This window comes from Trichomycterus rosablanca, chromosome 24 (genome assembly GCF_030014385.1).
Source record: "Trichomycterus rosablanca isolate fTriRos1 chromosome 24, fTriRos1.hap1, whole genome shotgun sequence".
NCBI lineage: Eukaryota > Metazoa > Chordata > Actinopteri > Siluriformes > Trichomycteridae > Trichomycterus > Trichomycterus rosablanca.
The window spans coordinates 11,977,741-12,092,497 of record NC_086011.1 but is presented as its reverse complement, the minus strand read 5'-3'; the positions used below and the strand labels follow the sequence as shown (position 1 = coordinate 12,092,497).

At 38.3% G+C, this 114,757-nt stretch overlaps 4 protein-coding genes across 4 annotated transcripts; 1 reads left to right on the top strand and 3 right to left on the bottom strand.

Annotated features, from left to right (window-relative positions):
- The first annotated feature begins 7,060 nt into the window (after window positions 1-7,060).
- brpf3a (bromodomain and PHD finger containing, 3a) lies at window positions 7,061-26,054 on the top strand. Its single transcript, XM_062986631.1, is given in 14 exon segments — window positions 7,061-7,077; window positions 10,353-11,842; window positions 12,758-12,911; window positions 13,006-13,137; window positions 13,592-13,720; window positions 13,975-14,287; window positions 18,989-19,264; window positions 19,375-19,947; window positions 20,036-20,114; window positions 21,618-21,673; window positions 21,759-21,847; window positions 21,934-22,088; window positions 25,849-26,001; window positions 26,003-26,054. Coding segments are annotated over 13 exon segments (3,621 nt in total). The 5' UTR covers window positions 7,061-7,077; window positions 10,353-10,358; the 3' UTR covers window positions 26,031-26,054.
- A 5,830-nt stretch (window positions 26,055-31,884) lies between these two features.
- On the bottom strand, window positions 31,885-39,321 carry mon1bb (MON1 secretory trafficking family member Bb). Its single transcript, XM_062986387.1, has 6 exons — window positions 39,268-39,321; window positions 37,515-38,175; window positions 36,624-37,416; window positions 35,740-35,887; window positions 33,641-33,815; window positions 31,885-33,565 (listed from the first exon to the last, which is right to left on the bottom strand). Exons 2-6 carry the CDS (start codon window positions 38,122-38,124, stop codon window positions 33,546-33,548), a joined length of 1,746 nt encoding a protein of 581 aa, XP_062842457.1. The 5' UTR covers window positions 38,125-38,175; window positions 39,268-39,321; the 3' UTR covers window positions 31,885-33,545.
- Window positions 39,322-49,072: 9,751 nt separating this feature from the next.
- On the bottom strand, window positions 49,073-78,063 carry grm6b (glutamate receptor, metabotropic 6b; the record flags this gene model as incomplete). The annotated part of the gene is made up of 11 exons (XM_062986247.1): window positions 49,073-49,790; window positions 50,132-50,443; window positions 55,644-56,267; window positions 56,533-56,672; window positions 64,525-64,725; window positions 65,170-65,310; window positions 66,685-66,839; window positions 69,284-69,419; window positions 69,527-69,743; window positions 77,221-77,621; window positions 78,054-78,063. Coding segments are annotated over 11 exons (2,577 nt in total), but the record flags the coding sequence as incomplete, so codon positions are not given.
- Window positions 78,064-93,744: 15,681 nt separating this feature from the next.
- On the bottom strand, window positions 93,745-105,449 carry ccdc120b (coiled-coil domain containing 120b). Its single transcript, XM_062986611.1, is given in 9 exon segments — window positions 93,745-94,114; window positions 94,212-95,234; window positions 95,383-95,475; window positions 95,567-95,705; window positions 97,285-97,344; window positions 99,171-99,291; window positions 99,379-99,477; window positions 103,160-103,290; window positions 105,401-105,449. Coding segments are annotated over 9 exon segments (1,815 nt in total). The 3' UTR covers window positions 93,745-94,014.
- Window positions 105,450-114,757: the final 9,308 nt, after the last annotated feature.

Genomic DNA, 114,757 nt, shown 5'->3' with positions numbered 1-114,757 from the left:
GACATTAGGTGGTATCCTGTGACAGGGCTACAGTGGCACAGTCTACTGTCTTTGGAAAGTTAGAATAGTATGGAAAATGCAAATAAAATAAAAATGCAGTGTTTTTTACATTTACTTTGACTTTTCTTTGATTGCAGACAGTTTGAACTCAAGATATTTCATGTTTTGTCTGCTCAACTTCATTTCATTTGTTAATATACCTCCATTCCTGCAATCTAGGCCTGCAACACATTCCAAAAAAGTTGCGACAGAGGCAATTTAGGGCTAGTAATGAGGTGAAAAAACTAAATCATGATGCAATTGGTGATGTTAACAGGTGGTAACCATGGTTTGGTACAAAAGCAGCATTCTGGAAAGTCTTTGATGAGCAAAGATGGCCAGAGGATCTCCAGTATGTCAACTTTAGAAACTTATTAGAATGTTTAAAAGCAATGTACTTCAAAGACAGATAGGAAGGGATTTGCATATTTCCCCCTCTACAGTGCATAATATCATTAAATGATTCAAGGAAACGGAAAGAACATCAGTGCGTAAAGGCCAAGGGCGCCAGCTTAAGCTGAACGCTCGTGATCTTCGACCCCTTAGATGACACTGCATCCAGAACCATCACTTAACAATAGCTGATATTACCACATGGGCAAAGGATTACTTTGGCAAACCTTTGTCAACCACTACAATATGAAGTTACATGCACAAATGCCACTTAAAACTGTCCAGAAGCGGCGTCAACTTCTCTGGGCTCTGAGGCATCTAGGATGGACCATCACACAGTGAAAACGTGTATTGTGGTCAGATGAATCAGCATTCCAGGTCTTTTTGGAAACAATGGATGCCGTGTGCTCCGGACCCAAAGACTGTTATCAGCAACAAGTCCAAAAGCCAGGGTCTGTCATGGTATGGGGCTGAGTCAGTGGCCTTGGCAAAGGTAATTTACACTTACAGATGTTCTGTGTATGCAAACTTAGATTCTAACTAGCTAACTAGAGTAAAAAGATGGAACAGTGGCTTCAGAAAAAGTCAATAAGTCGGTCTGTTTCTACACAAGCATTCTTAAATAAGGCCCTGCATAAAACAGAAAAAAAAAAAAAAAAAAAAACCTTCCACTAAGTGTCTGCGCTAACAAAAAGAATATATAAGATATGGCTTCACGTGCCAAGTTAAAACTTATGTGTGCTTCTCTGTGAAGCTTTGGCAAATAAGAGTTTAAAACAATTGAAATGAAGAGGTATCTAAAAAGAAGACATCCCAATCAAGTACATGAACATGGAAAAGGAAACTGAACTTCTTGCACTGAACTTATTGATTTCTTTCTCTACTCAAATATCCCCTTCAATTCCTACACAGATTGGCTGCTCTGACGTGTTTATATTATTTTGTTTTTGCATTTCACTTCTTGTTTTTGTTGTTAAAAGCAAAACCTTACACTGATCAGCCATGACATTAAAAGCATCTAACCTGTGCTAAGGGAAGTTAGCCATGAGAGTATGCTGTCAAATCAGTTGGTTGGGAAAGAAGGTAAGTCACGAGACTTTACCAGTTTTTCCCGCAAAACAAATGGTTTAAGATCCACTAATCTAATGGGTAAATGTGAGTTCCTCTGATTTCAGTTACCAGTCCCAAAGTTCTGATAATAATATGGGGCTCGTTTTATTGCCTTGGACTCAGCGCTTTAGATCTCTGGAAAAGAAATGTTAATTCTAAAGCATATAATGACAAGAAGAAAGTTTTTTTCGGGGAAGGCAATTCAGTGTAGTAGCAGGACATTGCCTAATCCTAGATGGAAATCTGGTACATATCCAACACCCAGAATGGCGCTGACCGAGGAAGACAGAGACTATCACGCCTCCCCTGCGACATGCCTGCCTTTATTATCTCCATCTTTTCACCTGTCTGCGGTAAATTCAAATAGACGCTTTCAACTTCAGATCATCCATCACTAATGCAGGCCCTTAACCGGACAGTAGAGGGCGCTGCAAACCTACTAATAAATTCTACTTACAGTATGCCTATACTTCATACTGTATATTTATGTACAGTATCTTCCTGCTTTGTGCGAAACTATATGTGAGAATTGTAAGTCAGTTAAAACAACATTTCTTAATGCAAGATTGCAAATTAAAAAATTACCAAGATCCTTTTGGACAAGGTGGGCAGGCCAGTAGGCAGATCACGGATCATGACCACTTTATCCACTTTTTGGTGGTTTTCTTAGCGAATGACAGTTTTTGGCAACGTGACAAACTTGCAGGCCTTCGAAAATCGATTTACAGTGAGTCCTACAAAGATCGAGATTATTCTATTATTATCTCAAATTATTTAGACATTTTACTACCTACTGTACATAATATTATAAAAAGACTTTGGGAATTCTGGACAATTACACCACAAATTCAAAGTCATTTTGACTAGCACTTTTTCATTCCTCCTTCCTCTTATATTCCATATATTTAACCTAGTAACCAATTAAATATCTTAGCAACCACACACAACACCTGTCTGAGCACAAGTATTTGCATCACCACCAAATAGGTGCTTGCAGCCACACACACACACACACACACAGACACCAACAATTGCATACACCCTAGCATCCACCTAGAACATCATAGCAACCATCCACTAGCCCCCTAGCAACCACCAAAAACACCTTAGCAGCCACACAGCATCTGTCAGAGAAAAAGTATTCACACCCCCACCAACTGCATGCTTGCACTCACACACAATCACATATCTAAGTATTCCCCCCTCCCCCCACATACACTGATCAGCCATAACATTAAAACCACCTCCTTGTTTCTACACTCGAAGGCCTGCAAAATCCAAAATCGTCAAAATCAAAATATTATTTCAAATTATTTCCATACCTACGGTACATAATATTATGAAAAGACTTTAGGAATTCTGAACAATATCACACCACAAATTCACAAACTCCTCCGTTTCTTCCTTTTTCATACTTTCACACACCTTAGCAAACACCTAGAACACCAAAGCAACCAACCAGCACCCTAGCAACCACTTGAAACACCTTACCAACCACCTAGCAACAGTTTAGTAACCCTATTGCATCTTGACAACCACCTAGCTAACCTAGCTAACTCTTAGCAACCGCAGAACTACACCTAAGCAATCAACCCGATATCATAGCAACCGCCTGGGACCACCTTAGCAACCATGCCCTATATTCTATTTTATGTTTAATTAAACTACTACCATAGCACCTGCCTGGAAACACCTTGGCAACCACTTGGCATCATTTTAGTAGCAACTCTTTTCAAATACATGCTTGCACACATACAATCACCTATTTGAGCAAAAGCGTTCACATCCTTACCAAATACGTACTTGAACCCCTACATACTCTACCACTGCTGAACTGCAATTACACACATTTTCTTTAGAAAATAGTCTCTCTAAATACTCAAATAAAAAAGATGGTGTTGCTGTTAGTAATGAAGTAGGCCTATTATATTTTACTTGTTTAATTAATGAGAGTCTGTGGCTGTGTTTGCATATTTTTTTTACTCCATCTGGCCTCCAACAAAAAAACTTTGGACACCCCTGCTCTATAAAGCCATGAAGAAAAACTCACCTCACCTCAGCTCAACTCAACAGCTTTGAAATGAACTGGAACATCAGTTAATGGTTTTTTAACCAATATAGGCAATAGGCACAAATTCTCTCAGACATACTTCAAAGTCTTGGGAGAAGTCTTTATCAAACATAATTATAAAATAATTGTTTTAACAAAATCAACAACAATAAATATAAATAAATAAATTAATAAATAAATAATAACAACAACAACAACAACAATAAGATACATGTTTGGACCTTAGCAAATTAGAACTTAGTACAAATTAGTATATAAATGCATTTTAATACAAAGCTGTTATTACACTGTTTTAACTGTTATCACATTCATACTGATAAGCGCAGTTTCGAAGCGCGCAAAACTGACGGGTGAGTTCTGGGGGGTATTCCAGAAAGCGGGTTAAGTGATTAAACCGGGTAAGTTAACTCAGAATTAACGAAAACTCGACGTTTTCCGTTCCAGAAACCGAGATTAAAGAGAGCCTGTGTCAGTTACTATAGCAACTTACGCTCTGAAGCTAACCTGCTCGCTGGCAGGTTAACATAAACCTAACCCGGGGTTACGCACACTTTCCTCATGTAAACCCGGCGTGTATTTTCCTCCAGCATCCAGTGGATACAGACGCGCAAATTATTCGAAGAGATCTTAGTCGGGAACGAGTCATTAAGCTTAGTGTAGTCATTTCCGGATGGATTTATTCGCAAACCTTTCCGTTTTTATCACAGTCAATTCGGGGAGAGTGGGGACGGTTGCCACAAGGGGCAGCTGCAACATTATTAATCACAATAATCACAATATTAATAAAAAGGCTTGTTACAACATTAATTATAACATTATGGATGGAATGTTATGGATTAATATAGAATACCTTAAACACACAGTTTAGTAAGCTAAAATCATTTGTGGTTTAAATTGATTGTAGTAATTAACCCCAAACATGGTTGTTACTTAAAACATATGATTTTACTACATATCAATGAATGTTGCAACTGCCCTGTTATGGGTCTGTTCACGTATTATTTTTTACACATATTATCATATGCATATACATTATGTAACAGTTGTGTGTGGGTGGGTAGCTGACAGATGTGGATTTTATTTTATTAAAATGTTGTCTTTTATTATTTGAACAGCAGACAGAATATCCCTCCATGTATAGGTTGTGAACATTATCTTAAAAAATGAACAAATGTCAAATAAAACAGTGTAACATTTAATACATGTTCTGCAACCTACTGTTCTCGATCTTATGGAGATCTAATCTAATCTCATCTAATTATCTTATTAATTAAGATATTATGTGATGCTACCCACATTACAAATATTGAAGCCAAATGGTCAGGCTCTGTGCATGATCACTGAAAATAAAACAATGCAACAAGTTCATTTCCTTGTCCTTATTCTTTAGTGAGAACATTTATATTTTTACACCCTTAGCACCGACACCCATCTTAAATTCAAGCAACTGAATTTCTAGCCTTGTCTGTTTTATATGCTCCACCTGAGGATCACACTTTGCAGTTTGTTTCTCCAGATAGACCTTGTATAGTCCATTTTATTTACACCCAACTTGAAAGAAAGAGACAAAAATAGTATGTTATGATCAAACATAGCTTAATGTGTTCTAAATATTTCAGATATTTGGTAAGACATTTTACTGTTCTAAGCTGAGCTTTGGAGGTGGATGGTCCCTCATTTGATTCGGAACTGCCCATCACATTCTGTTAGAGGACAGTCACACACATTATCATGGTAGATCAAATGAAATGCCATGCTCTATGTTCAACATATACTGTTCCTCTGTAGGCCTCCCAGTATCATCCCACTCGGAGGCAGCGGAGATGGTTTCTTTATCGTCCTTCAACAGTGTTTTTTTTGTATTAAAGAACATTATTTATATTTATTAGGATCTATAGGGACATTTAGATCACTAACAATTGCAGGAGGCTCAAAACCACTCCACCAATCACTGAAGAGATGGCAATAAAAAGTGTTCAGACTGTACCAATGCAGTTCTTAATATTCCACAGTTTATGCACTGCAAACTAATGATTTACATGTAATGAACATGCCTTGAACATAGAAAGTTTTGTGTTTCATTTTTATCTGCTGCCATGTGCATCTGATTCCACTTGGATTACACCTAGATTGAATAAATGAAAGAAAAAACGTGTAAAATCGAGACAAATATTGCAACTGACATATTAAACAATTTTGCCCTATCTTTCTGCTAAATGTTGAATAATGGTTAAATTTTTTTTATTAATTTAAACTCACGCATTAACTCTGTAAGCATTTTTTACCATTTGCGACGTCTTTTTTACGGACACGGCTGTATTACTATACGTCTAAAACATTTTCAGGATCTGAATACGCAAACATTTAATTTAATAGTTCTATTCGTGTAAAATATGACGGGCTACTTTTTGTTTCATTTACATCCATGGTGAATCCATTTATCGCCACTCCATTGAGAATGCCTGTTTATAGGTAACCGTGAACGCGCTTCTGCCGGGTTTAATCTACTCAGAGTTGAGTAATCTAACACTGATCCGCTTTTCTGGAACTGAAAACTCCGGCTATGACACGGTGAGATAAGTCAACTCGGAGTTCAGGTTTAAGTTTGAAGTTTGTTAAACCCGCTTTCTGGAATACCCCCCCGGTCTTAAACTGTGTTATCGGGTCAGCCAATCACAATGAAGTGCGACGCTTGCGCGCGGTGACACCAAACCGAATCGCTGTGGGCAGCTTTTGCTATAGGGGCGTATTTTTCATGCCAGTTTAATTACAAACCAGCGTGCAATACATACCGGTTACGGTGCAGTAAATGCTGCATGTTGATTTGGAACGAATGCAGAACTTGTTTGCATGGTTACCACACAAATTAGGCCGAAACTGTGTTTAGAAATGATTTAGTGTTAAGTCAAATCAATGGACGGCTAAGGAAGCAGAAGAGGACACTGGCAACTCGATTCTAGGAGGCTTCGTTAGCCGCTTTCACTCACTTATAAACAGTAAGTTTCCTGCTTTAATTCAGTGCATGGGATGATTTAGTGATGAGTTATGTTTAGCTCAGCTCTGCATTTTTAAATAAATCATTGGACATTAAGTTAAAGACCGATGCAGGAAAGATAAATGTTTATTTTAATACATGCACGTTATTAAATAGGTACAAAATACAAAAGCCAGTGTAGCATTAAAGGATCATGTGCATTTACTGTGTCCATGAGAGAATTTTTATCAGTGCTAAGATCAAGTCCGCTCTGTGTCTTTGCGCTGTTAAAATGGCTGACTTTTCCCTGTCTGCTCCTGGATTGGTATGTAGCGCTCTGCAACCAAACTACGTCAACTGGCACTAGGGAAACAGGTAGTTCTCCCCGGTTATTGGCTGAAATGAATCACATGTATTCAGTGCGACTTCTGGTTGGTTCGCTAACAACGAACATAAAGCAAGAGCGACGAACGGAGACGCGTTAAAACCGGTATGCATGTTCCTCAGCACCCGAACTTTAAATGCGTTAATTTAGAGAAAGACACCTAAAATATTTGTTTGGTTCAGCAAAATTTATCACAGTTTTTATTTGTTGCATTCGATCAATTTAAATAAATACAACACGTTTCCACCAGATCTGTATGTAGCGCCACAGCTAATTGCATTAGTGAATTTTTTTAAGGTTAAGGAAAAAAAAAAAAAAACCCAATTGCTACTATAAACTCTTACTCGATTTTTGCTTTACACCACATAAACTAGACTTACTTAGAGGTTAAGATTTAAAACGTCTTTCACATGTCAAAATGAACCGGAACGACCCTCATATAAGGATGGCAGTTTCCATAATTGCGGGTACATTGCAAGTATAGAAAGACAATAAATATAACAATATTCATTTTAACATTTTCACAACATTTTGAGAGAGAGCACATGTTAAATTTACCATTCAATATGTGCTGATCTTAACCCTGTTTAAAAACATTCTGAAAAACAATGTACTAACAGAAAAAAAATCAGTCAAGTCTGTTATACACAAATTGGGTCAACAGAAATAAAACACTTTAAAACCCTGTTTTACCTTATCTCTGCATCCTTTAATTCATCGTTAAATGTAATAAGGTTGATACTTTTTGTCTAATGATCATTTAAGCACAACTTAAATACACAGATATAGATAGATAGATAGATAGATAGATAGATAGATAGATAGATAGATAGATAGATAGATAGATGCTTTATTAATCCCGACGGAAATTAAGGCCTAAGTAGCTTGTTATACATATAGTTATACATACATGTTATACATACATACATTCACATCATACAAACAAGTACCTGCATAACACACTACAACAACAGGGCCTGTGGGTACATATGGAGATGTAATTTGGTTTTATTTTGTTCCATTCTGCAAAAATGTCTTAAGGTGTGCAACAGTATGGGGATGTCTTTGCTATTTTTTATTTAAAAATTGTCCACACATTTTTACTGGGGACAGATCAGAACTGCACGCAGGTCAGTCCAGTATCTGTACCCACTTCTTTTGCAGCCATACCTTGTAATTTGTGCAGCAAGTGGTTTTGCACTTGTTGAAAAATGCATGAACTTCCCTAAAAAAAGATATTATCTTAAAATCTTAATGTTGCTCTAAAATCTGCATTAATGCTGCCACCACAGAAGTGTAAATTACCTTTGCCAAAGGCACTGACAAAATGCTATATCATGACAGACACTGGCTAGTATTTTGAATTCTGGTGGGACAAGAACAAAAAGAGCACATTGCCCATCTACAAGTCCTACAGTTCCAGTGTATAGGACTATGTAAACAAAATTGTTACTTAAAAGGTTATAGTGCACCTTTAATTAAAATGTGTAACAAAACATGGAATGTTATGTTACAATTATGGAATGTATTATTTAAGACATAACATCTTGTTGGAAACTTAGTTGCATACTGTGATGTTGACAATCCTAATAAAAACTACACTTTTTTTCATTTAACCAATGACTTAATAATGATTACTTTCTATAAAAAATGAAATTAATGGACATACACACTCATCTAACCATGTACTGCTGTGTGGTTGAGAGTCTCATTTAGGACTTTGTGTTGGTGTCATCCGTAAAAGTTACTGTTTTCCTGCTCTTGCTGCATTTTTGCTGTGCCTCACTCCAGTACCTACATTTGTACTTTTGCTCTCTTTAACTCAGATCGGCCACTCTACCTGTCTGTATTTCTCCTTTTATACCGCCTATTTCTTTCTTTTTGCAAATTTTTTGCCCTCTTTACTGGGATTGGCATCTCACCATACCCTGTATTGCTGTTACCTTTCTGCTGCTGACGACTTTATCAACTGAGAATGTAACCTGTAATGTTATACAACAAATCCTGTCTACATTAAAATACTAAATCAAAAATGTTAAATAATGCAAAATGCTTAATGTTATGGGGAACATTTGGCTCTGATGCATATCAACTTTGTTATTAAACTCTTTTACAATTAACAGAGTTGACATTATCATAGTTGATATTTTCCAATATTTTAGGCCTTAACTCCATGTACTGCGCTTAAACTAGTTTTCTGCCAGGAAAAGTGATATCACAGGGTGCAAGTGACATGCTTAAATTTTCATGCGGTTTTATAACTGAGTTAAAAGAGTTGACCAGAACATTGGGACAGTTACAAAAAACTGTATTACTAAAATTACATATTACACTTTTTATTAAATTATTACTTATTATTAAATTATCTAATTGTGATTCGCCTCTACTGCTGCAGATCTTTACTCCTGACCAAGGTGTCATACGCCCCCTCCGACATGTGTGCCGTATGAACCACATCTTTTTACCTGCATGAGGCGGCTTCATATGGGGATTTGTTTTGCAAATGGGAGATTCACGCACTGATCCCCTTTATCCCCCGTCTCATGGTGCAGGAGGGGATCAGCCAGCTGAAGCCGCAATTGCAGCAGTTTTTAGGGAAAACCCTGTTCAGCCATTGTCCCACTTTTTACAGACACACAGCCAATTTGGTGTCTGTGTTAACATCCAGCCGGCTTATAACAAAGCTTAGATTTGAGCTTAAGCCAATTATTTTTTTTTATTGCATAGTAGATTTCTTGTTTATGATTTATGTAAATGCATACAAGTGTCCCTATTTGACTACAGCATGCTCTCTGGTACATATGTAAACACAATGTGCATGATTCAGGGTAACATGCACAGTGAGTCAGAATTTAACAACATTTCTACACCCTCTGTACCACGTGTGTGTGTCTATGTGAGAGAGAGAGAGGTTTGTAGCTTCTCTCTTAATTTTAATCAGCCTGTTAATTACATTTTAGCAAGAATCAAACAATAACTAATTTGTTGGTTAATTGTTAATCGTTAAATCATTCACACATCTAATAGATTATACTGGCACATAGCAGGCTCAGTAACCAGCAACAAAGTATCTGAAGACTTCATCACTGTCTTATAATTTACATATTAAATCTGATTGTCTTAAAACTGTCATGATAATTCTTAAGATTTAAATTCAAACATTGATTTTTTATATATAGAAAACAGTCAGTTCTGTTGTGTGATTTTTTTTACTCAAAAATCATTCTGTATAATTATTCTGTTTATATAGAATTCATGTGCAGCCCTAAATTGTGTAGATTGTTTGCATATGTATACATAAATGTTGCACTTCTTTCAAGAAAACAATGTGAAAAATACATGCAACTCTCTTAATTTGTAATTTTTAAATTTCCTTTTAGGTGATAATGAAGAAAAAAAGTTGTCAGTTTGGACTTAACAAAGGCAGAGGAAATAATACTTCCTCCAGCCACACAGACCTGGATATCCTCCTTCGCCCCCCCTCTCCATGTCGACTAAACGTCTCTTTTTCCCAAGACACACTGACATACGCTCAGTCTCAGAAAGTGGTAGAGGTAGAGTTGGAAGGGAGGATCCACCGTATAAACATTTTTGACCAACTGGCAGTTATTACTGAGGATGAGATGCTGGCACAAGACCTGGCAGAGTGCAACAGCAACAAAGAAAACAGTGAGCAGGTTGAGAGCTGCATTCGGCAGGGCCACACAACCTCAGCACCCAAAGGCAAAAAAAAAGATAGCAAACATGGTGGCCGAATCAAGCGCTCCAGTGCCCAGCACTACAACCACTTGTTAAGCTCGGCTCATCACAGTGAACTAGAGGGCCCTCTGCCCAAACCCAGCTTCCGCAGGGCGGACACTTTTACTCCCTCTGAGGCTTCTCCTCTTTCTGTAGCTTATTACCGCTATATTGAGAAGTCCACAGAGGAATTGGAGACAGAGGCAGAGTATGACATGGATGAAGAAGACATGGCCTGGTTGCAGATGGTCAATCAAAAGCGGGTTTCAGATGGACATGCGTCAGTACCTCCTGACACATTTGAATTACTGATTGACAGGTTGGAAAGGGAGTCCATTCTGGAGTCACGGAGCCAAGCTCTGTCCCAGAGCACTATTGACGAGGACGCATACTGCTGCGTGTGTCTGGATGATGAGTGCCTAAACAGTAATGTCATTCTTTTTTGCGACATCTGCAACTTAGCTGTGCACCAAGAGTGTTATGGGGTGCCCTACATCCCTGAGGGCCAGTGGTTGTGCCGACGGTGCCTGCAGTCTCCATCCCGGGCTGTGAACTGTGTGCTGTGTCCCAACAGAGGAGGGGCCTTTAAACAGGCCAGTGATGGCCGCTGGGCCCATGTAGTTTGTGCCATCTGGATTCCTGAAGTATGCTTTGCCAACACAGTATTTCTGGAGCCTGTAGAGGGAATAAACAACATTCCTCATGCAAGATGGAAACTTACCTGCTACCTGTGCAAGCAGAGGGGGTGTGGAGCATCCATTCAGTGTCACAAAGCCAATTGCTATAGAGCATTTCATGTTACCTGTGCTCAACGGGCTGGGCTTTTTATGAGTATTGAACCAGTAAGGGAGATGAACGTAAAGAGCACTACATTTGCTGTGAAGAAAACTGCATTCTGTGGAAACCATTCTCCTGATTGTGCAAAAGGAGAATACACCGAGGAAGATGAAGGCTTTGTAGGGAGTAGGGGTAACAGAGGTCAAAGGTCATACATATTTGGCCCACCACTGCAGCAAAACCAGCCTGGGGGCAAAAAGGATTTAGCTACACAGCAAAAAAAGAAGACAAGAAAGAGTGCTGATTTGGTGTCAAGGAAGCCAATGGTCCTTGTCCCACAGATACCATCCTACAGGTGAGAGTTACTGCAATTCCTTTTCCAGCCTATATCTTTCACAATACTGAGATACATGCTAAATAAAACAGGGTTTCCCAACCTTTATCAGTTGAACTCCTTCTAACTGAAAACTACAGGAGAAAATGTAGGTAGTCTTAAGGCAATCACACACATCCGAAAGTCTTATTAGTGTGATTGTTGGTGTAGGTGTTCACACTGTTATTCAAAAGTCTGCTTTTTCTTTTTATGATGATGATGATGATGATGATGATGATGATGATGATGATGATGATGATGATGATGATGATGATGATTATTATTATTATTATCGAAAAATCTAGCAACACATTAGCATCTGCCAAGCAACCACCTTGATTACATAAAATCGCATATCTGAGCAAAAGTACTCATCCCCGAAATGCTTGCATACATACCTACAAGCATTAACACATTCTTATCTCTGACTGTGTTTTTGTACACGCACGTGGTTGGTGGGGGTGTGAATAGTTTTGCTCAGGCAAGTGATTGAATATGTGTATGTGTAATGTCAATGGGTTTGTAATGAATGGGGGGGGGGGGGGGGGGGGGGGGGGTTAAACGAGTGTGGGACAAAATGACTTTGAATTTGTGGTGGTGGTCCTACCCTTTAGTCACACTGATTAGCATGTTTATTTAGCACTTGTAATGAACTGGTTGCTACTGACTGACAAAATCTACATTCTGAATGCTGAACTGGTTCCACTCTTGTAATTTTTAAATAAGGTCTATCTAAGGTAAATTTCTTTACAGTTTCATGAATTTGGTTGGGAAACCTTAATCAATTTTAAAGACCATGCAGTAGTTATACATAGTTTATATATTACCAAAACAGTTTTGAAAATTTTGCTTTAAAATATGGGGAACAGACAACAGACTTGCACTGTGTTCTAACAGGCTTAATAAGATTTGCACAGGAGTGTCTGTACAGAGGAAAAACCAGTTCATGCAGAGGCTTCATAATTATTGGCTTCTGAAACGTCATTCTCGTAATGGAGTTCCACTTATTCGCCGGCTCCACTCACACCTCCAAGCTCAGAAAACTGAACAGGTATTTATAACATTTAGTGTTGTTAAATAAACAGATATTCTAGCATTATAGTTATGTTTAAATATTTAAATTTTATTATCAATAAACATTTTAGAGGGAGCCAGATTCTAAGGTTCAGGCAGTGAGGGAAGAACTAAAGTACTGGCAAAAGCTGCGTCAGGACCTGGAGAAAGCTCGCCTCCTGATTGAGCTCATTCGCAAGAGGGAGAGGCTCAAACGTGAACAGGTAAACATACGTGCAAACTTTTTAATCCAGACTTTCTGCTATTAGTAATACAGTTACATCATACTACATGATGAACTATAAATTAAAAACCAAACATTTTTGACATTCTTTGAACTGTAAAGTCACTGTGTCCTAATTGACCTTTTAGGTCTGTCTGGAGGATTAGCTGATGATGGACAGTAATAAATTCTCTGACTCTTGAAACATTGTGCTAGCACTTAGTAATTATGCACATATCTAAACGACTGACTAATTGATGCTACAAAGCAGCGGAAATATAAAAAGATATCAACGTTAAGAAATTGGAGTTCATGGGAACTGTTAAAGTAAGACACGCTAGCGCACCAGAGCTGACATTTTGAACTTGTGGGTTCGAAACTCAGCTCTGCCATCTTTTTAAGTATTTTTGTGATTTGGTTCCTAATTGCTTCTTCTGTTTTTTGTTCGACAAAAGCTCAAACTACAGCAGGTGGAAATGGAGCTACAGCTCACTCCAGCACTGGTGCTGCTGCGCTCCACGCTGGAACAGTTGCAGGAGAAAGACACTACATGCATTTTTAACTCGCCTGTAAACTTGTGTGAGGTAAGAATATGCTAAAAGAATGCATATTGTGATTTTTTCCTCTTTTACTTATCCAAAAACAGTTGCAGTATAGTGAAAGTTAAGCCAATTTAGTTTGAGGGAAAGTGGAGTATTGTAGTTTACTTTAGGGTGCTGACAGGGCACAACACCTCCAGCCTGACTCTTCTGCTTTACTTCTCTGTGACAGCTCTGCTATCAAAGACACAAGAAAATGGTAATGCTTAACCTCAGGAAATAATTCACATTGTTTTTAGGTTCCAGATTATCTGGAGTTTGTATCTGAACCTATGGACTTCTCCACCATGCGAGAAAAACTGGAGGCGCATAATTACCACTCAGTAAAGGATCTGGAGGCTGACTTCAACTTAATGGTGTCCAACTGCCTTAAGTACAACTCTAGTGACACTGTATTCCACAAAGCTGCCAAGCAGCTCCAGAAGGTGGGTGGCAACATCCTGCGGCAAGCCCAGCGTCAGTCTCTCAGCACAGGCTTGGACATCACCACAGGCATGCATCTTCAAGATTCAGCAAGCAAACCTGACTCCTGCCAACTGTGCTGGGATGAGGGTAAGTAACGAAAGGTTGTAGTTTCACAGATGGTTCTTCTAGCAGGTCTGAACTAAGTCAAAATGAAATGCAGAAAAAGGTTCAGCTATGAACAATTTTAAGAGCAATCATTATACTAACTATGGCCACTATTGTTACACAAAGATGTAAATAAGACCAGTTTTGTGTGTATGTTTATTTATAAGCATATAGAGTGAAAAACAAACACAATAAAACAAATTATTTACAGATTCAGAGGATAAACAAATATTTGTGGATGTCACATTGGCAAGCCCAGCCACTGTATAGGAAGTTGTTGGTTTTGCACAGCCCCGTGTTCCTAAAGACCTGGATTTAATCTTCACTTACAGTTACTGTCTGAATTTTGGCGTGTTTTTCACATTTGTGTGCGTTTCCACTAAATCCACTGTAACCCCGATTTAAATAAAATGGTTTATAAGGTTTAATGTAAAAGAAAGGAATATCACTTTAACTGTTCACTTTAAGTGACTGTCATTTAAAGTAAAACTGTACTTAGAGATGAGTTTGCTGGTCAACTACTAAACATTGCTCTTCCTATTGGTCATCTGATATGTACTTTGTTGTAGATTAAGCAGCTCACCATAAGCAGCCATATTTGTTAGTTTTTTTTTTTAGCTTTTTCACCAATTGACTAGCAAAACATCAACAATGAATCAGTTGATCAAGTGAAATATTAGATATCTTTTCTTTGTGCTGTTTTGATTAAATACCTTAAAAATCTACAAGGCATTTGGCAAATTACCACTTTCTGTTTATTTGCGTTTTACCTTGTCCCAGCTTTGAAAGTTAGTTCAAATTATAGGCTATTTATAGGCTAACTTTTAAATTAAATTGTATAAGATACAGTATAATTTACATTTACATTTTCAGCATTTAGCAGACGCTCTTATCCAGAGCGACTTACAGAAGTGCTTCTATAGTGAACATTTCATTTCTCAAGTTTAGGTAAACAGTCGAAGAACACAAATCTGCTAAAACCTGTTAGACCCAAAGTGGCTTTTTTTATTTATTTATTTATTTTTTGAAATGGAAAAGATTGGAATAAAGTGTTAGTAAATAAGTACAAGTCAGCCTAAGTGTTTAGTAAAAAGGTGGGTTTTTAATCGTTTTTTAAAGACAGCAAGAGACTCAGATGTTCGGACAGACAGAGGAAGTTTGTTCCACCATTTGGGCGCTAGAACAGAGAAGAGCCTTGATGCTTGTCTTCCTTTAGTCCTGGATGGAGGCTCAAGTCGAGCGAGACTAGAGGCTCGGAGGTTGCGTGGTACAGAGCGGGGTTTGATTAGACCCCGAAGGTAGCTTGGGGCTGGTCCTTTTTTGGCTTTGTAGGCGAGTGTTTTAAACTGAATGCGTGCAGCTACAGGAAGCCAGTGAAGAGAACGCAGCAGTGGGGTGATGTGGCAGTGTTTGGGTTGGTTAAAAACCAGACGGGCAGCTGCATTTTGAATGAGCTGTAAGGGTTTAATCGTGGACATGGGAGCTCCAGCCAGAAGGGAGTTGCAGTAGTCCAACCGTGAGATTACAAGTGATTGCACCAGAATCTGAGTAGCTTCCCTGGAGAGAAATGGACGAATCTTCCTGATGTTGTACAGGAGGAACTGACACGCTCTTGTCATGTTATCTATATAAGGAGAGAATGTCAGCTGGTTATCAAGAACAACACCAAGACTTCTTACCTTATCAGATGGTCTGATCTGGGAGTCATCCAGAGAAATGACTACTTCCTGGGTTGGAGACTGATCTCCAGGAATGAGCAACATCTCTGTCTTGCTGGGATTAAGTTTTAGATGATGAGCCGACATCCATTGTGAGACATCTCGCAGACATGCTGAGATGCGAGCTGAGACTTGCGTGTCTGAAGGAGGAAATGACAGAACGAGCTGAGTGTCATCTGCATAGGAGTGGTAGGAGAAGCCATGGGAGGCTATGACCTTGCCCAGAGAGCGGGTGTAGATAGAGAAAAGAAGTAAGCCGAGTACAGAGCCCTGAGGAACACCGGTTGAGAGAGTGCATGGGGGAGATATGGATCCCCTCCATGACACTTGGTAGGAGCGCCCTTCTAGGTAGGAGGCCATCCATTGCCATGCTGAACCTGTTACTCCAAGGTTGGAGAGAGTGGTCAGGAGAATGCTGTGATTCACTGTGTCGAAGGCCGCAGAGAGGTCAAGAAGAATAAGGACAGATGACAGTTTGGCTGCTTTGGCTGCATGAAGCTTCTCAGTAACCGCTACAAGAGCTGTTTCCATAGAATGCGCTGCCTTGAAGCCAGACTGGTACTGATCGTGGAGATCATTCTGAGTAAGAAAGGCAGACAGTTGGTTATAGACAGCACGTTCAAGAATTTTGGATAGAAAAGAGAGGAATGAGACAGGTCTGTAGTTGTTAATGTTTGTAGTGTCTAGTGTAGGTTTCTTAAGAAGGGGAATGACCTGAGCTTTCTTAAAAGCAGTAGGGACAACACCTGATGTCAGGGAGTTGTTGATGATGGGTGTGATGAAGGGGATTAGGTCCTGTGAGATGTCTTTGAGGATGGTGGATGGTATAGGGTCAAGTGTGCATGTAGTGGGATTGCTGGATGAGAGGAGCTGTGTAACCTCATCCATGGTGAGTGGGGTGAAGCTGGTGAGTGTGTTGGTGGGTTGAGGGTCAGTTGAAAGTGGGTCAGTCGGAGAGAAGGATTGATTTTGTCGATCTTGTCCTGAAAGAATGTTGCAAAGTCAGTAGCAGTGAGAGAGGCAGAAGGGGGAGGAGGAGGAGGGTTTAGAAGAGAGGAAAAGATGGCATGAAGCTTACGTGGGTCAGCAGAAGATTGTTCAAGCTTGGCTTTGTAAAAAGATGTTTTTGCAGCAGTCACGTCAGATGAGAACCTGGACAGCAGATCGTGGTAGGAGTGGAGATCAACACTGAGCTTAGATTTCCTCCACTTTCTCTCAGCTGCCCTTAATTCTCTTCTGTTGCTGCGCAGTGCATCTGAAAGCCAAGGAGCAGGGTGAGAAGGTTTACCTCGTTTGAGGGTAAGAGGACAGAGCTGATCGAGGGATGTTGAAAGAGAAGAGAGTAGAGTATTAGTTGCAGAGTTGAGTGGAAGGGTAGCAAGAATGTCAGGGTTAGGATGGTGGAGATCAACAGAGAGGAAGATAAAGAGTGAAGATTGGGGTGTGTTGTAAGGGTGAAAGTGTGGTTGGAGGTAGGAAGAGTTGGGAGACAGAGAGAGAAGGACACAAAGTGATGGTCAGAGAGGTGGAGTGGGGTGACAGTGCGGTCCAGAACAGAAGTTGGACGACTGAAGACAAGGTCCAGAAGATTGCCTCCTTTGTGTGTCGGAGGGCTGTGATTAAAGAGGAGGTCGAAAGATGAAAGAAGAGGAAGAAGACATGAGGACTGAAGTGTGGGGGAGATTAAAGTCACCAAGAAGAGTCCATCTGAAGGGAAGAACATCCAGCTCTTATATGAAGTCTCCCAATGAGCCAGGTGGTCTGTAAATGACAATGATATGAAGAGTAATCGGAAAAGTAACAGTAATAGCATGAAATTCAAAAGATGAAATGTTAAGGTGAGAAACATTCACAGTAGTGAATTGCCATTTCCTGGTCAGGAGCAAACCTGTACCTCCACCCCTACCAGATCCTCTCGGTGTATGAGAGAAGGTGTAGGCAGAGGATAAGGCTGCTGGTGTTGCTGAGTTCTCGGTGGTGATCCACGTCTCAGTCAGTGCCAGGAAGTCAAGGCTGTGAGAAAGTGCAAAAGCTGAGATAGTCAGCTTTCTGGACGGCTGAATGACAGTTCCAGACCCCACCTACCACCACTGTTTGAGACTGTTGCAACAGTTGGGGGTAGATGAGGTTGCTGGCGTTGCTGTTCCTATAATGTGCCCTCTGATGTCTGCAGGGTCTGTGAGATATAAGCACAGGAATGTTTGAGTAGCACATGCTGAGAAAAAAAGTTTGATAGATTGAACAATGTCAGAGACTGATCGTACTTACCCAGGTTAGTTTAGATTAGTAGAAAAAAAACCTAGTGATAGAGAAGACCAGCCGCTACAGGCGGTACCGTCTGTTGCGGAGCTTTAATTTTATACTAAGCTTAGCCCTGCCCCTCAATTCACACCTAAGCCTCTAACAACAGTCACCTGAAACCACTTTAACCAATCAGCAAAACACAGATTAATGCTGGTTTTTGTTTAGTTAGATTTTTATTCAGTTAGATGACAGGATACAGAATGAACTGAACTTAAAATAATTTGCATTAAATTTATGTAAGATAGAGTTCTCTAATCTATGAGTAAAAGAAAATATTCTATCAAATTTAAATGACCTGCTATTAGTACACACCTGCACTGTTAAAAGTTATTTTTAAATAAAAATAAAAAACACCTTCAGATTTTTCAGTTACAGTGAGTCTAGTGCCATCCAGAAACAGTGAGCGCAGGTCAGCAAAATACTCTGAACAGTGTACTTGTCCATTGCAGGGCTACTTAAAAAGCTGCCAATCCATGCATGTTTTTTTTTAATTGGGAGGTAAAAGAAATATGGATGACTTCCATAGAGACATGGGCAGAACATGTCAAAGATACTCACAGACAGTGACTGAAGGCTGTTTGCTGTACATGTTGCTCTTTTGCTTTTTGTTTTGGTAAACATTTTAAAGTACTAACTTTTATGCCTTAACTTCTTTATCTAGTGGACAGCCTCCTGAACCCTAAAAACAGATCTCACATGTCTTCAGATGAGCAGCTGCAAAAGCTGCTTGAGAAGCTGAAGATAGTTTCATCCATGTGCACTAGCGGAGAGCGCACCAAACGAATAAGACTTCTGCGCCGGGAGATCAACAATATACGACACAAGCTCAGCCATCTGCGAAGAACCTCACGACTGCTCAATGGCACCATCATGGAGAAAGACCAGGATCAAAAGAAAGGACAGGATGCCCAAATTAAATATGAAACAACAATTTTAGGTGCTCTTTACTGTTAATAGCATCCCTCAGCTAATTAAGTTTATTTAAACTATTTTATTTAGTGCTTTTACATATTCTATTGTACTTATTACTATTTTTCTTTTGTTTAGAGTCCAATAAATGCACATCTCAAAAAACTCAGGAACCAACCTCCTCTCCTTTACCAGGAGATGCCCCACCAAATGCTTTAGTATTTTGCCCAGGGACAGGATTGACAACCATCCCCAAACAGTTTCATAAAAAGCGGGAGGGTAGGTGCAGGGGGAAAAGAAAAAGCAGAGGAAGAGCTCTTAACAAGGGTCCTAGCCAGACAGTAACAATAGAGGATATTCACCAGCTAAAGGGAGAACACACTCTGTCTGCCTGCTCACAAGAGCAATCTGTTAACAGATTTTTCTCTCTGGAGAACCCCTCTACTTTGCTCAGGCTGGGTGTTGGTCGCCGTACATCCATCCTTTTTAAGAAAGCTAAAAATGGGGACAAGTTGACTAAAAGCAAGCCCCTTTCACTCCAAAATAAAGTGAGTGCTGACCAAACATGCAACGAAATACATCTAAGCTCACTGTGCACACCATCAGCCCAAATATCCTTCTCCTGTTCTCCACATCATCTACGTTCACGAGGTCCCAGTGCCATTCCAGACAGTGAAACAGAAAAAGCGAATACACCTTTTAAAGATAACGGTAAATTATCCTTTTCATCTACTTTAGAAGTGGTGTGTATACTTTAACCAGCCCAGTATGGTTGACTGAGTTAATTTTTATTTTTCAGGATTAACGAATGATATTAAAAGACAGAGGGACAGCCCCTGGCATTTTAAAAACTGTTCTCCCTCTCACCAGAACGTCAGGTAAGAACATTTAAGCTTTAAAATTTTAATATGAAATGTATGTCTTTATTTAACACATTAGTATTTTTTGCAGTCCAGGCTAAAAAGTGAATCTTTAGCAGCAATAAAATTTTCTTTACGTGCTAATCACACTTGCACAACAAAGTTTTAAACATTTGATTCCTTTTTTGTTTTTTTTGTTCAATGCATAGTGAAACTGAAAAAGATCAGATTGAAAGAGGAGGAGAACATTTGATATGGAATGTTAAAGTATAATTTGGATATTATATAATGATATAGAATAAATGGAAGTTAGAATACACAGCACAGCCTACCTTAATGTAAACCTAGAATCGTCCACAGAATTGGTTGGGAGTTTTCCAAACTCAGCCGAGTAGTGTTTTTAGCTGCTTTAGACTTTGACATCTTGGATATTTTGTCTAACCGATTGCTAATATAACCGAGCATCTTTAGAGTTTGCTGAGTTTATAAGGAAAGAAATAAACTGTACATAGACAAATTAGATTGCTTATCAGTATTGGAATGGATGGCCTCGCTAGTGGAGTCCTCGGCTGAAACAACACAGTGTTACCTTTCCTGATTCCCGCTTTCTGTCCGTAGTCAGAAAACAACAGGGGAGCTAACTTTTAACTCCACGAACAGAACGATCCTGACCTGGCTGTCGCTCTGCGGTAATACCCAGTTTAATTAAGCCTCCCACCTGTAAGGAAAGCCGTAGTAGGTGGTGTTTATTTAAAACCCCAGCATTTATTAATAACAGTAATAACAGAGAGCTGACTAAGGAGAGAAACTCAGAATGTACATGCTTCGTTTCATACGAAACGACTCCTGACTCACTTACAGCAGTATTGTGAACAGAGCATTTCCCACTATACACATCTCTTAAAGACACACACACATCCATGTCCTATAACAGCAGTCACTGTTTTTGTCCCAGATTTATCTTCACTGTTAGCCCATTTGTAAGTTTTGCAAGCCAACGGAGCTGGATAACATTAGACGTGCGTGTATGCGTGGTCTGCAAGACTAATAAAATATGTCTCCTGTGGGTGAAAAATAAATTGCTTTAGTTTTAAAAGTAAAATAAATCTCATAATGTCACGCCCCCCTGAACAGGTACTCCCACAAGTTGAAAACTCCTTGTGTAGAAAAGCACACTTTTTTCATTGATTACGGAATTCCCAAAGGCACCAAATGCACTTAATACAAAAACACATACATCACACATCGTCAGCACACTACACCACAGAAAAGTCTGTTCACTAACTTAATTGCTGCATGATTGCTAAGACCGCCTCATATTGCATATTGCGCCTCATATTTCATATGCTACAAGAATGAAAATTGTTAAATCGCTTCAGCACAAATTGCATATTACACTGTCATTTCACGGTCGTTAACGTGATTTTGACAATCATGAATTAGGTAGAGATTTACTTATAAGTCATTAATGCAAAAATACAGTAAATCTTAACTTATTTTTATTAATCTTTTATTGATTAGTTCTTCACCCCCCAAATGCAGTCGAGGCAAAGGGGAGAACACAGGGCCCAAATCAGGTAAATCTAAAGTTTTTTAAAAAAATTAAAATGAAAACCCTGTTACTACTTGTTGAAATTGCTTATAAGTTCACTTGTTGTCAAGGCAAGAGCAAACCCCAAAAGCCAAATGACCTGGAACCACTCAGCTTGGTTTGGGCTAAATGCAGTGGCTATCCCTCATACCCTGCAATGGTATGCTTTGTTGTGATTTACTCCCACAATCAGAATAATTGTCAGTGGCTTAAATTCTTTATTCTAAACATTCTTGTTTTCTGCAGACGGTAGACCCCCTTATGCCTAAGGAGGGTATCCTTCATAATGGAATTCCGATCCCAGTGCCACATAAAGACGTGCTGAAACTGGGGAAGCGCAGGCAGATGGAGACTAAGGACAAACTCTTCCTCGTCTTGTTTTTTGACACAAAGAGAACATGGTAAAACATATTGGGGGAGAGGGAACTGTTTTCACATTTAGTTATCACATCACAGCCTGCCAAACACATATTCTATGGCCTCGATGATTGGTTCTTAAGCTTAGACACAAAAGGCTGCAGATTTTTCATACCAGCTAAACACAAGGTAAATCAAATACAGTTATGAAGTAGTTTGAAGACCAAGTTGTAAACAAATGGAATCAAGCGTAGGTTTTCTTGCTTGGTATGAAAACCAGCAGGAGGGATTTAATAGGGATAGGGATTTAATACTTCTCAAGCAAATAATCATAGTGCCACTAGTTAGTTTCTGGTATCTCTGGTTTATGTACAGGTCCTACTAGGGCTGGGCGATTTTCACGATTAATTCGGTTAATTCGCATGAACGTTTTCACCCGATGTGACAATCGCGATTGTTTACATACTTTATACGTAATAAATTTATATTGTTTAATTAAAATACCAACATGTCACGAAGCAGAAACTGACCAGACGCTCGCGGAATATAAATCAGGGAAAGTTTAATATAAAAAGGGCGAAAACAGTGTACAAAATCAGGTAGAGTCCAAAACCAGCGAAAACCAAAACAGTAAACGGAAGACAACAAGGATTATACACGGTAACGGTTAGATTCAGTAATAAGGAGCGCAAACACGATCGGCAAAACGAGACACAAACAGAAGAGTTTAATTAAGATTCAGTGAATCAAACACAGCCGTACTGAATCAAAATACGGAGCCGATGAGCGCGATCAGGATTGGCTGGAAAGTAACGAGTTACATTTACTCGCGTTACTGTAATTGAGTCGTTTTTTTGTGTACTTGTACTTTTTAAAGTAGATTTTACAGCCTGTAATTTTACTTTTACTTAAGTAAGCTTTGTACTAAGAATTGTAATTCGCTACATTTTAAATCACATCCGATACTGAGTAAAAAAAACGCGTCTGGGAAACTGCTGCAGTGAATTCTGCGATAGGGAGTCGGATCTTTTGTCTCGGTTCCTTTTAAAGAGCCGCATGTATGTAACGACTCCCAAATGCGCGAATCGGTTCCTTTATTTTGGCTTAAAGGGCCGTTCAATCGGATCGAATCATTCTACGACACATAATAGTGGTTAATACAGTTTGAAAGTTTTATGGGACTAAAATGACACATTACACATCCTTAAATGTTTAAAATGTTGTATCCACCCCCCAAATCACAAGAGGACAAAATCAAAGCTGAGCTGAGTGATCACTTGATGCCCCCCCCCAATGTAGATACTGATACAGACTCACTCAGTGGTGGAAACAGCACAGTACAGGCTCGTGTTCCTTTTAAGAAACCTGTAAAGAACTTTTTGTAGTTTTTTTCCTAATGTAAGGAGGTTCTGCTGAACATTATTTAAAATAAAAGTTGTTTGTGAGCTATTCTTAGATATAGATAGATAAGGATATAGATCATTTAGATTTATTTTGTTTTAATTATTGTTAATTATTGTGATATCGTTATTGTTATAAAGTTTGAGTCCCTTAAAAGGATAATTATAGGTGGTGCTGTTACTATTTTTGCACTGCTGCAGCCTTTAATTACAATGCAAAAAAAGAAATTTCAGTCTTATTTTAATTGCATTATACAAGAACAAAAAAAATCTAAATCGTAATCGACAATCGGGTATAATTTTAAAATAATCGAGATTTTTTTTTTTTTTTGCAAAATCGCCCAGCCCTAGGTCCTACATCCACAACTTGATTGACATACAGTCGAATATGTTTACATACACCTTTTTCACAGTTCAGTATCGAAGTAGTAGGAAATGTGCACTAGGATTAATGAATCCTAGTGCACATTTCCTACTACTTCGATACTATATTTTAAGAATGTGAAATGTCAGACAATGATTTTAGATTTTATTTATTTTATCACATGTCCAGTGGCTCAGAAGTTTACATATACGTTGTTAGTATTTAGTAGCATTGCCTTTTACACTGTTTAACTTGGGTCAAACACAATTTTTTCCCATGGAATTTTTATGGCATTGAGATCAGGGCTTTATGGTGGTCACTGCATTATCTTTACTTTGTTGTCCTTAAGCCATTTTGCCACAGCTGTGGAAATATGCTTAGGGTCATTGTCCATTTGAAAGACCCATTTGCACCCAACTTGCTGGCTAATATCTTGATTTGTTGCTTCAATATCTCCACATATTTATTCTTCCTCATAATGCCATTTATTTTGTAAAGTGCACTCAATAGATAAATGTTATGATGGCTGTGTGATCCCATGGTTTTTAAACTTGCATATTATTGTTTGAACAGATAACCATGGTACCTTCTGGCTCCTGTCATCTTCTGCACGTCATTCTTTATGAAATGTTGTGATAATGTGGTGTACTCTAATGCGCCTTCCTGCTTTGCTTGATGCATGTGAAGCTACCTATTTACTTTTTCTGATCCCCTTAAAACAGTATGTTAAAGTTTTCTGCCATATCTCTCACCCGATCATTGTTGAATTTTTCCCTCATTAAAACACTAACCAGTTTCTAAGGTGGACCATGCAAGCTTATCCAGACATCATAAGTGTTTTACTATTTCACTAGTGAAACACTTAGAATACTGCATGCACAAAATCATGTGAACTGGTCAGTAATAAAGATACCACAGACCTGGTTCGAATTAATGCAGTTTCATTATACTGAGATGCCAGTGGTAGCTCTACAGTAGGCTTTGGACATGAACATGAGCTTTTTTTTCTCGCTGATTATGCTATTGTTTTCTATGGAGTGTGGCAGAGCCGCCTTCCTTGAGCAGCACACACCCCGGACATTTGCTTCATTGGCTCGTGATTTGAGCGCTTGCCGAACTTTGGCCCAGTTTGCCCTGACCTTTTCAAAGCACTTCTAGTGACACAAACTGTGTCATATGACCTGGTAAAACGACTCGGGCTGTACGAACATGGAGAAAAAGTGAATTCTTACCATTTCTCAGTATTTCGAGCTGTATAACAACTTTAAAAGTGTACCACAACATAGTGAGGAAAAAACAGCTAAACATAGATACATGTGGATGGTTTCAGGGTGGATTTGATGATTTTAAATTTTGCCGGTAATTTGCAGTGAGTGTGTTTTGATGATGTTTCTCCGCACTGCACTGAGCTAGTAGGCAGTTTGGGCCCAACCTTGCCGTTAGCAAAGCGCAAAACACTTCCCACATGAATGTCCCCTAACAATTGTCTACATTCTGCATATTTATTACCCGAAGCCTCTTCAGTCTGTCAGCAAAAGCATGAACATGATATCAATACTTAAGCACAGTCAACTTATGTAAACTTCTGACCCACTGGAATTTTGACATGGTGAATTATAAGCAAAATGATCTGTTTGTAAACATATGTTGGAAACAATGTGTCATATACAAAGTAAATATTCTGACCTTGCTAAAACTATACTGTAGTTTGCTGACATGGAATCTGCACAGGGGATACATATGAGTTTTAATGACCTCAACCAACCGACCTCAATGCCACGGAGCATTGTCCTGTCAGGAAAAAAACATCCTCAGAGCTGATGGAAGTACATCACCTTGCCAGGCTGGAAGTTGTTGTGTTAGAATAGACCCAACCAGCTAGTGTGTGGGAATTGACTGACTAAATTGGATGAAAATATGTGAAAACAGAATAAAACGCTTACACTAACACATCTGTGCTCTTTGTCTGGGCATTTTAAACTGCTCATGTTTTAAATTTTCTGTCTTAAACCAATTGATTCCTTATGTGTTAATCAACAGGCAATGGCTACCCCTGGGCAAGCTCCATCCAATGGGAGTTGATGACGCTCTGGATAAGCTTTACTTAAAGGAAGGCAAGAAATCGAATGTGCGGAAGTCTGTGCGCAAGGCATATGACCGAGCAATGGCACACCTCAGCCACATACGGAAAGATTAACCTCAGCCCATCCTCCTTTATATAAAAGTATTATATACAGCAGATAGTATATATTGTGTGATAGTGGTTGGACATTGGTGAAGTGTGAGAAATTTGCAGGGAATTCAAAAGATATTTTATTCTATTCATGTCAACTTGATTATTAGGCAAGTTTTGCATTTTAAATAAGCTTGATTCGTCTTGCAACTTACAGCAAGCCACCTATTTAAAACTTTTAAAGTATTTTTAAGAAAGCCTAAAACATAAAATAAGGCATATACCAACCCTGTCATGCAAATCATTTTTTATTTAATCTGTTAGATTACAGATAGAAATGAACAGTAGGATAAAGTAAAAAAAAAATCATTTTATGAATTACACTGGAACCCATACAAGAAAAACTTGTTTCTTATGTATTTTTAATATGCTCCAAATATGTAATATATAAACTAAATATGATTTCAGAATAAATCTTTTGTTGTACACTCACATACACTCTATACACTAAAGTATCGGGACACCTGGTCAGACACTGATGTTGGATGAGAGAGCCCAGATCTCCAGTCTAGTTTATCACAAAGGTGTTCAATGAGGTTGAGGTTAAGGCTTTGTACAGGCCAGTAAAGTTCATTTATATCAAACTCATCCGGCCATGTGTTCTTGCTTTGTGCGCTGGGGCACAGTCATACTGGAACATACACAGTCAAACTTCTAAAGCACTAAAAGTTTCCTTCACTGGAACTGTGAGGCACAATGCAAACTCCAGGTATTTGCCAAACCTAGACTCATCAATCAAATAGAGAAGATTAATCACTTCACAGAACACGTTTCCCCTGCTACAGAGTGTAGTAGCAGTGTGCTTACACCACACCATCCAACGTTTGCCATTGTGTTTGGTGATGTAAGGTTTGTTTGCGACTCCTCGGCCATGGAAACCCATAATAATAATAATAATAATAAGTTCAACTTATATAGCGCCTTTCACCAAGCTCAAGGTCGCTGTACAGTATATAAAGTGAAAACAAACGACAACACGCAAAACAAGACAAAACAAAAACAAAACAAAAACAATTCAACAGTGAGTAAGGATAGCCATGCCATGAAGCTCCCGGTGCACATTTTTTGTGCTGATGTTAATGCCAGAGGAGGTTTGAAACTTTATTGAGTCAGTAGTGTTGGTGACATTTACACATTATGTGCCACAGCATTCAGCAACTCCACTCTGTAACTTTACAAGTTGCTGTGGTTTTTAAACTATTAACTTTTTAATAGGCTACTACTGCAACCATTCCAAGTCAGTTCATGAAATTTCTTCCCTCCTAGATAGGAGGGAAGAAATTTCATGAACTGACTTGGAATGGTTGCAGTAGTGGCCCCTTATTACAGTATAATGTTTGAATTAGTGCAAATTAACCATAAGGCACTTGAATGGTACGCGAATAAAAACCGCTAAATCGCTAAACACACACCTTAAATTTTACATTTCACGTCAAGTTTTACATTACACGGGAAAAGGCTCATTTCAAAGTCCGTGACGTGATTTTTATGGCTGTGAATTAGGTAGGGCCTTACACATTTGTTAGAAGATCTTGCTTATCTCATTCAATTTTGAAAAGAATTGTCTAAAAGGCAAGCTGAACTTTTGAGATCCAGGTTAAAAGGCTGGAGTCTTCTCCAAAATGAAAGGTCATTATTTTGGTTGTCATTGTGTTTGTTTGTTTTTTTTCTCCCTTGAACATGATCTGGTGTTTTCCAGTGATGTTTGCTATGGTATGGAAGAGAATTGCAAGGCGTATAAACAGATAAATGAGACTTGTTCATTGATTAATTAAAAGTAAGTTTTAGAGTGGTTCTACAGCACTACAGAAATGTTTCCCTTCATTCATCTGGCTGACACTAACATGAAAGAATCATTTGATAACATTAAGCTTCTTTTGGAAAAAAAAATAAGTATTGGGATTTTATATAGAATGCATATGGTGACCTAAAAGCTACAGTAAAATGTCCAACTTGGTTACACAAAGTTATTTTGTTTCCTAGGGACAAATAATATTACAAAGTGTGGCCAAAATAGACACCACAATGTCAAGAATGCATGCTGTAGCCTAGTTAAGGTGCTGGACTAGTAACCAGAAGGTCGCTGGTTCAAGCCCCACCACTGCCAGGTTGCTGCTGTTGGGCCCTTAAGCAAGGCCCTTAACCCTCAGTTGCTTAGACTGTATACTGTAACTGTATTGTAAGTCGCTTTGGATAAAGGCGTCTGCTAAATGCCGTAAATGTAAGAGCTGTCCTTTTGCTGATACTGAAAAAAATCTGGACAGCAGTATTGCACTCTAATATTTGAATTCATGTGTTTCAGCCACAGCAGTTGCTAACAAGTCTACATTATCAAAATTTTAGAAAATTATATGCTTCCAACTTTGCAGCAACAGTTTAAAAAAAATCCTGTTTCGGCATTACTGTGCCCATGTGCACAGCTTTGGAATAACTGAAACATCAGTTAAAGCTTTCTTGACCAACATCAGTGCCCAGCCATACAAATAAAGATGAGAAGCCTTCTCAGAAGAGTGGCTGCCAACAAGCTCATGGTCAAGTGTAAAAACGTATAGGCCATATAGTGTAAGTCCCCAAGAATGCAAAATCATGGAGTGTATTTTTGTAGGATGATTACAACAATGTTGTAAGACGTGATTTCATAAAAAGCTCTGGTGTGAAATGTACTTTTTAACTCGGACCTTTTCCCACAAAATCTCAAGACAGTCAGCAATGATGACAATAAAAGTTTTCATCAGGACATTTTCAGCATAAAAGGTGGTACCAAGGAAAATAGACTCCCGCTTTGCCAGACAACAAGTGGACAACAAAGATGAATGTTTCTGTTACTTTAATTTGTGCGACCAAAAGGTTATTTGTTATCCAGTTTCGGACCTGCTTGGTGCACAAAACCATTTAGATATTTAATGTTTAATGGGTCTACTTAACCTCTGTCTGTTTATTTTTTTTCAAAGTCAGAATGTAACAACATACTGTGGGTCAGTATGTGCTTATTTTTGGGAAAATCCCCACTTTTGTACATACTAAGCATGTATGTATGTATGTAGAACAGATGCAGCACTGCACGTATTTGTATATTTTAATTTATATTGTGTGGTTGTAAAACTTATTTAATAGCAGTTAAGATAAATTATGACACTTCTCTAGAACATTATAATGTTGAAAAGTTTTTAAACTGCCTTTGTTTCTAGAAGTTTAAAAGTAAATTCATAAGCAGTTTGGATTATGCATACACAATAAAACAAATATTTTCAAATGTGTTTTTTTACATGTCTAAAAACTTTTAAACATCTTTAAAACTGAAATTTTCTTAGAAATAAAAGCAGTGTTTGTTTCAACTGTGTGATTTCTTAGTCCTACAAGCTCTTGAAGCTACAGGTGAAATTTCATTTTACTTTAGTTTTGTGCAAAAAAAACTAACATTTCTCCTAAAGTGGGTAGATTTACTGTTTTTAAAGCTATGGGGAGTTTGTTAATTGAATGTACGTATATTCTGTTCAGTGTTCCTCCCAAGCCATACTTACTAAGTATGGCTTGGGAGGAACACTGAACAGAATATACTGTACATTCAATTAACAAACACCCCATAGCTTTAGATTTTTATAGATATAACAAATAAAATGAGTGTTTAGCCTCTAGTGTTTAGTTTCTATTTGGTCTTTGTCTCAAAAGAGTAATGCACTAAAGATAACATTGTGTCTCATTTTAAATAAAACTTGGATGTATTTAGGTCACACCATGTGTTTTCTCACCACAGAAGTAAGTTTAATAATTTCATTTATTTGAGCAGTGGCAGCACAGTGGCCAAGCAGGTAGCACTGTTGCCTCACAGCAAGAAGGTCCTGAGTCCGTTCTGTTTGGACTTTGCATGTTCTCCTCAAGTTTGCATGTGTTTCCCTTGGGAGCTCAGGTTTCCTCCCTTCAAAGACATGTAAGTTAAAAGACACAAAATTGCCTGAGACTGATCGAACTTGGAACTGATGTAAAACTTGTCATGAATGTAACCAAAAGTGCAAAACATCATGTTAAAATCCTAATAAACATTAATTTGACCGAATGTTGTTAAAACCCAGTGTTGTAAAAACTCTCCTAAAATAAAAATAATCTAGGGCAAATAGAATGGTTTTATTATATACGTATTCACGTGTGCAGTTCAAACTATTTGTTTGCATATCCAAGCGTTTTTAAAAGCTGGGGTCAGAGCTAACATTTCTCTGTGCTTACATTCAGGTGACTAAATAGCTTGCATCTACATGCTTTGGCAACTTTGACAGGCATGTAATATGACAGGCAACCATATGGTGTGCTATACATCCGTAAAGTTCTGCGTTCTCTTTTCTCTAAACCAGTGGTTCTCAAACTTTTTAGACCAAGTACCACCCATTATCAAACCAAAACTTCCAAGTACCACCTACGTTTCTCATCACAGAACCACATCACATTAATTAGGTGTGTGTGTGTGTATACTGTATATATTAGTGATGGGAATTATGGCTTCTTGAAGGGAGCCGCACCTTTTGGCTCGGTTCCTTTTAAAGAGTCAATCAAAAAAATGGCTCTTCGTTGTTCGGGAGACGCTACTGGGTAAACTATAAGACCCCGATATTAATATCAAATTTTGCTACTTTGCCTTAAATGTATTCCTAATTCAAACAACACTTAAATGAAAAAAAAAGATTTATTTTAAAAGTAAAAAAACTACAGAGAAGAGACAGACTGTGGTTGCATTGCATTAAGTTTCAGAAAAATCCTTTCTTGTATTTAAAACAATTAAACAAGTTTATAGTTTATTTCTCAATTATTTGTCATTATACTACTAGCACGCTCTCTCTGTGTGTGTGTGTGTGTGTGTGTGTGTCGCTCGCTCTCCGCGACACTGAAAGTGTTTCGGATTTGAATTTCGACAATAAACAGCTCTTATTACGATTTACGATTAATTAATGGAATTAATGGAAGCTGAATGGGTGGATTACAGCCGATAAGAACTGCGCAGAAATAAAAGACTCGGTTCCTTTCGTTCATTTCAAAGATCCGTTCAATAGAATCGGATCGTTCGCGAATGACTCATCACTAGTATATATGCAGTTAGCATTTCAGTGAGTGCGCCTGTTTAGCGGAGCAGCCTGGTGATGTCAGGAACGAGAGCAGTGAGATTCAAACGCAGATCTGGCTCTGATAAAAGCGAGAGAGCTACTGATAACTTTACTGATAACGTTTCGGAAATTCCGAGATGGAAACCGCGAACGTGAAGTATAGATGTAATGAAGTACGGTGGCTGCGTAGCCCCGAATATTTTTAAAACACATTAGTTTTAATACAATTTGTTTTCATTAAACTGATTTTATTAAAACAGAATTATAAGAACTTGAAACAGATTTTATTAGTAATTTACACAATTTGTTTCATATGATTATTTTTATTTATAATTATTAAATTATTTATTTTTTCGGTGCATGTAATTACTTTTCCGAGATTATCTGGCGTACCACCTCGTGCTGCTTCACGTACCACCAGTGGTACGCGTACCACAGTTTGAGAACCACTGCTCTAAACCACTCTCATCAATGATCAGCTTATTGTAATTTATAATAATTTTCATAAGTTGGAAAATTAAAACAATCCACCATTAAAATTATGTTATGCAAATAGAAAAATAAGAACAGCATTTTCCTTTGAGAATAAATTGAGAAGTTGCAAAGTTGGGTCAGTCTTTAAAACAAGTTACACAACTCTTTTACATAACAAATCTTTCACATGACTGTTTAAGATTTAATCAGCAGTGAGTCTACAATGTCTCCAGTCACTGGATTTAAACCACCTTAAAATATGCATTGTAATAAACAGCCTTTGTTAAAGACATTCTTTATTGTTGAATATGACAGTAGTATAGTATGACCATGGTACATAACATGACCTCTTACCAACATTACACCTTATGAAAACATGCCCCAGGCTGTTTATTCTACAGTACTTTAAAATAATTATCTCTCAACAAACCTGTTACTGGTAATGTGACTTTGTTGACGCACCTTTCGATATTAATAACAGCACTCAGTCTTTTTGGGTAGGAGTCAATCAGCATGGTACATCTTGATTTGCCCACTGTGATAGTGCTTCATATTTGTCAGATTGCCTCCTCTGTGCACAGCCCTCTACAGGTTACACCACACCATTCAATTAGATTTAGGCCTGGGTTGTGACTGGGCCATTCCAAAACTTGTCCAAAAAAAGTGCTGAGTATTCTGAGCTCTGGGGCATCAGGGATGGATCACATAGTGGAAATGTGTATAGTGGTCAGACAAATCAGTATTTCAGACCTTTTTGAGAAGAAATGGATGCCGTGTGCTCTGGACCAAAGACAAAATTGAGGATCCAGACTGATCAGCAACAAATCCAAAAGCCAGTGCCCCTGACAAAGGTAACACTTCTTGTTACATTTCTGTAATGGCAGCATTAATGCAGAAAGGTACATAGCGATTTTAGAATAACATATGCTGCCTTCAAGACAACCCAGTCTTTCATAAGGACGTCCATAAATTGTTTAACAAGACAATGTAAAAACACATGCTGCACACATTACAAAGGCATGTACATAGCCTCTCCTTATTTGGTATTGTTTATGGCCTCATTAAAGAAGGATGTTACCCTAGAAGGTTTTTCTAACAAACCTACTAATGCTATCTTTCATAAACAATCACAAACACAAAAGAAATTTGCTAATTAATTTGCTTATTGAACAAACTATTTTAGGTCGCATGCTTTTCGAAAAACTGGTAAAGTTCAGCTCTTGTACTTGAAAGCATTTATTTAATTAATATATTATTTATTTAGTACATTTCTTTTGGTTGCCACTATAAGTTTGTGCAAAGCCTTTTAGTCAAAGTTCCCCAAAAAGAGACCTAATTAATTCAGGATTCGTGTGAGTTTTAGTCACTTGTGTTTTATGCCCTCACACATGTCATTATGCTTAATCAGTTCCATGAACTGTTCCATCTCTTGCTTCAATGAATAGTTAAGCAGAAAGTAATCTGACATGATCAGCCAACTGGATTATTCTATTTCTGGCCTCAGGACCGAAGATTTTACTTAGGTTAACCCTCAACCACAGTTTTCAGGCAATCCAGGAAGCAGTACCTAAATGTAGCAGTACCACAATTTCACAGTTATTTCAACAAACCTAACCTGCTGCCCAAATGGAACTAAATCTAAAACAGAAGTAAGACCATGAAAAGACCCATAGGGCCTAAATTCAGAAATGCTTACAAGCTCGACCTGGCTTGCTGAGACTATCTGATGCAAGATATTCATAAAAACAATATACAAAATCTAGCCCAGTCACAACATATATTATAAGATTATATTTACCTACATGATTTCAACATCTATAAACATTCCAAAATAGGACAAGTGTTTTAACACATAATTCATAATAAATTACTTAAGGTAATTAAGTTAAGATGTTGCTACTTAAATATGGAAATTTTGTTTTATATAGGTGTGGTGAAGATCAGCTTGATCCATATGCATCTGAAACAGAGTTTTGTGGGTCAGATAGAACAAAAAAGAAATCATGCCGTTATCTGCACAGAGTGGCACTCTTACCTCCTCTAGAGCTTTTAGATGGGTTAGGAGTGGTTGAGTACTTTGGGGGGTAGCGAATGAAGAGACGGTCCTCCTCCTTCTTTACCCACCGCAGCAGTTTTGTGATGGCGTTAATGGCACAGGTCTTAGTAACAAGGGGGCTAAAGCAAGTGTACAACTCAAATTTGCTTGTAACCTGCAGACAAAATTATAGAAAATCCAAATTAAAATTATACAATTTGCTTACACCAGTTTTAATGAAAATTGTAATTAACCTTTTTATTAGTGGGGGTGAGTCTCCAGGGCTGCAAACATGCATTAACATTTAAGAATAATATGCTTTTAAAAGCCTGGGCAACAGTTAAAAACCTTTAGACAATTACCAATACTTTTATAACAAATAAGATTTTAATTAATCATAACTAAAACAAACTTGACAACCAGCAGTATGCAGAGGTAGGGGTGTGGCACTATATGGGATTCTATTTGCATTAATCAGTAAGTGTCATTTTTTGCTTTTAGGCAAATGCACTATGAAAATTTTGGGTTTTCAACATTGCCTTTTTTTCCTAAAAACAAAATAATATGCACGCAAGTGAAGAATATGGATCTAATTTCTTCCCATTTAGTAATAGACTTACAAACCCCATTTCCAACATAGTTGGAATGTTTTGTAAAACACAATAAAAAGAAGAATCTGAGATTTGCTAATTCTCTTGTTAATTTTTCTTTAACTGATAAAAGTAGAAAGATCCCAGGTGTTTTTACAGATCAATTTCATTCGTATAAACTTTATAGGATGTTGTAAATATAAACACATTTATAATTTAATGCCTGCAACACAATCCAAAAGATCTTGGGACAGAGGTGTTACCCCATGTTTTATCAGTTTTCCTATTAATGGGACTTTTTAATGGTTTGAGAACTAAAGACAGCAGTTGTTGCAATTTTGCAAGTAGAATTTTAGACTTTAGCTGATCACTGTTGTCTGATTCTTCTCTTTATGTTGCACCATACATCGATAGGAAACAAATCTTAACTGCAGGGGGGCCAAACAAACACACGAATACGGTGTCTACAAATCCACACTGTTGTATTATGTACAGAATGAGGCCTGACATCGTCTTGCTGAAATAATCATGGACTTCCCAGAAAAAGAAGCCGCCTTGATGGCAGTGTCTTTTTAAATTCCCAATATAACACAACGTCAGTGGTACCTTCATACATATACAGTGGCTTTATTTATTAGTACTATGACGCTACTCATGCAATACCATCTGAAAACACAAAGGTCACATTTTTTATGTGGACTAAGATCTCTCCTGATTCCCTGAGCCTTTTAACAATATTATGAACAGCATATGGTGAAGTACTAAATTATTTGCAATAATTGAAGTGATGTTATGCAACACTGTTATGCAAGTGAATCTAAGTAAAATAAAATAATAAACTGTATTTTGTTCTAATCTTAGGTAGAACAAGATGCAACACCTTAAATCCTCATTTAAATGTTTCCCTGGTACTGTCTAAAAGACAAAACCTATGTTACAAAAGGCAACCTCTTCTGTTGCTAAAGCATCAGAGGTACCAAGCTATATTTTACAAGATGTAGCATATTATGTACAAAATGTTACATAATAATGAACTTACCACAGTAGTCACTACTTTAGAGCAGCCTATATAGGATTTTTAAATTGAAGTTGGCAGAGATGGTTTCCTGTGTAATCTATTCTAAACTAGAAGTGCTGGTCTGATCTATAATATCAAGCAAGAAGTTGCACTATTTTAATTACAAGTTCCTGAACCTTAGTTAGCATGGGAAGAAACTTTAGAACAAAATCATTACATAGTTAGTACCCCCCAATCCCACTGTGCAACTTTGGACAGTCTGTATTTAAACTTTAAAAGTGGTTTCCACATTCAAATGTCTTTAAATTTGAAAGTGTTTAGTTTATAAGGCTTTGAATAGTTCAGATACTGGACTGTTATTCTCCCCACCTAGACCTTACAGCCTGGAATATGTCTCAATGAGGAGAAAGAAGAAATGGGTAAATAACCATCTTGCTATATAAAATTGCATAAAAACACATGTGTTTTTAATGTTATTATTAATGTCATACCCAGGCTAGAAGAGTCTCTCGCTCAGCCACATGATAGATGAGTTTAAGAGGTCTTGAGGTGCTGTGGATGCGGCTGTGCAAGTTTCTGTAAAGGTCCAGTAGTCGCATCTTCTCCTCCTCAGTGATGTAAGGAGCCTCGATCTCTGGGCTAAGAACCATAAGCAAACAGACATTAAACCCAACAGGTCAGGTTTTCACTCAAAATAATATTTAGCTCAACTTAGTCATCTTTCGATTACAATGTAGCCCTTATTAAAGTAACTCAGAATTATGCCTGCCTACATTTGCTGCATGTGTATGACGAATAGTTTTGAAAAATAGTTAATCTGGAGAGCAAATGGTCCCTCAAGAAAATCTTAGTATTGGTATTGAATAAGAAATGTGTTGGCAGCATATGTTTCTCTAAAATATATGCTTCCACATCAATGGTACCATCACACATATGCCAAGTTATCCATGCCAAAGCATAATGGATTTGCCTTTGTTATCTTTTGCAGATAACAGACTGGATGGTCCTTTGCTTTTTGGCACGAAAAACCATTTATATATTTACATAATACAATCAAGTTGGTTGGCATTACAAAAAATTAAGTCATTTCTTTGTATAACTTGTCAGTTAGATAATTAAAGACAATAAAAAATAATTGCATTACAAAATGCCACAACTTCTCTGAAAATGTAGTTTATATTTTTATTAACTTTTCTCAATGCACTTTTCTCAAAGTCCATTTACTTGGAATTTTAACTGTTCTTACTAATTGCTAAGCACTTTAAATTGCTCCTAAAACTAAATTTCTAAATTGTTCATAAAACAGGCATTGCCTTCTAGCAGATAATTTAGGAATAATTAATTACTATATTTGAATGAAGCCTATTGGATTTACCTGGTGAACTGTGTAAGCTGACGGTGGTTGTCTGGAACATCAAAAGGCTTGTACATAAAGTGCTGGAGATCAGACACTCCCAACTGGCTTACACTGTAAGACTGAGCTTTGGCAATGACACTCAGAGCGTTCTGGGCCTGCATAGCTGCCTCAATCTTCCTTTTACACTCTGCCACTGAATAAAATGCTTCCTTGTCTGTGGAGAGCAGTAGCAAGCAAACTGTGCATTCAGGTGGATCCAGGTAGGATATGTATGCATAAAAGTAACAGTCAGGATTAAAGCTGGGAAGACAAATAGGGGTCCAAATCTCGCCAGACTGAAAGGCTGAGGAGGCCCTGATGAGGTTGAGCAGCAGGTGAAGGTCAGATGGGTTTAGCTTAGCATCCTCAATCACCATCCTCTCCTGGACTATGGTGACCAACTGGTTTTTGGCAATGAGAATAGAAAAGACCAAGTTAGGGGTAATGGCTTTCTGCAGTATATGGCTAAGGGAGTCCCTGAATGAAGAAGCCATAGGCAGACAGTGCACAGCTGAGAGCAAGAAGCTAGGGTCTGAGTCAACTAGGTTTAACAAACCATCTAGAATCTTCTCTGAGCCTGCAAGCAGACGGCGTAGATCGTAGTTCTTCTTGTGCTCAAAGATGCGGGTGATGCTGGCTTGAGTAAGCATGCTCACAATCTGGTTATAGACATAAAGCAGTTCACTGCGTAGCTGTTGCTCAGATTGATGACTGCTAGAGACACTGACCAGCACCAGTGGCCCTTGCTGCATAAACACCACTGTATGTTCATCTAAAGCACAAGAGGATCAGACAGCAAAAGGAAATCAGACTGTTAAACAGCAGCACTGTTTTTAAAATTCAGTGTGATGTAGTAAGTAAGAGAAATACCTGAGTAGACAGAACGAATAACATTATCTCCACTTTGAATAAAGGACACCAGAGCCATCATGACGCCCATGGTGGAGGACAGGGCTTCCTCACTACCATAGCGGGAGTAGATGGGTTTCCCAGCCTCACTCAGAACAAACACATGCTTCCTGTGTTGTCGCCAGCTCTCTGTTGTAATATCCTCATACCGTTGACAGAAAGCCTCTGAAGGAGTTTCTTCAAGAGGGAGAGACATCTCCTTTGTGCTTATAGACTGTTCCTCTAGCTTGCATTGGGCTAACATTGGCAAGACATATTCACCTGAATCATCATGGTGGATGTCCTCAGAGACTTTACCAGATTCAGTTTCTGAAACATCCACATGACCCGTTTTGTCTATCCCAACAGCATCTTCCTTTTGGATGTCTTCAAGAAGGGTTTTCAGGTTTACATGTTTTAAGGTATTGTTTGACATGTTTACCTCTTCTGTACAGCCTATAGGATTTGGAACAGTCCTGTGGTCTTCCATCTCAGCACAAACATTCTCTGTGATGTGATCAGTATGATTTTCAGATAACAGTACATTTGTATCTGTTTGATTAGGGCATGTGGAAGGAGCACCTGCCTCCATTTTGAAATACAGGCCTCTCAAATCCTTTTATTCATAACAACATACCATGTACTGCAAAAAAGAAAAAGTATTAAGAAATATAATGCTGTAAAATCCACTTAGATATGTAAGGTGACAGTGTGCGATACAGTTTTCCTTTATTAAAGAGTTATGTATTAATTATAATTATTATTTTGCATCCATCCATGCCAACACAAAAATGTCAATGCAAACTGTCTAAGCTGATTTGCTCACCACAGAAATGAGAATTCATGCTCTTTTGCTCAGTTTATTATGAGTAGTTACCAAAAATGAAATTACAAGAAAAAAATGTGTTTTTAAATGGTTGGCTTTTGGTAGAAAAGATAATTGTATCTATGTTTGGTTCTAATTAAGGTGTATTAGAGTTTGCCACTGCGGATCGTTCTGGTCGGCATTGGGTTCTACTATTTTTATATATCCATGTGACAACAAGGTTTCATGTGACGGTCTACTGTGGTCCAAAATTATATTTGTTTTTTATTTAATGACAAGAAAATCAGAAAATTTACCAAAATCATGGCTGCTGAAAACGTAGGTTCTACGTTTTACTTAAAATAGCATTAAACCAATATACATGGATCATTGGCAATCGGCAATGTCTAAATCCATGATGATGTAAAACTTGCCTGATTGTGGACAGTTTTATTCATGTTTTAGCAGTTTCTAATTCATAGCAGACCTGTTTATCGTCTTGTATTACATCTACCTTGGTCCACATTAAAATAATTGCATTACAAAAATGCTGCAGATTATGTCCGCTGCACAGTTATGTTGCAAATCTGCTACTCTAACCTATAATAAAAGTACTTTTTAAGATTGACATCTGGTATTTGGAGAGCATACTGAAGTACTCTGAACTTAAGTAGCACATCGGCATTCAAGGTTTGACATGCTAAGCAAGTTTCTGCTTACCACAACTGTAAACAGTGATTATTTGTGTTTATTATTTGAGAACTAGGTCACTCCAAAACATTAATATTGTTTGAGACGTAAGTTTTGACTTAAACTATAGAACTGCATGCAGTGCTTAAAACGAACACTATTGGTCAACAGACTACAATTAGCTTACAATACAGTGTAGGAAGTCTGTACTGAACACTGTTGCTTTACTTTCATACGTACCTTCGTCGACATAGTATAATTAGCGATATATACATTCCACAATTGTAAATAACTATATATACACGTTAATTAGGTCTACTGATCTGTAAGTCTATTTTCTGTACATCGTAAGCGCCGCAGCTTTTATGATAGAAGAAAAATGTCTTTCCCATGAGCCAAAATCTGAACGGAAACGGTTAAACAAAATTTACCGGCGTCAACGATGTCAACACTTGAGGCTAATAAATTAGCCACCTAGCTGTGCACCAAACGTTCGGCAAATTTGATTATCTCTGTTGACAATCCACTGTATCATAAGTGAATTTGCTAGATCAGCCTACTGTTTACTGCAGACATTTTAAACGTTTCGTTTTGTTTGTTTGTGTGTGTACAGAGGGACTTGCTCTACCGTTCAGACACGTTTAGCACAAACAAGCGTCACTGCAGGTGACTTCCGGGTGGTAAATACAAAATAAAAGCTTTATTTAAATACTTTTTTGCATATAAAATAGGCAATGACAAATTATTTTGTGTGTACAGAAATAATAAGAATATGTAGTTATAACAGTACTCTACAATGACTCCTTTATGTAAACATATTTTGTGTTAGCAAATCACCATCATGGTAAAATTAGTAATAATAAATATTAAATAAAGATGTAGTTTGACCGGTTCAGCTGGAGGTAAGAGGACAATTAATTAAAGTAGTTTTATAGTTATTTAAAAAAATACAACTTATTGTTTACACACAATACTATGCAAAAGTCTAAGGCCACCATTAAATGTATTGTTTAGATTTATTGACAATATATAAATACACCGACTAGGCATAACATTATGACCACCTCCTTGTTTCTACACTCACTGTCCATTTTATCAACTCCACTTACCATATAGAAGAAATAGATGGACTACAGTCAGTAATTGAGACTACAAAGTGCTTCTATATGGTAAGTGGAGCTGATAAAATGGAGAGTGAGTGTAGAAACAAGGAGGTGGTTTTAATGTTATGGCTGATCGGTGTACAGGGGTTGGACAAAATAACTGAAACACCTGTCATTTTAGTGTGGTAGGTTTCATGGCTAAATTGGACCAGTCTGGTGGCCAATCTTCATTAATTGCACATTGCACCAGTAAGAGCAGAGTGTGAAGGTTCAATTAGCAGGGTAAGAGCACAGTTTTGCTCAAAATATTGCAATGCACACAACATTATGGGTGACATACCAGAGTTCAAAAGAGGACAAATTGTTGGTGCACGTCTTGCTGGCGCATCTGTGACCAAGACAGCAAGTCTTTGTGATGTATCAAGAGCCACGGTATCCAGGGTAATGTCAGCATACCACCAAGAAGGACAAACCACATCCAACAGGATTAACTGTGGACGCAAGAGGAAGCTGTCTGAAAGGGATGTTCGGGTGCTAACCCGGATTGTATCCAAAAAACATAAAACCACGGCTGCCCAAATCACGGCAGAATTAAATGTGCACCTCAACTCTCCTGTTTCCACCAGAACTGTCCGTCGGGAGCTCCACAGGGTCAATATACACGGCCGGGCTGCTATAGCCAAACCTTTGGTCACTCGTGCCAATGCCAAACATCGGTTTCAATGGTGCAAGGAGCGCAAATCTTGGGCTGTGGACAATGTGAAACATGTATTGTTCTCTGATGAGTCCACCTTTACTGTTTTCCCCACATCCGGGAGAGTTACGGTGTGGAGAAGCCCCAAAGAAGCGTACCACCCTGACTGTTGCATGCCCAGAGTGAAGCATGGGGGTGGATCAGTGATGGTTTGGGCTGCCATATCATGGCATTCCCTTGGCCTAATACTTGTGCTAGATGGGCGCGTCACTGCCAAGGACTACCGAACCATTCTGGAGGACCATGTGCATCCAATGGCGGTGCCGTGTATCAGGATGACAATGCACCAATACACACAGCAAGACTGGTGAAAGATTGGTTTGATGAACATGAAAGTGAAGTTGAACATCTCCCATGGCCTGCACAGTCACCAGATCTAAATATTATTGAGCCACTTTGGGGTGTTTTGGAGAAGCGAGTCAGGAAACGTTTTCCTCCACCAGCATCACGTAGTGACCTGGCCACTATCCTGCAAGAAGAATGGCTTAAAATCCCTCTGACCACTGTGCAGGACTTGTATATGTCATTTCCAAGACGAATTGACGCTGTATTGGCCGCAAAAGGAGGCCCTACACCATACTAATAAATTATTGTGGTCTAAAACCAGGTGTTTCAGTTATTTTGTCCAACCCCTGTATGTCTCTTTATTAGAACACAACAACAAAACCAGGAAATTTGAATTATGTTTAAAAAAGACAAATAACAGTTTCTATAGATTAAAATGTAAAGTATTTAGTGTGAACCTGGCTCTGCTAAACCTAAATGGAATGGAATTACTGTCATTGCTAACGTCTGTATTTGTTGTCCTAGTATTTCATCTCTGTGAAAAATGTCAATTACATCGGATTTGTGCAAGACATGCTTGAGCATTACATACACATGTTTAATGAGCATAATGTACTGGAAGCTTGCTAATATGAATAAGATAAATTTTCAATCACACCATTCCATTCAAAACACCAAAGATCACAGAATTTGACAAACGTAAAATAATACATCAGCAAGACCACACTTAAAAGGAAATCAGCAAACAAACTGGATACTCAGGATGTATTTAAGCTGTTAAAGGACTGGAAGGCTAAAAAAAGAAAAATATGTCAGAATGTGCTGAAAAGTTTCTTAAGAGTTAAGAGTCATTGAGAGCCCAGAAGAAGTCCAGCACGGACCTTGTTTAGCATCTGGCAGCTTTATCGGGATGGCAAGTTGACCCTTCTACAGTGAAGAAGCTTGCTCAGGAATGTTTTTTTTGGAAATGTAGCAGCCAAGAAACCACTTGTACAGAAATGGAACAGGGTGGAAAGGCTAAGCTTACAAATATTGGAATGAAGATCGGAGGAAAAAAGTATTATGGAGTGACGAATCCAGGTTTGGAATTATTGGGCCCAATCATTGACAATATGTGAGAAGAAGAATTAAAGAGAGATGGACGTGTTTGCGTCCTTCAGTGATACATGGTGACAGGTCAGTCCTGGTTTGGGGCTGCAGTTCTACCTGTGGTGTTGGTAATATTTTGGTAATAATTGATTGGATCATGAATGCTGAAAAGTACAGAGAGACTTTAATTTATACTGCCATTCCTTCTGAAAGCACCTAATTGGGATTAAATGTTTTAATTTATTGGGAATAGTTTTATTTTTTTAATAACATTCCCAAGCACACTGCCAATGCAGTAAAATCACATTTGGAGTGGAAAACAGCTGAACAATGATAGTCATGGACTGGCCTCTAGGGTCTAGACCTGAATATTATAGAGGTAGTATGGAGTTACGAGAGAGAGAGATCGTACATACATACATCAGAATACTATATAAGCTAATTTAACCACTGCAAAAAGTACCACAACATCAGCATATTTGCCCAATACAAAGATATTTATTTTAGCATTTATTTGACAATGTTTGTTTTAGCATTTATTCGACGTATTTTGTATTTATTGTACTGTTGTTTATCTGCACTGTGTATTGTATTGTATTGCACTTTTTGTTCTATGTTTCACCCTGGTCCTGGAGGAACGTTGTTTCGTTTTAATATGTACAGTACTTGTATACATACAGTATCTCTCTTGAACTTCTGCCTTATAGTCAACTCTTCTACATTACCATAGATCTCCACTAGAGGGCAGAACAGTGCCAATTCCGTATTAGCATCTTGAAACAAGTCATGTGCCAATGTCATAGTAAATATCATAGTAAAAGTAGAGATTTTTAGGGACAATGCACTAAATTAACACACATACACTTACTTAACGGCAAGTATAATCATGACCTTAGAGTGCTTCATTACCAAACACTGTAGGTAACATTTACTGCATTATAGTACAATATCCAATGTTTTGGCTAGAGAAAAAACACGAGAAAATGGATGACACAGTTACTGTGCTACACTCCTGGATTCGGGTATATCATTGAGCTTCAGCACAGAGTAAAACTGAAGAGACAAAAGGACAACGGTCAAGTATGCTTGCATGTAAATTTGGAGTACTGTATATGGTTAAGGCGATTTGGAGAGAGTTTGTGTGGCTCCTGCAATAGAAGATGATTGGCGGGTTGTCACATTATGGCGTCACTGAATATTCTGGAGAAGTGTTCCTCTAGCAAGGCAAGTGACAACTATAGTTTCTCAAGCCACTAGATGTAGTGTCAGAAGCTCAAGCTACAGATAACACTGGCTTTGCATTGCTACAAAAAATAGAACAAGGAGCCAATAAAAACAGCAAAAAGGTTGAGTGGTTCTATGCACAGAATAAATAGACAATTGCAATAAGTGGATTTACATATAGTTAAGTGATTTTATAATAGGAACAGTCAAAATTAAGCTGCTTTACATACCACTGTTTTATCAACCAAATAGCAAAGCCACAAAATTTACACTATATAGACATTAAACAGCAATTAAATACATGCATTTAAATAACCATGACAGTTGTTAATTATATATCAAATTCAGACAAACAATTATTTCATTTAATAGCATCTTTACATGTGGTAAAGCTTTTAATTTAACCCTGTATTTCATTAGTGAGGTGGTGGCTGAACTACTTTTAAATTAAATATAAGCATGCATGATATAAAAAGAATATTAAAGTAACCCCTGAATAGTCTTAAACAGCATTGTACAAGTCTTATTAGTAAAGATAAAGTATCTTGTTGCTAAAAGAGGATCTACCAGGTAAAACAAACAAGAATTATATGCACAACATACTTAATTATGTACAACCCCAAATCAGAAAAAGTTGGGACGGTATGGAACATGCAAATACAATAAAAATGCAGTGTTCCTTACATTTACTTTGACTTTTATTTGATTACAGTGTGAGCCTGAGATATTTCATGTTTTGTCTGGTCAACTTCATTTAATTTGTTAATATACCTCCATTCCTGCATTTCAGGCCTGCAACACATTCCAAAAAAAGCTGGGACAGGGGCAATTTAGGGCTAGTAATGAGGTGAAAAAACTAAATAATGATGTGATTCCAAACAGGTGATGTCAACAGGTGATTGTAAGCATGGTTTGGTACAAAAGAAGCATCCAGGAAAGGCTGAGTTTTTTATGAGCAAAGATGGCCAGAGGATCTCCAGTTTGTCAACAAATGCGTGAGAAAATTATTGAAATGTTTAAAAACAATGTACGTCAAAGAAAGATTGGATGGAATTAGCATATTTCTCCCTCTACAGTGCATAATATATTAAATGATTCAAGGAACCGGGAGGAATTTCAGTGCGTAAAGGGTGCAAGCTTAAGCTGAACGCCTGTGATCTTCAATCCCTCAGACAGCACTGCATCAAGAACCACCACTCAACAATAGCTGATATAACCACATGGGCAGGGAATTACTTCTGCAAACCACTACACTACAAATCAAATCAAGCACTACAATACAGAGTTACATGCACAAAAGCCACTTAAAACTTTACTGTGCAAAAAAGAAGCCTTATGTTAAACATTTCCAGAAGCGGCATCGACTTCTCTGGGCTCTGAGGCATCTAGGATGGATTGAGATCTTAGAGCAACATATGCTGCCTTCAAGACATCTATGCATTTTTCAACAAGACAATGCAAAACCACATGCTGCACACATTACAAAGGCATGGCTGCAGAAGAAGAGGGTACGGGTACTGGACTGACCTGCAGTCCTGACCTGTCCCCAATAGAGAATGTGTGGAGAAACATCTTTTAAGTGTGGTGAAAAGGAATGGCAACATTACAAAGTGGTAAATGCTTTACTGTCCCAACTTTTTTTGGAATGTGTTGCCGGCCTGAAATGCAGGAATAGATGTTTATTAATAAATTAAATAAAGTTGACCAGACAAAACATGAAATATCTCAGGTTCATCCTGTCTGTTTTATGAAATAAAAGTCAAAGTAAATGTAAGAAACTCTGTGTTCTTTTATTATTTGCATTTTCCATGCTGTCCCAACTTTTTCTGATTTGGGGTTGTATTTAGTGTAATTAATGTTATTATAAAGCAATTGAAATAATTGTTAAAAAAAAATTTCTGTGTTTTTAATTTTGTATATTAGACCACATAGAAGATCAGACCTGATTTTATAAGTAATTAGTGCAGGTCTATCGAATGGAAATAATTTCCATTTGTAACCATCAATCTACACTTAATCAACCATAATGATGAAATGAAAACATGCTTTTTCACAGTTTTTCATTTATTTTGATGATTAATTGTAGATTGACGAACAAAAATGTCAAATGTATTCATTCACAGGCAAATACACAAAAAGAAAGTCAATGATTAAAAAACTTTAAAACTTTCATTTTCTGAATTAAGATTTTAAATTGAAAATGAATTAAATGTAAGGCACATGCCCATATACATTAAGTGTTCCATATTAACACATATCAAAACACTTTGCAGAACTGCTGGTGTTTGGAGTTCTAATTTCTCTGAAAGTTTTTTTTTACGATACCAGTTTTACAGCTCAGAAATATGGCACTATGGAGGTGGGACAAAGATTGCCACTATCAATGTAAAACTGAAATTATTTATACAGCACCTTAAAAACATGTAGCTCCCTTTAATTATTTTACATTTTTGATCATAGATTTATTTTTAAGTGTAATATATAAAACAGTTACATCATAAAAAAAAAGTTGAAACATGCATTCATCCCATTTGTAAGACTACACTCTGGGTTATTTTATCCACTGGGTTGGGTTACTGTGTGTGTGTGTGTGTGTGTGTGTGTGTGTGTGTGGTGCTGTAAGCGTGTGTGGTGCTGTAAGCTTTGGGTCAGTCAGAAAACAATCTTTAATCTATAATCCTTCTCCTCACTACTTACCATGTTGCTCATGATGGTTCAGCTCATTGTGTAAGTCGCTTTGGATAAAAGCGTCTGCTAAATGCTGAAAATGTAAATGTAAAATGATTACAAACCACATAAGTATATGGTGGGGCCCCAAAAGTCTGAGACCACTAATAAAAATGCTTCTGCTTTTTTTTCTTCTTTTTTAAAATAAATTAAACACAATGTTTTTCATTACAAATCTTAAACCCCAATGTTTTGAAACAACTACTGAATGACAAAAAGAAATCAATGACTGATTTTCATGAACCTATGGATTTGCAATTTAAACATTGATTAGATAAAAAAAAAAATAGAATAGAAAATAGAAAATTTTTACTAGAGGTCTTGTGGCCCTTAGTGTAGAATAGAATAAAATCTTTATTTTGAAGCTATTTTATAATTATATTTTATACACTGCTCAAATGTTTAAGGAAACATAAATCATACATTGGATCTTGATGAACAAAAGATTCAGATAAAAATATAAATATATATCATCAACCTATTGAGGCTTGGATTTAAAATCACACTGAAAAATTCAAAATTTCATCACAGCGACTCATAATGTGACTCAGTAGTGTGTATGGCTCCCCTGTGACTGTATGCCCCCGACAATGTCTGGCCATGCTCCTGTTGGGATGGCGTATGGTGTCCTGGGGTATTAATACCAGACCTGGGTCAGGGCGAAAGTGATCTCCTGGACAGTCTGTGGCGCTACTTAGTGGCATTGGATGCACTAAAACACAATGTCCCAGAGGTTCTCATTTGTATTCAGGGTTGGGGAATGTGAGGGCCAGTCAATGGCATCAATGCAAATTTGTTGTCCAGGAACTGCCTACACACACACACATAAGGCCAGGCACTGTCCTGCACCATGAGGAACCCAGGGCTCACTGCACCAGCATAAGATGTGACAGTGGCTAAGGTCTGGTTTTATCCCAGTATGTAACAGCAATTGTTGACTATTACGTGGAGGTTTGTGTGACCCTTCAATAATCCCTACCCAGATCATCACTGACCCACTATTATAATGAACAATGTTGCATGCACTATAATGTACACCACAGTGTTGCCAGACTCTTTCATTTCACATGTTTAGTGTGAATTGCTTCTCTAAAGAAAACAGGGCACCAGTGGCAGACCTGCAGACTCTAGTGTCCTCTTGTGAATGCCAATCAAGCTGCATAGTGCTGGGTTGTGACCACAGGTCCCACCAGAGGCCACCCTCATTCCCAAAGTGTCAGAAACATGTACTCCAGTAGCCCACTAGAGGTCATTTTGTAGATCTCCGGCAGTGCTCCTCCTGTTCCTTCCTGATCTAGCTTTAGCTTTCCTCGTATATTGGCCCGTGTCATGGTATCTCCTCCATGTTCTTGAGACTGTGCTGTGAAACACAGCACTGCACTTTTAGTTGTCCCATCCTGGAGGAGCTGGACAATTTGTGTCTGATTGGGCAGCAGGTGCCCCCTTATGCTTCCAGTAGTGAGAAGGACACTGACAAAATGCAAAACTAGAGAAGAATCAGTCATGAAGGATGATAAGAGCGTATTTGTCTGTGGCCAGCCTCTGCAAAACCATTCCCTTTTGGAGGCTGTCTTTCTGCTGCCTTTTCAGTGCACTTCTTGTCACTTTCATTTGCACCAAAGCAGGTGAAACTGATTCACAATCAATTATCCTTACTAACTATACAGATTGATATCCCTAAAGTGTAACTGACTTGGTATTATACTTTGATAATTAAGTTTTCCCTTAATTTTTTGGACAGTGCATATTTGGATTTACAGGTGAGGTCTGCTTGCAACAGATTATTTCCCAGAAAGAGATAAAATAGAAAAAAGTGAAAAATTTGACCAGAGCAGAGTATTTTAATTTCAAGTCTAATATAATGATCTATGTGGAATAGTATGTGGCAATGTGTATGATTGCATGTGTTTACTGTACTCTTACTGTTGTGAATAGCTTGTGAGTCTGATACAGTATTTTAATGGTAAAGTTTAATTTTAAAGAGAGCTAAAATTTCAAAGAAAGATTTGTGGCTGTGGTTGTAAACAGCAGTCAGGGACATTTTACACAAGAAAATCTAAAGTAATTAATTAATTCTTTTAGATTTTCTCTACAGTAGTGATAGTACCCAGCATGCTAGTCTGTGAAACAACATTGGACATGAATGTTCAGTTCCACTTGGGAATTGGGAAACAAGTTTTTTCCTCAACTGTTTTGTTTAAAAATATTCAAATTAGGGTTCATTCCAGTGTTTATCAACTTCCGTAATTTGCTGAGTTGAAATCTACATAAAAGATTTAGATCAACTACTGTGCTGTCAATTGCAAAACACTGTGAGATTGAGTATGGCAAATATAAATAGAATAAATCAAATTAAGTTAAAGTTAAGTCTAAATCAAGTCAGAAATCAAGTCAGAAATCAGGACCATACTAATAAAAGTCATTTGGGAAGCTCACAGTAGAAGGCCTTACACTCTGATAAGACAAAAGATAAATAAATACAAAAATAAATACAAATTGTGGGCCTTTTTAGACTGTATTCATTCCTGTTTTGGTGGGTTTGGTGCCTCCTAATAATTAGAAAAATACACCCTTGAAAGTGATTATTTATTTTTAAAATTTAGTTTAATTTTTGCTAAGAATTTTAAATACGTTTCTGGTCAAATTAATATAAACCAGTTTGTGACAGTAATGTTTAAGTAATTAATGTTTAAGGCACTGTATAAGTCATTTTTATACTTTAGATAAATTATTATTTTGACTATAGCCATTCTCAGTTCATATCATAACCTAAACCTATATAATTTATTTCAGGACACAATTGGATTGTTACAAACAATTTACTGTCAATTGTCATCAACCAACAGTCAATTTTTGTTAAGTTTCTTACAATATCCTGTTAGCTAGAGCAGGGGTTTTCAACCTGTGGGAGTACTTGTCTGGGGGACATTAGGGGGGGGGGGGGGGGGGGATTATTATTACGAGATTATTATTACGAACCGGTGGCACACGAGATAGAGCCGTGCTTCACCAAGGGGAGGGGCGCGTGAGCCGTGCCTCATCAAGGGGAAGGGGGCGTGGAGGAATCCGCGCTTGGCATCTGTTTTACCAAGGGTAGGGGGCGTGGCGGAAGGAAGCTGCTTTCGGCATACGCGATTGAGCGCTGTCTCACCAAGGGGAGGGGGGCGCGAGGGGGGGCGCAAGTCGCGCTTGGCACACGAAGGGGGGCGCATGCCTAAAAAGGTTGAAAACCCCTGAGCTAGAGAAACAGTGGAAAACCAAAAGCACATTAACATCACTGTGAAAACTTTAGGACTTTAAACGCTAAAAACAAGATTTAATAAAACAGTCACTTGCAGCATTTATTGAGACCTGTCAGTGTCCATTTCGTTCCTTCCATTTTGCCTATCACTGGATTTTTGAGAGAGGCGTGAAGACATTGTAGCTGCCTGTGCCACAGCTTTAAAGCTGCGCTTTCGCTTTTGCACATTTTGCTCTGGATGGAAGATGATCACGTAGACTTTAGGGATATAAAGCATGCCCAGGGAGACGGTTGCACTTAGACTCATAGACACAGTCAGTGTAGTTGTCTGGATGAACATCTGGCTCAGGAGAGAAGAGATTAAGAGACACTATGTCAGGCATGCTAAGCATTACACAACATGGTCAGAGCTCATATTAACATTAATTACTCTTTATTTTATTACACCAGCCACTAAAAAGCACTGGAGTGGATGTGGATGCTGTGGGTGGATGTAGATGCTGTGGGTGGATGTAATAGGGTATGCACAGAAAAGTTGCTGGTAACATTCAAAATGCATGCAAATGTGAAAAAATCTTAAGAAAGTAACACCAAATAAAAGCTATTGTACTGTATTATCAAAATTTTATTATCAAAAATATAAAATTATCAAAGTTATTGTATATCTAGACAGTGCCGTACCTTCTCTGTAGACTGAGATGTTCCGAAGAAGATGGGCACAAAAGCTAGCCAGATGATGCAGGTGGTATACATTGTGAAGCCGATAGGCTTGGCTTCATTAAATGTTTCTGGAACCCCTCTGCTCTTTATGGCATACACAGTACATGTCACCATTAGAACCATGCTGTAGCTAAGACATCCAATGAGAGACAAGTCAGACATGTCACATTTCAGGATCCCTCGTGCCAGCTCAGGATTTGGGGGATGCAGCTCCTCAAAGTCAACAATTGTGTGTGGTGGAACCACACCAAACCAAATGAAAATCCCCAGCAGCTGGTAGAGAAATGATTCAAATTAAAATACACACAAGTGTTAGTCAGAATAAACTTCATATAGAACCTGGATAAGAGCACATTAATATAAAAGAACTGTAAAAACCATCTTACAGTACTACTAACTAAATGTACAGTGTATCACAAAAGTGAGTACACCCCTCACATTTCTGCAGATATTTAAGTATATCTTTTCATGGGACAACACTGACAAAATGACACTTTGACACAATGAAAAGTAGTCTGTGTGCAGCTTATATAACAGTGTAAATTTATTCTTCCCTCAAAATAACTCAATATACAGCCATTAATGTCAAAACCACCGGCAACAAAAGTGAGTACACCCCTTAGTGAAAGTTCCTGAAGTGTCAATATTTTGTGTAGCCACCATTATTTCCCAGAACTGCCTTAACTCTCCTGGACATGGAGTTTACCAGAGCTTCACAGGTTGCCACTGCAATGCTTTTCCACTCCTCCATGACGACATCACGGAGCTGGCGGATATTCGAGACTTTGCGCTCCTCCACCTTCCGCTTGAGGATGCCCCAAAGATGTTCTATTGGGTTTAGGTCTGGAGACATGCTTGGCCAGTCCATCACCTTTACCCTCAGCCTCTTCAATAAAGCAGTGGTCGTCTTAGAGGCGTGTTTGGGGTCATTATCATGCTGGAACACTGCCCTGCGACCCAGTTTCCGGAGGGAGGGGATCATGCTCTGCTTCAGTATTTCACAGTACATATTGGAGTTCATGTGTCCCTCAATGAAATGTAACTCCCCAACACCTGCTGCACTCATGCAGCCCCAGACCATGGCATTCCCACCACCATGCTTGACTGTAGGCATGACACACTTATCTTTGTACACCTCACCTGATTGCCGCCACACATGCTTGAGACCGTCTGAACCAAACAAATTGATCTTGGTCTCATCAGACCATAGGACATGGTTCCAGTAATCCATGTCCTTTGTTGACATGTCTTCAGCAAACTGTTTGCGGGCTTTCTTGTGTAGAGACTTCAGAAGAGGCTTCCTTCTGGGGTGACAGCCATGCAGACCAATTTGATGTAGTGTGCGGCGTATGGTCTGAGCACTGACAGGCTGACCCCCCACCTTTTCAATCTCTGTAGCAATGCTGACAGCACTCCTGCGCCTATCTTTCAAAGACAGCAGTTGGATGTGACGCTGAGCACGTGCACTCAGCTTCTTTGGACGACCAACGCGAGGTCTGTTCTGAGTGGACCCTGCTCTTTTAAAACGCTGGATGATCTTGGCCACTGTGCTGCAGCTCAGTTTCAGGGTGTTGGCAATCTTCTTGTAGCCTTGGCCATCTTCATGTAGCGCAACAATTCGTCTTTTAAGATCCTCAGAGAGTTCTTTGCCATGAGGTGCCATGTTGGAACTTTTAGTGACCAGTATGAGAGAGTGTGAGAGCTGTACTACTAAATTGAACACACCTGCTCCCTATGCACACCTGAGACCTAGTAACACTAACAAATCACATGACATTTTGGAGGGAAAATGACAAGCAGTGCTCAATTTGGACATTTAGGGGTGTAGTCTCTTAGGGGTGTACTCACTTTTGTTGCCGGTGGTTTAGACATTAATGGCTGTATATTGAGTTATTTTGAGGGAAGAATAAATTTACACTGTTATATAAGCTGCACACAGACTACTTTTCATTGTGTCAAAGTGTCATTTTGTCAGTGTTGTCCCATGAAAAGATATACTTAAATATCTGCAGAAATGTGAGGGGTGTACTCACTTTTGTGATACACTGTATGTATTATAAATTTTTTTAAAGCAAGTGTATATAAAACAAGTGTAACAAACTATGTTTCCCAGCAACCTCCTTCCCTAGTTCCGCCCCAGATTTACAGAGCTTCCACTTCAGTGCTGCTGCAGTGCTTAGCGTTAGCATTTAGCATACATTGTCACAGTTTTTAATCACAGGTTATTTATATATATTTAGCACTCTACTGAACATCTGGGTTTTCATGAATATTAATATTAGCGTGATGCTTTGTCTATTTGGTGCTACTTTGTGTTTTTGTTATTTATTGTATTGTCCATTGTTTGTTCTGTTAATAAATACTTACACTAGTGTTTATAACATGTTATTAGTGTTTTTAATTACAGAATGCTGTACCCATTTACAAAAAACACTGCAAGTTGGGAGGATATCACACAGGTGGAACCAACTGGTTTGGAGAACGTTCTGGCTAATCTACAGCAAATGCTAACCATCTTCCCACAGCAACTGACCTCCAACCAAGTCAATCCTCCTGTACAATCAAGTGAGGTGAGCCATCTCCTTGCTGTCCCACCACCATTTTTGATATCAAAGCCCAAAAATTATGATGGAGACAGAGGATGCAGATGATTATATAGAGGGATTATTGCAGAGAATTTTGCAGGTTAACTGGCAGAGCACACCAGTAAGCTACATCTGTGAGAAAACAACAGGGGAAGGAGACAAAGTCATATAATCAGCTTGAATCCACTATTAAGACTGCTGACCATCCCTCAGAAGGCAGGGAGTCCGGGTAGGAATTGTTAAACCTGCACCCTGTCACCCTGGCAGCTAATAGTGGATGGAATAAACATGCCCTAATTACTGCTTATTGAAGGGACCTCCATCCAGAAGTGCCATTACCCAGAATCTAATGGCCAGGTGGAGAGGCTAAATAAAGAGCTGGACGGATATCTATGGAGTTACTACAGTAACAGACAGCATACATGGAGTATGTTTTCAGAATAATCTGATTCACTGTTTCTCTGGTCTTCCTTCATTTTAGTGTTTCCTGGGATATATACCACCTCTATATTTTTCTGGATTTACTTGCACTGTCACTGAAGACACCCTTTGCACCTGCTTTTTTAATAAATGGGGCTCCCACCTATGCAGCAAGAGCTCTCCTGAACTATGGTAAACTGGGAGATGTACAGTGTATCACAAAAGTGAGTACACCCCTCACATTTCTGCAGATATTTAAGTATATCTTTTCATGGGACAACACTGACAAAATGACACTTTGACACAATGAAAAGTAGTCTGTGTGCAGCTTATATAACAGTGTAAATTTATTCTTCCCTCAAAATAACTCAATATACAGCCATTAATGTCTAAACCACCGGCAACAAAAGTGAGTACACCCCTTAGTGAAAGTTCCTGAAGTGTCAATATTTTGTGTGGCCACCATTATTTCCCAGAACTGCCTTAACTCTCCTGGGCATGGAGTTTACCAGAGCTTTACAGGTTGCCACTGGAATGCTTTTCCACTCCTCCATGACGACATCACGGAGCTGGCGGATATTCGAGACTTTGCGCTCCTCCACCTTCCGCTTGAGAATGCCCCAAAGATGTTCTATTGGGTTTAGGTCTGGAGACATGCTTGGCCAGTCCATCACCTTTACCCTCAGCCTCTTCAATAAAGCAGTGGTCGTCTTAGAGGTGTGTTTGGGGTCATTATCATGCTGGAACACTGCCCTGCGACCCAGTTTCCGGAGGGAGGGGATCATGCTCTGCTTCAGTATTTCACAGTACATATTGGAGTTCATGTGTCCCTCAATGAAATGTAACTCCCCAACACCTGCTGCACTCATGCAGCCCCAGACCATGGCATTCCCACCACCATGCTTGACTGTAGGCATGACACACTTATCTTTGTACTCCTCACCTGATTGCCGCCACACATGCTTGAGACCATCTGAACCAAACAAATTAATCTTGGTCTCATCAGACCATAGGACATGGTTTCAGTAATCCATGTCCTTTGTTGACATGTCTTCAGCAAACTGTTTGCGGGCTTTCTTGTGTAGAGACTTCAGAAGAGGCTTTCTTCTGGGGTGACAGCCATGCAGACCAATTTGATGTAGTGTGCGGCGTATGGTCTGAGCACTGACAGGCTGACCCCCCACCTTTTCAATCTCTGCAGCAATGCTGACAGCACTCCTGCGCCTATCTTTCAAAGACAGCAGTTGGATGTGACGCTGAGCACGTGCACTCAGCTTCTTTGGACGACCAACGCGAGGTCTGTTCTGAGTGGACCCTGCTCCTTTAAAACGCTGGATGATCTTGGCCACTGTGCTGCAGCTCAGTTTCAGGGTGTTGGCAATCTTCTTGTAGCCTTGGCCATCTTCATGTAGCGCAACAATTCGTCTTTTAAGATCCTCAGAGAGTTCTTTGCCATGAGGTGCCATGTTGGAACTTTCAGTGACCAGTATGAGAGAGTGTGAGAGCTGTACTACTAAATTGAACACACCTGCTCCCTATGCACACCTGAGACCTAGTAACACTAACAAATCACATGACATTTTGGAGGGAAAATGACAAGCAGTGCTCAATTTGGACATTTAGGGGTGTAGTCTCTTAGGGGTGTACTCACTTTTGTTGCAGGTGGTTTAGACATTAATGGCTGTATATTGAGTTATTTTGAGGGAAGAATAAATTTACCGTTATATAAGCTGCACACAGACTACTTTTCATTGTGTCAAAGTGTAATTTTGTCAGTGTTGTCCCATGAAAAGATATACTTAAATATCTGCAGAAATGTGAGGGGTGTACTCACTTTTGTGATACACTGTATGGTCCAAAGGAACATGCTCCTGCAAGCAACCCTTAAAAGAGTTTAGTACCTGTTAGTGACTATAGTCACTGACTCCATCGCCCAGACCCCAGAAGGAACAGCTACAAATGCATCTGGCAACTCGACAGCTATGTCTAGGAGGGGCTTCTGTAACAAAAATTCCCACCAAAGTTTCCCAGCAACCAATTTTCCTCTTTCTACCCCCTGTTGAGCAATCACAGCATTTCCACTCACCTGAGTATTAGCACCTCAATCTTATCTGCATTTCAGCAGTGCACCATAAAAGACAGTATTAGGTTTGTATTTTCTAGATTTTTTGGTGTTAGTTTTCTTATTTAAAATCTAGTTCATTCTTAGTCACTTGTCACATTAGCACTTAGCATTTGTACATTAGCAGCTGGCATTAACACGTAGCAGTTAGTATAAGCACTTAGTGGTTAGCATTAGCATTTAGCAAACATTGTCACATACTGTTATTACTGGTTATTATACATATTGAGCATTTATACATATTGATATTTGTTGCATTGGCTATTGTTTGTTCTGTTAATAAATGCTCGCACTAGAGTCTATAACCTGTTGTCAGTGTTTCCTTATTACAGCAAGAGACACAGACCTGAACTGAGCTTAAGCTGAAGGTGATTATGAGCTGTGAAGTGGGGCTGATGAACTTGGGCGGCGTCACCGACTTCTTGCCCTGTTCAAATATGCGATAGATGCGGTTGGTCTTAGTGAGCAAAGCTGAGTAACTGATGCACATGCCAAGACCAAGCAACAGCCTGCGGAAGGCGCATACCACAGGGCTCGGCTCAGCAATCATGAGAAAAGTGATAAGATAGATGAAGAAGATGCCTGTCAAAAGCACATAACTGAGTTCCCGGCCTGAGGCACGAACAATGGGTGTATCGTTATAGCAGATGAAGGTAATGATGACACCGGTAGTGGCCAGGATTCCGAGCACAGACAGAAAAACAGGAATAACGGCCCAGGGGGAGCTCCACTCAAGCTTGATAATGGGCGTGGGTATACAGTCCATGTGGTTAGGAGTGGGCCGCAGGTTGAATGGGCAAGTGCCACAATTGAACTCATCTAAGAGGTACTGGTAGCCATCACAGAGTTCACAGTGCCAGCAGCATGGCACACCCTTCACCATTCTTTTCCTCTCCCCTGACTTACAGGGAAAGCTGCAAACAGATAATGGAAACTGTTTTTCTCCTCCAGGCCACTGCATGTTCTCTGCCTTTGAGAGACACAAAAAGGGTAACAATTTAAAAAGTAAAAAATAAGCTTCTGAAAGCCAGACAAGCTACATTTTTAATTATTTTACAATTTTTAATTATAATTACAATTTTTAATTATTATTTTTAATACTATGAAAAACATTATATACGACATTTTACATTACATTCAGTTACTTTACAATACAATTCAAGTACAATTTACATATATAGCCTGTCTTAAATATCCTAAACTTTTAAAGAACACAATATTTAACAAATGCTTACATTAAGATGAAGATGGTTTGTCCACTGGCCGATAATTTTGTAACCTGGGTTGGTGGTGTTAGAAAGCTGGTACTGAAAGATATCATAGCACCCTGGAGCATCTCCATTCTCATTAAACATCACCGGGGTGCCCGCACTGCCTGTAAAACCAATAGTAAAACCTAATTATCTGAAACTTAATACAGTATATATTCCTAGGGATATCTCCATGCCAAGATCTAGTCATTTCATACACAACTCTCAGATCTAAAACTATGCAAGTCCTTGGTGTTGTTCCTCTTAGCTTATGTTACTAGCCTGATCCGGTCTTTTTTCTTTTTTAGATTTTTATCTAAAATAAAATCAGTTTATACTTTTGTTTAAGATCTGTTTATTTAGATTTTTATCCTGCCTCTTGACATTTCGAGGTTGGACTATTACAACTCCCCCTGGCAGGTCTTCTCATGTCCAATATCAGACTACCACAAGTGCTTCCACATCACACCTAAGTACTGCACTCCCTTCACTGGCTTACAGTAGCTGCTCACATACAATTTAAAACAATGATGCTTGCCTACAAAGTAAAAAATAGACCAGCCCCTACATACCTTAGAGCAGCGGTCCCCAACCTTTTTTGCACCACGGACCCGTTTCATATAAGATATCATTTCACAGACCGGCAGGGCGGGGGGATTTAAAATAGAATAACTGTGCTACTCACAAATTAGCTTTTTTTGCTGCAACGAGACGCTCCTCCCACCTAGGGTTTACTGGAGACAGTAACACCTGTAAAAAAGTAGTGTTTTCATTGCTGATGTAGCGATCTCTAATTATTTATTCTTTCTGTGCGGCCCAGTAATAAATGACCCACGGCCCGGTGGTTGGGGACCACTGCCTAAGAGCGCTTATTAAACCACATTTTGTAGCACATATCCTTAGAGCCACAAGGATGGCTTCTCTTATTGTGAGAACCAGTTCTATCCCTGTTCTTTTAATACTCATATAGCCAAGACGTAACACATGTAATTATTTATGTTCAAACAAACCTACAATTCCACACCACAGTATAAAATAGCTTTATACACCAATCAGCCATAACATTAAAACCACCTCCTTGTCCCTATACTCACTGTCATCAAAAAATACCGCGGTATACGGTATTACCGCGTAGGGGGAGGGGGCGTGCCTGTCTGTTAGTGATGGGTCGCTTGCGAACAATCCGATTCTATTGAACGGCTCTTTAAAATGAACTAAAGGAACCCGAGTCACGCCTCTGGGAGCTGTTATATAGGGTGTGTTCGAAAAGCTAGGGAGCTCTCTACATATATTTTTATTTTATAATGACTGATTAATTCCGTCTACTGATGCGAAGCGGAGTGTGTGAAATACAGCCGATTAGAACTGCGCAGTTATCACGGGGAGCGAGCGACACACACACACACACAGATAAAGAGAGCGCTAGTAGTATTATGATAAATAATTGAGAAAAAACTCGTTTAATGATGTTAAATCTGATTGGTTCATGGCGTGTATGTTTTAAAGCAGAAACAAACACAGGCACAAACACATCTCTGCACAAGAGAGGATTTTTATGAAACTTAATGCAATGCAACCAGTCTGTCTCTTTCCTGTAGTTTCCTTTTAAAATAAATCTTTTTTCTCATTGAAGTGTTGTTTGAATTATGCCTACATTTAAGGCAAGGTAGCAAAATGTTCATGATCGTTCATCATTGATATTAATATCGGAGCTGTCTTATACTAAGCTAACAGTTAGCATTTTGCCATTCAAACCAATGGGATGGGATAGCACAGTGTGCAAGCATGTCAACTCACAAGCTCGATTTTGCAAATAAAAACACATGTGCAAGTTTATACAAGTTAAATAATCATCAATAATCATTTATTTACATTTGAAAATAATTCCGTTTCTCCGCACCGTCAGCCATGTTTTAAGCCAAGGACACTTCCGATGCTCACTCGTTCTTGAAATGTTAAGATACCGAACTACAGCTTATTAAGGCATCTAAGGTTTCAAACAGCCTCCTTCTCGGGAGCGCGCATAGGATGACGTAAAACGCGTCCATGTAGAGCGCGCACTAGTTTTGTGTTATCACCTTAGTGAGCACCTCCACAACCAATCAGTGAGCTCCAACCGCCTACCCCTCCCACCCCTCCCTTACTGTGGATGCGCGAATGTCCTAAAGTCTCCGTTTTTAAGGTAAACCCGAAGCAGAAATTTGGCGCTTCACATTTTTTAAAAATACGTCACCATTTTTAAATACCGTCATCATTTTTAAATACCGCGGTATACCATAATACCGTCATACCGCCCAACCCTACTTGTAGTTCTACAGTTACTTACTGTAGTCCATCTGTTTCTCTGAATGCTTTGTAAGCCCCCTTTCATGCTGTTCTTCAATGGTCAGGACTCTACCAGGACCACTACAGAGCAGGTATTATTTGGGTGTTGGATCATGTGCTGGTATGAGTAGATAAGACACGTCAAGTCAAGTCAAGCGCTGATGGAGTTTTTAAACACCTCACTGTCACTGCTGGACTGAGAATAGTCCACCAACCAGCCAACCGCGCCCTGTGGGCAGCATCCTGTGACCACTGATAAAGGTCTAGAAGATGACCAACTCAAACAGCAGCAATAGATGATTGATTGTCTCTGACTTTACATCTACAAGGTGAATCAACTAGGTAGGAGTGTCTAATAGAGTGGACAGTGAGTGGACATGGTATTTAAAAACTCCAGCAGCGCTGCTGTGTCTGATTCACTCGTACCAGCACAACACACTAACACACCACCACCATGTCATTGTCACTGTAGTGCTGAGAATTATCCACCACCTAATAATAACTGCTCTGTGGGGGTCCTGACCATTGAAGAACAGGGTGATAGCAAGCTAAAAAGCTATGTAGAGAAACAGATGGACTACAGTCAATAATTGTAGAACTTGCTAGAAGTGCTTCTATATGGTAAGTGGAGCTGATAAAATGGACAGTAAGTGTGGAAACAAGGAGGTGGTTTTAATGAACATCTGAATATCTAACATGTTACTTATTTAAAAAACATGATATTATGTTCAATAATTAAAATAATTCTCTATTAAAAGCTGCCAAAATGATAGTGTAACAGGGCGGCACATGCCTTGCCACTAAAGCAGCAGGTGTAGTCCCATTCCCGCAAGACAGAGAAGCTGAACCCAATATACAGAATGCTTAATCAAGGCAAAACAATACAGCTACTAAAAAGCACAAACAAAGGAAATCAACAAAACAAATAATAGCCAAAATAAATAAAAGAAAAAAAAGGCAAATTCTGAAGCCCAAAGTGGAGAGGCAATAAAATGCAACAGATGAGCGCATTAGTGAAGTAGGGAATATTGTACTCCTCACACATGCCCAAAAAAGAAAAGATTCATCCCACAGGAACCTAAGCCTAGGCTGTCCCCAGCAAACATTGGTGGCCATGCATTTGCCCTACAGGGAAACTGGCAACACGCCCCCAGCAAAACTCACAAGGAAAGCATGAAAAAGTATGATAAAAAATCCTCCAGTGTGCCATAACTCAGTTTTTCGGAAAAGGAAGAGGAAGGGCGAGAGGGATTGGGTATCTGCCAGGTGGTAGTTAAAAATTAGCGGGGCAATCAGTGTGGATTTGTCTGTGGGGCTCATCACACCACCTCTGGAGGCACCTTGCTCACCCACTGCTGTTATTCCAACTGCACTACACTGGCTTGGTGACAGAAACAAACGATACCGTCCTTGCAGAGAGTACAGGTGTCAGTGAGACACAGACACTGTGCAAAGCCAATGAGCCAGCAAGCAAAAGCCCAATGAGATTTTGAGTTTTTCCAGACTATAAGGCATTAGTGCTGGTGAGACACAAAAACATTTTTAATCTTTTTATATTAAAAAGATACACACATATTAGTATGTATATATATATATCTGTCACCAATACAGTATAATATATATATATATATATATATATATATATATATATATATATATATATATATATATATATATATATATACAGTGTATCACAAAAGTGAGTACACCCCTCACATTTCTGCAAATATTTCATTATATCTTTTCATGGGACAACACTATAGACATGAAACTTGGATATAACTTAGAGTAGTCAGTGTACAACTTGTATAGCAGTGTAGATTTACTGTCTTCTGAAAATAACTCAACACACAGCCATTAATGTCTAAATAGCTGGCAACATAAGTGAGTACACCCCACAGTAAACATGTCCAAATTGTGCCCAAATGTGTAATTGTCCCTCCCTGGTGTCATGTGTCAAGGTCCCAGGTGTGAATGGGGAGCAGGGCTGTTAAATTTGGTGTTTTGGGTACAATTCTCTCATACTGGCCACTGGATATTCAACATGGCACCTCATGGCAAAGAACTCTCTGAGGATGTGAGAAATAGAATTGTTGCTCTCCACAAAGATGGCCTGGGCTATAAGAAGATTGCTAACACCCTGAAACTGAGCTACAGCATGGTGGCCAAGGTCATACAGCGGTTTTCCAGGACAGGTTCCACTCGGAACAGGCTTCGCCAGGGTCGACCAAAGAAGTTGAGTCCACGTGTTCGGCGTCATATCCAGAGGTTGGCTTTAAAAAATAGACACATGAGTGCTGCCAGCATTGCTGCAGAGGTTGAAGACGTGGGAGGTCAGCCTGTCAGTGCTCAGACCATATGCCGCACACTGCATCAACTCGGTCTGCATGGTCGTCATCCCAGAAGGAAGCTGACGCACAAGAAAGCCCGCAAACAGTTTGCTGAAAACAAGCAGTCCAAGAACATGGATTACTGGAATGCCCTGTGGTCTGACGAGACCAAGATAAACTTGTTTGGCTCAGATGGTGTCCAGCATGTGTGGCGGCGCCCTGGTGAGAAGTACCAAGACAGCTGTATCTTGCCTACAGTCAAGCATGGTGGTGGTAGCATCATGGTCTTGGGCTGCATGAGTGTTGCTGGCACTGGGGAGCTGCAGTTCATTGAGGGAAACATGAATTCCAACATGTACTGTGACATTCTGAAACAGAGCATGATCCCCTCCCTTCGAAAACTGGGCCTCATGGCAGTTTTCCAACAGGATAACGACCCCAAACACAACCTCCAAGATGACAACTGTCTTGCTGAGGAAGCTGAAGGTAAAGGTGATGGACTAAACCCAATTGAGCACCTGTGGCGCATCCTCAAGTGGAAGGTGGAGGAGTTCAAGGTGTCTAACATCCACCAGCTCCGTGATGTCATCATGGAGGAGTGGAAGAGGATTCCAGTAGCAACCTGTGCAGCTCTGGTGAATTCCATGCCCAGGAGGGTTAAGGCAGTGCTGGATAATAATGGTGGTCACACAAAATATTGACACTTTGGGCACAATTTGGACATGTTCACTGTGGGGTGTACTCACTTACTGTATGTTGCCAGCCATTTAGACATTAATGGCTGTGTGTTGAGTTATTTTCAGAAGACAGTAAATCTACACTGCTATACAAGTTGTACACTGACTACTCTAAGTTATATCCAAGTTTCATGTCTATAGTGTTGTCCCATGAGAAGATATAATGAAATATTTGCAGAAATGTGAGGGGTGTACTCACTTTTGTGATACACTGTATATATATATATATATATATATATATATATATATCCATATATAATTTATACTAATTTATAATATATAAAAATGTGCATTCAGTGATTATGAGCTAAAATACAATAGAGATAAATGAGCATTTTCAGCACTGCAATGACAATGACACCAATATGGGATGAGGGTGACAAAGTCTAAATAGCAACAGATGAACAGTCAGTAATTGTCCATCTGTATGGTGAGTGTAACTTAAACAATAAATAAATGTACATACTTGATGTTTAATGCCTTGAAACAACAAGATAAATAAGCTGAAGAACATAAACTGATTAAAAAAAGCCATACAATCAGCCATACAAAAAATGAAAAGTGTTTTAAAAAAATCTTACAAATAAATTAGCTGCTGAATTATACGATGCTATACATAAGTTTTTTTTATGTAAAATTACTTTATTTTACCTGGTATTTCCAGTACCTGTTAAAAACAGAAAGATTCTAATTAGTTTATTTGTTTGCAAACAAATGTGTATATTAGAATAGTTGTTTTTTTCTCTAATAGCATGGTTAGATACTTGTCTTTTTAATTTGAGTAGTTATTATTAACTAATTAAGCAACTGTAAAGTACAAAACTACATAATGAAATATATGAAACATTTACTTTTTAACTTTCTTGTCCTCTTTGACTACTACATTCTACTTCCATGTAGTGGCACAACAGTAATAACAAATACATGCATAGCCTGACCATTATTTATTGCTGTTAACATTTCAATTAAAACATTAATGTGGAACTGCAATTACAATATTAACTAGCTCTATTTAAGAGGGGCCTGAAATGAAGATTTAGTGCATCATTCCAGCCAGCCAGAAACAAGTTTTAAAAGGTTATGATAAGATCTATGGAAATGCATTACCCAATACTGATGTTGCTATGAGAGTAATAAAGTCCTAGAGCCAAATATACAGTAGTATAATTATTTCTGAAATAAATGGGTTTTACCCCAGCCACTCAAAAATCCGTCTATTATTACAAACTACTGAATAACAGCACTTTACCTCACAAGCTTAGTGAACTGAGAGATGGAAAGAAAAAGGATGAGCATGAATAGAATGCGTGATGTGTGCTACAAGCATCTTGTTATTATGTTATTTGCCCTAGGGTACAACAGAAAGAAAAAGTTAGAGAAGTAGTTAGAGATAGAAGAAACCAACAGAGGCCAATTTAAAAGACAGGCCAGACTATACTAATGCATTAGTAGAGCTCCTCAGGCTAGATGTAAGTGCTTTCTTGAATCTTTTCACTTATCACTTTAAATCTAAGCCACAAGACATCCCTTGAATCTTTATAACACTGAAAAAGTAGAAAGAAAAATGCACCACTGTGACAAGAAATGCAACCTGAAATTCTGTTACGCGCTACAACAGCGTGGCTTTAAAGACACAAAGTGACTGCAGTCCAGATCTGTCTCCTTATAAAAATGTATGGTGCATCATGAAGTGGGGAATCAGACAGTAGTGACCACAGACTGTTGAGCAGCTGAAGTCTTGTATTAAGCAAGAATGGAGAAAAATTCCACTTGTAAATCTGCAACAAAGAGTGTCCCCAAACCATTAAATTAGTGTTCCTTTTACACACCCCTGTGCTAGCTTTTTTGGAATGTATTGCAGGCATCAAATTCAAATGTTTTTATATTTACAAAATACAATGGTTAGTGAAAACTTTAAAACTTGATTTATTGCTTATTTTTATTGCATCTTACAAAATGTCCAAAATTTCTGAAAACTAGGTTTTTACACTGAAAGATTTTTGTCAATATTTGGAAATATACTCTGGTGCATCTAATGTGACATCAACTAAACCCTAATTATGGAGATATGCTTATTGCGGTTAATTATGACTTATTATTAATTATTACTTAACTTAGTGTTAATGTCAGTGCAATTATGTTCATAAATAAAGTGAATTTATCTATTTTAAGATTAGGAGTTTGGCAAGTGACTATGGCAGAAGCAAGATAATCCTCACCAAACTGCTGTAATGCATTTGGTGGCTGAAACACCATCTCCCTTACATTAAAGAAAGGTTAAAGATAGCACTTACATATAGCCTTGAAGCTTTAATGATGTATCACTGATGTATGGCCCATCTTTCTACGACAGTTAGTTGGAAAATGTTGCATTTTGGTACCTTAAAACTGGATACTTTAAACATTTGTCATTTGACCCCTGGCACTATAGAGTTTTAAATGTATTCCCTCAGTTATATATGCTGTACAAATATGCTCTTTAATTTAAAAAAAATCTGTCTATGTAGCTGTCTTTTACCTTTTTTCTGACATTGTCAAAGGCTTCCTCTTCTGTTGAGTGTTCCACAAAGAAATATTCAACTCACCATTAAAGTTGACAGCACGAATGTTTTTGAGGAGCAGGCTTCCTTCAATTGGGTCCATTCTATCACAGATGCCTGTCGTCCCTGGGCAGAGGTTTCTATGCATGATGTGAATTGCGTGGGCCATGGCATAGACAGCATCAATCACAAACTGCACTTTACCCTCCTGCTCATATGGAGAGTCCCTGCTAATCTGCTCCTCTCCTGGGCAAAACCACAAACAATGTTATGTGTTAATTATTTTAAACATGATAAAGAACAAAATGCTGTATAGTTTTATATGAATACCTTGCAGCATTGTTGGTGGAATCACCTTAATATTAACAACAATGCTAAGTTGGGGAGTACAACACAAATGATAGTACATCACTTTGCTAAGTTAGGGAGTACAGCACAATTGATAAAGCAAAATTTTATTACAATAAAATTTTTTCAAAAGTAGTCTGTATTATATAAGGCTGCCATCCAGTACAATTATATTCCTTGCTAACTACTTGATCCGACCATTTTTGTCATGTTACTAACAGAAAAAGTGTAGTTTAGCAATTTTCCCAATCTTTCACTGCAACATTTATGATAATCTATAAAAAGACAATAAGACAATACGCTTACTGTTTGACATCCACATGCTAATGTGTAAAAATTTACCTGTGCACTTCCTCTGTCCACTGTTTAGTTTTATGCCTGGGTGTGTTAGTCTACATTTAAAATCATCCTCCCAAAACTCTGCAAACCAGATGTTTCTCCTGTTGTTTTCCAGAGAACGTGAGATAAAGTATTGGTCAAAACCTGTGAAAAAAGGAAAGTGTTTTATTGGTAGTTCCTAAAACAGGCAAGGATTAAAAAAGGGGTAATGGTCAGTGCCTGCCTTATTTTACCAAGTTAAATTTGTAATGAAGACCTTTTCCTGTACAAAGATGCATAAAAAGCAACAACAACTTGAATATTTCAATAATTAAAAAATGACCATGTCTGACCCATGTCACATGACCCTGACCCAGAGAAGGGTTAGTGTGCATTCAACTTCAACTTGAAAACTTTTTTTAGTTGAACAGTTTTGCTTAGTAAATATAAAACGTTTATTTATTTATGTATGCAAAATATTAATAACTTTTGTTATTAATGTACTTAGTACTCCCTATACAGCAAGTGACACATACTTTACTACTGTTTGTGTTGTTGTTATTTAAATACCATTAACTAAGGGTGGGTTTTTAACACAACGACCTCTGTTAAAGTACACTCAGTGAAATTTTATGTTGATGTATACAAATAAACAAGTAAACATGTAGAAAGCAAAAGACAAAAATAAACTGGTTATCAATTATTTTACTGATATATCATTGTACAAGTACCAATTGTGGTGTAAAAATAGTGTATTGCTAAATTTTGCTCATTTTAATTAATTCGCTCATTAACCACTGATCAGAGTCAGCCACCCACAAACAGAGCAGGAATACATCCTTGACAAGGGGCTAAAACACATGATAGATAGATAGATAGATAGATAGATAGATAGATAGATAGATAGATAGATAGATAGATAGATAGATAGATAGATAGATGGATGGATGGATGGATGGATGGATGGATGGATGGACGGACGGACGGACGGACGGACGGACGGACGGACGGACGGACGGACGGACGGACGGATGGAGAGGCAGACAGACAGACAGATACTTTATCCCGAAGGAAATTAAAGAATGGGCAGTAAATCAAGGGGTGTAAAGAAAGAGTACCTGCGGGAAACTTTTAAAAAGTTAATACAGCAGTATGTATAGGTCAATAATGATTTTATAGTTTGTTTTATAGCATGTTTATTGACACTATGTTAAACTTATATTATTTTACCAGTTTATCTGCTCAATTTTAAAACAATGGCGTATTTTCTAATAATTTCTAGTACATTTGTTTTTTAAGCATTAGTTTGTGCAGCAGTCTATTACACTAGCCCACCACCTCTGGGTTAGAATCTCAGTGGTGTTCAGCCGGCCAGTCGTCATGATTGGCTATGTCTGAAGTAAGGGGATAGCCAAAGCAATGGATTGGTGCCTTGTGCTTCCCGGTGAAACTGGACTTGCTGCAACCCTGACCAGATGTGCATGATGAAAATTAAATGAAAAATTAAGTGAATAATGTGTTGTTGTTTTTTTTTTTTACCATCTATAGATGCTCTTTTGGGCAGAATAGTGACTGCCCCCTCTGCCACATCTTCTTGGTTGAGAATGGGTGCAATCTTGGACCCCCAGCTATCAGACCCGACAAACAGAAAGTGACCTGTGACATTGGCCCTCTTTGCTGCACTTAAGACCTGTCTGCAAATAATACATATAAATGTTACTGTTCTCAAATGCTTGCAAGAAATCCTCAGAACTATATAGTAAGTAAAGCAACTGACTGTAAACACAGACAGTAAAAATACAGAAACAACAAAGTCAAACAATTTAACTACATTCAAAACCTGTCCCTACATTCATGACCAAGCTATAACCTTCAACTTGTAAGTAGTCATTTTCATTTCATTTCATTTTCAGCATTTAGCAGACGCTTTTTATCCAAAGCTACTTACACAATGAGCAATTGAGGGTTAAGGGCCTTGCTCAGGGACCCAACAGTGGCAACTTGGTGGTTGCGGGGCTTGAACCGGCAACCTTCTGTTTACTAGTCCAGTACCTTAACCACTGAGCTATTACTGGCCCTACAAAGTTAATTAGTGACAGTGCCTGAACATTGTCACAAACTTTGTGACTTTTGAGTAAACAATTCCGTAAACAGTATATAAATCATTTCTAAGTCTTTTTTTCATCACACAGGAACCAAGCAGTCAAACTGTGAGTATGATTTTTTTATGTATGAACACTTTTAAGTGGACAGTGGAAAGATCCTAGTAATCAAATTCAGTTCATACATGCAGCATATTTTAATATAAGAAAAAAAACATCTAAAATATTCAAATACTAACTGCTGTACTGTAAAATTATATAAAAAAAATAACATTTGGTGTACACAAAGACTGAAAGAGCTGGCTTATTGTTTTGATTACTTAGACAAACATTGTAAAAAGTAAGTAAAATAACTTGCACTATGTGCTCTCCGAGGGGAAACTGCATTTTAGAGATGGCCAGGCCTAGATAAACCCCTGTGGTATATTGTTAAATTTCCTTCAATAATCATTTATTTGTTTATCTTTTTTAACAATCTCATACTGATCAGGATCATGGTGGGTCCAAAGCCTACCCAGAAACACTAAGCAGGAAAACATTCTGGACTGGGCATTCAACCGCATCTTTTGAATGTTTTTGGAAAAAGTAAGCTTTTTCTTTCTTTATTTAACTGATAAAAGAAGAAAAAAGATTTCTAATGTTCGCACTGTTTAACTTTGTATTTTGTAAATAGAAACAGCTTTAAAATTTGATACATTTCAAAAAAGTTGGGATAGAGGCATGTTTATCCATGTGTTCCATCACCTTTTCCACTGATGGGACTTGTTAATGGTTTGGTAACTGAGGACACTAACTGTTGCAATTTTGTATAAAGTATAATTTTTGACCAATCTTGCAAGTCAGCTCAACAATCTTTAGTCGCCATAGTCTGATTTTTCTCTATATGCTGCACCATACACTTTCAATAGGAGACAGATCTGGACTGCAGGGTGACCAGTCATGTGCATGCATTTTTGTGTCTATGAAGCCATGCATAATGGTTTCTCCATCAATGCCATGTTAGAGCTCAAAGATCACGCACATTCAACAGTGGTATCTGGCTTTGCCCTACACAAACTGAGATCACTACAGATTAATTGATTCTTTTCATAATATTATGAACAGTAGATGGTAAAAGAAACACTGTAACTTAATATAATATGAACTGCATTGCAAGCATCAAATTCTGAATGTGTTTCTGTTTACAAAGTATAATAAGTTGATCAGTGACAACACTGGAAATCTTTTCTTTGTACGTTCATCAGTTAAATATAGAAGAAAATGAAAGATTCTTAACCCTTTGATGCACAAGCTAAGCAAACCCCTTCTAATGCACAACATGGGTCAAAAATGACCCATATTCATCCATTCAAGAATATTTTCATATGCACATTTGTCAGTTATTCATGTATTTGCTGTCTTAGCTAATAAAAGCTATCTATACTAGAATATGTAAACAGCTAGCAAGCAAATAGTATTGGACATATTCAAGATTCAAGAGCCTAATCTTTGGTTGTCTTTCAAAAGATCAGTAAATATGTTTTTGACTACAAACACTTACAAATGTCAGTAGTTTCTGTCAAATTCCATAGTAAATACATATGTAAATATATACATATAGAAGGGTATGATATGTGTATATGTATGTGTATGAAGGGTATGATAAGGGTATGATATATAGGGGGTGATATGTGTGGCACGACTTGCTTGTAGTGGGCTGGTCAAGAAAAAAGTCCAGGGCTGGATTTTGTTCCCAGTCCAGCCCTGAGTATGGCTGTGAATTAGAGCTTGATGATCTGCACTGAAGGTTTACATGAATTTTGTTGGTTTTGTTGGGTAAAGGAAAAACAGATTTTTGGTAGGGGAGAAAATGAATTTTCGTAGGGGCACTCTTTCAGTTCAAATCAAGCATTAGCTATAGGAAATTGAATTTACAAATTAAGTTTATGCTGACAGCATTAATCAAACAAATATTTTTTATTGGTTGGTTAATCGGTCAATCAGTAACATCCTGTTCTTGTTCAAATTGGAAGACAAAAATTTTAATAGGAACTCACTTGATGTCATCTTCATTAGCAAACATGATAACTCCTCTGGCATTTGAAGTTTCCATTAGCCGCTTACTAATTTTATCAAACTCCCCTGGTCTCGGCTCTCTAGGAATTTTAATTGATTGAGCTATACAGAGACCTCCTGGTGGAACATAAACAACACAAACAAGTTGCTGTAATGTACTACATATCACGACATACCAGAATCATATCAAGACAGCATATTGTTTTAGATTAAGGATTGAAGACCTGCTTCTCTAGAAATCTGAAGGAAAGCATCAACTCCACTCTCCCCATAGTTGCCCTCTGATGCCAAAGTGGAGACATAGTTCCAGCCCAGGGCTTTGACAATGTCTACCATAGCCTGTGCCTGAAATGAGTCCGGAGGCACAACACGGGAGAAGAACTCATAACGGGTTTTGTCACTTAGCTCAGGAGCTGTTGAAGCATAGCTAATCTGTGGGATCTAAAACACACAACAAAGCACAACAATTAAAAATCCTTTTTTCCCTGAATGCACCCAGTGTGATGTACGCAAATTTAGGCTGCCCTTGGTGCAAAATGGGCTAGTTAGGAAGGCAAAAGATAACCCACCACATTTCTTATATTTTTATAATTTATTCAAATAACTTCCAAATGTACTATTTATCAACCCCCTGGTCCTAATTAAGGACTTTCTTCAAGAAGAGTTTCTTTTCAAATTAGTCTAATCAACTTAAAATGCTTTAATAATGCGCCCTGCCACAAAGCAAAAATGGTTTAGGAATGGTTTGAGGAGCACAACAATAAGTTTGAGGTATTGACTTGGCATCCAAATTCCGCAGATGTATTTATATGTATATATAAATATGTATATTTATAAATATATATATACATATTTATAAATAAATATATATAGCAATATATATATATACAGTGTATCACAAAAGTGAGTACACCCCTCACATTTCTGCAAATATTTTATTATATCTTTTCATGGGACAACACTATAGAAATAAAACTTGGATATAACTTAGAGTAGTCAGTGTACAACTTGTATAGCAGTGTAGATTTACTGTCTTCTGAAAATAACTCAACACACAGCCATTAATGTCTAAATGGCTGGCAACATAAGTGAGTACACCCCACAGTGAACATGTCCAAATTGTGCCCAAAGTGTCAATATTTTGTGTGACCACCATTATTATCCAGCACTGCCTTAACCCTCCTGGGCATGGAATTCACCAGAGCTGCACAGGTTGCTACTGGAATCCTCTTCCACTCCTCCATGATGACATCACGGAGCTGGTGGATGTTAGACACCTTGAACTCCTCCACCTTCCACTTGAGGATGCGCCACAGGTGCTCAATTGGGTTTAGTCCATCACCTTTACCTTCAGCTTCCTCAGCAAGGCAGTTGTCATCTTGGAGGTTGTGTTTGGGGTCGTTATCCTGTTGGAAAACTGCCATGAGGCCCAGTTTTCGAAGGGAGGGGATCATGCTCTGTTTCAAGTCAAGTCAAGTCAAGTCAAGTCAACTTTATTTATATAGCGCTTTTTACAATATACATTGTCTCAAAGCAACTTTACAAAATCCAGGACCAACAGATACAAAAACCCCTGTTGAGCAAGCCGAGGGCGACTGTGGCAAGGAAAAACTCCCTGAAAATTACAGGAAGAAACCTTGAGAGGAACCAGACTCAGCAGGGCCCATCCTTCTTGGGTGGTCTGGAGGATACTTTAAATAAATACACGATTTACACAAATCATACAAACACAGAATTGAATGATCTAAAAGTCATACAGTGGTAATAAATAGATAAATAAACAATTAAATAATAATAGAGTTGTTATCCGCTCTAGTCTTCAATAAAGTCTGTAGTGATTTCTTGTCGTTGCAATTACTCCAGACCCGTCACATCTGACAGGAGCAGCATCGTTGTCCCGGCAGTCTCGACTTTAATCCTTAACCTCGGCGGGTAAACAGGTTTCCATCAGAATGCCCTCGGGGTAAAACAACAGAGAATGTAGTTAATAATGTACAATGCTAGTTGACAAACAGTTTTACAGAGAGTTTTAGACTCCGGCAGCCCTAATTATTACAGCATAACTAAAAGGGAGAGCGAGCAGGTAACAAGGTCATGAAGGCTTTCACAGGACATCAGCGCCCACCTCTCCTACCCAAACCAGAGTGATTGGACAAGAGAGGCAGAACGACAGCAACCCAACATCCCTGATCACCCCAAGTTTCTATGACCAAGAACCCCCAAGCTCTGCACCTTTGTCTATATTAATCAAAAGCCTGAGAAAATAAATATGTTTTCAGTTTAGACTTATTCTGGAAGATTATTCCAGAGTTGTGGAGCTTTGTAAGAAAACGCTCTTCCACCAGCTTTGGTCTTTTTAATTTTAGGAACTATAAGTAACCCTGCATCTTGTGAACGAAGTGGACACGCTGGGTTGTAGTAATTAATAAGCTCACTCAGATACTGTGGAGCCAGACCATGTAGCGCTTTATAGGTTAGTAAAAGTATTTTGTAATCAATGCGAAATTTAACTGGCAGCCAGTGTAGAGATGATAGAACAGGAGTGATATGATCAAATTTTTTAGTTCTAGTTAGCACTCGAGCTGCTGCATTTTGAACTAACTGGAGTTTGTTTAAGGATCTACCAGAGCATCCAGTTAGAAGAGCATTACAATAATCTAACCGAGAAGTTATAAACGCATGGATCAGTTTTTCGGCGTCATTAACAGATAGTATATTTCTTATTTTAGAGATATTACGCAAATGATAGAAAGCAACTCTAGTAATATTATTAATGTGTGTATCAAAGGAGAGATCTGAATCTATTGTGACACCTAAGTTTTTTACATCTGGGCTGGGAGTAACAGAGAACGTGTTTAAGTTTAGCACCAGGTTAGACAACTTGTCTCTTGCAGCTTTAGAGCCAACAAGTAAAACCTCAGTTTTATCTGAATTAAGTAAAAGAAAATTACACGACATCCAGTTTTTTATGTCGTTTACACAATCTTCTATCTTACTGATTGTGTCAGTATCATTTGGTTTGGCTGATATATACAGCTGTGTGTCATCTGCATAGCAGTGAAAGTTTATGCCATGTTTATGAATAATTTCACCTAGTGGAAGCATATAGAGTGTAAATAATAGCGGTCCAAGTACCGACCCCTGTGGAACACCACACTTTACTTTTGTAGTTTCTGAGCATTTATTATTTACATAAACAAATTGAGAGCGGTCAGTCAAATATGATTGAAACCAAGAGAGTGCGAGTCCTTTAACACCTACTGTATTTTCTAGCCTCTCCAGTAAAATGTTATGATCGACCGTATCAAACGCTGCACTAAGATCTAATAGAACAAGAAAAGAGACACATCCATTATCAGAAGACATTAACAACTCGTTAACTACTCTAATTAATGCGGTTTCGGTACTATGGTTGGGTCTAAATCCTGATTGAAATTTTTCATGAATACAATTTTCATTCAAATAAGAACATAATTGTTTGGAAACAACTTTTTCTAATATCTTTGAGACAAAAGGAAGGTTTGATATTGGCCTATAATTAGATAAAACATGTGGATCAAGATTAGGTTTTTTAATCAGGGGTTTAATAACAGCACTTTTAAACAATTTAGGTACATACCCAAGGGTAAGGGATGCATTGATTAATGTAAGCAGGGGCTCTACAATAGCTGGGAGTAAATCTTTAAGTAAACGAGTTGGAACAGGATCGAGTATACACGATGATGACTTCGATGATTTAATCAACACAGTTAGTTCATTTTGGGAGATTGGATTAAAGGAATTTAGTTGGATTAACTCGTTACTATTATCACCAATGCTGCTCGGAGTGAGTCCATACTTAACATTGGCAAGTGACACACTCTGACTCTGAAGTCGTATTTTTTCTATCTTGTCATTAAAGAATTTTAAAAAATCATCGCTGGTACAGTCAGGCGGTATATTAGATTCAGTTTCATTAACGTTTTTAGTTAATTTGGACACTGTCTCAAAAAGGAATCTAGGATTGTTTTTATTTTTCTCTATTAGGGATGAATAATATACAGATTTAGCTTTTATAAGTGCATGTTTATACTCAGTTAGAGCATCTTTCCAAGCAATCTTATACACCTCCAGTGTAGTGTGACGCCACTTACGTTCTAATTTCCGTGCTGCTTGCTTAAGTGCGCATGTGTGGTCATTGTACCATGGAGCAAGTTTTTTCTCCCTAATCAGTTTAGTTTTGAGTGGGGCTACGTTATCTAAGGTTGTGCGCAGTACGGTCTCTAGGTTTTGAGTTGCCTGATCTAGTTCTTTAGGTTCTGATGCTGATATATTTGGTAATTCTGGTAGGCAGTTTATGAACGCTGCTGCAGTTGCAGATGTAATAGTGCGCTTACATTTAAAACGATTTGGTTGCTGTATATTATTGGACAGGGACACTTCATATATTAGTAGGGAGTGATCAGAGATTAAGTCATTCTGTGGTATAATTTCCAGGTTGTCTATGTTTATACCATAAGTAAGTATTAAATCTAAGGTATGTTTACAGCAGTGAGTGGGTCCTGTTACATTTTGGGTGATGCCTAAGGATTCTAAAATAGAATCAAACGCAATTTTGAGTGGATTACACTTATCCTCATAATGAATATTAAAGTCACCAACAATTAGAGCTTTCTTAGTTGATAAGACTAATTTAGAAAGAAAATCGGCAAATTCGTTAAGAAATTCTGAGTAAGGACCAGGGGGTCGATAAACAGTAACCAGTTTAAACATACTATTTTTATCAGATGAACATTTATTGGTTATGTCAGAGATAAGAACTTCAAACGAGTTTGTTATGGGAGTTGATTTTACAGTAAGACCTATGTCTTTATCATAAATTGCGGCTATTCCTCCACCACGACCGCTAAGACGTGGCTTATGTTCATAACTGTAACCCGGAGGAGATGCTTCATTTAAACCTAGATACTCATCAGGTCTAGCCCAGGTCTCGGTTAAACACAGGGCACTAAGACAATTATCTGTAATTATTTCATTTACAATTACTGTTTTGCATGCAAGTGACCTGATGTTTAGAAGTCCTAACTTTAGTTTAACTTTACTAGGGTTTTCATGATGCTCATTTAGATTAATTTTAATTAAGTTATTATGACATACTTTTTGATTTTGTTTTGGCTTACACCTGCCACGGTAAACAGACACAGTCTCAATGGTTTGTGACCTAAGGATTCCAGGTGACGTCCGATGGCGACTCGCAGACAGTCGGTTAGGCCTGTTAGTCTGCTGCCTGGTCTTGGCTCTGGATAGTCATTTAACACTATCTGCCGCTACACTAACGCGGTGGTAAAGCCTGTCACCTATGCTGCAAGAAATGCGAGCAGCACCCTCCCACGTGGGGTGGACACCATCCCGCTTCAAAAGACCAGGCCTTCCCTCAAAGGTGGACCAGTTATCTACAAAATCGATGCAGTTTTCTGAGCACCATTTAGACATCCAGCGGTTCAGCGACAACAACCTGCTGTAGGTTTCGCCACTGGGTCGAATCGGTAAGGGGCCAGAGCACACTACTGCCTCAGACATCGACCTAGCTAACTCACACACCTCTTTAACATTACTCTTAGTAACCTCAGACTGCCGTAAGCGAACATCATTAGTGCCGACGTGGATAACAATCTTCGAAAATCTACGATTAGCATTAGCCAGCACTTTCAGGTTTGCTCTGATGTCAGGCGCCCTGGCCCCCGGAATACAAGTGACTATGGTTGCTGGTGTCTCTATGGGGGTTGCAATACGCACGTGTCGGAGCTGAGAATCTCCTATAACCAGAGCACTTACATTAACAGGCTTCTCAGCGGGTGGCTCACTGAGTGGGGAAAACCTGTTGGACACGTGCAACTGAGATGGTCGGTGCTTTTCCCTACGACTATGTCGCCGAGACGTCACCCAGTCGCCCCGCTGTGAGGGCTCTAATGCCGGAGTCTGGGGTTCTGTACCTGAACTGCTGGCATTCGGGACTGCTACAGCTGAATCTAAACCCTCACTAGTAGTAGTCTGTTCTAACGCCCGAATGCGCCCTTCTAACACTGAGATCTTCTCCGTTAGACTAACCACTAATCTACACTTATCACATGTAAAGTTATCACTAAACACGGAGAAGGAATAACTGAACATATTACACTCAGAACATGGATATAAAGCTCCTGCTGGGGCCATAGTAACAAAGAAATATACTTAGTTTTACAAGATGAGTTGGAGATGATGTTTATGTTGGATTCACCAACGCTTCTGCTGGTAGTCACAGAAGAACTGCTTTAATTCCGGATGAAACAGGCGATGATGAGCTGGAATACAAAAACCACCAACCAAACCAACACAAACGCGCTTCGTTCGGACAAAAGCGGCTGTAATTCTAAAGTAAAACGGTGTTATGCGCTGGTGTACAAAACAAATAAACGCGCTTCCTACGAACAGAAACGGTTATAACTCCCCACAAAACAGAGGTGTTTTAAGAGCTGAAATACAGCACACAACCAAACACAAACGCGCTTCGTGCGGACCGAAAACGGTTTTAATTCTGGATAATTATGATGTTTATGCGCTGAAGTACAAAAACAAACAAAACCGGCTTCGTTCGGATGCCGGTAGCAAAAGTTTCAGAATGTCACAGTACATGTTGGAATTCATGTTTCCCTCAATGAACTGCAGCTCCCCAGTGCCAGCAACACTCATGCAGCCCAAGACCATGATGCTACCACCACCATGCTTGACTGTAGGCAAGATACAGTTGTCTTGGTACTTCTCACCAGGGCGCCGCCACACATGCTGGACACCATCTGAGCCAAACAAGTTTATCTTGGTCTCGTCAGACCACAGTAATCCATGTTCTTGGACTGCTTGTCTTCAGCAAACTGTTTGCGGGCTTTCTTGTGCGTCAGCTTCCTTCTGGGATGACGACCATGCAGACCGAGTTGATGCAGTGTGCGGCGTATGGTCTGAGCACTGACAGGCTGACCTCCCACGTCTTCAACCTCTGCAGCAATGCTGGCAGCACTCATGTGTCTATTTTTTAAAGCCAACCTCTGGATATGACGCCGAACACGTGGACTCAACTTCTTTGGTCGACCCTGGCGAAGCCTGTTCCGAGTGGAACCTGTCCTGGAAAACCGCTGTATGACCTTGGCCACCATGCTGTAGCTCAGTTTCAGGGTGTTAGCAATCTTCTTATAGCCCAGGCCATCTTTGTGGAGAGCAACAATTCTATTTCTCACATCCTCAGAGAGTTCTTTGCCATGAGGTGCCATGTTGAATATCCAGTGGCCAGTATGAGAGAATTGTACCCAAAACACCAAATTTAACAGCCCTGCTCCCCATTTACACCTGGGACCTTGACACATGACACCAGGGAGGGACAACGACACATTTGGGCACAATTTGGACATGTTCACTGTGGGGTGTACTCACTTATGTTGCCAGCTATTTAGACATTAATGGCTGTGTGTTGAGTTATTTTCAGAAGACAGTAAATCTACACTGCTATACAAGCTGTACACTGACTACTCTAAGTTATATCCAAGTTTCATGTCTATAGTGTTGTCCCATGAAAAGATATAATGAAATATTTGCAGAAATGTGAGGGGTGTACTCACTTTTGTGATACACTGTATACACTCTCTCTCTCTCTCTCTCTCTCTCTATATATATATATATATATATATATATATATATATATATATATATATATATTGTATATACAGTACTTCCATATATACAATTAGGAGTAATAGCAGTGAACAAAGTCAGAATAGTTACTCATACACTCATACAGCATGAGTATAGGCTACATGGAGTTTCATCTAAAACCCTACTTAAATAACAAAGTTAACTACTAATTACATGACAATAATAAACATTAAAAGATAAATAACTCAAAGGCACTCACAGCAAACAGACGTAAGATGTTGGCCACCATTATGGACACTGAGCTGGCTGAAGCACCAATGACCCCAATTACTCGCTCTGGTTTGGATTTGATAGGTGGCTCACCATTAGAGCATCGGACATCCAAGTCGTCCTTCTGGATAAGTGCCTGCACAAAGGTCAGTGACTGTTCCAAGGCATAGGTGTCTCTGGAACATGTATCCATAATTCGGGCCCCCAGGGTAATGTTGGGCAGCAGTTCTGGGTCATTGTTGATCTGATCAACTGCAAAGAGCATAGCCTCCATGCGCTGAATTCCCTTCTCTTTCTTAATATCTCCACATGGGATGCCTGAAGGTCCTTTTGAATGTACTGGAAAGAGTCCTCCAAGGATGATGTCACCCTCTATTTTTATGGAGTGTGGTTGAGTGCCAGAGAAAGCCAATAACTGTGCAGTGAACCTGAACAGTAGAATCCATAAAAAGTAAACTTGTGGGCCTCTGGCATGACTTGGTGCCGTGCTGGTTTCACCGTGGTAATAGAATGCAAAGATGCACTGTTGTGGCCTCATGGTAAGCAGCATACCGGATTATTTTTCTGCTGTAGTGGTTGGCATCTGTAGGGGGTATGGGAAGAAGTAATTAAAATGTGTAATTATACATGAAAAGTTACAAGAAATATTTTATTTAGACATAATATCAAAAAACAAAATTATTAAATAGTAGAACACATAGATATTCCAGAAGTGCAATAGAATGGCACATAGCAACAGGGCAGTGCAATGTTATAAGGAGATTAAACCCAATTGCAGCATAAATTGGATGATAAAACAAAAATAGCAATGATAGTAAAAATAGTATTGTGGCGCCGGCGAGCAGGAAGGATAGCGTCGGGGCCGCGAGTGAGCTGCCCTTGGCAGTTCACTCAGTGGTTTAGGACAGACACTCATTCACACACACATACATTCATACCACAGACAAACATATAAGCTACTTACCCATCCCTCACCGCAGCCACCCCACTCCCAACAACGGGATACACGACCACGGTGAGCTTAGACACAGTGTGTGTCGTTTTTAACACATGACTTTTTAGAGTGTAAATACTCGACAACACGCAAAACGAATAATAAATTAACAAATGAAAGTATATAATTAGCTCTATATTAACAAATTAAAACTAGACAATAATGTGACTGGATGTACGCTACGTTGTTATTTTACACTGATTTAATTTTGTTTAGACTTACCTTGACTACCACCTTACTAGTGCTTTCCAGGGAATGTCATATTCGTCCCCAGTATCTGTTAGCAAAGGGCCTCCAAACGTAAACGTTTTATTACTACTGAGTCGTCACGCCATACGTATGTTTCCATGTTACATTAGAGTTCAAAGTTATGTGACTTTCTCCCAATTGAGAAGAACATCGTTTAAGTGCATAGAGGCTAAAGCGTGGTGGAAGATAAGGCAAAAAATTCTACAAATCACAGTCAAATCCCTTAAAATCTCTCTCTCTCTCTCTCTCTCTCTCTCTCTGGCTCGATCTTTCTCATAAAGTGTTCACTAATGGCTACAGATTGGAATTACTGCATTAGAAGCTGCAGGGATGAATCGTTCTAATAGCTTCACACGCCATATTTCAAACAGACCGCTCTAGTCCATATTCACTTTCATTAAAATATGTATAAACCTTTTATAAAAATAATAAATATAAAGGAGCCCCCAAAAGTCTAATAATATCAGTTGTTGTTAATTGTTGTTAATCAAAGTCGTTGTTTTATTAATGTTTATGCATTTGACACCTCAAATGATTATGTAAATTAGTACGAGATACAGCTCGTCATAAATCTCTGAGGTTGTCTTATGTCAGTAACATTCAGTAATTTGTCCAATGCTTTGATGGTGTTTTTAATGCTGCTTCTGTGTACGAAGATTAAATGCAGCGGCTAAAGAGAATTTTTTTGGTGTTCATAAGTCTCCTTCTTTTTTTTATTTCATTTACTCATTTACTACTTTTAAACTCAATGCTCGGTTAAATTTAATTTACCCACAGAGAATTATTCTTTCCATATTTTTTCAGTCTATGATAAATCACTTTTTCTCCTTTAACCCTTTCATGCATGGTGGTCCCTACAGTGGACAGCTACGTATTTAAATGGAATTATTTTCCATGTGCGTATCTTTTACTGTTATTGATGCATGACAGCATTTTAAGGGGAAGCTACCAAACTACCCAATATTGCGCCACCATCTGGCCAATAATTTGAAGTGCAACAAATCATGTAAAAAAAAAAAAAATAGCTGACGAAATGTCAGAAACTCCATCTGCTTCGGGAATTTCTGTAAAATTCTTCTACTAAAAGGCATCTTTGCTGGTTAATAAAATTTGAATACAAAAAGCAACATCTAAGCAGCAATACAATCATTGTGTTGTTCAAAAAAAATTTTAAGCAGTAAATTACAATTAACCACATGTCCACTAAAATGGACACCATGTATTCTGTGGATATTTCAACAACCGAATGTATTTTACTCTAAATCCATAACGTTAAAATTTTGTTCCCCTATGGTTATTTTTAGGGAACCATCCCATAACGTTCCGGGAACTATGAAACCTAACGTTCTCTCATGTTTTTATGAAAACTAACAGAGAACGTTATCTAAAAGTTGCCTTAAGGTTTTCTTTCTTATGTGTTTAAAGTAACGTTCCAGTAACGTTCCCGGAAGGTTTTCTTATGATCTCTAAAGTTTTTTAGTAGGAACTTACCAAAAAAACAGCCTTTTGCTTGAGACGGTCCATTCTTTAATTTCCTTCGGGATCAATAAAGTATCTATCTATCTATCTATCTATCTATCTATCTATCTATCTATCTATCTAGATCAACCTTTACTTACAAGTACCAACTATAAAACTATGAAACCTAAAGTTCTCTCATGGTTTTATGAGAACTAACGGAGAACGTTAGTTAAAGCTTGTATAAGGTTTTATTTCTTATCTGTATAAAGTATTGTAGCGTCGGCACAGGCTTTACCCAGAAAGCCTTGCGGCAGTGGTGTCTAAGCTCACCGTGGCCGTGTATCCCGTTGTTGGGAGTGGGGTGGCTGCGGTGAGGGTTGGGTAAGTAGTTTATATGTTTGCCTGTTGTATGAATGTATGTGTGTATGAATGGGTGTCTGTCCCTAAACCACTGAATAAGCTGCCAAAGGCAGCTCACTTGCGGCCCTGACGCTATCCTTCCTCCTCGCCGGCGCCACGGAAGGTTTTCTCATGATCCAGTGAGAGAAATTAAAAAATGATTTTTTGACTTAGTAAATAGAGTGAAGATTTTTGAAGTACTTTATACAAGAATATTCTAGTACAGTCTTGCTACTTAAGAATGTCACATATAATTTAGTGTGTTACTTGGTGTTTCTTTGTAATTATTTGTTATCAAATACATTAGTAAATTTTATTCTAAATACCAAGTAAAATTAACTATGTTTTTTTATTTCTTGGATTGAAGCAAAGCAAAACTAAAAACTTCTAGTAAATATTACTTTATGTTCCACGCATGCGCATTGCCTGGCAAGTTCGGACATGTTTCACACACAGAGTGCTAAACGAGCTGCTGAGACTTTTGAATCTTCTCAAGTCTTCTCACCACAAAGTTTTTCGGTTGTTGAGGACATACTTTGGCCAAAGGAGACTGTTTTATGGTAAGCCGTCATTTTTTAAGAAATTATATTACCGTGCCAGTTAATATTATAAATATTTAAAATTTGTTTAACTTTCTACACTATTGACTGTTATGTAGTTATATTAATCGGGATAACTTGTTCCGTTATGAACGTGTAATGAACGTGGGCTTAAAACATTGGTTCTAAAATAGTTATTTTGTCTAATGATTATGAAAGCCTGTTTTGCTACTTAAAAATAAATATGTCTGAGGCTGTATAGTCCTGGGTCTTTCAAATACAAATGTGCATTATTAGGCAACCTGAAGGCAAACCTTGAGAAAGTAAAATTAAATTATAATGTAAAATAACATTCTAAGGTCTACATAAGCTTTATAATTACTAATTTATGTTATTTTTTAATCTTTGTCTTAGGTGAAAGATGAGTTCAGGAGGAGTACAGTCAGTCCACCTGGAGCAAGTGTTTCTGACAAACTTTTACTTGCATCTATTTTTATTTTTTACTGCAGATTTTCAGAAAAATGTTTGAAAGATTGATATCTGTTGATGCATGCTCAATAATCCAGGTACACAAATCCACAGCCACTGGCGAAACGGATGGCCCAACATAGAAGATCGACCTCTTCTGGCCAGGACTCTGCGGTTTACACCCACTTGTAAGCCAGCGGCCACTCATTTAAAGATGAAGATGTGCAGATCCTTGACAAGGAGGAACGCTGGTTTGAACGTGGAGTCAAAGAGGCCATTTACGTGAAGAGGGAACGACCATCTCTGAACCGGGGAGGGGGCCTGAGAGTACATCTCTCACCATCATACAACGCCGTAATTGGAGCTTTACCCCAATCATGTGTGAAAGACATTACCATTGTAATTAATGGTCATTGTGAATTTCATATGGACCTGATCACCAGTTCCATTGTTATGCAATGGGCAGTGATCAGTCGTTATGCAAATCAACTGCATATAAGGTTGGGGTATTCAACACCAGCTCAGACTGAAGAAGTCATTCAGATTGAGTGACGAAACGTATCTCTACAACAAACTTGTGTCCAGATGAACTGATTCAACTTTGTGGAAAGATTGATAACATTTATTTTGTCCTTACACTGTGACACTTTTATAGTTTGTTTTCCATTTAAATTTTTTACTTTTGTGTAGCGAGTGAGACTTTAGAAAACATGCTGTTTGAAAGACATTTTGTCCACTGAACTGTAAGTAAAAAATGCATTTCCATTAATTGAGCAAAACAAATAAAAAAGTTTGACAAAAAATGTCTGTTTGTTATAGTGGTTTTTGTATATGGTAATCATTGATGTTGAATTGAATAATGTAAAATTATTTTGCATTTTATAATATAGCATTTTATAAGCCATGTTTTAATGCTTTTAGTGCTGCAATGTTTAAGTAAAATCTACTAAGATACAGCTATTAAAATATACTTGAAGCAGTGCGTAGCAAAGTAACTTTTACTGAAGAATTTCTAGTAAAATCCAGATAGAATTGTGAGTAACTTTTACTTGAATATATGGTCTGTTAAATTTACTAGCAGTTTGTATGTGGAAAAACTTTCCTAAGTTTTTTTAAGTAAATCTTACTCCACATTTTTTGCAGTTTACGTATATAGCAAGCAGAACTCTCCATTAGCACAACTAGAAAGTGAGGTTTTCTTGTCTAAAGTTTTCAATAATTTAAAGTTTAGTACAAGGTTCCCTTAAAGGTTTCTATAATTTTAAGGTTACGGGAACGTTAGGGGAACGTTCCCAGAACTATAATGCACAACCAAACGGGAACGTTCTATTTCCATAAAGAAAACTTTCCTGGGGAACCAAAGGGCAACCAAAATGATCTGTTCCAAACCAAAAATTGTTAGCTGGGTTCTTTATACCATTTGTATCAATATGAGATGTACTGAGATCAGATCTGGGCCTGGAAACTACTGGCCTTAGCTCAAGGAAGCAAAAAAATGCACACAGATGCCAAGATACTCTATTCACGCAAGAGACCAAGTACATTTGCTTGAAATGTCTTGTGCCTTTGTGCCCTGGCTGCTTTGCTAACGTATTCCCTAGTTCACAGGACAGTAGACTGTTCAAGTTTTTTCATAGCCGGTCCAGTACATGTTAAAACATGATAGCATTTGTTGTACATCATTGAAAGGCTGTATTTTATTTTAAAAAAAGTTTATAAAAATATCACTCTCAGTGAAACTGAAATGCATGCTGTCCACCAGAGTGGACACATGAATAACTCTTAATTAATTACATAAAAAAAAAAAAAAAAAAAAAAAAAAAAAAAAAAGCAATTCAGTAGTTTTATTAGTCTGAAAGGAAAATTTGGGGGGAAAAAATCTTGATTCATGTTGTTATAATTTATGCATGAAAGGGTTAATACTAGGGCTGTCGTTTAAAATTTTAATCGCGATTAAAAAAATTAATTGAGATTAAAATTTTTAATCTAACTATTTTTATTTGGCTGTTTGTGCCACATACATATGTGTCTCTGTGATAATTAACTGTATTTCAGATGAATTAGGATGTAAAGCGCATGAACTGTACACGGAACTTTACAAACACTGCTGTTAAATGGATCATAATATACTGTATAAAGCAGGCAGGTCCGCGATCAGGTTTTATACGGCCCGCATCTTTTGTTTTAAATTGTTCAAACAGAAAAAGTAATCAATTATCGTCGCTGTCCGATGAAAAACTACTTGTAGCGGTTTTCACTTTTTTTAACGTGTTGATGAAAAGATGAATGAAATCATGCGATCACTGTCCATCAAAACCGCGTAGCTCCGCCTCCTCCCCCTCCGGTCTCTACAGTTTATTCAGGTTATTCAATCACATGGTTAAATACATGATTTATATTTGTGATGTAGTTTTTTAAAAACACATTTGTATCTGATATTTATATGGACCAAGCGTTTACATGGACTGTATTAATTAACACTATTTTTGAGTTGAGGGTATGGTTGGTGCACCTGATTTCAGTGTCAGGGTTATGAACAGGAAAAGATCCTCACATTTGTCAGATAATGTGCTTTCTAAAATGAATTTAGAATTAATAATTTTATCATATTTTATGAATGTTTGTATTGGTAAACATGTTATTGCAATAAAAATGTGCATAACTGTTAAAATTTTGCTTAATTATTAGTTTGCGATTAATTGCGATTAATTTTGTTCTTTAATCACGATTAATCTCGATTAAAAAAAATTATCGTGTGACAGCCCTAGTTAATACATTAAAAACTTTTTTTGGTTTAAAGATCTGTTACAATTGAGTGTAATAATACTTGTTGGTCTCATTTCAACATGTGGTGACATACAGTTCATAGAAAACATAATAAATAAAATATTGAATGGATGGCAACTCCAAATTAATGCCCATGGAATTGAAACAGAACAAACTCTGAGCTGTGTCAGTAGCATCAGTGCTCATCAGCGCTCTCATCAACAGCAAGTGAATAAGCTTAATAGTAATTTTCTTTTTCAGTGAGCTGCTCTTTTGGATTGTCTATTCAGGTGCCCACATGCTTTTGACCATGCAGTGCTGTGGAAAAGTATTTGTCCCTCACCAGATTTCTTCTGTTGTTGTTAATTTGTCACACTTAAATGTTTTAGATCCTTTAGCTAAAGACAACACAAATAAACACAAAATGCAGCTTTTAATTTAGTATTCTATTTATTGAAGATAAAGATTAATTTGTTTAATTTCTTATATGTGGCTGCGACTTTAACCATTTTGGAGGGGCACATAACTCAGCTTTCTAAGTTCCTGCTGAACAAAAACATTCCTGTAACATAACTTTGCTTCAGGGTAGGCATGTTTGGCTTTCTTTAAACATACCGCCTTAAAGTTTAGTCCAAAAAGTTAAATCTTGGTCTTATCTGATTGTTATGTCCGTTACATCGCAAAAAAGCCAGAAACACACAACCATCTTGTCCTTTAGTTCTGTGATTTTTTTTTACTATTGTTCTTCACTTATCCTGAAGTAAGAGATTCACCAACCAGCCAGGTGAAGAGACAGCTGGAAAAGCTGAAACTATGCAAGGCAGCAGAACCGGATGGAATCAGTCTCAGTGTTTTCCAGTTGTGTGGGATTTTTCAACTCCTCTTCAACCTGACTCTTAAACAGGAGTTTCTACCAGTGCTGTAGAAAACATCCTGCCTGGTTCCTGTTCCGACAATGACACCTACCTCCTCATTGAATGACTGCAGACCAGTGGCTCTCATGTCACATGTCATGAGGGTACTAGAACTAGAAAGACTTCTGCTATCCCTTCTTGGATACACTGCAGTTCACCTACCAAAAGCAGGTTGGTGTGGATGATGCCATAATCTACTTAATGCAGAAGGTGCACTCCAACTTTGACAGTAACAACACCGTAGTAAGAATTATCTTATTTGATTCAGGTCAGATTTTTGTTACCTTCAGATATTTTCTGACAACCAGGTCCTTTCATGGTGACGATAGAGAATACAGAGACCTGGTAAACAGCTTAGCTGAGTGGTGCGAGAGGAATCTACTGCTTCTTAATGTAACTAAGACCAAGGAGAAAGTGATGGAGAAAGTTTCAGGAAGAAAAAGACCACAAGAAGACCAATCAAGGGTCAGGCTGTTGAGCTGGTAGAAACTTACAAATACTTGGGTGTTCTCCTCTGAACTGAACTGGAAGGTTAACACTGAGGCTGTATATAAGAAGGGGATGAGCAGATTCTACTTTTTTTCAGCAACAGTTTTATTCAGCTCCGCTTTAATAAGGAAAGGTCTTCCAACAAGAGATCTTCCAACAGTGATCACACCATACAACTTCTCTCCACGGTGTCAGTAAGTTGCACTGTCACCTATATTGCACACAATATATGAACTTCCACAATGCACAGCCACTTTCTATTATTATTATTATATTCTGGTGCATATCTACACTGGCACCCATATAACATTTATGCTACTGACTGGACAATTTTTTTGTTTTTTTTTATTTTATTATTTTAATACCTAATGCAAATTAATGTACATTGAATTGTATTTACTCTTTCTTTATTGTATTTTATTCAACACCTATATTTATGCTAGGTTTTGTGCACCACAAAAAATCTCTCAAGTACTTTTCCTTGACATAGGCGTAATTTATCCTTATTGGAAGTAAAAAAGATATTCAACCTTTCTCGAAAATCCCTGTGTTTACTTCCCACTTTTCCCTTGGTCATTTTTAGACTAGATGGGCTTTTTAAAGCTAGCTACATATTTATATTGGTTGGACTGTTGCTGAAACGCAGCTGGAATGTTTGATGATACAACTGGTGTAACAATGCAGTGTAAAGCCAATATTAATATTACTAGAAATAGCAAATAAAAAAGGTCACTGAGTATGAGAAGATTTCCAAGACCTAGAACATTCCTGGAGACAACATTGCAGTAGCTAACCTGCCTGGCCATCTCAGAAAGCCCAAATTTTGTCCAGAGGCCTTAGTCTCAGTTCTGTGAAGTGAGAAATAAAAACGAACTGTTTAGTTGGATCAGCAGTTTGTCTGGTGCAAGAAAGGTAGAGACTTATGACCAGAAGAAAACGAGGCTTATGACCAGAAGAATACTATCTCCACAGTCAAGCGTAGTGGGTGACTGATGAGGTAGGAATGTTTTTCTGCTGCAGAAACAGGCATCATGTGATTGACAACATACCATGGCGTTTTGAAAAAAAGGTTATGCCTTCTAACTTGCAGATAAATACATTCGTTTGTTAATACAATCGAATAGGCTATACTTTAATTCATGATATGACACAGTGGCACAAGGCAGTAATTTCATTTTATTGTCAAGTTAATTGATGTGATCATTAATAGTAGGAATGGGTGCAAAAACATAACAAGTGTATGTAACGTTTACCCCATGTTTAACAAGTAGCTACATCCGATTTATTTTTGATCATCAGTGTTCGCACCAGGGCCGGCGCTAGGGGGGGGCTGAGGGGGGCATTGCCCCCCCAAATTGTGTCTTTGCCCCCCCAAGCACAATGCAAGCAACGGCTATTTTTAAAATTATCTCTGAACCAATCACAAAAATGCATTTTGTTTTACAGTGTGAAGATACAGGTATTTCCTTGCTTATTCCTGATTGGCTCTTTGAGTCATATAAAAATCGGCAGACTGCCCCAAACAGTTCAGTTCGGCAGTATATGTTCTGTTAGTGTGAGCGAGAGGCAGGTATACTGGTAAACACTTTTTTTTTACAGAATTAGTATTCTTTTGTTTTCTTTATATTTTAATTTCCCAATAATATAAATATTCTCACTCATTCCTATTTCCACGTTTGAATATTCTCAGTCTGTGTGTAGGTACATTTGTCAGCTTTGACTTAAATTTGTATTAAAGCCTTTCAAGAAATAGAGTTGTTCTATTAGTAATGGCAATTTAATTAAGGGGGCGTATTAAAATGAAATACAATTAGATAATCTTTTTTCTCCATTTACATAATCAACATGTATTTTTTAATCATTGGGTTTTAAGTTTAAGTTCGAAAACATGCATTTTTATTTCTTTACCTCATACATCACTTTAAGCCAGTATCAATAGCTTGGCTGTCATCATTCATGCACAAATCAAGCCTTGAATATATTTCTGGCTTCAAAAACATGACTATCAACATGCCCCCTCATTAGGTTTTACTGCCCCCCCAAGCAAAGCAGTCCAGAACCGGGGCTGGTTCGCACTGCCTTCAGACTTTGTGACAATAGGAAAGAGGACAACTAAAATGACACAACCACTGCATGATCAATGACTCGAGATCAGTGGTGTCTGATTATTTACAACAGCATCGTTAAATATTTATTACTACAAATGCCTACAGTGTAATTGAATTTACTCAGTTAAATAGTAGCACCGTAGACCATGGCAATGTGTCTGTGGACTGTTACAGTATTCATCTGCTGCCACCTATTGGATGTAATACAGAAATATAACTTTCGAAGAGACTACTCATTCAAAGAAAGTCACCTTTCCACATGTAAATGAACTATCTCACCTTTTATTTTTTCAATCAATTTTTCTTCACCACTTCTTACTGACTGTACATTGCAACGCTTATAGCAGGGGAAATTACTCAAGAACCCAACAATACTATAGTAACCACCAATAATACTATGGCATCAATCTAGCAACATTTTAGCAATCATCTAAGATACTAAAGCAACCATACGAATTGTAACACCCTAGCAACTGTCTGGAATGCCATATCAACATCACAGAAACACTATAATATTTTCATATTCAAATATAAGTTTTCACATATTTTTACTTTATTAATAAATTGACCATATATATATATATATATATATATATATATATATATATATATATAGTTCCAGAGGTCCTGGTCTTTGTCTAGGTGTTCTCTGGCAAACTTTAGTCTTGCCCTGAAAATCAAACTTGTGCAGTCTCTTTCTGATGGTAGATGCGTGTACCTTGCTATCAACTGTGGCAAGAGCTACCTGTAGGTCCCGTGATGACATTGTAGGATTGTTGGAGACTTCTTTACGCATCTTGCGGTCTGCTCTTGGGCTGAACTTGCTAGGACGGCCTGACCTGGCCATGTTGGCAGTTGTTTTAAATGTTCACCACTTGTAAATTATTTTCCAGATTGGAATGGCTGATTTCAAATAGTTTTGAGATCTTTTTAAATCCCTTCCCAGACTCATATGCATCTACTACCTTCTTTCTGAAGGCCCCAGAGAGCTCTTTAGATCTCACCATGGTGATAACACTCCCTTTAATAATCAAGAGCAAACCAAACTCTAGTCTTAGGTTGAAATAAAACTCCAATGTCCTCTAACGATGGTGTAATCATTGCAGCTGATGTGGTGCACCGGATTCTAATTTTAGACATTTTAAGTAGTAATAAATGTGGGGGTGTCCTAACTTTTTACTCACAATAAATTTAAATTTTTGTATATATATATATATATATATATATATATATATATATATATATATATATATATACTGTTGAAAAATGCGACAATGAACCCGTACTGTTGCACATCCTAAGACATGTTTGCAGGAAGAATGGGACATAATAAAAGCTGAAACACTAAATCGCTTGGTATCCTCGGTGCCAAAACATCTTTTAGATGTGGTGAAAAGGAATGGCAACATTACAAAGTGGTAAATGCTTTACTGTCCCAACTTTTTTTGGAATGTGTTGCAGGTCTGAAATGCAGGAATGAAAGTCCAAGTAAATGTAAGAAATTATTATTATTATTATTTGCATTTGAATTATGTATTCTGTATTCGCTTTGTTGAAGAAAAAGAATAATAATAATATGGGCCAAATGTGTCCCAGAAACATGAGTATGAAACATTTCTGAGGCAGCATAGCTTGTGAGGTTTTGTGAAAAATGGCGAAATGCTTTATAATTTAGAGCAGTATATGCTTGGCTTTCTCCACCCATGTTTGGATTGGCAACAACACTGTACTCCAACATTTTTAATTATTACAGTTCAAGTTCTTTAGGATATTTTAAAACCACATTTGTGTATGTGCAGTAAAAAAACAGAGACTAGTTTATTCTCAAAAATAAGTGTGATTTTGCATATTATGCAAATCAGATCAAAATCTAATTGGGTGGATCTATATGATTCTTAAAGCTTTTTTTTTCTTAAACATTCAAACTTTGTCCGAGACTAAGAAGTTTGAAGGCTTTGTCTACAACCACAGAGGTCGTAAATCTTGTAAATCTCGTAGAACTTGACCTCTGTGGTCATAAAAAAACAAGATGGCCTCACGGATAGCTATGCCCACAACCCTAAGCTAATATTTATCTTTCATACAGACTTCCAAATACTCAATCTTCACCGCAAAAATCTTGCCGTGCACGGTCAGTCTCACTGACCTAAACAAGAACACACTGTCTTCACAATCCAATGATGAAGACACACTTACCTGATCACAACCCAAAAAACTCCATCATCCACCAACACTGGTTCCCACTTACAGACAACAGTTCCTCTGTGTGGCAACCCTGCAAAACTGTCCTTTTGTCATTAATTCAGGCTTGAAGTAGCATCCACATATGGACTACAAGACCATATGGCATAACTTCCATACATCAATCATTGTAAGCTTACCAGGACACCGATTTATTTGATGCTACAATTCCACCTAGACATTCCAAGGCTACCATGGCTTATGAATAGCAGGTCAACTAACCTCATTCATTAATTAGGTCTTAGCAGCACATAATGTGCACACAGCTGCTTTTAAAATGTACATATCCATTCTCTTAATATTTACAGCCCTACAGCCTAACTGTTACATACAGCCGTATGTTGAGTCTTGACCCATCTTTGTTCTCATAGCTTGAGGCTTTTGTGGGTTGTCCTTTCATACCCAATCACCTGTTACCATTTCACCTGCTTATTGTAGAATGTTTCAACATGGTGTAACTGGAATATTCTATAAACTTTTCACTTTTATTTTGTCCATCCCAACTTTTTTAAGTGTTCTTTGCTAAAGTCAAATTCTAATTTTATTTATATCTACAAAATACAATCATGGTGGTCAATGAAAACATTATACATGTTTTTTTGTACTTTTGTCAATTAAATAATGCTCAAAGTTTGTAAAAAAACAAGCTTATTGGACATTGCTATTGGAAACATACAGTAGTTGTACAGCATGTAAGAGAAACATAAGTGAACACACTTCACTATGTGCTACATAGAAATTAAATATCAAACATTTTTATGTGACTGTCAATATTTTATTCATAAATGTTTCAGCAAATACTCAGCTAGTTCAGTAAACATATATAATAACTGTACATCCCTTGGATGTGCTAAAATAGATTGTGATGTGTCTACAAGCTGGTGAATTTTACTTGTCAACTTCACAGGAAAATGACACAAAGGTCTTTTACAGTATTTTATCTCAACATCCACCCTATGAATCATATGTATTTTATACTGTATGTACTGTATTTATAATCGTTTTGCAAATAACTGCTAGATCAGTAAGTGCTATGTTCATGTATGCGGTACACTTGTTTGCTAAATACCTTACATTTACTCCGTGGGATAAACAGCAAACAATATGTTTGTCAAAACACAGGCACTGCACATCATCTGGCTAATATCTTTATGGTGAAGCATGGTGTGGTCGCATTATGCTATGTGGCTTTTCTCAGCAAAAGGAACAAGGAGACTGGTAAGAATTGAGGAATGAATGAATGCAGCCAAATACAGAAACATCCTTAAAGAAAACCTTTAGAGCACAGGCAATCAAAGAATGGGGCAACAGTTCACCTTTCAACACGACAGTGATGCAAAGCATACAGTTATTACAGGTGATTGAGTGTATACTGATAAAAATGACAATTACACTTATTCAAATTCAAACAAAACATAAAGTCTGCACAAAGTCAAGAAGGTCTGAATATTTACTGAATCCACTGTGTATACAGTTCATGGCCAAATGTATGTGAACAGCTTGTTGGACAAAATAAAATCCCTCAAGTCTACTAGGAAGAATTTATGAAATGTTGTAAGATGTCTGAGGAAACGTGTGTCCATTCAGTAAAAAAAAAGTAAGGTAAGACTCTATTGGGTGAGAAGGCCATGTGCAGGTTCCTGGAGAGTCTTCACAACAAACTAATCAAATCATGTCATTTTGAACCTTGCTTTATTTACAGGGGGATATTTATATATATGACAGAGAGAGAAAGAGAGAGTATACACCAAAATTACATTTAAAATAGTATTGTATGAAAATGTTCATATTAATTTGAACAATATTATATATGGTGTTATTTTACTTAAAAATAATCTGGTCAGACATACCATATTAGAATTACAGATTCCATTGTAATAACCTAGTAAAACAAAAGTGAGTACACCTGTGCTGCAATTTCCAATGAAGTCTGAATACTTTGGGCGTGGTACAGCATTGCCCAAACTAAACTATTTCTTGCTGCTTTTCTGTTGGTTGGACAAAACTAACTGTTAACACCAGATTTTTTTTTTCAATTCTGGGCACTTATGCAGTGTGTGTAATCAATCATGGCAAGGAATGTTTTTGTAACAGTATGAAACAGAATAGTAAAAAATTCTCAAAGATGGAAAAGGGTACAAAACCATTGGTAAGCTACTAAATATAAACTGAAACACAGTGGCAGCGGTTATTAGGAGGTATTGTACAAGCCACATGACAAGTAACATAAGGCACAGCAGCCTTTACCAAATGATAACACACAGTTTGCTATTTATACAGTCTTGCAATAAAAAAACAGACGGACCAGTGCTTCTAGCTTAGCACAAGACTTTTCCACAGAAATTGGTTTCTTTGTAAGTGTTCAGTCAACCTCCATGGATGGTGTCCAAGAACAAAGCTGTTACTAACAAATCAGAATCAAACTGCAAGACTAAAGTTTGCTAAATAACATGAAAAGAAGCCAGATAAATATTGACAGCACATTCTCTGGTCAGATAAAATTAAAATTAACCTCTTTGGACCGGATGGGGTTCAGCATGTTTGGTGTTTACCTGGCCATGACTATCACAATGACTGCATAGTGACAACTGGAGGTATCATGTTAATATGGGGCTGTATGAGTTCAGAGGGTGTAGGAGAGATGACACAGGTAGCCTAGTGGGTGGAGCTGCGGGTTACCAGTTGGAAGGTTTGGGTTTGAATCCTGGCTCTGCCATGTATCCACTGATGGGCTCTTGAGCAAGACCCTTAACCCTCTTGGCTCCAGGGGTGCCATACAGTGGCTGCCCCTGCACTTTGATCCCAGCTTTTAAAAAAGATATGTGAAAAAAAGCATTTATTGTACTGTAAAAGTATATATGCTTATATGCATATGCCATCACCTGGCCAGTTATGTCACCTGACCCGTATCTTATAGATCACCTTTGGGGAATCTTAAAGCAAAAAGTAGAGGAGCCTAACCCCTCCAACAAAAAAGAGCTGAAAAGAATAATCTGTGAAGAAATGAAGAATATCTCTTCACAGATTTGTGCTACACTAGTATTATCACCAATGCCAAAGAGGCTTACATCTGTCATAAACAACAAAGGTGGACATACAAAATATTAACTAAACAAAATTCACCATAAAATTGAGTGCAGTTCTTTTTAATGTATAAGACCTTCATTACAGTTCAACCAGTCAAACCTTTTTGTTTATATAAAATAAATAAACTTGATTTTCTTTTTAGGTAAAGCAAATTAAGCTAAATTTCAGTAAAACTATTTCTAATTTTTCAAACATTTAGTAATGTTAAGCTATATGTTACACTGACACTGATTTTATTATAGAAAGCATACTTAATGGTTTCATTAATTATGACAGGTCACCCAGACCCTTTGGAAGCAAAACAGCCTCAGACCACCACACTACGTCCATGCATTCTTTGTAATGTAATTTTCGATTTCACACAATTACCAATTATTTTGCAAAACATAATGTTACATGGGTGCTGAGGTGGTGCACTGGTTTATTTTGCTAGCCTACAACCTGGTTTGAATCTCAACTGCAATCTCAACTTTGAATCTGCCAGCTAGGCATCTACACAGACATGACTGGCTATGTCTGGGGCATTGTGCACAGTATTTCTGAGTTGAACCGGGCCTATCAAAGTGTTTAATGAAAAAAAAAAGAAAAAAAAAAATTTGTACACATAAAACTTGAATGAAAGCATCTGTTAAAACAGTATTATCCAAAACCCAAATAATGGATGGGAAACAGCAATTGTCCCCTTAACTTAACAATGTTTCACCATTATGATGTAATAATACTAATAATGTTGCAATGCTAGCAGCTAACACTGAGTTTAATCTTTTAAATTAAATCATTGTTTACTCAGTCCCTCATATTATCGCTGCCATACTTAAATGCTGGTTTAATGTTCTAAAAATAAATTGCTATATTTGCTTTTATTAAACATAATAAGACCCTTTTGTTTGTTTGCACATTATGCCAGAAAGTTTTAGGATTACCAAGTGTTTTCTTTCAAAAGCAAGACAAGAACAGATAACGAAGGGCGTTTTTTTTCTAGCTTTGCATGTCTTGAGTAACATTCAGTTGAGTGAGTGAACAGTTGTTCTCGCTCCCTGCTAATGATAAAACTAAAGCTTTCTCTTGTTAGACCAGAGTTCCAGGAGCAGGATGATCTGAAGTGAACTTTTTTTGAGTAGTTTCCTGGGAGAGAAACGGTTCTGGGTAGAAAGAGAGCTCAACAGATCTGACAAAAGAAAGAGATTTAAATAAGTAAAGCTTGTTTGTTTTGGCTGCTGCCCACTATCTATTTTTGAATTTAAAAAAAACAGTGACTGACTCACCTGCTCTCTGGTGTGTGCCCATGAAAGGAAGCTGACTGAGGCATCTGTGGTGGAGCATAGAATGGGCCCAGTGGAAAAGATTGTGGCTGGTGCACCAGTTGCTGTGTTGGGTGCAGAGGAAATTCATCATGCCCCTTGGCTGCAGCAGGATAACCCAGGGCATTTCTGAGATACCAGTCCCTTAGTCCCTCCAGTGCTAGGGCTTTGTGTAGGCTGCGTGTGGAGTCTTCTGGGGTTGGTAGAGAGAAGGGTGCAGACTTATGGGTAAAAGTAACAGCAGCACTGGGGAACTCTGCCTGTTGAGACAGCAGGTTGGGGATGGAGGAGGCAGTGGAAAAAGATGGCTCATAGGCAGAGAATAGGACTGGCTCCAAGCTCTTCTGTTGAAGGGGGATAAAGGGACCACAGGACTTGGTCCGTGTGACTTTGACTCGGCAATGTTTAGCCTGGTGGCCCAGAAGAAACACAGGGCTATATGGGGGTGGTGCAGTTGCTAGGTGTATCTGAGAATGGGAAAAACCATTGCAATGACTAGAGGTGCCAGACACAGGAAGAGCAGCAAAGTCAGGCCATATCCGCCCTTCTGAGAGATGCTGCTGGCGCTGAATTGGTCTCTTTAGTTGCTTGCCCAAAATGTAGTCCATCATAATTTCGTTGTAGCTTGAGCTACTTTCTCTAACACCCGCTGATAAATGCTGGTACCCTTGCCCTTTAGATCCACTTAGCTGCTTCTCTGGACTGCCAAGGTACATCTGCCTGATCTTGTCATCAGTCAGAGACTCTGAGCTTTTGTAAGGCCCAACTCTGGAATGCATGCCATTCCGGGGCACCAGCTCAGGAAAGCTAGCATGATCAAGTAAGGCCTCAGAACTGTTGCTACGACGAGCAAGAGAGTTGAATGGGTAACTGGTATGCTCAGAAGAGGAGCTCTTCAAAGGCACCAGTGGAACAAACTGTGTAACTTCTGGACGGAAACTCCACTGCTTTTGTGTTACACCACCAGACATATCAGACCTGACAGAAGTAACAGACACTGTTATGTGATTAAAGTAGTTGACAAAAGACAATCTTATACAAGTCACCCTTGACTAAGAATTCTATTTTATTTAGATTTCAGCACATAATTATAACATCGATAAGAATAGAAGATAAGCAGAAAAAATTACACCATATGAATGTTTTTTTGGTGTAGAGAAAAAGAGGTGTTTCTTAAACACTCATGTCATCCACATTGGATGCACTTCTTGGAAGCGAGTGACTTGGACTGGAATAACATTTACATATATACAAATTATATACTACTGCAAAACTATGTTGAATTAGGAATTGCCAGCAAGGTAACAAACTGCATTTACCTGGAAAAGCTGTAGTTATGGCAACCTCGCATCTCCAATGGAGACAGTTTCCTACAAATGTGGCTGTCAGGACTGCCAGGGGATAGACGTGGGTGAGAGAGTGAGCGATGCGCAAGAACCTTACTAGGAGATGAGTCCTCTGTGGACCACAAAGATAAACAAATATATTATTGTGCCAATCACAGCTGGTATTTACAACACATCAAGCATCAGGAGTGCTGGTCCTGAATCAGTTTAATTTATCAACATCTGTCAGTTTGCATACAGTTGTGGTCAACATTATTGACACCCTTGATTGTTTAGTATAAAACACCAGTATCCTCAGAAATAAAAGTACCAACTTTGTATCATTAGCATGTCCAAATATATTCTACAAAATGGTTGACCTTTCAACATACATGCACTAATGTCAAAAAAATAAATACAGAAGAAATGTGGTACAACCCCAAATCAGAAAAAAGTTGGGACAGTATGCACATGAAAAACCCATGATATTTCATTTCATGATACTGCATTTGTTAATATACATTCATTCCTGCATTAAGGCCTGCAACACATTTAAAAAAAAGTTGGGACAGTAAAGTATTTACCCCCTTTTTTTAACATCAACCGATTGAGTGTTTCATGTGTTCTTTGGTCTGAGTCTTCCTGGAAACATGTTTTAAGATGTGCAACAGTACGGGGTTGTCGTTGTCGCATTTTTTTGTTTTAAGATTTTTCACATATTTTCTATTGTGGACCAATCAGGACTGCAGACAGGCCAGTTTTGTACCTGTAACCTTTTCTTTCGCAGCCTTGCCTTTGTAATGTGTGCAACATGTGGTTTTGTCTTGTTGAAAAATGCATGAACCTACTTGGAAATGATGTCCTCTTAAAGGCAGAATATGTTACTCTAAAATCTCATGATAATTTTCTGCATTAATACTGCCATCACAGAAGTGTAAATGACCTTTGCAGAGGGCACTGACACAACCCCATACCATGACAGACCCTGGCTTTTGGCTTGTTGCTGATAACAGTCTGGATGGTCCTTTTCATCTTTGGTCTGGAGCATTTTTTCAAAAAACATCTGGAATACTGATTCGTCTGACCACAATACATGTATCCACTGTGTGATGGTCAATTCAAGATGCCTCAGAGAAGAAAGAACTCAATGCCACTTCTAGACATGGTTAACATAAGACTTTTTTTGCACATTGAAGTTTTAACATTTGTAAATGTTACTCCGTATTGTAGTGCTTGACAAAGGTTTGGCAAAGTAGTCCCTTGCCCATGTGGTTATATCAGCTAAATCATGGGTGTTCAGCTTAGGCTTGCACTCTTGCCCTTTACACACTGACATTCCTCTAGATCTCTTGATTAATGATATTATGCACTGTAGAGGGAGAAATATGCAAATCCATTCTAACCTTTCTTTGAGAAACATTGTTTTTAAACATTTCAATAATTTTCCTCACACATTTGTTGATAAACTGAAAATCCTCTGCCCATGATTTTTGCAATCATTATTTGGTACAAAGTTAGTGTCCAGTCTTTGAGGAGCAATCAACTGTTTAAAATTACATCATTATTCAGTTTTTTTTTTCCAATAATAACCCTAATACTTTCATAATATTCAGGAGTACCCATAATGTTGACCACAACTGTTTTAGCTGTTCCCTGTTTGACATTATTGTTTGATAATAATAAAGTGAAAAGATTTTTAGTTTGTGACTCACCATTGTCTTGGGACTGAGTTGAGTCAGAAAGGGAGCTGCTCTCTGACTTAATTGTTTCCTCTGAAATTATATTAAGTCCAAATTATTTACTTATAAAAACGTGTTAAAAGATGCAGTATTTTAAAACCTTGAACTATATACACAAAGAACACAAGACAAATGTTTTAACTTCTAAATTTCAGAAATCAATATTTGGTGTAATAACCCAGAATCACTATATGTAATTCCTGGCAAAACCATTGAAGCAGCATAAAAAATTGGCATGGGGCAAAATAGAGTAAAATGTTTATAGAAACATTTTACTCTATTTTGCCCCGTGCCAATTTTTTAGTATATTACAGGCATTTTAAAAATGTCAAAAATGTGTTAATATTTATAAAATACAATTCAGCTGTTTACTTAAAACATTCTCTTTGTGCTTTTGCAATTTTTAAAAACATTAAGTTTAAATATAATTTATGTTTTTAGTTAATTTTACAAAATTTTGTCCCAACTTTACTGGAAATGGGGTTTGTACTGTTAATTAAAAATCTAAAATGTATATCTTTTTTCAGGACAAAAGCCCAGTGGGAAGGAAGGCGGGCTCATAGCCCACCCAGATCCGCTCTTACCCTCATACCCTCCGAGGAGCAAGAGGAGGCCAAGCAGATTAGTGGCACCTGTCTTCTGCACTCTGGAATGTGAAGGAGGCTATGTGGGTCTGGCAACGGCAAGGTGTACCTTTGCATCCCCGTCTAGAGCCAGGTTTAAAAGGCTAGGTCTGTCCCAGGCAGGGGAACCGGTGACAAACCCAAGATCGGCCTTCCGCTCCTCTGGAGGTTTCTTTGTTTCTTAAGGTCACCATCTTCTGGGGTGCACAGGAACAGAAAAAGCCTACTAGCTTTTATGGATTCAGGTTTGGTGGGTAATTTTATGGACACAAATCTGGTCAAAGCCCTGGGCATCCTCAAAACACCCCTGGAGGCACCACGCTTAATAAACATTGGTGGTCAGCTGCTAGAGTCCGGACATTTACCCACAGGACTCATTCCATAGCCATGAGTCTGGGGACCAAGAGTAGGCTCCAGGCCTACTGGGCTTCCAGTGGCTTTAGTAGCACAATTCCAGGATTGACTGGTGCACTGCTTCAGTCTTTTTTGGGTTTTTCTCTGCCAAAAGAAATGTCTAAAGGATAAACTCTCCTGGTCAGAGGGCCACCAGAGGTGATCGACCTGTCAATGTTTTCTCTGGAGTAGCATGACCACACACACAACCTCACCGCCTTTGTACCAAATTAGTTAGGAAAAGAAAAGGGTATGAAGAGCCTGTAGGTTCATTGAGTTCCCAATCTCTTCCTGGGGACTGATTCAGTTTGTTTGGTTTATTAAAGCCTTGATAAAGTCAGTGATTTTTTTGCTATACTAAGTGTCGGCATTAAGTTATTAAATGGACTGCCACTCATGACTTTCGGATTTTGCCATTCCCAACCAAGTCACTATATCATAATGGTATGCCATGCAAAGCACTGTGGAACACAGATTCCTACATCTTGGAAAACAACAGAATTGTAGACCGTTCTGCAGGACGTATGGTGTTCATTGCAAGCTTGTGGAGTCCATGCCCTGTCGTATTTCTGCAGTCTACACTCCTGTGGGGGAACCTACCAAGGATTAGACTGGTGTACCAGTTTTTCTGGCACTCAGGTGTATTGTCATTTTTTAGGTCTGCTGTTAGGCAAGCTCATTATGATGACATAGAAGTGCTTAGGCGCCATAGTAAGTGGCAATGTGCATCAAGCCATATAAATCATAGTGCAAAATGTTAACTGTGTGAAGGCAGCCTTAATTATATCAAGATCTGGAATTACATCCCTTATAAAATTGTAAAATTCTGTATTGTTACATTACCTGTGTGACATCCACGATGTACAGTTCTCTTTTTGTGTTGTGTGTTTTTGTCTAACTCTATGTTTCGGCGTATGGTGCCACTGAAGAGGGTCTTTATTTGTCTTCTTTGGATTTGGTCCTCCTAGGCAAAAAACACATTTTACTTACCACTTTGGTCAGGTACATTTATCTTAGCATCACAGAGGTTTTTTTTTTCATAGAGATGCACCTCTTCTAAACTGACAAGCAGTCCATTCCGACGCTGAACAGGTGGGGGACATTCCCCGACTTCTAGAGGAAAGTCACGGGATAGTTTTCCTGTCAGTTCCTGAAAGCACATTTAAAATAATAATAGTAATATAATGATAATAAAAATAATATATTAATAATATTAACACACAATGTCATTGATGAGAAGCACATGTATATCTGATGTGCACACACAAACTACTAAAATGTTAAATGATAACAAACACCATAAGGTCAACAAGGTGCTGTACAGCTAAAAATGTCTTTACTTACAATCATCGACCCATATTTAGACAGAATAACCAGTACAGACAATACACGTTATTGGCAATCAACAGACATCATTAAACAATACATGACAGATTTAGGGCTCAGCGATGGTTGGTGCCTCGAAAACCCAAAGTCCAAAGAATTCTCTTTTTATTCACCAGTTCACCATTCACACTCCTGCATTGACTACTTTTTAACCAGTAATTATATCATATCTAACATTTCAGACATAACATATCATCCTATAATAATTAGTGGCTATGAAATTATTAAAAACCCAACAGATAAAACTAAAAAGGAGCTAAGGGAATGTAAATCACATTATAATGAATTCATAAATAAGAAGACTGAATTTCTAATACAACGACTAAGACATGAAAATTTTGAACACAACAACAAATCTGGTAAACTCTTAGCAAACCAAATAAAACATAGCAAAGAAAAACAACAATCCCAGTAATCAAAGATGATCAAGCAAACTCCAGAAGAAATAAATCAAGTATTTAGGAAATTCTATAAAAATCTATACTCAATAGAACATAATCCAGACCCGGTAGATATCCACACTTTTCTCGATAATATAAACCTACCAAAATTAACTGAAGAACAAAAACGTATATATAGAAAAACCAATAACATCAGAAGAACTCCATAATGCTCTCCGCCAGATGTCTAATAATAAAGCACCCGGACCTGATGGCTTTCCCGTAGAATTTTACAAGCACTTCTGGACAATATTCACTCCAATATTCAGTAGAATATTAGCTAAAATAAAACACAACAAGAGATTACCAACAGAAATGAATACGGCTACAATCTCACTCCATCTCAAACCTAATAAAGATCCTACCTTACCCTCCAGTTACAGTCCATTATCACTCATTAACACAGACACAAAGCTTTTAAGTAAGGCCTTGGCTACCAGATTGGAACAGTCATTCCATCCCTCATACATCCGGATCAGACCGGCTTTATCAAATGTAGGCACTTAACTACCAACATGCGCAGACTACTCAATCTGATATACCACACAACACTCCATAAGTTAGAAACTGCAATAGTTACTTTAGATGCAGAGAAAGCCTTTGATAAAGTAAATTGGAAATTTCTATTTACCACATTACATAAACTAGGGTTCGGAGAATTATTTATAGAATGGATTAAAACTCTTTACACTTCACTCAAGGCTACAGTCAATGCTAACGGACTAATATCACAGAATTTCACACTGCACAGAGGTACTAGGCAAGGATGCCCCCTCTCTCCCCTCCTGTTCTCAATTTTTATAGAACCACTAGCTGCAGCTATACGACAAAGCCCAAATATTAAAGGTATCCAGACTCACACTATAGAACACAAAATCAGCCTGTACGCAGATGATATTTTACTGTTTCTACAATTACTGTTTCTACAATACTATCGTCAATTACTCAAACAATACAAATCATTGAAAAATTTTCCAAAATCTCAGATTACTCCATTAACTGGTCTAAATCCACCGTTCTACCATTTAACATGAATTTAGCAGATGTAGCAACTTAGTCCCTCCCTATCCCAATGTGCACTAAACACATCACATACCTGGGCATTAAAATTTCCACCAACTGTCTGAGTTGCACACACTTAATTTCAATCCACTACTCACAACTATAAACAATGATATCCAACGATGAAAGAAACTCCCACTATCCCTCATTGGCAGAATATCCACTATCAAAATGACAGTATTACCAAAAGTAAACTACCTCTTCTCAATGATTCCTATTCATTTCATTTATCTGAACTAGACCAAACAGTTTTTATACCAAAAAAAATGGGAATAAGATCTCTCAATTACTCTCACTGACGATTTCTGGACAAACATTCTCCAAAACACATTTAAAATGACTAACAATACTAACATCCACTTTATACAATATAAGGTAATTCACAGAGTACACTATACTAGGCAAAAGCTGCATAAAATGGGATTAGTGGACTCCAAAATCTGTAGACAACTACATACATGCCTTATGGTACTGTCCACCAATCAAACACTTCTGGCAACTTGTTATAAATCAGCTGACTCCACTACTAAAACACCCCAACCCCCTATCCCCATCACTCTGTTTATTAGGCGACACATCAACCACTAACCCAAACCAGGATGAAACAAGAGCACTTTAAGTGGTGCTGACCATCGCCAAAAAAAACTATCCTCACAAACTGGAAATCAAGGAAAAATATCACGATCAATCAATAGGAAAACTCACTCATAGAACATATAGAAATGGAAAAAATGTCAGCATCTGTACAAAACAGACTAAACAGCTGTGTAGCCTTAAGAAAACCACTTGTCATTGAGGCTTACCGGCAAAAACGGCTTCAATTTGCTAGGGAGCATAAAGATTGAACTCTGGAGCAATGGAAGAAGGTCATGTGGTCTGATGAGTCCAGATTTAAACGTTATGTGCCCAAAGAATGAGGTCAGCTGATTGGTATTAATTGTTTCCAGTTGAGTGAATACTTTGGATAAAAGCGTCTGCTAAATGCTGAAAATGTAAATGTAAATTAAGGACAGGTTGGGACACTGAAAATGCAATAAAACCTAAATTAAATCGCTTGAACTTTTATTTTACTGATAAAGCTAAGGAACAATAGAATATAATGTCTGCAAAACAGTCAGGACAGTGTTTATACAAGTAACACTGTTCTGGAAGGTTCCACAATTAACAGTTTAATGGGTAACAGGTGAGGTCATCAAGATTGAGTATAAAAGGAGCATCTAGTAAAATGTTTGTATCATGTTTGTGTCACCAATGAAACCGGTCTATTTTCTGCAACTTTATCTGAAACCTTTTTCTTCAGCTTTATCTAAAAAAAATCTAAATTAGAATTGTTATATTTCTTACAAAGTTGGTTTATACTTGTTTACGGGACTGCCACACAAAATGATCTACACATTTGCTGCATTTACCAGCCTAATCACAAGCCCTAGTTGACTTGTTTCTCTCCTCACTAGTCTGATACTTTTGGTTAGATTTGTATTTTGTCTATGTAAGTATCTATGTGTAGTGTCAGCGTGTTTGTGTAATGTCAGTTAAGCCACAGCCACATCAACCTGTTTCACAGCATTTTACACTTTTCATCCCAATTTATTCTCAACTATAACTTCTTCAGACACTGCAGACCCCTATGCTGACCAAAATACAACCTGTACAGGCCACCAACACACACACACAAATTAATTTGGCCAACTTTAGAGTACATTTTAAATGATCATTCCACCTTTGCATGTTTTTGGTAGGTGAAAGGAAGCTGGACAAGAATCAAGAGTTCCTGGAGAAAACCCATGCAGACACTCTGGTCACTGTCTGTAAGGTATGAATTAAAGCCAGATCCTCAAAGTCAAGTTGCTGTTCGGCAGCTCTACTAGATGCATCACAGTGCCACCAATTTTTATCACTTTACTGCTTTGCTGAGTATAACATGAATAACGTAAACTGACATACCGCCTCCAGAAGACACAAATGCCGTAGCTCCCCTTGTCGACTGCTCAAAAGAGCCTGCAGTCTGCACTTCTTTTCTTCCAGCTCAGAAAGCCGTGTCACCTGAAGCTTGCTGTTCTGATAACCCTGTAATTCTACACAAAGTGCAGTACATTCAGATGCCGTTGTGGTCAACATTATTAGCTCCCTTTATTGTTTAGTATAAAAAGTACCATATCTTCAAAAATAAGTGGATATGTACCAAGAATGGGTTGATCTAAATAACTCACTGAATTTGAGTGTAGTACTGTAATAGGTTGCCAATCTAGTAATAAGTCAGATCATAAAATGTCATGTTCTGTGGCATGATGAATCACATTTTTCTATCTGGCAGTCTGATGGTCTGGGTTTAAATAATGCCAGAACATTACTTTAAAGCCTGGTGGAGAAGGAATAATGCTGTGGGACATTTTGGACAAGTGTATGCTTCTAACTTTGTGGGAACTGTTTGATGAAGGCCCTTTTCTGTTCCAGCATGACTGACAAAGCATGTTCATGAAGGCATGGTTGGGTGAGTTTGGTGTGGAAAAAGACTGGCCCGTACAGAGCCCTGACATTAGCACCTTTTGGATGAACTAAACAGGAGATTGCAAACCAGGCCCTCTCGTCCAACTTTAGTGTCTTGACCATACAAATGTTCTTTTGGACGAATGGGCAAAAACTGCCTCAGGCACACTAAAAAATCTTGTAGAAAGCCTTCCCAGAACAGTGAAAGCTGTTACAGCTGCAAAGAAAGTAATTAACTCCATATTAATGCCTATGCCTTCTCTCAAGATCTTTAATGTTTGCAGGGTTTTTGTTTTTCAAAGATTTTCAATTGGATTAAGATCAGGACTCATTGCTGGCCAGTTTAAATGGTCCATTTTTTCCTTAACCATTTGTGTGTACTTTTAGGTGTGTGCTTTGGGTTTGGGTACATGGTTTCTTTGCCACATTTCAAATGACCTTTTATAGGGTTCTCCCAGCAATTTTCTCTTTCCACCACAACCTGGAAGATTCTTGATTGTTTTGTGAGTTGCAAACTTCCTGAAAACATTTTGAACTGTTGAATTTAATTTCCAAGGTCTTGGAAATAGTGTTAGACTCTTTTACTTACTACATTTCAAAAAAATAATCTGAACTTTTTACTCACTACATTTTTAAAACAGGCTAAATACTTTAGCTTTATAAATATAATTATCTTTTTTTTTTTTTTATATGTCAGAAATATTTTAAAAAACACGGCCTTACTTCAAGGAATCATTTAATGTACCCTGGTTGACAAATAAATCCTGGCAAATGTAATGCATTTCAATTGTTCAAAAAAAACTAGAGCTCAAAAAAGTCATCGTAAAATTGGCAAAAAGCATGTTGAAGTAAGTGTAATTTAGACACATAGTTTACTTGTGTCATTCAGTGCCCTTTGCATCACCAGCAGACAATGCTATTCATTATGTACAAATCAGAACAAGTGTTAGAAACACTTTATAATTTGTAATATTCAGCACAAAGCATTCTGCTTTCAAAAATAATTGTATACAGTTTACACTGTTTGTATTACTCAGACACATACCATGAGCTTGTTGGACATCCCAGATGACCTCTATGCAATCTTTCCAGCTATAACAGCCATTATTCTGAGTGGGCTTTTCACAAGACTTACATAGGTCCATGGGAATTTGCGCCCGATCAGTCATAAAAGCCTGAATTGACGTTCCAGTTAATTCCAAAGCTGTTCAGTGGGGCTGAGGTCATGACTTTGTGCAGGTCACTGGGGTATCTTTTAACTAAGCTTTTCTTCATGTCTTTAAATATCTTGCTTTGTTCACAGTCATGCTAAAAGAGGAAAGGGCTTTCCCTGCACAATCTTGACACTCACGCCTTTAAGATTCACTCACTCCTAAGTCCTAACCTTGAGTAGCCTTCTTAACTGGTATAAATTACTCCATCGTAAATTAACTGGTCGCTGTAAGTTAGGATCCAACCAATAGGGCTCAGCCCTGAGTTTGAAATGCCTTCATTGCGTTTACTCTCACAAATCAGCATGCCAGGCAAACATACCTTATGTGCCAGCTGTGGCACGCATGCCATAGATTGAGACCCCTGGTATAGGGTATAGGTGCATAGGTAATGGTTTAAGCAGATATCATGTGGGATCATACATAAACATTTATAATGGCATATATAATGGAATCAAACTACCAACAATATATGTTGGTAACTCACCGGGAGCACCTAAACCCATACCAGCTATCAAATGTCCTTTAACCTCCATACTTCAGAAGTCCTGCTGAGCAACTCTGAAAGAAACAAAAGCGCTAGGTACAAAAGGAGCATTTCAGTTACATTAGTTGATTAATTAATTAGTTGATTGAACATTACCTTGTAGTGGCAGCCATGAGATTCTTCATTCACCTCAGTCTTCAGCTGCTGGCCCTGCTACAGCAATGGTTTATATCAAACCCTAGAGAAAAGCTACAGTTAGTAGTCAACAGTATCTTCTTTGCATTTTTTAAATAGCTTTAATAATTTCCATATTTTTATGACCAGAGAATTGTTTAATTCTCTCTACTATGCAAACAGGCCCATACTGTGCCATCTATATATACAAATGTACATGCCATTAGTGTAAATAGATGTACATAGGTATTATCCCACAGGCATAAAGATAATCTATATTAAGTTGAGTTTAGTTAGGTAAATATGCATAAAAATGTAAATGGTTTATAAGTAACATAGCTGATGAAGATTTAATAAAATATACTTTAGTTGACTCATTAAGTGATCTTCCTGATGAGATAATATTGACTTTCTCTAAGATAACAGAAAAATAGTCAATTTATTATTAATTAATTTATTATTATATTTTATTTATTAGTTAATTTATTATTATTATTCTAAGTTACAAGAACTTTTGAGGCAAAGTTGAAAGTTTTTGCACCATACTGTCCCAGCTTCTGATTTGGGGTTGTAGATTAAAGGGTAATTACTTAAATAAAAAAATAAAAAAAGCAGTGTTTCTAAACCCTAAACATTTTATGGTTAAATATGGTTAACTCTAGAGTAGAGTATACGAAAAAAGCATTTAAAGAAGCATTATAATTTAATAGTAATGTCAATATTTTAATTTTAAGCCAATACCACTCACATTTGTAGAGAATTATAAAATTCCTTAAAACATGCAACTTGTAAGAAATGTATTAGCATTAGCGGGTACTAAGGTCTGCTGTGTGTTAATGTTACCTACTATTATTATATTGTTATACTTATTGTTACCAGCCAAATAAAGAGACCAATAATACTTATCAGTGGCGGCTGCTGGTCTTTCAAAGAGGGGAAGCTCATTGTCGGCTTACATCATAAAATTTGTCAATTTATTTATACATAAATTCTGCCCTCCGTTCCTTTTCAAGAAAATGGCCTGAAATGGGTTGCAGTTTGTCTTTCGACTTCACTCGCAAAATCCGCAATGGGACTGAAGCTCCCAGTGATTAAGTGAAGGTATAGATCTCAAAATATCTGTCAATCAAAACGGGATTCAGCCTTTCGACTGATCCTCCAATCATCTTGCAGAAGCTCCGCGTCCAGACCCGCCCACAGCTCTATTCACCCCCAGAGACGCTCAGCGTCTGGGGGCGGGACAAAATCGTGGCATTTATCCAATGACCGGCGAGTTTCGAAGCAATGAAAAAAACTTTTCCACGCAGTCCCATTGAAGTGAATAGACGCTCAGCTTCTGCGGGCAAATGCATTGATGCTACGGGAATGTATGAGAAGTTCGAGTCTGTCGATTTGTGATAAGTAGCTGATTCTGAACAAACTCGTCTTCAAGATGAACGTGTTCTAACGCATTTGTAGTCAATGAGATGTTAACACAACTGTACATATTTGACCATTTAATTTTTGACATTTTAGGGGAAGCTGAGCTTCCCTTGCAGTCTTAGAGAAATCACCACTGATACTTATACATACTTGTACAAACATAAGCTAGCCATCCTGTTAATATGACTAGTGCTGAACAAACATCTATATCACAAATTGTCCGTTGTAATGAAGGTAGTCTGTTGGAACAATATCATAAACTAGATTACTTTGATATAAGCATACTGCAATGAGGCAGCTCATGCCCTACTACTGAGGTACGAGGTGTAGCCTCACACCAGCACAAATTGAAAATGAACCCAATTTGCAGGATGTTTAACCAAGGTACAACACCACTGCAAAAAAAGCCAACAATCCAGCTGTAGGGAAAAAAAATTAGGAAAGGAAACCCTGAACAAGCTAGGGACAACAATGCACAAGTGGCACTCCACCAACTGGCGCACCCCTTACATATTGTGGGTTTAAACATTGGGCTTACTATTTAAAAGGGCCATCCTACCACCTATGGGGCAGCACATTCATTCAGGGCAGTTCCCTTGTGACGCCCGAAAAGGCCGCAACACAAGCTGAGTCTTGGTGACTGTCAGTTAAGAGGAAGTGACACATCAATCACCTTAATGTCCCCCTCTGCCAGCCACATTTGACAAAGTCAAAAAACATGATTCTATAAGTCACGCTACCGATCTCCACGGCAGATGGCCTTGTTACACACACTAAAATTGAGAACGTCTGAAACTTGGAAAAGAGGTTCTGCCAAACATGAAAAAAAATGTTTAGACAGTTTAGAAAACTTTTTTTTAATGAACAAAATAAGTAAAAATCAAAAAGATCAAAGCAGCAAAATGGAGATGAGTAAAAGTTATAAAGGTTTGCAAGGTTTTGGAAAGAGGGTAATTTTTGTCTAAAAAGCATAGTTGGATAATGACAAAAGAGATAAAGTAAAATGAAAAGTCATGGTAGTGATAACAGCAACTCTGATGAGGTAAAATATAAGATTCTGTTGAGGTAAGTGCAGCTCTTACCTTACCGATATGCATTAAATGAGCTTGATGTTCGGAACCACACAATTAAAAAAAAAAACTCAAAAGGTTGGGGAGGTGATATGTTTACACTGTTACATAACCTTTCCCAAGGAGGTTTGCATGTGAAATTTCTTTGATGCATGTGTAAATTTTTTGCCCATTCTGGATGGATGGATGGACGGACACATGGATGGATAGATCAATACTTTATTCATCCCAACGGTAATGGAGGAAACACTAATGCAATAATGTAAGTATGGTGTAGGAATCTATGGTGTATACAATGTAATACAACATTATACAACATACAGTACACAAAATTAAACAATATAAATATATTAGATAAGTAAATGTGTGAATAAAGTCTGATTTAAAGACCCACCGTTGTAAGGTGTTAAACAGTCTGAATGCCTGTGGGACAAAAGACTTCTTAGCCTGTCTGTTGTCTGTTTACAGAGACACCGGTCTATCACTAAACACACTCCTCTGTCTGGTGAGTATGCTGTTCAGAGGGGAGTGTGTTATTCATGATGGATAGAAGCTTTTTAAGGGTTCTTTTCTCAGCCATCTGCATAAAACTATCTAACTATATGCCAACCACAGAGCCAGTCTTCCTCACGAGTCTGTCAAGTCGTGTTGTGTCCTTTTTCATGCTGCTTCACAACTGTTTTACATACAGGGGTTGGACAAAATAACTGAAACACCTGGTTTTAGACCACAATAATTTATTAGTATGGTGTAGGGCCTCCTTTTGCAGCCAATACAGCGTCAATTCGTCTTGGAAATGACATATACAAGTCCTGCACAGTGGTCAGAGGGATTTTAAGCCATTCTTCTTGCAGGATAGTGGCCAGGTCACTACGTGATGCTGGTGGAGGAAAACGTTTCCTGACTCGCTTCTCCAAAACACCCCAAAGTGGCTCAATAATATTTAGATCTGGTGACTGTGCAGGCCATGGGAGATATTCAACTTCACTTTCATGTTCATCAAACCAATCTTTCACCAGTCTTGCTGTGTGTATTGGTGCATTGTCATCCTGATACACGGCACCGCCATTGGATGCACATGGTCCTCCAGAATGGTTCGGTAGTCCTTGGCAGTGACGCGCCCATCTAGCACAAGTATTGGGCCAAGGGAATGCCATGATATGGCAGCCCAAACCATCACTGATCCACCCCCATGCTTCACTCTGGGCATGCAACAGTCTGGGTGGTACGCTTCTTTGGGGCTTCTCCACACCGTAACTCTCCCGGATGTGGGGAAAACAGTAAAGGTGGACTCATCAGAGAACAATACATGTTTCACATTGTCCACAGCCCAAGATTTGCGCTCCTTGCACCATTGAAACCGACGTTTGGCATTGGCACGAGTGACCAAAGGTTTGGCTATAGCAGCCCGGCCGTGTATATTGACCCTGTGGAGCTCCCGACGGACAGTTCTGGTGGAAACAGGAGAGTTGAGGTGCACATTTAATTCTGCCGTGATTTGGGCAGCCGTGGTTTTAGGTTTTTTGGATACAATCCGGGTTAGCACCCGAACATCCCTTTCAGACAGCTTCCTCTTGCGTCCACAGTTAATCCTGTTGGATGTGGTTTGTCCTTCTTGGTGGTATGCTGACATTACCCTGGATACCGTGGCTCTTGATACATCACAAAGACTTGCTGTCTTGGTCACAGATGCGCCAGCAAGACGTGCACCAACAATTTGTCCTCTTTTGAACTCTGGTATGTCACCCATAATGTTGTGTGCATTGCAATATTTTGAGCAAAACTGTGCTCTTACCCTGCTAATTGAACCTTCACACTCTGCTCTTACTGGTGCAATGTGCAATTAATCAAGATTGGCCACCAGACTGGTCCAATTTAGCCATGAAACCTCCCACACTAAAATGACAGGTGTTTCAGTTATTTTTTCCAACCCCTGTAGTGCTTTACAACAATAAAGAAAAAACAGAACATAATAAAAATAATACAAATTAAAATGCACAATAACATTTCACACACAAGAGCAGAAATACTAGATGTGTCAATCCGCGAAGGCTAATGCATACAAATGTGTCTTAAGTCTTTTTAAACAGCTCCTTAGACCCCCAAGTCTAAAATCCAAGGACATACTATTCCATAACTTAGGACTGCATTGTCCTTTATTTTACACTTAGTTCTTGGGACTAATAATTCAACCAAACTTAACTAACTTTGGCTGGAGAACCTAAATGCCTTAGCATTCGAATACGGACTGATAATTCAGAAATATATTCCAGACCATCTTCAGTAAAAATCTACAGTAAAATAGAGTGAAGGCTTCATAATGTTGCAGGGCTGCTTTGCTGCCTCTGGAGGCTTTGAAAGTATTACAGGAACAACCAGATCAGAGGATTATCATAGCATTTAAAAAGGTTTGCTGGGTTCTACAGCATGATATTGCAATGCACAGATCTAAAAGTACATAAGAATGATTAAGAAGAAACTGGCCAGCAATGAGTACTGATCTCAATTGAAAATCTTTGTAGAGTGAAAATCTGCTATTGGAAAAAACAAAAACCTTGCTATCATTAAAAACTTAAGAGAACTGCAGTGCATAAACTACCAGGAGAGAGGTGGAAGAAGCTCACGAACGGCTTCAAAAAGTTCAGAGGTTAATTGTTCCAAATCAACAAATTGGTCAAAGGTTGTGCAACCACATATATCTATGTTTACATACTATGTTTTTTATTCCTATTTTTAGTAACTGCATTCATGTTAATAGGTCAAATAGTTTCTGTATTTGGACATGCTATTAAAATATTCTAATGATACAAAGTTGGTACATTCCCACTTATTTCTGAAGATATTAGCTAATCTTTAAGTAAACAGCTTTTACAGCTGGGCATTTACACAAACATGATTGGCTATGCCTGGAAGGGCGGGGGATGACAGAAGCCCTACCATGAATATGTACCCTGTCCAGGGTACTCTTGTGTATATAAAATAGACCGCTGCCCACAACCGCTAAGATCTGGGTTTGAATCTTAGTGGTGCTACAAATGATTGGCTATGTCTGAATGGGCCAAAGCCCGACGATGGATTTGTGCCCTGTCCAGGATATTCTTGTGACCACATATAAATATAGTATGTGTATGACGAATAAGATTATAAACTGTTTTTAATCCAGAACTGTTAGGAACTGTTTGTTCTTCCATGCAGAAACTGATGCCTCGTAAGGGAATTAGACACCTCTCCGGAATATTTAATTGATCGTGTTAAAATACCTGGCACAAAAATACTGACCCAAACCAACATACACTGGCGTTTCTATGACAGTCACGTTTAAACCAATCAAAGCAGCCTATAGGCGACATCTAGGAACGCGTGTGAAAAGAATTTTGATTAGGTTGCAACCTATTTCATAATACAAAATAAACCATGTCTTTTGAGTTTAAGCAGAACGAATGGAAGTCAACACAAAAGAAAACATAGAAAAAGACACTTGCCATCAATGAAAAGCAGGATGCAGAACCGGGTTTATCGTGTGACTGCAGTAGTCCAAAGGTCTCGAAACGCAGTAATTCATAAAACAGGTCCTCGCATTAGTATGTTTCTGCAAATCCACCTTTACACAAATTATATCCGTTTTAAATAAAGTAAAAATTATTACGTTTAATGTAATAATACAAAGACTGTATAAGTAGAAAGGTCGACGGATTGTGACAGTGATAATGCGACGGCAGGCGCCAAGCAAGGATCTGGACATACATGCGATGCCACTGATCATGCACCAGCTACCCTCACTCTACTGTGGAATCACACCTTATAAAATTTACCCTACTGTATATACCATTATTCTTCATCTACTGCCCCGATTTTCTTTTCAGATGCTGTCCGATAATACTTCCCAAATGTGCATTTCAATTACCCCTTTTGCCTACTGGCTTTCACATTACCTCGTCAACGCGCGTTGGTCAGCTGTTCCAAGCTCCACAATGGGATTCTTAACAGCATGTACACGTAGAATTCACGAGTCAGTGACATATGATGACGATGTAACCATAAATGAGGAGAAACTAAATTATGTAAATAAAATAACGTTTAGCTTAGTGTTTAAGGAAGTGGACGAGTGATTGGATGATTGCAAGTTCACTACAGCCAACTTGCCACAAAGTCAGTAATTTGTATTTGGCCACAATTATAATTAGCTTTGCATAAGGGCATCTACTAAATGCAATAAATGTAAGATTTTTACTTCTTTGTCTTAAAAGCTTTATTTACACATTTCGCCTTACAAAACAAGAAAATCAGAAACAGTTCTGATTAAGTATATAAAATAACAACAAAACAAAATCTATACGTTTTGATTTCTCTCCAATCTTTACACACCTTTTAAAATATTTGTAAAAAATGTAAATTATGTAAAATTACTTGTCGGTTTGAAACTCAGCTCTGCCATCTGGCAGGTTGGTCGCCTACTCGAACAACGATTACAGTGTATCACGAAAGTGAGTACACCCCTCACATTTCTGCAAATATTTCATTATATCTTTTCATGGGACAACACTATAGACATGAAACTTGGATATAACTTAGAGTAGTCAGTGTACAGCTTGTATAGCAGTGTAGATTTACTGTCTTCTGAAAATAACTCAACACACAGCCATTAATGTCTAAATAGCTGGCAACATAAGTGAGTACACCCCACAGTGAACATGTCCAAATTGTGCCCAAATGTGTCGTTGTCCCTCCCTGGTGTCATGTGTCAAGGTCCCAGGTGTAAATGGGGAGCAGGGCTGTTAAATTTGGTGTTTTGGGTACAATTCTCTCATACTGGCCACTGGATATTCAACATGGCACCTCATGGCAAAGAACTCTCTGAGGATGTGAGAAACAGAATTGTTGCTCTACACAAAGATGGCCTGGGCTATAAGAAGATTGCTAACACCCTGAAACTGAGCTACAGCATGGTGCCCAAGGTCATACAGCGGTTTTCCAGGACAGGTTCCACTCGGAACAGGCTTCGCCAGGGTCGACCAAAGAAGTTGAGTCCACGTGTTCGGCGTCATATCCAGAGGTTGGCTTTAAAAAATAGACACATGAGTGCTGCCAGCATTGCTACAGAGGTTGAAGACGTGGGAGGTCAGCCTGTCAGTGCTCAGACCATACGCCGCACACTGCATCAACTCGGTCTTCATGGTCGTCATCCCAGAAGGAAGCTGACGCACAAGAAAGCCAGCAAACAGTTTGCTGAAGACAAGCAGTCCAAGAACATGGATTACTGGAATGCCCTGTGGTCTGACGAGACCAAGATAAACTTGTTTGGCTCAGATGGTGTCCAGCATGTGTGGCAGCACCCTGGTGAGAAGTACCAAGACAACTGTATCTTGCCTACAGTCAAGCATGGTGGTGGTAGCATCATGGTCTTGGGCTGCATGAGTGTTGCTGGCACTGGGGAGCTGCAGTTCATTGAGGGAAACATGAATTCCAACATGTACTGTGACATTCTGAAACAGAGCATGATCCCCTCCCTTCGAAAACTGGGCCTCATTGCAGTTTTCCAACAGGATAATGACCCCAAACACAACCTCCAAGATGACAACTGCCTTGCTGAGGAAGCTGAAGGTAAAGGTGATGGACTAAACCCAATTGAGCACCTGTGGCGCATCCTCAAGTGGAAGGTGGAGGAGTTTAAGGTGTCTAACATCCACCAGCTCCGTGATGTCATCATGGAGGAGTGGAAGAGGATTCCAGTAGCAACCTGTGCAGCTCTGGTGAATTCCATGCCCAGGAGGGTTAAGGCAGTGATAATAATGGTGGTCACACAAAATATTGACACTTTAGGCACAATTTGGACATGTTCACTGTGGGGTGTACTCACTTATGTTGCCAGCCATTTAGACATTAATGGCTGTGTGTTGAGTTATTTTCAGAAGACAGTAAATCTACACTGCTATACAAGTTGTACACTGACTACTCTAAGTTATATCCAAGTTTCATGTCTATAGTGTCGTCCCATGAAAAGATATAATAAAATATTTGCAGAAATGTGAGGGGTGTACTCACTTTTGTGATACACTGTAGCTGTGGATTTACCTGGTGAAGGTGAAAAGATGCAGTCGGCTACTGCACTCATGTCGGAGGGGCCATGTGTTAGTCACGTCTCACCTCAGTCAGGGTGGAGATCAACAGTAGAGAAAAAGCGTAATGCAATCAGGTAATTGGATATGACTGTATGGTAAAACAAAATTATGTAAAAGTAAAAAAAAACAAAACTCATTACAGTTAGGGTGGCAGGGAATTTTTATGTTATTTTTTTATTTTATTTGTTAATACAACTCAATTCCTGCATTTCAGTCCTGAAACACATTCCAAAAAAGTTGGGATGGGGGCAATTTAGCGCTAGTAATGAGAAGAAAAAACTAAATAATTATGTGGTTCCAAACAGGTGACATCCACAGTTGAATGTATTCGTAGGTTAGTACAAAAGCAGCATCCAGAAAAGGCTGGGTCTTGTACCTCAAATGTACAATGTACCTCAAAGAAAGATTGGAGGGGATTTGCATATTTCTCCCTCTACAGTGCATAATATCATTAAACGATTAAAGGAATCAGGAGGAATTGCAGTTTGTAAAGGCCAAGGGCGCAAGCTTAAGCTGTATGTACAAAAGTACATTGAGATGTTAGAGCTGTTATGGCTGCAGAAGAAGAGGGT

What these genes read in the sequence shown, in the direction of transcription:
- mon1bb (XM_062986387.1), bottom strand. Translation starts at nt 38,124, where the DNA reads ATGGAGGCAGGTGCTCCTTCCACATGCCCTAATCAAACAGATACAAAT. An exon ending in TATTCGTTCTGTCTACTCAG is followed by an intron (nt 37,417 to 37,514) that starts GTATTTCTCTTA and finishes CTTGTGCTTTAG; the next exon opens with ATGAACATACAGTGGTGTTT. An exon ending in GAGAGACTCTTCTAGCCTGG is followed by an intron (nt 33,816 to 35,739) that starts GTATGACATTAA and finishes TTTTGTCTGCAG; the next exon opens with GTTACAAGCAAATTTGAGTT.